The 107,500-nt window shown below is 47.8% G+C and overlaps 3 protein-coding genes across 5 annotated transcripts in view; 1 reads left to right on the forward strand and 2 right to left on the reverse strand.

Annotated features, from left to right (window-relative positions):
* Positions 1 to 7,220, reverse strand: part of LOC137431707 (nuclear envelope integral membrane protein 1) — a 115,397-nt gene extending 108,177 nt beyond the window's left edge. The window contains exons 1-2 of one of the 3 annotated variants that reach the window (XM_068123335.2): positions 6,841 to 7,215; positions 4,074 to 4,171 (exon numbers count right to left, since the gene is read on the reverse strand). In XM_068123335.2, the coding sequence (XP_067979436.2) occupies positions 4,074 to 4,171; positions 6,841 to 6,928 (186 nt within the window). In that variant the 5' untranslated portion in view covers positions 6,929 to 7,215. Of the gene's footprint in view, positions 1 to 4,073; positions 4,172 to 6,840 lie in introns of all 3 variants that reach the window. The other 2 variants (XM_068123333.2, XM_068123334.2) reach the window with 2 other exon arrangements.
* Positions 7,221 to 34,358: 27,138 nt separating this feature from the next.
* LOC137431706 (NGFI-A-binding protein 1) lies at positions 34,359 to 89,776 on the forward strand. Its single transcript, XM_078781206.1, has 2 exons — positions 34,359 to 34,793; positions 88,473 to 89,776. The coding sequence occupies exon 2, from the start codon at positions 88,574 to 88,576 to the stop codon at positions 89,774 to 89,776; it is 1,203 nt and encodes a 400-aa protein (XP_078637332.1). The 5' UTR covers positions 34,359 to 34,793; positions 88,473 to 88,573.
* Positions 46,761 to 59,720, reverse strand: LOC144892871 (uncharacterized). The gene is made up of 5 exons (XM_078781205.1): positions 59,430 to 59,720; positions 59,147 to 59,280; positions 58,793 to 58,895; positions 47,893 to 48,432; positions 46,761 to 47,754 (listed from the first exon to the last, which is right to left on the reverse strand). The coding sequence occupies exons 1-5, from the start codon at positions 59,718 to 59,720 to the stop codon at positions 46,906 to 46,908; spliced, it is 1,917 nt and encodes a 638-aa protein (XP_078637331.1). The 3' UTR covers positions 46,761 to 46,905.
* Positions 89,777 to 107,500: the final 17,724 nt, after the last annotated feature.

The raw sequence follows: 107,500 nt of genomic DNA on the forward strand, positions 1-107,500 counted from the left end.
TGCTCGTCCTAGGATCATTCAAGTAAGAGCCATTCGATTGAGACGGGAATTCTGCAGTGGACGACATCTTCTGGCATCTGTTCATCGCCTTCTCACCAGCGGACGCCGTCTGGGAGGAACTTTCTCGCCGTAGGACGCTGTCTTGGGCAGAGAAGTGAATAGCCTCGGATCCCTCCAAACAACCGACAAAGAATAAGCGAATAGCCTCGGATCCCTCCAAACAACCGAAAAAAAAAAAAAAAACGTGAGTATTTGTACGTGGTATTTTTCTCATTGGCAATTTGATGTGCGGGTGATATTGCGTAGTTGTGTCGTATTTCCCCAACAGAGCGTTGTGTTTGAGCGTTGTGTTGAGGTTGTGTTTTGTGCCTGGTCGTATGATAACTCGTAGCCAAGCTATGTCGACCAGGGAAGTGAGAGTTCAACCTGATCATGTTGACAGTCACGTGGGTGGCGAGGTGAGCGACGCAAGCAGCCTTGACCCGGTCACTCAACCCGAGATGTTAGGAAGCGATTCCATCATGACTAAATGCATGCGTTCGCCCTTCTGGACCGGGCTGACTCCGGTTCAACAACTTGACATGTATAACAGGGAGAATGACAGGGCAGAGGCAGAGCGTGCTGCGGCAGCAGAGAGAGAGCATGCGGCAGCAGAGAGAGAGCATGCGGCAGCAGAGAGAGAGCGTGAGAGAGAGAGAGAGCGTGCGGCAGCAGCAGAGGGAGAGCGTGCAGCAGCAGAGAGAGAGCATGCGGCAGCAGAGAGAGAGCGTGCGGCAGCAGCAGAGGGAGAGCGTGCGGCAGCAGCGAGAGAGCATGCGGCAGCAGAAGCTGAACGCGTCAGAGAGCATGAGTTGCGAATGTTGACTGAACGACTGCGGGCAGAGGGGTCTGCTGCAAGAGTCCCGGAAACTGTTCATGTTCGTTTGCCGGACTGGACGGGAGACACGAAGCCAGAAGCGTATCTGGAGATGGCGGAGAAGTTGTTGGCTGCCGGTGGCATTGATGAGAGCTTGTGGGTCGGCCATCTTGTGAGCCATCTATCTGAGAAGGCGAGGGAGGTATATGCGAGGATGGCAACCGAGGACGCAAACAAATACAGGGCATTGAAGGCCGAGATTTTGAATGCCTATGCGGTGTCCGCATGTATTTATAGGAGAAATTTTTTCAGCTGGACTCGTGAGTCCAGTCAAACCTATGAGGAACATTCGCGGGCCTTGTTGGAACAGCTGCAGAGATGGTTCAAGGGGAGCAAGGTGGAGTTACCTCAAGCGGTTGCGGAACTCCTGGTGCGTTACCGTATCGATCAACAGCTTCCGCCTGACTTAGCATTGTTTCTTGTCGACAAAGACACTGTTTCCTTGGCAGACTGCGTCAACCTTATTGATAAACATGTTTTGGCGTGCAAAATGCTGCAAGTCACGCAGTCGCTTCGTAAGACGGAGGAGTCTGCGATCAAGACCGCCCCCCGTCTGCCCGGCGGCTGGATCGAGGGGAAGGGTTCTCCGATGACCTCCACTGGGGGCGCTCGCGAGCCGCCGACCAGGGCAGGGCCCTGGTGCGATTTCTGCAAACGCGTGGGGCACGGTGAAAACCGCTGTTTCTCTAATCCCGCCAGTCCGGCCTACCGAGGCAACCCTCCTGTTAAGTCGGAGGGAGATCAGTGGAACTCATCCGCCGGGCCCTCGCACACGACGGTGGCATCGGTGACCGAGGTCACTGCCACCGGGGCTAATTCCATTCATCCACTGCATCAGGAGTATTCAGGGACAGCCTTAGTGGGTGGCCCCGATTCGATGCTGAAGTTTGAGACCAAATACCTTCGGGATACTGGGGCGACACGGTGTGTTCTCCGGGTGGGGGTAGTTCCGGCCTCTCAGATGCGTTATACCGGCGAGTATACCCTCCTTCGGGGCATTGACCGGGTTCTTGGCCGGTACCCCCTTGCCCTCCTCGAGGTCCGGAGTGACATTTTTAAGGGTCCAGTGACCTGTGTGGTAGTACCCTACTACCCTATACCCGGGGTCTCCTTGCTGATTGGCAATGATGCCATAGCCAGGGAGGAGTCATTGACTCTGACCTGTGGGGGGGTCCCTAGAGCCCAGAGTAAACAGGCGGAGAGAGGGGCGGAGTCAGACATATCTTCACTCTGGCCCGAGGAGCCTAGCGCCTCGACTCCAGTTTCCGACGGTGACGTTGCGTCAGCTGAAGTCCACCCGAGCCTCCCGTCAAGCCAACCTCAGGTGCCGTGCTCCTCAGGGACCGCTCCCGCCATGTCGCGATTCAGCAGGAACGCTAATGCTAAGGTATATGTGGGAAACCTGGGCAATGGAGCAGCGAGAGCCGAGCTAGGGAGGGTCTTCGGGCATTACGGACCACTCCGCAACGTATGGGTTGCTCGGAACCCACCTGGATTCGCAGTTGTTGAGTTTGAAGATCCACGAGATGCTGAAGATTCGGTCAGAGCCCTTGATGGAAGGTTAATTTGCGGATCGCGGGTGTGCGTCGAGATGTCGAATGGCATGTCGCGGCGGCCTCGTTTCAGACGCCCTTTGGTCCGCAGGCCGTTCGACCCGAAAGATCGATGTTACCAGTGCGGTGAAAGGGGTCATTACGCATATGACTGTCGTTCTCGACACCGGAGGAGAACCCGCCGCTCTAGGTCTCGGTCCGTTTCCCTCCTGTAAATGTTTCCCCACCTTGAGTTTGGCTCCCTTGTTTCTCTATTGTGCTTTGGGTGAAGTGTAACTCTTGTGGGGTAGATGTTAATGGGGTGTATGGTGTTTAATATTGTGTGTGAAAAAAAAAAAAAAAAACTGGTTCATTGTTTACCCTGTTAACGCCTGTTAATTGCCTGTTGCGTTAATAAGTGCGTTATTGTTGCGTTATTGTGTTGCGCCATTGCGTTGCGTTGTATTGTTGCGTTGTTTCGTTATTGTTGTTAACAAGTGTTAGTAATTGTTAATGGCGTTAATTGCCTGTTAGCAATTCCCGCCATCATCTTGCCATGTGATTTGCACCTACTACAAATACTGGTTTTAAAAACGCCGTCTATTCGACGGGGTTTTTACTTAGGGGGGGAGGACTGTGAGAAACCCCCGGTGAAACCACCTTTGTTCTCACCCAAATGAGTGCCCCGCCCACCACTGACGTAACCTCCTTGGAGCCTCACGCGATTGGGAGGCGAGTCGGCACGTGATTGGTGGAGGGTCAGAGAGCGCGGCCGCCATCTCATGATACGGACGCAGCTCGGAGGTTCGAGGCCTCGAGGCGAGGGAACTTTCGTTACGCCTCACGACAGCGAGTGGTGCTGATCGTTTATAGTTATGGATTGTACGAGTGAGTGATTCCGGAAGAGAACGAGTGATTCCCGGAGATCGTAGATTGGAACGGTGAGTCCTATATTGCCTGCTTCGTGTTGGAGCTCCTGGCCGACCGTTCCTGGCGGCCTTGTGTGGTATTCCATCCTGGTATCCTTCGAGTCCCGGAGCTCGTCGATTGGAGCCGCGAGGATCTTACCTGCGTCTGGTTGGAGCGTCTGTGGCCGACCGTTCCTGCAGGCTTGTGCAGCCTATTCCATTTGTTACCTTTCATGGTTTTTGTGATCGAGCCAATAAAGCATCGTGCCTTACCCCTAGAAGGCCGATTAAAACACAATTGTGTTGATTACGTCTCTTTTGTCCACTCCGTGGATTACTTGAAGCCCGGACATTCACGTCCGTATTCCGTGCTGGGAACATTTACCAGGCGGGATCGCGACAATATATATATATACACACACATATATATATACACACACATATATATATACACACACATATATATATATATATATATATATATATATATATATATATATATATATATATATATATATATATATATATATATATATACACACATATATATATATATACACACACATATATATATTTATAGCTGGGTCGGGATTCAACCCGACCCGATATAGGGCCTAGATGGCCCTATAGGCCATCTCGGCCATCCTGTCAGCAATCTTTTTATGTTAATAAAACCGAATTTATTATTATTGAAAGTAATACTCAAGTCAAACTTACATGCACTGTGGCCCACAGGTCTCTCACATTGACTTTACCCGGGATGTAACAAAATATCCCGGGGGTACTGTGCTCAGAACTATAGCCGTTATTCAGATCTGCAAAGAAAAAACAACAAGAGCGAGAATTGCTTTGCAGTACATGTCCACAACTGGTGCCAATGAATGTTTTGTTTTTCGAACAAATATTTTAAAATGATGAAACACAGTGAAACTCAAACTTCTTCTATAACTTATCATCATAAAGCCATGTACGAAGTTTCAGTTGAATATGATAAAGGAAAAGGTGAAAAATTAAAGAAAATTGGACCATGTATAATCTACATTCTACTATACTAGGGCATGCCCGTACTATATATATGCCCGTACTATATATCTATCTAAAATTATATCCCCCCCCCTCTATTTACATGAAATGGTTTGGTCCATTCGCAACGCCAAAGCGAACGGCGAACGGCTTGCGAGTACAGTGACAATCCCCCCCCTCTATTTACATGAATGGTTTGGTCCATTCGCAACGACCACAGAACCCCCCCCCCCTCTATTTACATGCAATGGTTTGGTCCAAAGCGAACGGCTTCCGGAGTTTGGTAAAGAAATCGCCATCGCGTGCACAAACGCGCAGGAAAGCGAATGAAACGCAAATTCGTTTTTATTAGTTGTAAAACATAGTTTAACGCCAACATAGTTTGCAAACGTGAAATAAATGAATACGCTCTCAAATGTGCCATCCGAGGCAGAGTGTGTCCTCCACGTTCGGCACACGCGATCGTTCGCTGCTCTCTGATTGGTTGAATCGTTTTTTGGACATAGCTCGGTAAGTAATTGTCCGATTAATATGAAACCTTGAAAAGGCACATCCTCGGGTCCCAGCAATATACCTGGCAAGTTAAAAGTATATCGGACCCGTGGTTGTCGAGAAACAGCGGTCACAGACAAACAAACGTACAGACAGACAGACAGAGATTACTGGAATTATAGATAGATAAGAGAGATGTCTGTCTGTGTGTGTGTCTGTCTGTCTATCTTTTTAGGCAAAAAAACAACAAAATAATTTGAAAAAAAAAGATCGTTTTTTTGTAGTTAAAAAAAACAAACAAAAAAAAAAAACGCTCGATAGTGCCTAAGCTTTTTAAAATTAATGACAGTTATATACAAGTACACATTCGCATAAATAAATACAAAACAATCACCAGACATTTGAATACAAATAAATCAAACAATTTCGGAAGTGTAGGAAGTTGGTAGTACGGCTTCTTCTTCTTCTTCCTGATCAGCATCACACTTAACTCAGAAACGTGATGAACACCACATTCACCCACCAGCATATATATGAACCCCCCCTCCCCTTCCTCCCTCCCCTTCTGCCCTGCCTACCCTTCCCCCCATTCCTCCCCCTTCCCCCCCATCTCCCCTACCCCCTCCCCCAATCTCCCCTCCCCTCTCCATCCCCCTCACCTCTCACCTCTCCATCCCCCTCACCTCTCCATCCCCCTCACCTCTCATTCACCCCCCTCCTCTCCCCTTACACCCCCCCTCCTCTCCCCTTAACCCAGCCCCCTCCTCTTACCTCCCCTTCCCTCCTTCCCTACCCCCCTCCCCCCCGCCCGACAACGCCGAGGACTTCTGCTATTATGTGATATTTTCAAGTCCAAAAAGGCATACATAACTCCAGCAAAAATGGCTGAAATACCCCAAAACTCAAACTCATCATGTTACTTATCATAATAGAATTTCAGTTAAATACGAAAAACGTTTATATGGGAAAAAATGCAGAAAACCACAGGAGGAACGGATAGATGGAGAGCAAACCTTTAGTCCCCTCCGGGTAGGACACTAAAACGTGGAAGGGCACTTGGTAGAGTGCAATCCACCGCCGGGCTCATTAGTTTAATTTTTGGATCCCATTCATAGACTGGATCTGGATTCAGACCTCAACCAAAATCTAATTGGCTTGTTCTCGTCACATACTGTCGTGGCAAAAAAATTGCCACCCTTGCACTTTTTTTTAAATAATGCACCATTTTTCCCTCATCCATCAAGGTATCAAATAATGCACCATTTCTCCCTCATCCCTCCCTCAAGGCTCCCCTCATCCCACGTCCGTCTAAACCCTCCAAAAGCTCCCCTCATGTTGATCTTAACCCTCCCCCCAAAGGCTCCCCACGTCCATCTAAACCCTCCAAAAGCTCCCCTCATGTTGATCTTAACCCTCCCCCCAAAGGCTCCCCACGTCCGTCTAAACCCTCCAAAAGCTCCCCTCATGTTGATCTTAACCCTCCCCCCAAAGGCTCCCCACGTCCGTCTAAACCCTCCAAAAGCTCCCCTCATGTTGATCTTAACCCTCCCCCCAAAGGCTCCCCACGTCCGTCTAAACCCTCCAAAAGCTCCCCTCATGTTGATCTTAACCCTCCCCCCAAAGGCTCCCCACGTCCGTCTAAACTCTAAACCCTCCAAAAGCTCCCCTCATGTTGATCTTAACCCTCCCCCAAAGGCTCCCCACGTCCATCTAAACCCTCCAAAGCAAAAGCTCCCTCATCCCTCTCTCTACGTCCGTCTAAACCCTCCAAAGGATCTCCTCATCCCTCTCTCCTTCACGTTATAATTAGTACAGCGGGAAACGACAGACTCGCATCAAATTGGTGACGAATGTTAAAAAAAGTTTTGCTGGGCGAACGTCCACTTGTACTTCCACACAGGAATATCAATATCATCAAACTCATGACTGAAGAGGAGGAGGAGGGGGAGGAGCGGTGTCTTGTACTCACATTTAATATAGGCCGCTGACCCACTCTCTACTTGCAATAAAATCGCACACACCAGCCATGCCACGACGAAGATCGTTCGCCACTCCATGTGGTACAAAACGAAGATTCAGCACAAGCAAGTACAGTGCAACGAGGAAAAAAACACTTCAACCCTCCCGCCTCACGCTCGATTCGTTTAAACAGCAGGAAATGCAATGACGCGAAGAGGAAGAGGTCCGATGTTCCTTTCACAACGCGCTACTCGCGTCTGTTTTTTTTTCCCCTTCGTAGTTCTCCAACGCTCTTTACATCCAAAGTAGGCGTAAATTCTATCGAACGATAATTTTAACTTGACCTGCATAAACTACATTGCGCGGCTCCACGTAAAAATGACGGGCCTGGCGAGACCAGCTCCACGTAAAAGTGCAACTGAACTGGCGGGACCAGCCGAGCTAATATTATATAGACATACATTGAGTATGTTGCGAATTGCATGAGAGCAACTGAGCTCCATAAATATGCAGAAACTACCGGCCGATGAGAGTGCATTTGCTGATGTGATGAGGCCACGCGGCCGCCATATTGGAACTCACTGAAAGTTCAATATTGTAAACAACGTGGAAAAAAATCACAGATTTTAGCAGGTTTTCACTGCAGCAAATTCTGTAACTGATTTATATATATATATATATATATCTATATATATATATATATATATATACAGTATATATATATATATATATATATATATATATATCTATATATATATATATATCTATATATATCTATATATATATATATATATATATATATATATATATATATATATATATATATATATACATATATACATATATATATATATATATATATATATATATATATATATATATATATATATATATATATATATATAGCTATATATATATATCTATCTATAATTCCAGTAATCTCTGTGTGTCTGTCTGTCTGTCTGTATGCGACCGCTGTTTCTCGACAACTACCGGTCCGATATACTTGAAACTTGCCAGGTATATTGCTGGGGACCCGAGGATCTGCCTTTTCAAGGTTTGAAATTAATCGGACAAGTGGTTCCCAAGGTATGGTCACCGTACTCGCAAGCCGTTCGCTTTGGCTTTGCGAATGGACCAAACCATTTCATGTAAATAGAGGGGGGGGGGGGGGGGTTCTGTGGGTTTTGCGAATGGACCAAACCATTTCATGTAAATAGAGGGGGGGGTTCTGTGGTCGTTACTGCCACGTGGTTTCAAAGTTTTTTTTTGTTGTTGTTGTTTGCACGCATGTTTTTTTGCACGCACGTACGGGCAAGCACGTACGGGCAAGCACGTACGTGCGGGCACGCCCTAGTATATATAAAACACAGTTTGTGTGTGTGTGTGTGTGTGTGTGTGTGTGTGTGTGTGTGTGTGTGTGTGTGTGTGTAATGTTACCGATAGACTCCTAAACGGAGAGGCTTACGTGCTTGATATTTGGCATAGATATGGCCATTGAGCCTGGGACGAACATGGCCGAACTCAAAATATTTGACGATCCATATTTTTTATTCATATTTACCTCAGCGCATTTCAGCGCACGGAATCAACGGAATCAGAGCAGGTGGGCGCTGATTCGCTCAGAGCGATCACGTGATGACGCTATGACGCTATGAACGCTATGACGCTACGAACGGTATGACGCTACGAATGATATGACGCTACGAACGTTATGACGCTATGACGCTATGAAAAAAAAAATCGCTATGGCGCTATGAAACGCTATGACGCTATGAACGCTATGACGCTATGAACGATATGACGCTATGAACGCTATGATGCTATGAACGCTATGACAAAAAAAATCGCTATGACGCTATGAAACGTTATGACGCTATGAACGCTATGACGCTATGAACGCTATGACGCTATGAACGCGATGACGCTATGAAAAAAAAAATCGCTCGCTTTGCCAAGGGGCTCACTCCCCCCCCCCCATTCCCCTCCCTTCCCCCTCCCCTCCCCCGCCCGGCAATGCCGGGTACTTCTGCTAGTATATATATAAATATATATATATTGAAGCGTGGTGCTACGCGCGCTACTTGTTTAGCAAGGAGGAAGCGGACAACGCGGTAAGTTCAAAGAGTCTTTATTACAAGAGCTCCACTGTAGCACTGGAGCGCTCCGGGCTGCGTGCCCGGTGTATATCCCGCGACCACGCCTACCCCTCGGGCGTGGCCGCCGCCCACTTGGTGCGCGGAATGATGCCATCACGCCAGTGAGCTTTCATGTCCGCCACACGCGCCCCCCCAGAATTCCCGCGCACCTGGAGGGCCAGTTTGCGGGGCAAACGGATGACCGAACCGATGTCCGATGACCGATGTCCGAGGGGGAGCCGAACCGGGCGACCCAGGTGGCGATGAACGCCTGCGCGATGTCCGCCGCCATCGTCGCCGCCAAAGACACGGCCTCCGGCCACCGGGTGGTGTGGTCCACCATGGTGAGGACATGGGTGAAACCCCGCGAGGGGGGCAGAGGTCCCACCAGATCCACGTGAACGTGGTCGAACCTACGTTCCGGCACCGTAAACGGGGCCAATGGGGCCTGGGTGTGTCGGTGCGCCTTCGCGCGCTGGCACGTGAGGCACGTCCTGGTCCAGCCGCGGACGGCCTTCCGGAGGCCATGCCAGACAAACTTGTCGGCGACCAACCTCTGGGAGGCCTTCGTGCCCGGGTGGGACAGGCCGTAGATGGCGTCAAAAACCTGGCGCTGCCAGCCCGCGGGCACGATGGGGCGAGGCCGCCCGAGGGAGACGTCGCACCAGAGGGCCGTGCCCGCGCCGTCGAACGGCACCTCGGTGACGCGGAGGCCAGTGACGGCAGTCCGCAAGGCCTGGACGCCGGGGTCGGCGGCCTGGACCGCCGCCATCCGGGCATAGTTGATGCCAAGGTGGACTGCGTGGGCGACGGACCGGGAAAGGCAATCCACCACCGGGTTGTCCTTCCCCGCGACGTGCCGGATGTCCGTCGTATATTCGGACACGGCCGAGAGGTGACGCTGCTACCGGGCCGACCACGGCTCGGTGACCTTGCCCATCGCGAAGACCAGTGGCTTGTGGTCGACGAAGGCCGTGAACGCACGGCCCTCGAGCAGATGGCGGAAGTGCCTGACCGCCAGGTGAAGCCCGAGCAACTCGCGGTCGAAGGTACTATAACGGCGTTCGGGTGGGCGAAGCTGCCGGCTGAAGAACGCCAGCGGTTGCCAGGCACCACGCACCCATTGCTCGTGCACCACGCCCACCGCGGTCCAAGGCGTCGGTGGTGAGGGCGATCGGTGCATCGGGCGCCGGGTGCGCGAGCATGGTGGCGTTAGCCAAGGCGAGCTTCGCGCCCGCGAACGCCGCGTCCATCTGCTCGGTCCAGGTAACGTCACCTTTGCCCGCCTTCCCTCAGAGGGCCTCGTGCAAGGGGCGCAGGAGCTGGGCGATGCGGGGCAGGAACCGATGGTAAAAGTTTACCATGCCCAGGAACTCCTGGAGCCCCTTGATCGTGCGGGGGCGCGGAAACCCCTTCACCGCCCCCACCTTGGCCGGTAGGGGGACGGCCCCGTGCCTGGTGATGCGGTGCCCCAAAATGTCGATGTCGGCGATGCCGAACCGGCACTTGGCGGGGTTCACGATGAGGCCATGCTGGCCCAGGCGTTAGAAAAGCGTGCGGAGATGGTGAAGGTGCTCTTTGCGGGACGCGCTGGCGACGAGGATGTCGTCCAGGTAGACGTACAGAAAATCCAAGTCGCGCAAGACGCTGTCCATTAATCGCTGGAATGCCTGAGCCGCATTCTTCAAACCGAAGGGCATCCGAAGAAATTCGAAAAGTCCGAGTGGCGTGATGACCGCCGTCTTCGGGATGTCCTCCGGCCTGACGGGGACCTGATGGTAGCCACGTATGAGGTCCACCTTTGAGAAGAAGGACATGCCCGCCAACGGGGCGGAAAAGTCCTGAATGTGGGGCCGGGGTAGCGGTCGGGGGTGATGGCGTCGTTGAGGCGCCTGTAGTCCCCGCACGGTCGCCATCCCCCGCCGGGGTTTGGCACGATGTGGAGCGGCGACGCCCAAGCACTCTCGGAGCGCCACACGATGCCGAGCCGCTCCAGCGTAGCGAACTCCGCTTTAGCTACCGCGAGCTTCGTCGGCTCGATGCGGCGTGCCCGGGCGTAGACCGGTGGCCCGGCGGTGGGGATGTGGTGTTCCACCCCGTGCTTGACGGCCCCCGCTGAGAAGGTGGGCTGCGTGAGGGCCGGGAAGCCGGCGAGGAGGCGGGTGAATTCATCCGCTGCCGGAAGTGTACAGATCAACCTGGCCGGAACCGAACCGCTCAGCAAGCCGCTCAGCGAACCGCTCGATGAGCCGCTCCGGGAGCTGCTCAACGAGATGGGCAGCGCGCAAGTGAGCGAGCTGAACGTCTCAGCCTGGACAAGCCTTCTGTGCTTTACGTCCACCAACAGGCCATTGGCACAGAGGAAGTCCGCGCCAAGCAGTGCCATAGGCACGTCGGCAGTGACGAACGACCACCGGAAAACCTGCCCTCCGAACCGCAGAGAAAGGCAGCGTTTTCCATACGTGCGAATGGACGTACCGTTGGCAGCAAGCAGCGCGGGGCCCCGGCCCGCGGTCTGCTTGTCGGACGTACCGGCGGGAACGACACTCACCTGCGCTCCCGTGTCGCACAGGTAACGGCGCCCGGATAAGGTGTCCGTTATGAAAAGCAGGCTGTTTGAACGGCCGGCGCTCAGTGCCACTACCGAGGGCCAGCCCGGGCATTTCCCGACCTGCCGAATGAGCACGGCGGGCGACATTGCCGAGCCTCGTGGCCGAACTGGGCATGGAAAAAACACCAAGTTGGCGGTGGAGGCGGCGGAGGCCGCGGCTTTCTCCGCGGTGGCGGTGGTGGGCGGGGCATGGCGGCGGCCACGAGGTGTGCATCAGCATCAGCCACGGGGTGTGCATCAGCCTCGGGCTGCGCAACGGCCACGCCAAAACTCACCTGCGTGTCCAAAGCTGCGAAGAACTTGTCGGCCTCGGCAGCGAGAGCTCGGGGTTCCATTGTCGCAGAACCGGCCAACGCCAGGCGTACTCGTGCCGGCAGCTGGCGTCGAAATAACGCCCGGAATAGAGCGTTCGGGGTTTCGTCGCCCATCAGCGACAGCATATGGTCCATGCGGACCGACGGTCGCGTGTCACCGAGCTCGGGGAGGTCCGGGAGGCGGTCGGCCCGTGCGTCCACCGTGAGGCCGAACGTGGCGAGGAGGAGACGCTTGATCGCCTCGTACCTGCCGTCGGCCGGTGGGTTCCTCAGGACCGACACGACGCGGGCGGCCGTGCCGAGCCCGAGGGAGGCGACCACATGGCAGTACATGGTCTCGTCCACCGTGATGCCTCGAAGTCGGAACTGGGCTTCTGCCTGCAGGAACCAAAGTTCAGCTTGCGCCTCCCAGAACTCGGGGAGTTTGATTGTGACCGCGTTGGTTGCCATTGCTGTGGCGGGTTCGGGTGGTCAGCGACGGCTGAACAGAACGTCGGAGGGTCACCAATGAAGCGCGGTGCTACGCGCGCTACTTGTTTAGCAAGGAGGAAGCGGAAAATGCGGTAAGTTCAAAGAGTCTTTATTACAAGAGCTCCAGTGTAGCACTGGAGCGCTCCGGGCTGCGCACCCGGTGTATATCCCGTGGCCACGCCTACCCCTGGGGCGTGGCCGCCACCCACTTGGTGCGCGGAATGATGCCATCACGCCAGTGAGCTTTCGTGTCCGCCACAATATATATAAATTTTATATGATACAGAATCGCAAAGTTTTCTTGCTTTTCAAGTCTGGTGGTTTCACGGAGGTATATATAGCTCCGTGGGTGGTTTAATGTAAAAGAAAATGGCGACTCCACTGGAGAAAGCTCATTGGGTCGACTGGTATTGTAAACAACAGACGAGATCCGACACGCAACTTCAGCGTAATTTCCGTAAAACTATCTATCTATAATTCCAGCAATCTCTGTGTGTCTGTGTGTCTGTGTGTCTGTGTGTCTGTGTGTCTGTGTGTCTGTGTGTCTGTGTGTCTGTGTGTCTGTGTGTCTGTGACCGCTGTTTCTCGACAACCACGGGTCCGATATACTTGAAACTTGCCAGGTATATTGCTGGGGACCCGAGGATGTGCCTTTTCAAGGTTTCATATTAATCGGACAATTACTTACCGAGCTATGTCCAAAAAACGCTTCAACCAATCAGAGAGCAGCGAGCTATCACGTGTGCCGAACGTGGCGATCAGACTCTGCCTCGGACGGCACATTTGACAGCGTATTCATTTATTTCACGTTGGAAAACTATGTTGCCGTTAAACTATGTTTTAAAACGAATTCAAACTGCGATTAAATTAAAACGATTCATCCTAACTGCGATTTGCGAACTTCCGGACAGTGACGACTTATCTTCCGGCAGCCAATCACAGAACGCTCTGTTGCGTAGGCGTGGCCGATGTGAGACGAGCGGAGCTGAGCGCGTTACGAGCTGACCGCCATTACGGTACGTAATTCGATTTCTTATGCGCATTATTTCTCCCAATTCAGTCAGAGCGAAGGGCGGAAGCGAAGAGCGTTGTTTTTTTTGTTTACGGGCGTACGGGCGGGGTAGAGCGTACGGGTAGCGTTTTTTTTTTTTTTTGGCCACGGAACGGGCACCCACGTACGGGCAATGCCCTAGTAACTATAATGCATGGAAGGAATCCATCATCACGGACTAGTATGACAGAGTGATACACGATGTGTGGTGACTGGAAGTTGTGTCTCGTGATGTCGGCAACATATAACAACCGGATACGGATGTGCACGTCACTTCCAGGTTGACGGGCCGGGAAGGGGTGGTGTGCTTGCTGCTCGCACAAAAAACTAAGAGCCACTTTGAATTGCTAATGTAGGCTGTCATGTAATTTCGTGTCAAATGTTTGTTAAAAGCAAACTTTTACTTGATTTTGTATATTTAGGTTGTAAAGATTTTTTTAAAATAGGGTGGAATTCTTTTTCGAACATGATAAAGGTCCCAAATCCAATATAATAACAAGCATTACGCCTAGGTCCCCCGTCGGGGAAGTGATGTGAGTTGACAAAGTGGAAGACGCAGAAAACATGCGATGATAAGATATTTCGCTCACAAGGTTCAGACATACATGGTGGCGGCCATCTTGGATTTTGACGTGGCGACCCAATTTTCAATAGCGTTCTTCCTTATGCCTAGATACACCCACACACCAGATTAGAAGTTGGTACTTCGCTTATTTTTCAAGATATTTCGCTCACAAGGTTCAGACATACGTGGCGGCGGCCATCTTGGATTGTGACGTGGCGACCCAATTTTCAATGGTGTTCTTCCTTATGGGTAGATACACACACACACTAGATTAGAAGTTAGTAGTTCGTTTATTTTTCAAGATATTTCGCTCACAAGGTTCAGACATATATATGGTGGCGGCCATCTTGGATTTTGACGTGGCGACCCACTTTTCAATAGCGTTCTTCCTTATGCCTAGATACACCCACACACCAGATTAGAAGTTGGTACTTCGCTTATTTTTCAAGATATTTCGCTCACATTGTTCAGACATATATATGGTGGCGGCCATCTTGGATTTTGACGTGGCGACCCAATTTTCAATAGCGTTCTTCCTTATGCCTAGATACACACACACACCAGAATAGAAGTTGGTACTTCGCTTATTTTTCAAGATATTCTGCTCACAAGGTTCAGACATACATGGCGGTGGACATCTTGGATTTTGACGTGGCGACCCAATTTTCAATAGCGTTCTTCCTTATGCCTAGATACACCCACACACCAGATTAGAAGTTGGTACTTCGCTCATTTTTCAAGATATTCCGCTCACATGGTTCAGACATACATGGCGTCAGACATACATGGCGGCGGCCATCTTGGATTTTGACGTGGGTTGCACCCACACACCAAATTCGAATGCGGTCCTTTGCTTACGCACGCACGCCCGCACGCACGCACGCACGGGCGGACGGACGGACACACGGACGGAGGGGAAAACCATCGTCCCCCTTTCGCTCCGCGGTGCGACGGGGGACAATAAAGGAGTCTTATATAGCCCCATCAAGCAGAGTTAACGACCCTCGTGGCGCTTTACATTATCATGCGAATGCATACACACCGCACACACAAACACAAACATACACACACACACACACACACACACACACACACACACACACACACACACACACACACACAGACACACCTTCACTCTTGCCCTATTCCTCTCCCTCCCCATTCAAAACCCACAGATGTGTACTCCCCCTCCTCCTCCCCTCTCTCCCCCGCACATGTACACAGACAGACTCTCGATCTCTGTCCCACCTCAAACGAAAGGGAAAACAGGACTTAGACTTTGAAAGACTTGTGAAACAGATAGGTTTTGAGGGAGGTTTTAAAGGCAGGAAGAGATTCAACATGTCGAACAGAGGAAGGCAAGTCATTCCAGAGCCGAGGTGCAGCAAAAGAAAAGCTGGTGCGCGGCGGCTCTAAGGTCATAGACTTAGAGTCTCGCTTGAACGAAGCCGTCGCCGAGGTACATAGAGAGTGAGCAAATCGGAGAGATAGTGAGGTCCCGCTCCACACAATGATTTATAGCCGGCGAAGCCGGTGTTGTGAATGAACGCGTACGTATTATGTTGAAAAGCCAGATTTTGCTGGATCCCTTGAGAATTTCGAAGCTTTGACGCACCAAATCGCTCAAGGCCGCCATCTTGCGGATGCGGAAGTATGCATAAAAAAATTGAAAAAAGTTCAATAAGAGTTTGTTTCACCCGTCTTTTTTGGATTCACAATCATATGCACCTCTAATTTGTAATTAAAATACTTTAAGACCAACCTTGTTCCCCGTGACCGCACGGGCCTGGTTACCTTCAACGAAAATCGTCAACAAACACCGGAACTAATGAGATTCGAGCATTTGAAAAAATATTTCAAAAAATCTTTTTACCACATTTCGGACGCTTAAAACGGCGTCAAATATTCTAAAATTGACAAAGAATTATTTTTTTGAAATCTCGAGTCCGTAGGGGATAGTTTTTCACAGCCAGAAATATCCGAAGTTGAGATGGAATTCACCGAATTAATCAAGAAGGAAATTTTATAAATTTTAATCTCATCCAGAATGCAAATGGTGTCATTTTGAACTAGGTACGGTACGTACTACACCTACCTACAACCAACTACCTAACATACTGATGCCATAGTGATGGGTAAAATAGTGGCAAGAGGCTTTGGCTTCGCCGGCTCATTGCGGCTTTGCAGTCGGGTACTAGTAGCCGGCGAAGCCGGTGTTGTGAATGAACCGTACGTATTATGTTGAAAAACCAGATTTTGCTGGATCCTTTGAGAATTCCAAGCTTTGACGCACCAAATCACTCAATGGAGGCCGCCATCTTGCGGATGCGGAAGTATGCATAAAAATTGCGAAAAAGTTCAATAGGAGTTTGTTTCACCCGTCTTTTTTTGATTCACAATCTTATGCACCTCTAATTTGTAATTAAAATACTTTAAGACCAACCTCGTTGCATGGTCCCTGGTTATCTTCAACGATAATCGTCACCAAACACTGGAACCAATGAGATTCGAGCATTTGAAAAAATATTTCAAAAACCAAATCGCTCCATGGAGGCCGCTATCTTGCGGATGCGGAAGTATGCATAAAAATTTGAGAAAAAGTTCAATAGGAGTTTGTTTCACCCGTCTTTTTTTGATTCACAATCTTAGACACCTCTAATTTGTAATTAAAATACTTTAAGACCAACCTCGTTCCCCGGGCCGCATGGGCCCTGGTAATCTTCAACGAAAATCGTCACCAAACACCGGAACCAATGAGATTCGAGCATTTGAAAAAATATTTCAAAAAAGCTTATTCCCGTTTCGGAGGCTGAAAACGGCGTCAAATATTCTAAAATTGACGAAGAATTATTTTTTAGAAATCTCGCGGCCGTCGGGGATAGTTTTTCACGGCCGGAAATAGCCGAAGTTGAGACAGAATTCACCGAATTAATCAAGAAGGAAATTTTATGAATTTTAATCTCATCCAGAATGCAAATGGTGTCATTTTGAACTAGGTACGGTACCTACTACACCTACCTACTACCTAACCTACTGATGCCGTAGTGATGGGTAAAATAGTGGCAAGAGGCTTCGGCTTCGCCGGCTCATTGCGGCTTTCCAGTCGGGTACTAGTAACATAGTGTGCAAATTTTGTATTGCACACGAGCAGACACAGGCAGCCAGTGTAAAGATTCAAGGAGCGGAGTAACATGGTCAGACTTCTTCGCCTTCGCCTTACATACACAATATGGCCGCCTGCAATGAAAATAGACACTCATTATGGAATAATTGGCATTAAACATTAGTTGTAGTTGCTGGTGTGAATTCAGTTATTATGTTGATACCATATTTATGATGACAGATACCGAAACAAATTATATTATGGATAAGAAATACTATATGATGGCCATTTTGGATTTCAAAATGGCCGCCGTGAAGTATATAGGTAGCATATCGATGGTATGTCAAAGCAAATACATGTACATGCATAATCGTACATTTGGAGAGGAAAATGCGAACAATTCGCATGATTTATTCACAATAAACATTCCAAATGAACAAGCATTGTAGCAAAACAGAATAGAGTGTACATCTCTGTTTATAAAGGTGTGTGTTGAATATATCCCATTCTTACCAGTATAGGCTTACTGTAAGATCAGGCCAATCATAAGATTTTCTGCACTGAAGGTTCCATCTCACCCTCACCAGCCACCCCTAATGGGATGACCTACCACAGTTGTATTAATGAGGAAAGAATATTAGGGTGGCACATCTAGACCTTATAAAAAGAGACTAACTGACTAACCGTATCTTTTGTGTACATATATATATATATATATATATATATATATATATATATATATATATATATATATATATATATATATATATATATATATATACGTATATATATATATATATATATATATATATGTATATATATATATATATATATATATATATATATATATATATATATATATATATATCTATCTATAATTCCAGTAATCTCTGTATGTATGTCTGTATGTCTGTGACCGCTGTTTCTCGACAACCACGGGTCCGATATACTTTAAACTTGCCAGGTATATTGCTGGGGACCCGAGGATGTGCCTTTTCAAGGTTTCATATTAATCGGAGAAGTAGTTACCGAGCTATGTCCAAAAAACGATTCAACCAATCAGAGAGCAGCGAGCTATCACGTGTGCCGAACGTGCCGAACAGACTCTGCCTCGGACGGCACATTTGAGAGCGTATTCATTTATTTCACGTTGGCAAACTATGTTGCCGTTAAACTATGTTTTACAACTAATTAAAACTAATTTGCGATTCTTTCGCTTTCCTGCGCTTTTGTGCACGCTATGGCGATTTCTTTACCAAACTCCGCAAGCCGTTCGCTTTGGACCAAACCATTTCATGTAAATAGAGGGGGGGGGGGATTGTCACCGTACTCGCAAGCCGTTCGCTTTGGACCAAACCATTTCATGTAAATAGAGGGGGGGGATTGTCACCGTACTCGCAAGCCGTTCGCTTTGGACCAAACCATTTCATGTAAATAGAGGGGGGGATATAATTTTAGATATAGATATAGTACGGGCATGCCCTAGTATATATAACTGTAAGAAATAGTAGAAACTCCAAAGTACGAGCAGGGCGTCTCATTTGTATTGAATATATAATCGTTAGATTAAATAAGACGCGGACGTAGCTTCAGGACGTCGATCTTTAATTGTCGACAAGCTTTCGACCAACAAAGGTCTTCTTCTGAGTCAGCCCCAAGGCTTCCGTCGAACTTGGGGCTGACTCAGAAGAAGACCTTTGTTGGTCGAAAGCTTGTCGACAATTAAAGATCGACGTCCTGAAGCTACGTCCGCGTCTTATTTAATCTAACGATTATATATATATATATATATATATATATATATATATATATATATATATATATATATATATATATAATATCACTGTTCATTACTGTCTCATATGCCAACACTATCTTGAACCTCCATCATCATCATCCAAATTGGCGTACTCATCATTATCTCTTACTAATTGTTCATCTCTGGCTTTGTTGGTGCAACTATAACCGAAGCAGCCACATAACTCTGTGCATGGAATGTTATTATTCTGACAACTGCATTTCCGCTTGCAGCCAGATTTGCACCCACACTTCACCAAGTTCATTATTGCATCAGGTGCTGGTGGATTCAAACATCGAACTGGAGTAAAACGGCATGTCGCTTCATCGCTCGAAGTTCCAACCGCACTCAGTTGGAGACGGGAGACATGGGTGACTTTCGTCAGCTTTTCTCCAAATCATTGCTATGTAATGAGCTCGTGCAATATGTGATGTTAACGAGCCAGTAGTTGGAGGAAGACTTTCTCCTTCAGCCACACGGTTTGAGTATAAAAACCAACGAAGCTCATTTACTTTGGTGTACACGTTATTCCTGTATAGCTTGCAGACAAGTCGTTCCAAGTGGGAGCATATTTCTGGAGATGGATCGTCTTTCCCTGGTGACGCCAATGCTTCCAGGATCTCATCATCACAAGACATGAACACCTTGAAGCTCCAGTCCTTGGTTCTGCCAGCAAATCTGCCAGATGCATCAGACCCTGTAAAAGCGTGGAAACCTAATATTGCTGATGCACGTTTTTGTCCTAACTTTTGGTAAATAGGTTGCACTGCGATATATCTCTTCAGCTTGCCCTTCCCTGTGAGAAAGCTGGAAGCAACTGGTAGGATTGGATACATTTGAACCATCAGTAAGAAGACATCCGTGTCAGGAGAATCAATCACAACCTCTGTATCTTTGTCAAATGTAAGGGCGTGCAGCAAGAGTAAAGTATCTGCCTCTTCTTGACTGTGGGTGATTCGGGTGTTTGGGACATGTGTATTGCCATTGCTTCCTGTTCCAGAAGTCACAATGAACTTCTTTAATCTGTTGCTAGGACTCTTGCTGTGATCTAGACACTTGGCAGCTAAATACTCTGTAAGTTCTGCTTTGGTCTTGATATTTGAGAGGAAATCCTTCAACAAAATATTTTGGATTAACGAGCCATCCTTGACGTGGTAATATGTTCATTTCCCCCTTTTTTTTTTTTTTTTTTTGTATACTGAATCGAGGCTCGTGAAAGAGCTAACATTTACTTCACAAACAAATCAACCAGACAAACAAAATATATAAAAAGAGGGAGCGGTCGACAAGATGCGGAGAGAAGGGGAGGAAGCACACAAACACAACATTTGAGAGCAGGGATATCGGGAGATGTGTGGGAGGGAGAGGGCCTGGGGGGAGGCAGGATAGGTATAAAACGCAAGGACACCAAGGACTTCCAGGAAAGAAGTCAAAAGTCACCTCAAAAAAGTGGATTTGGGGTGAAATTAGCGGGGGTAGAAAAGATCAAGGTTTTGGATTGGGGAAGATAAGAGATGGTGGTGAACAGCCGTTTTAAAGACCTGGAGGGAGGTGTGGGATTGAAGGGAGTGAGGGAGTTTGTTCCAGAGTCGGGAGAAAAGAGGAATGAAAGAGTGAAGGTGAGCAGAGAGTCTTGATTTTGGCAGTTTAACCATAAGAGGGTTGCAGGCAGATCTTGTGCGACCTGTAGGAATATTTGGGGGACAGAGCCCAGAGAGAGCTGGGGGAGCAAGGCCAGAGAGGAGTCGGTAGAAGACAGAAAGACCACCAACCTGCCTGCGGTGAGTAAGTGAAAGGCCCTCGGAGATAGCGTCATCGCGGGAGATTCCAATTATTCTGAACGCTTTGGTTTCAACAGCGTGAAGATGAGCTAGGTGTGAGGCAGGAGCACCAGCCCAGAGGGGAGAGCAGTACTCCATTGAGCTGCGGATGAAAGCCTTGTATGTGGTGAGGAGCTCAGGTGTGCCAAGGAAGGACTTTGCATGACGGAGGATGCCCAGTCGGCGACTGACTTTGGAGGCCAGCTTGGAAATGTGGTTTTCCCAGGAAAGATCATGGCAGATAGTGAGACCCAAAAGCTTGAGTGACAGAACTTCTTGGAGAGGATTATTCAGAAAGTAGATGGGGGGGTTGTCCAGTCGGTCCTTTCGGAGAGACATCGTAAGAGTGTGAGATTTGTCAGGATTGAAAGACATGTTCCACTTGTTTGCCCAGTCTGTGATTTTGTCAAGGTCTGCAGAGAGTGAGGAGGCTGCAGACTGCCGATCTGAGGGATGAGGAATGGAGCGGCAGAGAGTGGAGTCATCAGCAAAGAGATAGAGAGGATTTTCAAGAGAGTCAGAGAGATCATTGATGAAGACCAGAAAAAGCACAGGGCCCAGAACACTGCCTTGGGGAACTCCAGCCTGAACAGGAAGAGGAGATGAGAGAAACCCATTCAGGGCCACACGTTGACTACGACTAGAGAGGGAGTCCGCCAGCCATGCGTGGAGATTTCCATGGATACCAAAGGAGGAGAGTTTGGTGAGCAGAGCGGGGTGCCAGACCGTATCGAAGGCACGTGATATGTCGAGGGAGACAGCTCTAATTTCCTGTTTGGCATTGAGGACCTCCATCCATTGTTGAGACAGCAGAAGCGTCACTTCAGAACAGTCCAGCGTTTTGTCTTGAACCATTCCTGGGTGTTTTTTGAAGGGTGTTTGGGATCATTGCTCTGCTGCAAGACCCATCACCTGCGATGGAGACCCATCTTTCTGACACTGGGTTGAATATTGAGCTCCAAAATGCCTTGGTAATCTCCTGATTTCATGATGCCATGCACACATTCAAGGCACCCAGTGCCAGAGGCAGCACAGCAACCCCAAAACATCACTGAACCTCCTCCATGTTTGACTGTAGGGGAAGTGTTATTTTCTTTGAAGGCTTCATTTTGTTTTCTGTAAACATAGAGATGATGTGCTTTACCAAAAACACTCTAATTTGGTCTCATCTGTCCACAGGACATTCCCCCAGAGGGATTTTGACTTGTTCAGGTGTGTTTTGGAAAACTCCAGTCAGGCTTTCTTTTGTCTCAGAAGAAGTGGGGTCCTCCTGATCTCCTACCATAGAACCCCTTTCATTAAGTTGGTGACAGATGGTGCGAGTTGAAACTGTCGTACCTTGTGTCTGAAGGTCAGCTTGAATCTGTTTGTCAGTTGATTGAGGTGCTTTCTCCACCATTCGAACAATCCCTCGCTGAAGGCCTGCAACCTGATATCATTTTTCGACAGGACTGCGCTCCCCCTCATTCGGCCTGAGTCATGCGAGCCGTCCTGAATGAAAAAATTCCTGGCCGCATCACTGGCCGAGACGAACCAATTGCCTGGCCCCCACGATCTCTAGAGATAACCCCCCTTGATGTTTTTCTGTGGGGTTTGTCAAAAATGCTGTCTACAACACCAAGGTGGCAAACCTGCAGGATATTCATTCATGGATCACACATACATGCCCACTGGTGAATGCATAATATGCTGAGCCGAACATGGCAAGAACTTGTGTACCGCCTTGATGTCCTCCACGTGATAAAAGGAGCTCACATTGAAGCGTATTGATGGTGTGCCAAAGCTTTATGCATTTCGTTGTATCATTTGTGGTTCTAAATATATTAACAACCAAATTTATCAGGTCTTTTTGGAACACCCTGTATATACTGCATATAGTGTGATGGTCGTGGGTCCAGAGAGGACTTCGTACACCTCCTGGACGGAAATAAAGCGCATACACATAGGAATTAATTTCGTTATTATTCTGTTCTCATATTATTCTGTTTAGCTCATAAGAATAGTCTGTACTTTTTTCTATACATAGTTGAGGCCCATGGAAGAGCTAGCACACGAAATGGATCAGGATGTAACAGCCAATAATAGGACACAAAACACATGCATGGAGAAGGAAACTCCAAGGAGGAAAGAACTGGAGAATTACATGGGAATTGGGTGGGGTTAACGAGAGTAGAAAATATCATGGTTTTGGATTGGAGACGATATGAGATGGTGGTAAACAATCCTCACCCCATTCCCACACAATCAAAGTTTCCCTGCACCCCACACACACTCCAACCATTCCCCGCACCCAACACACTCAAACATTTCCCTGCACCCCACACATTAAAAACAGTGACGACTCCATATAAATCTCTTTCTCTCTCTCAGACAACATGGACAAACTTTAAACCACTCACCCCAACTTCCTCATATGTGACGATTTCAATTGTCACCATGAAAATTGGCTGGGTGTTGGTACCTCTCTCATCAGCCATGGCACTTTAGCAAAGGGCTTCTGTGACTTCATGGGACTGACTCAATCTATGAACTTTCCCACCAGTTATTCTCCAAATGACAAATCCTCCTTCTGGACTTGTTGGTGACCAACTTCCCCACAAATGTCTCCTGCTTTTCCTCTGCTTAAATTGGTTCATCAGTTCATATGCTTGTGAATGTCAACATCTCTCCGGCTATTTTCAGAGAGCTGCCTTAATGTCGACGAGACTGGCATGTCATTCAAGCAGATTGACAGGGACTTCAAGCAGTCCTCTCTCTCTTCAGGACTGGTCCCTCATATCTACTGTCCCTGTTGTTAACTCGGTCTGAAAATTCTTCCACAGAAACATACTCTCTCTCTTATGCACAGATTCATCCCATTCATCCCATCCTTACCTTCTTCCTGCCAATGGTACAATGAATGCTGTGGTAAGATAGTTGCTCTGAAATAACTTACCTACTCCTCCTGGAAGGCAAAGCTGACAGAAGGCAATCTCAGTGCTTTTCGAAAAGAAAACAACATCCGTCCAACCTCAAGATTGAACTTTCAAGCTTGTCTCCCTCCTCTAAAACGTGGTGGTGCCTTGATAAGTCTTTGTCTGGAGTATGCTGCCCTTCCATCCCTTCCCTCTCTTCAAATAGCACACCAACCGACTCCACTCATGAAAAAGCTGAATGCCACAACTCTGTTTTTGTTTCCAAATTTGGCGTCCCCAATCCCTTACTCTCAGTTCTAATCGTTTCCTGTCATACCCAACCGATCTTGATCTCTATGTTGTTTGCACCTCTGAAGGTGGAAAAGTTTATTTCAAACCTCAACTCTGCCGCTACTACTGGACCGGATGGAATCTGCTGACGTGTCCTAAAAAGCAGCCATGCTGGTCGTGTACATCCTCTCTCTGCCCTTTGCACCTTGTCATTTGTGCTCGGTCATCTTCCAACTGCTTGGAAATCCACCAACATCACAGCAATACATAAAAAGTTGCAAAAGCTGATCCCCTTAACGACAGACCTATCAACTCACTTCCAATCATCAGCAAGGTCATGGAATCCATCATTGCAGTTCATATGAAAACCTTCCTTTTCTCCAACAATTTAATCTCAGATCAACAATTTGGTTTCAGACCAGGTCATTCCATCTTGGATATGCTGCTTCTACTCAGTCAACAATGGATGAAGGCCCTCAATGTCAGACATGAGATCAGGGCCGTCTCTCTGGACATATCTTGTGCTTTTGATTCAGTCTGGCATCCTGCCTGACACTCCAAACTCTCCTCCTATGGTATCCATGGAAATCTCCATGCATGGCTTGCCGGCTTCCTCTCCGGATCGGAGTCAACATGTGGCCCTGAATGGAATTCTCTCATCTCCCCTTCCTGTTCAGGCTGAAGTTCCTCAAAGCAGTGTTCTGGGCCCTGTGCTTTTTTCGGATTCATCAATGATCTTTCCGACTCTCAGGAAAATGCTCTCTATCTCTTTGCTGATGACTCCACTCTTTGCCACTCCATCTCTCAACCCTCAGATCGGCAGTCTGCAGCCTCTTCACTCTTTGCAGACCTGGACAAAATAACAAACTGGTCAAACAAGTGGAACATGTCTTTCAATCCTGACAAATCTCACATTCTCACTATGTCTCTCTGACAGGACCGTCTGGAAAACCCTCCCATCTACTTTCTCAACAATCTTCTTGAAGAAGTTCTGTCACTCAAGCTTTTGGGCCTCACTATCAGCCATGATCTTTCCTGAGAAAACCACATTTCCTAGCTGGCCTCCAAAGCCAGTCGCTTATTACACACTGGGCTAACACTAATATTACACAATATTACACACTGGGCATCCTCTGTCATGCAAAGTCCTTCCTTGGCACCTTTGAGCTCCTCACAACATACAAAGCTTTCATCCGCATCTTGATGGAGTACTGCTCTCCCCTCTGGGCTGGCGATCCTGCCTCACACCTTGCTCAGCTTCACGCCGAAGAAACCAAAGCTTTCAGGACCATTGGTATCTCCTGCGATGAAGCTGATTCTGAGGGCCTTTCACTCTCTCACCGCAGGCAGGTTGGTGGCCTTTCTGTCTTCTACCGACTCCTCTCTGGCCTAGCTCACCCAACTCTGTCTGTGCTGTGTCCACTCCCCCCCCCCCCAGCCCTCTCCCTTCCACAGATCTCCCGATGTCCCTGTTCTCTACTGTTGTGCTTGTGTGCTTCCCTCTCTGTCCCCATCTTGTCTCCCCCTCCATTTATTGTTTCATGTGTCCGTTTATGTTTTTGGTGTTTTATGTGCTAATGTGTGTTTAATGTGCTAGCTCTTACACGAGCCTCGATCTTGTATACAAAAAATATTAATAATAAATAAAAAATAAATTGGTCTTGAGGGTCTTTGGGGTATTAAGGGTCTTTGAGGTCTTAAAGAGTATTTGGGATCTTAAGGGTCTTCGGAGTCTTAAAGGTCTTCGAGGGTTTTAGGGATCTTCCCTTCCCTCCCCCTTGCCTCCCACCTTCCCTCCCCTTCACCTTCTCCCTTTCGGCCCCCCTCCTCACTCTCCCCCTCTCTTCATATTCCCGGCACAAAGCGATTCTGCGTTACCCAGCAACGCCGGATACTTTTGCTAGTTGTTGAATAAAAGAGACATAAGGCTTTCTCAGCAGATTTTCTTTGAACATCATGTAACTAACTCGGGTGTTATGATTGATGCATCCTATGATGTAGTGTTGTTACATTTTCCTGAAATGATGCAATTCATGAGCATGAGCACATGTCGCAATGTCTGTACAACTTACAATGAGCCTGCAGTTCGTCCCCGATTGGATTGATTTTGTTACCTCTATTTGACTTAGCCTGCTGTCTGTGACGTCATTTCGTCATTAATCACGATGCTTTGCATCACGACCTATGGATCTATAGATTAAGTGCAGTAAACTGAATAAGTTTTGATTCGACATATAAATCTCATAATTTGTACTTTCTAGTTTGCCTTTTTTGTTGTTTATTGTCTTTTGAAAAGTTTGTCTTTTTTGTTGTCCGCGCATTCCAAAATAATCCCATTCTTTTGTTGTTTATACATTGATGTTTTAAAAAGAATCCATTTTTTTGGTTGTTTATACATTGATGTTTTAAAAAGAATCCTATTTTTTTGTTGTTTATACATTGATGTTTTTTAAAGAATCCCATTTTTTGTTGTTTATACATTGATGTTTTAAAAAGAATCCCATTTTTTTGTTGTTTATACATTGATGTTTTAAAAAGAATCCCATTTTTTTGTTGTTTATACTTTAATGGATTTGAGAATCCTGTAATTGTAAATATCACCCTCTGTAAATAGTGTCATGATTCCTTGTAAATACCTCCGTTAATTGTAAAGGTCAAAGGTCGTCCCCTTAGTTTATCCATCGCATGCGCGTAGGAAATCATATTCCCTTCTATATAGTTATTTCTTATTCTATGTAGTTTAAGGCTCTGTTTCCCACTAGTTGACTCTGCATTGCACCAAATGACATAAGATAGTTCCCTTTTCAAATCCCCCAATCATCTCTTCGAAGTGCCAGTGCATTGGGCGGTTTTCTTCACCCCAACCTCCATTACGCACGCGGTCAGCTCGGAGAAGAAAGGCGTGTCTCCACCTCGTCATGAGAAGGAGGAGTGAGCCAGCCCCCGATCAACCAACCAAGGATGAGGGATTTGGCCTGAGAGGGCGGAGAGAGAGCGTTTGAGGAGGTTCGCGAAACTTCCATGGGCGTGGTTATATAACCCGTCGCCCGGAGCCTCCCACCGGAGTCCACCGGAGCCCAGTTGAGTCCAGTCCATTTAAGGAGGAGCTGTGAGTCCAGTTGGAGCAGATAACCGAGGAAGCCCCCACAGCAGATGAGTAAGGAATCCACCGCAGCTGAACCAACCGCAGCTGAGTCCACCGCAGCTGGGTGGAGTTGAGCTTTAACGGCGGTTCGACCCGCGGCCGCGAAGCAACGCCACCGTGTGAACGAAAGTGTGGAGAGTCGGCGGCTGCTCACTCCCGGCCCGGCCGTTCTCCTGCGTCCAGCTGAACCTTCCAGCCCTGTGGTCCCACCTCCTCATCCGTCCAGCCATCCACCTCCTGCCATTCCTGTCATCATCCCCGTGTAAGTCTGACTGTCGTCTGTTTGTCCGTGTTGTCCCTGGGAATAAGTAAGACTGTATAGATAAGTAGAATTTCACTGTGTCTTCTCCTTCTGTCATTATTTTCGTTTCTTTCCTCCTCCTTGGTTCCTTTGATTGTGTAAATAGTAATTGGTTAATAAATCCTGTTCTTCCTACATTTGCTTTCCTTTCTTCACATCCGTTCGTCTTTGTGATTTCCCCATTGAACACCTGTGGCACGATTTGGCCAACGTTTAGAATCGGGTCTAGTTTTTGTTAATGGTTCGAGCCGCGGGCGGCTAATCCGCTCGGCAAATAACATCTTGTCCGCGGTCTCGAACGAGGTTGCTCACCTGCCTCTCTGGAGGGAGCTGGGCAGCTTCAGGACTCACGTCGGTCAGTCGCAGACAAGGGGATTAATCCCGCCTTGGTAAGGGGAAAAGGGGCCGATGGTGAGATCCATAACAAATTGGTGCCAGGAGCTAGATTCGGACCCGAAGTGCGCTCAACGCACTCGAAATTACGAGTGGCCAAAATTTTATTTTAACATTCCAAATTAAAAATCGTGCCATGGATGATCAAGGCGATCGGATGCCGGTGGGGGAGATAGAAGGGGTAGAAGCGACCCAGGACCCCAGGGAAATGTATATGGGGGAGAGAGAGGAGGAGAGCAATGAGGATGTGATTGCTGGGGGTATCAGGTGCACAAGATAGCACCCTCGCGCACGAGGTTTCAGGCGCACAAAATGGCACCTCGCACATGGCTGCGGCAGCCACGCCCGCTGCACCAATGGGCTGGGTCCATTTTCTGGCACAAATGAGGGCCTCTATGGAAGAGTCAATGTATAATTGGAAGAGGGACGCCATGTCAGACGAATCCGGGTGTGATCTGGAAAAATTGAGGGAGGAATCCAGGTGTGAAGTGGAAAAACGGATAGCAGAGGCAAGAAGGGATAATTTAAAAAGATGATGGAGGACATGAGGCGCAAGTCGGGCGAGCAGGTCCCAAGGGTACGCGACGAGGTAACGCGGGTTGAGGAGCGCAGATTGAGCGAGGTGGAGCAAAGAGTAGCCAAGTTGACCAGGGCTATAAGGGACAAGACGCGAGATGTGGAAAAGCCGACGACCGTCAAATTGGATAAAAAAATGTCGGGAGCACCGGGGAAGGTTGAATTGGAAGACGAAAATTTATGGGCGCCGACGGTCGAGGTAGAGCAAAGCGCGGGTAAAATGACGGGTATAGAGATCGCGACCCGGGGTATGGAAAAGCCGGCGACCGCTGAGGTAGAAGAGGGAATTTTAATAAAGCCAGTGGTCGTCGAGGTGAATAAAGAAAAAGAAGTAGTGGGAATTGAAATTGGAGAGACCAGGGACTTAGAAAAGCACTCGCGGCAGGGAAAGATGGAAAATGTGCAAAGTCCCTGCTCACATCACGATGCTGTGCTTAATAACACCAATGAAAGTTTGCAGGTGGTGTTGGAGTGAAGGAGAAGAATCCCCCAGGTGAGTCGTGCTGTATATTGTGCGGGGAGAATTTGCAGGAGGATGTTTGGCGCAGAAAGAATTTTCACGCGATTGGGGTCGATATGGCACCCGGGCGTTTGTGGGAGGTCCGAGGGGCGTGGTGTACGAAAGAATGGCACTCGTGTGAGGAAAAAGTGTGCGTCGGAGGGTGAATGCGCGACCGAGTGTGGTGGTGAGAGTGACGAAAGTGACATGGAGCACGAGTTGGTTGTAGCAGGTGAAAGAGGATGCACACCTGGAATGGAAGGATGCACGCTTGGGATGGACGGTGAGAGTGTGAGAGTGTGTGAGAAAGCACACCTGAGTTGGTTGTGGCGCGGGTGTCGGAGAGCCCATTGAAGCGCGTGAGTGGGTGGATGCGAGAGTGCACGCCCATGGTGAGTGTTACGGAGGACGTAACGGAGGAGAGGTGTGGAACAAAGTGTGCGCAATAGGGTGCGCGAGAGGTGTGGTGTGTAACAGGGAGTACGGTGGTGGAATGGACGGAGTGTGTGGAATGTACGGGCGGCGTTGGAACGCCGGGTTTGGTGAGTGTGAAAAGGGTCGCGTGTGCGTGTGAGCATGCGAGTAAGGCATCGACGTGGAATGGAGCAGTGGTTAGATCGACTTTTAGCCGAAGTGAGCCCTCGGTTCATGCCGGGCTTTGTGTGCAGCGGGAACCAGCGGGGATCATAACCACGGCGGTTTCGAAAGAACCGCCGTGCGCGATCCACGCCAGGCCTCGCTCTGAACGGTCGCGTCCGTGCTCCGCTAAGCGGAGCGGGCGGCCCGGTTCGAGGACAGGTAGGAAGGGTCGACACAGCGACCCCTTATGGTTGCGGCGTTCCAGCCGGCAGAGATTGGGGCATCAAACGGTTCCATGCCGAGATGGTGCGTGGAATCTCGGCCCGAGTAAGCCTCCTTCCCTGCACCGAATGCCGGACGGACCCAACCGCCGGCAACAAACCACCAGCATTCATTGCTCGGCTTCGCGAAGCCGGGCTTTGAAAATGTAAAGACGCACCGAGGCTCAAGTTAAAGGACATTTGGTAGGGATAGGGAATTTGTGATTGGCAAAATTTGATGATTGGCAAATGATTGGTAAAATGATTGGCAGTGATTGGCAAATTTTGATTTGCAGGAAATTGGATGGGCAAAATTAATAGTAGGAGATGCCCGATGTGGTGGGATGACAAATCCACCATCCTTCACAAAAAGGGGGCACATGAGCTACAGTTTTATGGGGTTTGGCAGTGAAAACTAGCCGGGAGGGTTAGGATAATGTATGGGGACCTAGAGATGACCATAGGTAACGATAGATTTAAGTAGCAACATTATACAGGTAGTGGGGACGTAGGTAGATTAGAATGGATGATAACGACGTGGGATGTGCTTAGTTTAAAGGGAAGACGGGGAGCACCGAGTTAGAAGGAAACCAGGTAGATCAGATGATGGTGTGTGTTTGAGAATCGAAAGTGTATGGAGCAGTGTATGAGTGAGTAATGGTGATTGTGGATTGTATTGAGCGTGGAAGTGTATGGAGCAGCGTATGAGGAACAATTGTGGTTGTGCATTGTACTGAATGATTGAAGAAGCCTGGGAGGAAGGAGGGTGCAGGAAGCACCAGGTGTGATGGCACAGGTGTGCAAATACAGGTGTATGGAGAATGGTTTTGTGGAATACATGGAGTATGGAATATATGGAGTACGGAATGGATGGTGTGGAGTGAGTATGGTGGAAACTGTGCAGTGGAGTGGATGGTGCGAAGGTGTGTATGGGGAGGATGGACCCCATCATGAATACCCGGGGAGGGTAGTTTAAGAGTTAGGTAGAGGGAGTAGGTAAATTGTGGTTGGATATTGGCATCTGTGGTGCGTGGTGGAAGAATGGTGTTTGGATGGGTGCATTAGTGTCGTGGAAATGGCTGGGTGTGTGGCCTGTTAGTGTGTGTAGTTAAATGGGCACTCCGCCACTGTTAGGATGTCGGCCAGGTGAGGCCGCAGGTGGGCTCAGGGAGCCGATAGAGTTGTGGATGGGGCCCGAGGATCCGGAGGACGGACCCGGGTAGCCCATGCCAGAGAGGGCACCGAGTGGGGAGAGCGCCAGAGGGCCTTCCCCAGTTAGATAGGTTAGGTAAGGAGCAGGTAAGCTCGGAGGCAACTGCAGTGGTGGAGGTGTGCAGGTGGGTAGACCTGCTGGGAGAGCTACACGACCCAGTCCTGAAATTGTGCAAAGGCACAGGGAGTTGAATCAGGGGAGTGAGACCCCAAATTGAGGAAGCACCACAGTTTGGTCAATGGGAATTTGGTTCTTAAAACCGCATAGAGTGTAAGACGGCCAATGGATTGGCAGGGAAAGACCCCGGGTAGTGTAAAGTGTGTTATGTCATTTAGAAGGTAGATAGGATTGGAATCTCCTCGCACCATCTACATCCACTCACCTGAGGTGACGTAACTCCACACCATGCCATGTTTTTATTATTTTTGTGCAAATGTTTGGATTGTGGGACACATCATGACGTGGGTGTGACATTGTGCTTTGTTGTTCCATCTCTTCCTCCTTAAGAGGGATTGATGATGAATTGGTGATGGCAAATTTTGGATTAATGGGATTGTGACGAATTTGGTATAGGGGAAATATAGGGAGGACGAGACGTAGTGACGGATTTGTAATGTGTAAATTGTTGTAAATATGGGTAAGGGCAAGGGTGGAGTAGGTGACGGGGGGGGGGGGGGGGTGGGTGGCGTACGGTAGGGACGAGCTTTTTCACTTCGTTCTCCATACGCACCTCGTTCTGCATTACCTGGTTTGATGTGCACCCTTGCGCCCTTACCCCTCGCTAACCTGCCCTCTCTGTCTTCCTTCCCCGACCCATGGATCGTGCTCTCCGGGCACTGAGGGGAGCGTGCGGGGGGGCCGCGTCGGTGTGCCCGAATCCTTGCAACCAGCTGCCTGCATCCACGCGCCACTTATGGACCACATGTCTGTGGCTGAGCACCACTCATAGACCCCACGGGTTGGGGCATGGCCCCTCTGCTGGGACCGGCCACGATGGCCCAAGATCTTGCTTGCGGACCCGGTGAGGTGGCACCAAGCCCACAGGTGAACCACTCATAGTCGGCCCCTGTGAGCCATAAATAAAAAACGGACACGTTTTGTGCATTTTTATATCCACCAAATAGGCAGCAAAACAAGAAGAACATGAAGTTGACAACATCTGGAAGAACAACGGCCAGCAGAGGGAGCCGAAGAGGAAGACCACCAACAGGGTTTTGTTTTTATTTATAACTATGGTGACTGTGCACTCCGGTGCGTTTTGGTGCTTTATGGTGCTCTTTATTGGTGCTGGTGCGTCGATGCAGCGCAGGCTGTCTTCCCCCCCCCCCCCCCCCCAAAAGAAAAATCACAGGTCCTGGGTTGCAGTGTAAATACAATCAGCGTCACTTGTAAATAATGCTCCCCACCGTACCTGTTTAGTTTGAGAACAATTCCGCAATTCGGTTATCCTGTGGGCGTGAATCTGTTAGGTAGGGTGCAATGCAGCAGAGGGACATGCTTATTTGTGTGTTAAAACTGTCACACTCAGGGTCAGGTTAATTGTAGAGGGAATTACACCTACGTGCCACACTAAGTTAAGTTTTATAGGCCCGGGATGTGCCTGGAGGATGAGGGTGCAGTGTAACGGATTTGAGAATCCTGTATTTGTTGTAAATATCACCCTCTGTAAATAGTGTCATGATTCCTTGTAAATACCTCCGTTAATTGTAAAGGTCAAAGGTCATCCCATTAGTTAATCCATCGCATGCACGTAGGAAATCATATACCCTTCTAAATAGTTATTTCTTATTCTATGTAGTTTAAGGCTCTGTTTCCCACTAGTTGACTCTGCATTGCACCAAATGATATAAGATAGTTCCCTTTTCAAATCCCCCAATCATCTCTTCGAAGTGCCAGTGCATTGGGCGGTTTTCTTCACCCCAACCTCCATTACGCACGCGGTCAGCTCGGAGAAGAAAGGCGTGTCTCCACCTCGTCATGAGAAGGAGGAGTGAGCCAGCCCCCGATCAACCAACCAAGGATGAGGGGTTTGGCCTGAGAGGGCGGAGAGAGAGCGTTCGAGGAGGTTCGCAAAAGTTCCATGGGCGTGGTTATATAACCCGTCGCCCGGAGCCTCCCACCGGAGTCCACCGGAGCCCAGTTGAGTCCAGTCCAGTTAAGGAGGAGCTGTGAGTCCAGTTGGAGCAGATAACCGAGGAAGCCCCCACAGCAGATGAGTAAGGAATCCACCGCAGCTGAACCAACCGCAGCTGAGTCCACCGCAGCTGGGTGGAGTTGAGCTTTAACGGCGGTTCGACCCGCGGCCGCGAAGCAACGCCGCCGTGCGAACGAAAGTGTGGAGAGTCGGCGCTGCTCACTCCCGGCCCGGCCGTTCTCCTGCGTCCAGCTGAACCTTCCAGCCCTGTGGTCCCACCTCCTCATCCGTCCAGCCATCCACCTCCTGCCATTCCTGTCATCATCCCCGTGTAAGTCTGACTGTCGTCTGTTTGTCCGTGTTGTCCCTGGGAATAAGTAAGACTGTATAGATAAGTAGAATTGCACTGTGTCTTCTCCTTCAGTCATTATTTTCGTTTCTTTCCTCCTCCTTGGTTCCTTTGATTGTGTAAATAGTAATTGGTTAATAAATCCTGTTCTTCCTACCTTTGCTTTCCTTTCTTCACATCCGTTCGTCTTTGTGATTTCCCCATTGAACACCTGTGGCACGATTTGGCCAACGTTTAGAATCGGGTCTAGTTTTTGTTAATGGTTCGAGCCGCGGGCTGCTAATCCGCTCGGCAAATAATATCTTGTCCGCGGTCTCGAACGAGGTTGCTCACCTGCCTCTCTGGAGGGAGCTGGGGCAGCTTCAGGACTCACGTTGGTCAGTCGCAGACAAGGGGATTAATCCCCCCTTGGAAAGGGGAAAAGGGGCCGACGGTGAGATCCGTAACAATACATTGATGTTTTAAAAAGGTTCCCATTTTTTTGTTGTTTATACATTGATGTTTTAAAAAGAATCCCTTTTTTGTTACTTATACATTGATGTTTTAAAAAGAATCCCATTTTTTTGTTGTTTATACATTGATGTTTTAAAAAGGATCCCATTTTTTTGTTGTTTATACATTGATGTTTTAAAAAGAATCCCTTTTTTGTTACTTATACATTGATGTTTTAAAAAGAATCCCATTTTTTTGTTGTTTATACATTGATGTTTTAAAAAGAATCCCATTTTTTGTTGTCTATACATTGATGTTTTTAAAATAAGCCCAGTTTTTTTGTTGTTTATGCATTTATGTTTTAAAAATAATCCCTTTTTTTTGTTGTTCATTGATGTTTTAAAAAGAATCCCTTTTTTGTTGTTTATACATTGATGTTTTAAAAAGAATCCCTTTTTTGTTGTTTATACATTGATGTTTTAAAAATAATCCCATCTACTTTGTCGCCCCGCCCCCTTCTCCTCCTCCATTTCCACGCCCTCCTCGATGGCTACGCCCTTTTAATGATGTCACGCAGTCGGGTCCAATAGCAAGGCGGATGTGTGTCTGGGGACTCTGGGCCGTGTAAGAGAGATCTTGTGGTGTCGTGTGCAGATTGCTGCTGTGCTGCGTGTTTTGGTCCGATATATTGTGCTGCTATACATACTGTAGTGCGGTGCTTGCTATATAATTGTAATGTGCTCTACTGTGTCGTATAGTATAGTATAGTATATTATATAGTATGGTTGGGATTGGGAATGAGTGTCCAGCCCTGTTGGCCCATTGGCATTGCGCACCTGGAACTCGTGGGGTAGTGTAGTGTAAGCGTTGTAGGTGGTGAGGGTAGAGTGAAGAGGAAGACACGAGCGGCAGTGGCGCGTTCATACTCCAGCAGAAGGCGACCCAGGGGCAGGCAGGAACGAGGTCAGACGTCAGAGTGCAGGGTTCAGAGCGTTGAGGGTCGACTCTCCTCGTCGCGGACACCAGGTGAGAACGTCAGTCTTTTCGCCCATGTACCTGTGTCTATGTCTTTAATGAGGACAAATCTTGTACAGTGTGTGTTTGATAGACCGAGCAAAAAAGGCTTTCCGATTTGTCTGCGTTTGTCCCTGTAAAGGTCACGTGCCGACAACGACACGGCTGTTCACGCGCGGTTGGTAACTTTTCGTCATCCCACGTGACCCTAACTTTTCTCTGGGGTATTTTGTTTTAATGGGTGTAAAAGATTTCTAATTTATTTATTTATTGTACACTCCACCCTCTCCTCTCCTTTCCCTTTCCCCCGTCCTCCTCCGCAACACTACACAGATTTGATTTCAGCTAACCTGTACCTATGTATGCAAGTGACATCCACACCTAGATTACTGAAATAGATGTTAAAACTTTTAATTAAATAAGCGTTACGACGCCTACAGCCTTACACACATACATACAATATTACACATATATAGTCTTACACACATACATACAATATTACACATATATAGTCTCACACACATACATACAATATTACACATATACAGTCTTACACGCATACATACAATATTACACATATACAGTCTTACACACATACATATAATATTACACATATACAGTCTTACACACATACATACAATATTACACATATACAGTCTTACACACATACATACAATATTACACATATACAGTCTTACACACATACATACAATATTACACATATACAGTCTTACACACATACATATAATATTACACATATACAGTCTTACACACATACATACAATATTACACATATACAGTCTTACACACATACATACAATATTACACATATACAGTCTTACACACATACATACAATATTACACATATACAGTCTTACACACATACATATAATATTACACATATACAGTCTTACACACATACATACAATATTACACATATACAGTCTTACACACATACATACAATATTACACATATACAGTCTTACACACATACATACAATATTACACATATATAGTCTCACACACATACATATAATATTACACATATACAGTCTTACACACATACATACAATATTACACATATATATAGTCTCACACACATACATATAATATTACACATATACAGTCTTACACACATACATACAATATTACACATATACAGTCTTACACACATACATACAATATTACACATATACAGTCTTACACACATACATACAATATTACACATATACAGTCTTACACACATACATACAATATTACACATATACAGTCTTACACACATACATACAATATTACACATATACAGTCTTACACACATACATACAATATTACACATATATAGTCTCACACACATACATATAATATTACACATATACAGTCTTACACACATACATACAATATTACACATATATATAGTCTCACACACATACATATAATATTACACATATACAGTCTTACACACATACATACAATATTACACATATACAGTCTTACACACATACATACAATATTACACATATACAGTCTTACACACATACATACAATATTACACATATATACAGTCTTACACACATACATACAATATTACACATATACAGTCTTACACACATACATACAATATTACACATATACAGTCTTACACACATACATACAATATTACACATATACAGTCTTACACACATACATACAATATTACACATATACAGTCTTACACGCATACATACAATATTACACATATACAGTCTTACACACATACATACAATATTACACATATACAGTCTTACACACATACATAAAATATTACACATATACAGTCTTACACACATACATAAAATATTACACATATATAGTCTTACACACATACATAAAATATTACACATATACAGTCTTACACACATACATACAATATTACACATATACAGTCTTACACGCATACATACAATATTACACATATACAGTCTTACACACATACATACAATATTACACATATATAGTCACACACACACACATATAATATTACACATATATAGTCACACACATATACAGTATCTCACACATATACATACAATATTACACATATACAGTATCTCACACACATATATACAATATTACACATATACAGTATCTCACACACATATATACAATATTACACATATACAGTAGCTCACACATACATACAATATTACGCATATACAGTATCTCACACATATATAGTATCTCACACATACATACAATATTACACCTATACAGTATCTTCTGGTGTTGGCTTAGCAGTTAGGGTGCCGGCTTGGGATCCGAGGATCCTCGGTTCGAATCCCGGTCGATCGCTGAATTAACACCAGGGGGGTTGACTCAGTCTGTTCATCCTTCCGAGGTCGGCAAATTGAGAACCAGCTTGCTGGGATGAATGACCCCGGTGTGTACCCCGATTTAGAATAGGTACACTGTATCCCTGCGCATCGTAAGAGGCGACTAAGGGTTGGCATCTGGAAGGGCATCCGGCCATAAAACATTGCCTCAAACAGGGAACCATGATCGTCAATGGGCCCGCAAGGCTAACCCCCGCTTTAGTGGGGAAAAATGGCCTTAAAACAATCATTCATTCATTCATTCATACAGTGTCCCACACGCATATGCAGTCTCACACACATTTACAGTCTCACACACATTTACAGTCTCACACACATATACAGTCTCACACACATTTACAGTCTCACACACATTTACAATCTCACACACATTTGCAGTCTCACACACATTTGCAGTCTCACACACATTTGCAGTCTCACACACATTTACAGTCTCACAAACATTTGCAGTCTCACACACATTTACAGTCTCACACACATTTACAGTCTCACACACATTTACAGTCCCACACACATTTGCAGTCTCACACACATATACAGTCTCACACACATTTGCAGTCTCACACACATTTACAGTCTCACAAACATTTGCAGTCTCACACACATTTACAGTCTCACACATATTTACAGTCTCACACCCATTTACAGTCTCACACCCATTTACAGTCTCACACACATTTACAGTCACACACATTTACAGTCTCACACACATTTACAGTCTCACACACATTTACAGTCTCACACACATTTACAGTCCCACACACATTTGCAGTCTCACACACATTTACAGTCTCACACACATATACAGTCTCACACACATATGCAGTCTCACAGACATTTACAGTCCCACACACATTTACAGTCCCACACACATTTACAGTCCCACACACATTTACAGTCCCACACACATTTACAGTCCACACACATTTACAGTCCACACACATTTACAGTCACACACATTTACAGTCCCACACACATATACAGTCTCACACACATATACAGTCTCACACACATATATAGTCTCACACACATATATAGTCTCACACACATTTACAGTCTCGCACACATTTACAGTCCCACACACATATACAGTCTCACACACATATGCAGTCTCACCCACATTTACAGTCCCGCACACATATACAGTCTCGCACACATATACAGTCCCGCACACATATGCAGTCTCACACACATATGCAGTCTCACACACATGCAGTCTTGCACACACATGCAGTCTCGCACACATGCAGTCTCGCACACGCATGCAGTCTCACACACGCATGCAGTCTCACACACGCATGCAGTCTCACACACGCATGCAGTCTCACACGCATGCAGTCTCACACACGCATGCAGTCTCACACACGCATGCAGTCTCACACACGCTTGCAGTCTCACACACGCATGCAGTCTCACACACGCATGCAGTCACACACGCATGCAGTATCACACACACACACAAAGTATCACACACACACACACATACACACACATACACACACACACACACACACACACACACACACACACACACACACACACACACACACACACACAGTATCACACACACACACAGTATCACACACAGTATCACACACAGTATCACACACACAGTATCACACACACACACACAGTATCACACACACACACAGTATCACACACACACACACACACACACACACACACACACACACACACACACACACACACACACACACACACACACAGTATCACACACACACACAGTATCACACACAGTATCACACACAGTATCACACACACAGTATCACACACACAGTATCACACACACAGTATCACACACACAGTATCACACACACAGTATCACACACATACACAGTATAACACACACACACACACACACAGTATCACACACACACACAGCATCACACACACACAGTATCACACACACACAGTATCACACACATACACAGTATAACACACACACACACACACACACACACACACACACACACACACACACACACACACACAGTATCACACACACACAGTATCACACACACACAGCATCACACACACACAGTATCACACACACACACACACACACAGTATCACACACACACACACACACACACACACACACACACACACACACACACACACACACACACACACACACACACACACACACACACACACACACTCTCTCACACACATGTGCAGTCTCACACACATGTGCAGTCTCACACACATGTGCAGTCTCACACACATGTGCAGTCTCACACACATGTGCAGTCTCACACACAGGTGCAATCTCTCACACATGTGCAGTCTCACACACTTGTGCAGTCTCACACACATATGCAGTCTCACACACATACGCAGTCTCACACACATACGCAGTCTCACACACATACGCAGTCTCACACACATACGCAGTCTCACACACACACACACACACACACACACACACACACACACACACACACACACACACACACACACACACACACACACACAGTCACACATACACACACTGCAGAATTGCAATTCAAAATCATAATGGTACGTAGTTGCACTGGTATGCTTTACTGTTGATGGCTGTATTACTTAATTTGCCTTGGAACAGTTTATTCGACGGTGCAGCCTCGTTAGCGTGCCAAAGTCTGAAGCCTCGGCCTAGTGTCAAGTGTGCTTTTATCTTCTTTATTTATTAGACATCATACAGATGTAAATGAACTCTTGTTTTACTCTGCATGCGTTGCACATCATGTGCAGCAAATTTCACCTCCCTGCGCCTTGTATTTATTATTTCATTTATTATAATTTGCAAGCCACCGTTTACAATTCCATCATAATTACTCTTTTATGGAAAATGTTTTTTGAGTTTGTTTTATCCTCAAAAATAGACCGTAGTGATCACACATTCGTGTTAAAAGATTTATCTTTAAAACCTACCCTTATGAAGGGGGACAGACGTCTGTGCAAACACACGAACATGGTAGATTTGCAGTCTCTTTCAAGAAGCATCACCAACATCCACGTTTGAGCGTCTATCTTGATTTTTAACCTTCCAAGCAATGTACTGAGTGCGTAAAGGGTGGTCCAATGTAATGTGCAACTTTTTATTTAACGACAATATTTTTACAAGTTCAATTCGATTGTCTTTAATAATTCACAGGATTAGAAAAAATTTGTTTATTATCGTAAAAAAAAAAAGGTCCAATGTGGAGCTATGCTCTCACGATAAAGCCGGGCAAAATGGACGACACCAGGAACGAAGTTTCACTGAGCTATTTATTCGAGCTCAACTCGAAAGAACTCAAAAGCACTGAATAGCCCGTTAACACGGGCGGCAATTTATATCAAAAGTTCACCACACAAAAGCCACGACTCTCAGGCGGGGCGTGGTATGCAAATAAGTCAGCCACGCCTCTCAACAGGGCGTGGTATGCAAATCGAGAGTCCGCCCAGGCAAGGCAAGTCCGGACGAGTCCGGGCAAGTAACCGCCCGCCGGTTATGTCATCGGCCGGTGCAAGGTGATTGTGTCATGCTTCCGGTAACCGCTACATGCGCCCCCCCAGAATTAACTTGCACCGGGAGAGTCAGTTTGAGGGGGTCTTGATGACCCGGCCGAAACGACCCCTGGCGATTCGTGTGGGGGTGGTAGGTGGCGTGGCGGTGGATGGTCGGCCGGGGGGTTTGGTTGACGGGGAACGGCCCCGTCGTGGAGGAAGGGCCAACCGTGGAGGTTGGTCGAGGTCCAAATGGGCCGGCTTGAGGCGGTCCACGGAGATGCGGTCCGGTTTGCCACCGATGTCAATGATGAACGACTTGTCGTCCCTCTTCAGGACCCGGAAAGGTCCATCGTACGGCGGCCGGAGCGGTCCCCGGTGTGCGTCGTTCCGGATAAAAACGTACTCCGCAGTGCGAAGTGCTGGGGGGACCTGGGGTTGGGGGCAGCCGTGGTGGGACGTGGGCACGGGGGAAAATCTCCTGGCGGCCTCCTGGAGGACCGAGCGTTGGCAAGCCGCGGACCAGGGGCCGGTGGCGTCAGGGATGAACTCGCCCGGCACGCGCAGTGGCTGGCCGTAGACCAGCTCGGCGGTGGAAGCCTTGAGGTCCTCTTTAGGGGCCGTTCGGAGGCCCAATAGGACCCACGGGAGCCTGTCGGCCCAACCGTCGTCCTGGAGGCTGGCCCCGAGAGCGGCCTTCATCGAGCGGTTGAACCGCTCGCACAAGCCGTTGGCTTGGGGGTGGTAGGCCGTGGAGCGGTGTAGCTTGACCCCCAAGGCATGGGCGACCGCGCCCCAAAGCTCGGAGGTGAATTGCGGGCCTCTGTCGGAGTAGATGTCCGAGGGGGCGCCGAAACAGGCAATCCAGGTGCCAATGAAGGCCTGCGCCATGTCGGCGGATGTTGTTGATGCCAGCGGGATGGCCTCCGGCCACCTGGTGGTCCTGTCTACCATCGTGAGGAGGTGGGTGAAGCCCCGAGAGGAGGGAAGGGGTCCCACCAGGTCCACATTGACGTGGTCGAAGTGCCACGCGGGCACGTCAAATGGTGCCAACGGGGCCTGGGTGTGCCGCTGGACCTTCGCGCGCTGGCAGGCAACACAGGCGTTGGCCCAGTCGCGGACGTCCTTACGGAGCCCGTGCCAGACAAACTTTGCTGCCATGAGCTTCTGCGACGCTTTCCGGCCCGGGTGGGAAATGCCGTGGAGGGCGTCAAAAATGTGCCGCTGCCATCCGGTGGGCACGATGGGGCAAGGTTGGCCCAGGGAAACGTCACACAGGAGAACTGTGCCTGTGTCCTCGAAGGGGACGTCGGCCAACCGCAGGCCTGTGTCCGCTGTCTGGAGGGCTTGCACCGTGGGGTCGGCGGTCTGGTCGGCCGCCATGCGGGCGAAGTCCACACCGAGGTGGACGGCGTTCGCGCCGGACCGGAAGAGGGAATCGGCCATAGCGTTGTCCTTGCCCGCGACGTGCCGGATGTCCGTCGTAAATTCGGACATGGCGGAGAGGTGGCGCTGCTGGCGGGCCGACCACGGCTCTGCAACCTTGGCCATGGCGAAGACCAGGGGTTTGTGGTCCACAAACGCCGTGAACGGGCGGCCCTCTAAAAGATGGCGGAAGTGGCGAACGGCCAGGTAAAGGCCGAGGAGCTCGCGGTCGAAAGCGCTCTACTTGCGCTCGTTATGGCGAAGCTGCCGGCTGAAGAAGGCCAGCGGTTGCCAAGCCCCGTTCACCCATTGTTCATGCACGGCGCCCACCGCGTAGTCGGAAGCGTCTGTGGTGAGGGCGATGGGTGCGTCGAGAGCCGGGTGCGCCAGCATGGTTGCGTTGGCGAGGGCCAGCTTAGCGCCCGTGAATGCCTCGTCCATCTCTTTGGTCCAGGCGACGTCGTGCTTGGCTGGCTTGCCCCGGAGGGCTTTGTACAGGGGGCGCATGAGTTGGGCGGCGCGAGGCACGAACCGGTGGTAGAAATTTACCATCCCCAAAAATTCCTGTCGGGCCTTGATGGAGCGGGGGCGCGGGAAACTTGTGACTGCCTCCACCTTGGTAGGCAGCGGGACGGCCCCGCGCTTCGTGATGCGGTGCCCCAGGAAGTCGACGGCCGTTACGCCAAACTGGCATTTCGCCGGGTTGATGATGAGGCCGTGCTGGCCGAGGCGCTCAGAAAGCGTGCGCAGGTGGATGAGGTGCTCCGCCCGGGAAGTGCTGGCGACGAGAATGTCGTCCAAGTAGACGAAAAGGAAGGTGAGGTCACGCAGCACGCTGTGCATCAGCCGCTGGAAGGCCTGGGCCGCGTTCGCATGCCGTTCGGTCTTAAGAAGGAACTCAAAGAGGCCAAAAGGTGTAATTACCGCCGTCTTCGGCACGTCGGCCGGCCGGACGGGTACCTGGTGGTAGCCCCGAATGAGGTCGACCTTGGAAAAGATCACCCGCCCCGCCAAACGGGTGGAAAAGTCCTGTATGAGTGGTATCGGGTACCGGTCGGGGGTGGTGGCGTCGTTGAGGCGGCGGTAATCGCCGCAGGGTCGCCATCCGCCACCCGGTTTGGGCACGATGTGCAGGGGCGAGGCCCACGCGCTATTCGAGCGCCACACAATGCCCAATCGCTCCAGCGCGTCGAATTCCGCCTTCGCCACGGCGAGTTTGGTCGGGTCGAGGCGACGAGCCCTGGCGTAGACCGGTGGACCTGTGGTCGGGATGTGGTGTTCGACGCCGTGTTTGACGGCGACGGCCAAAAACGTCGGCTGCGTGAGGGCGGGAAACTCAGCGAGCAGGCGGGTGAAATCGTCCGTGGCCGGGAGCGCGCAGGCAGGCGTGGTTGGTGCGGAGCCGCTCAATGAGCAAGCAAGCGAGCTGAAGGTCTCCGCGTTGATGAGCCGACGCCGTTTGACGTCCACCAAAAGCCCATGCGTGCACAGAAAATCTGCACCCAGCAAGGCCATGGGCACGTTCGCCGTGATGAAGTCCCACCTGAAGCGCTGGCCCCCGAAGCAGAGTGCGACGCTGCGCGAACCGAAGGTGCAGATGGAGGAGCCGTTTGTGGCGACCAAGGCGGGGCCGCAAAGCGCGGCCTGTTTGTCCAGCACCGAGGTGGGTATAGCGCTCAGCTGAGCACCGTTGTCACACAAAAAACGCCGCCCGGACGCTGTGTCCGTGATAAACAAAAGGCTGCCTGAATGGCCGACGCTCATGGCAGGCAGTGAGCGCCGGCCTGGTCGTTTCCCAACCTGCCGAAAGTGCACGGTGGGCGGCACGTTCTGGCCTTCTGCCCGAACCTGGCATGGTAGTAGCACATGGTCCGCTCTGGTGGAGGCTCCGGCGGTCGCGTCGGGTTCGGTCGACGGGGCGTCGCGGTGGCCGCTGCCGCCAGTGGCGCTGACTTGGCCGGTGGTGGCGCTGGTCGTGGCGCGGGCGTTGCCTCGGTCGGCCCAGGGTTCCAGGCGGCCGCTCCGACGTGTCGCCTGGTCGAGAAAAATGTATCGGCCTCCTTGGCCAGGGCGCGAGGGTCCGTGATGGGCGAGTTAGCCAAAGCGAACCGTACCTGCCCGGGTAGCTGCCGGAGGAACAGCTCGCGGAAGAGGAAATCCGGGCTGTGGTCACTGAGTAGAGCCAGCATGTGGTCCATGCGCTCGGATGGACGGGCCTCATCCAGGTCCGGGAGGTCGAGCAGCTGTCACGCGCGTTCGGTCTCCGTGAGTCCAAATGCACCGAGGAGTGGGCCTTTGAGCGCGCCGTATTTGGCGGCGTTCGGCGGGTTCTGTAGGAAGCTCAGGACCCGGGCAGCAGTGGAGGCGTTGAGCGCGGAGACCACATGGTGGTAGCGCGTCGTGTCCTCCGTGATGTTCCACAGGGTGAAGAGAGAATCTGCCTGGGCGAACCAGACGGCTGCGTGTGATTCCCAGAAACCAGGGAGCTTCAAAGCTACAGATGACTCCATCGCCGTGTTCTCGAAAAGGGGTCACCAATTGTGGAGCTATGCTCTCACGATAAAGCCGGACAAAATGGACGACACCAGGAACGAAGTTTCACTGAGCTATTTATTCTAGCTCAACTCGAAAGAACTCAAAAGCGCTGAATAGCCCGTTAATACGGGCGGCAATTTATATCAAAAGTTCACCACACAAAAGCCACACCTCTCAGGCGGGGCGTGGTATGCAAATAAGTCGGCCACGCCTCTCAACGGGGCGTGGTATGCAAATTGTGAGTCCGCCCGGGCAAGGCAAGTCCGGACACGTCTGGGCGAGTCCAGGCAAGTAACCGCCCGCCGGTTACGTCATCGGCCGGTGCAAGGTGATTGTGTCATGCTTCCGGTAACCGCTACACCAACAAGTAATAATATCATTACTAGTTGATGAAGTGCAACATCGATGCACCACAAATCCGGTGTGTGTGGTGGATGTTAAATTCGGCGGCCCGTCTACTTGTTGGTGTACGTTAAATAATCCAAAGAGTCTTTTGCGAAGAGGAGGTAAGTTATCGCCTGCAACCTGAAGAAATGCATATTGCTGTTTTAGTTTGCAAGGGCGCAGCCTCAGCTCCCCAGGTTTTGCTTAAACTTTAGCTTTGAGGGACTCCCCTCCCGCCCTCCATATGTAGTAGCCAGGGGATGGGGAGAGGGACGGGAAGGGAGGCCGTCGTAGGTTGTCCGTCCATCGAGAAACGAGTTGATCACCTGGGAAATGTCATCTCAAAAAATTCCAAAGCACTATTCGACATTTGCGATGGTGCAACATTTGCTGTAGATGAATGGAGGAAAGAAGAAGAAGAACCACCTTTAGAGGCCATTTTTTCCCGCAGAGCAGGGGTTGGCCCAGATAAATGAAGGTAAGTGTCAAATATGAATGGAGGTAATTCAAACTTTCCATTCTCTGTTACTTTCCAGTTGAAGACTTATCTTTGGAGTCTGGTTCCTTCCATTTCTACCATGTGTCCAAACCATGTGTCATTGTTCTTTCAAAACTCCACTTATACATTTTTGGGTGTTTTGTATACAAAGCTGAGGCTCGAGAAGGAGCTAGAACACTGAACGGATCATGACACAACATAGCAAAAGGAACAGTAGCAAGAGTGGGGGCACATCAACAGCAGGGTTGAAAGATGAAATCGAGGGATACTTTCCTTACATTCCTACCATTCGACTTTGACAAATAATGGATGTGGTGAGGAATGAGCGGTATAGGCGGACAAGATCGATACACATGCAAAATCTCCGGAAGGAAAAACTGGAAATTGGGAAAGTGGGCTTTAGGGTGGAGAGGGGAGTGGCAGGAGATTAATATGGGAAGAAGAGGTCATGGTTTTGGATTGTTTGGATTTGAGATGGTGTTGAACAACTGTCTTGAAGGCCTGGAGGGAAGAATGAGATTGCAGAGAATGTGGGAGTTGATTCCACAGGTGGGAAAAAAAAATAGGAACAATTGAGTGGAGGTGAGCAGTGATCCTGGATCTTGGGAGTTTCACCAGAACTGCATGCACTGATTGCACTCTGCAGAAACCTGTGGAGGGTAGGGGAGAAAGCATGGAAAGAGCAGGATGAAGGCCTTGTAGATGCATAAGATATCAAGTGTGCCAAGGAAGTACTTTGTACGACAGAGGATGCCCAGTCGGTGACTGGCTTTGGAGGCGAACTTCTGAAATGTGGTTTATCAAAGAAGGGCTGAGGGTAAGGTATTAATTTTCCTAAAATCCATGTTTGTAGCCCTAATTTGCCAGCTTATTCTCATAACTTGCAGGCTCCTACATTGTTCGTAACAGGCCATATAGTCTAGTAGGAAGACTAGGTCCCCCTGCACCCCCCGGAGATATACTTCTAATCAGTGTTTCTAGATTGGAAAAAATGTGTAGAAAATGACTAGCTATGGCCCCAAGCTGAAAAAATGTCCCACATACCATTTTTATGCAAATTACTGCTGCCATTATCAAAAAAACGATTTTTGACATATCTCAGCCAATATTGCAGATAATTGAAAAATGAAGGTGTCTAGACCCATGTTTTGAAGGGCATAGATCATGATAGAACTATTCATAACATGATTACATGTGTCTATGGTATACTAGTATGCTAATTAGTGCTTTATTTACAAAATAATCACAGTTTTACGAAATAATAGACTCATATTAAGGTCCGTCTACACAGACGTTAACACAAAGTTTTATTTTTCTAAATATTACAACTGTCAAAATAGTCCTAGCACTCAATGTGACCACTCTTCTCTTGCTTGTTTTAGATAAACATCATTAGCATTAGTGATTCTACACTGAGTCAGTCATCATCATTTTCATCGAAATCGTCAGAGTCAAACTCTTCTTCTCCTTCCTCTTCCTCCTCCTCTTCGTGCTCTCCTGTGTTCAGAAGATCCACCAGTGAGGTTGGTAGGATGGGACCACTGGACCACATTGGTTTCAACAGTCCTTCATCAGTCCTTATCCATCCTTGCTCCTCATAAGGTTTTGGCTTTTCGATGATAGGTTGATCGGCTCTTTTGTACAATGCTACGCGGTGGTTCACACGCTGGATGTGCGGCTTCAGGGCAGACTGGCATGGAGGAAGGCGAGCCAGATCAACCTTGGACTTGGATGTGAGGGTCTTGTCCTCTCCCACCATTTTTCGTAGCAGCTTGGCACGGACAATGTCCACTGATGACTCGCGACTCTGGCCGTACATCACACAGGTGAATTTTTCTAACTGCCTCTCCACCTCAGGGTTGGCATCCCAGTTGTCACCCAGTTCACCGAATGCCCTGTGAAACCTGGGATTCTTCTCCAGCTTTTTCAAGGGCCCGACTTTTCCCTTCCCTTTGAAGGCACTGGTGCAGTCTTCTCCGCTGAACACATAGTACCCCAGGAGAGTGGCACAGTAGTCCTCTCCCAGGGATTCTGCCAGCTCAGAGACGTTGACAAGTTGGCGATGCTTCCCTGACCCTGTATCCAGGTACACCGTCAGCTTGATGTTGTGGGCATGGTGGAGCAGGATCAGGAGGATGTCTGTGTCCGGTGTTCTGACTACAGCGTTCTTGTATCCGATGGTAGCAGCATGATGGAGGTACAGAACCACCCTGGTATCAGTCTCTTCCTGGTTGCTGTAGATCGTGGGGAGTTCACGTACCTCGACCTGAAACACAAAAAGGCACCGCATTTCAATCACCAGTCACTGCCAGTTTCAGATCTAGACAAACATCACAGGTAATCACCTTTTTTTCAGGAAAAATTACAAATTGAATCGCCATTCACGAAGGGCTTTCAATTTTACCTTGCCATTCGTTGAGGCAAGTTGGTGGGCCTTCCCCTCCACGATCAGCACAGCCATCTCTGTTCTCTCCAGCCTGGTAGCTGCCTCTTGTCCACTCCACACTTTCAGAAGAAGCTGGCACATCTGCTTTTTGTTGTCGTCATTTGCAAGGAACATTTTGAAGTCATATGGCTTCCTGGTTGCTGGTCCAGCCAGAATGATCTTCTCTGAGCTGCCCCGCCTCAGCCTTTCCTGCGCTTTGATTGACTCAGGATGGTAACTGTCAGTGGAGAACAGAAAGTGCTGCTTGGCCACCATCTGATCAAGCACCTGCAAGCATATCTCACCACATGTTGGGGGAAGGTTGGCAAGGGTATGCAGCAGCGCCATTCCATCCTGGATGAACAGGGCATCCTTGGGGTATTGCAGATCTTGTGGTGTGGTGTCCTCTAAAAGGTAGTGCAGAATGGAGGCTTTGTTGGTTTTGCAGAAGAACCCATCTGGTGTCCCAAGGCTAGGAGGCACTGGTGGATAGGCGTGCAGTAGTCGACTGTTGATTTGCTGGGTGGGGGAGAACCAGTTGCAGAGGTGAAACCCCCTAGCCCAGGCACAGGCTGCAGGCCACAGCTTCCGATGTATCTGATGAAGAGCCAGATGTAGTACTCTTGCATCGTAGTGGCATAGACTGTGTCATTCTCTGCTGGCGGTGTGAATGATGAGCCTTCAGGGAACTTCGGGCCAACGCGAGTAAAGTGCAAGGGTGGGAGAGTTTTTGGTGTGTCGACCTTCAGGCTACGCTGTTGTGACCTATTGATGGTAGGTAGCATTCGGTCCTTGCTGCTCTCGAACCCGGGCTTGACCTCCTGCACCATGATTCCTCCAGCACTGTTTACAATGTTGCTGCCGTGCACACTGGTAGTGGTTTTATTCAAGTTGTCCCACTCACAGTGGAATACAAGGTTGCCCTCTCCTGTCACAATTTGTGGTGTACGATAAGTTGAGACTTCATCCAGGACCTTGGCGAGAGCAGTTTCCAACTCCAAGGCGAAATCGTAGCTCTCAGAGTGTCCAAGCCTGTGTAGTATTGTGGTGAGCTGTTTGCTTCGGAACAGGTGCCTTACAGTCACACAGAGGAGAATGTGCTTTGGTAACTTCCATTTTCCATCTGACACTGCACGGCACAGATCTTGTCCAATGGAGAAGACCAGACGCTTCACCTTTTCTGTCTCGATGCCCTCCTTGCCAGTCATTAGCACGCTGAGAAAGCGGACAAGGTCTGGAGGTAGGATGTCTTCAGGATTGAGCTCCATGTCTTCAGCTGTTGGTGGCCATGGTTGGTCTTTACACTCTCTGAAAGCCTGTAGAATACCCTGGCGAAGTTGGAGGGCAACATTTTGGTTCTTGTTTGTGCTTCCGAGTGTGAATGCTCGTGCGAGAGCATTGGAAACTGTTATGTTTGAGCTGTGCACAAGCCAGAAAGAAATGACATCACATTTGTCATGATCAACCTTCGTGAAGTGGATATGCTCCTTGATTGGGTCATTCTGTAGGCGTTTCAGTAGTTTCTCTGACCGATAATTTGAGTTCTCATATCCATTCAGTTTCAGTTCCTCGACATAGAGCAAGCGCAAGGAAGAAAGCTGTAGAACTTTATTCTGCTGGATGACCTGGGTTTGAATGTGTTCCAGTACTGAGTTGAATGCCTTTTCATGGGCGGCTGACATGCAAGCCTGCTCCTTTGGTGCTTCGGCTCTGTGAATCGCACGCTCATAGTTGTAGAATGCTGTGCGGAAAGCTTTAAAACATGACGGATGGTGTTTGGCCTCACATGCAAAGAGGTCTTTGTTTTTCACCTTTCGATGGAGTCGATAGAGACCCATTTTCTCAGCCCGTGTTTCGATTTGCTCCCATGCATTTTCTTTGTTTTTAAAGGATGGGAAGGTTGTAGGCCTCTCAGTATTGCGATGAGCATCTTTGCTCTCAACTTTCTCACAAAATATACACTCTGGCGGGAAGATGGGTTCAGCAGAACCTCCTGGTTTACGAGGAGAGTGATGCCATGATGAGGTTGATGGCCCTGGTTCTGTATCATCTCCCAGACGATGAAAGTGGCGGACAAAGTGCTTATAACACTTGCTGTGATATCCTACTCTTTCTAGGTCATCAGGAAGAGTTGCCGGGATCTGATCACATACTGATTGCATACGACATGGGGAGTCATGCGGTTGGTTGAGACGTCTATCCCGGATCTTTTGAAGCAGTTGCAGTTTTTCTGAAGCAGATCCTTTAATTTTACGGAGGGGCGTGAAATCCCCATGATCAGACATGGATGGTACATGAAGGATGCATGTAGGAGGAGAGCTTTGGGCTGCAGGTTCTACACTCCGTTTTCTTTTGGGCATGCTTGCTGTCGATGTCTACCATCACTGTTAAATGACAAATAAGAAATCACGAATGATGTTAAAAGTGCCTGTGAAAGGAGGCTCTGAGTTTTCAGTGAGGTAACAGAGGTTCTGAGTCATGTTCTACACTAGGGTACTTTTTAGCTGACTAAACCATGTTTAGTGGCATCAAAAGTGCTAATAGCTAAAACATCTAAATTCTTCCACACTAACGTTAGCTATCTAGGCCAATGAAACATTGTGCTAAGTTACTGTAGCTAGCTCAGCTGTCGTGCCTCTTTCTGGTTCAATTCATATACAGAAGTCAACAGATATGTCTCATGTTTGGCATTAACAAAAGTTTAAGTTACACCGACATTAGGAACATACTGTACATAGATGAGGCTAGCTTTAACGTTAGCTAACATGGTGCTAGCTGGCTCAGCTGTTATTCTGCCTGTTTATGATTTCATGCAGAAACTGAAGTCAAGAGTGTGAGTAACATTATAGTTAGCATCTTACCTGGCTAGATTGGAGGATGAATACCAAGAACAACACACAGATGGAATGGAAGACTGAACTTTCAACTGAGGTATTCAATAACATCAACGTTACCAATTGATACGAGCGCGCGACATTACCAATTGATACGAGCGCGCGAGCGCGCATGTTACATGGATGGAAATGTAAAATGGCAGCTATAGCAGCACTAATTTGGATCTCTCGTCTGTCATTTCTGCACTGTGATTGGATAACATAAAAAAATATGTTTGGGAGTTAACAGCAGGAGTTGGTAGATTTTACGTGGGCTGGGTGAGAAACCTTTAAATAAGCAAGTGAAAATCTCTCGCAATACAAAGTCAATGGTGGGAAGAAAAGTTGAGTGGTACCAATGTTACTGCCAATGTCCCGCCCCTATGCAAGACTCAGGAGCATCTTGTTGACATTTAACCTTGAAAATACCTGGGTTTAGACCCCTTATGTACCATGTTAAGTTATCTGCAGTATTAACGTATCCTTATCATTTGTAAAACTGATTATTTTGTAATTACAGCATTAATATGCATACTAGTATACCATAGACACATGTAATCATGTTATGAATAGTTCTATCATGATCTATGCCCTTCAAAACATGGGTCTAGACACCTTCATTTTTCAATTATCTGCAATATTGGCTGAGATATGTCAAAAATCGTTTTTTTGATAATGGCAGCAGTAATTTGCATAAAAATGGTATGTGGGACATTTTTTCAGCTTGGGGCCATAGCTAGTCATTTTCTACACATTTTTTCCAATCTAGAAACACTGATTAGAAGTATATCTCCGGGGGGTGCAGGGGGACCTAGTCTTCCTACTAGACTAATATGTCTCATCCAAACAACATGAAAGCTATGACAGTCCTAGTGTAGATCCAGATGCTAGTCCTTGTGCTAATTGTTTTATTCTTCCAAATATTTTCCAATTTGTAAAGTGATGCTGTAGCTTTTGCAATCCTGAGATATGACTTCATCTTCCCTGATTCCACCATCATTGACTGTACTCCCCAGGTAGATGGATCTGACTACTCTTTCCAGTGTGCGTCTCTCCAATCTTGAGATTTGTATAATCATGCTTAGGCCCTATTTTCAATAACTTTGCTTTCTTTACATTGATTTTCAGGCCAATACTGCTCCCCCTTCAGGGATATGGCATCCATCTTGTTTTGCATCTCATTTGCATTTGTGGAAACTCCAGCAATATCACCTGCAATAACAAGGTCTTCTCGGTGCTTAGGGCAATTCCATCTCAAGCGCAATGATGTCGTAGTGATTTCTACACTTGTTCCTGTCTACACTTGTTGTTTCGGATGCAGCCTGTGGTTGCTGGTTGCATCATTTTCTGGAGGCGTGGCTGAGCTGCTGATGCAGTGCCCCTGTTACCAGCAAGCTGGTACTCATTTTGCCGACCACAGAAGGATGACAGGCTGAGTCAACCACCTGGTGTTATATCAACGGCACAACAGGAGCTCAAACTCAAGACACTAAGATGTTATGCCAACCACCTTAACGGTTAAGCCAACACCAGGCTTTTGTCTACACTATCAAAGGCCTTTTCAAAGTCTAGTTACCTCACGCCCACAAAGCAAAAAGCAGGGTTAAGCAATTGCTTCACTTCTGTCTGTCTGTCCTGTCTCACGTCATTTTATGATCGAGGAACAACTTAATTTTAAATTCATATGATATTTTGTATACGAATCGGCACATGAATCGGAAAAAAACCCTGCCGTTTAATAGTAGTTTGGCAATGAAGTAAACCCGATCGCACAAGCGCAGAAAGGAAATGAGATCATTTTTTGTCTGTCTGCCTGCCTAGCAGTCAAACCAAATCGAAAATCATTCCAAACAGGAAGCGTATTGTTTTTAAGGATGTCATAAGGACACAAACAACAGGCACGAATAACTAAATAACATGTTAAATAAGGTGGTGTAAAAGACGCTGCATCAACGGCGGTAAACCTCTGGAATGTTTTTTTTTTTTCTACCACCTTTAAAATGTTTTTTATTTCAATTAAATTACAAACTTTAACACTGTACACATAAATCACCTTTTTACATTTTCATAACCCTTCCGTTTCGCAGTACTTGGACAAAATATTACGGGACTTTACGACATCACGACCAATTAAATTTGCCGCGAGTCGACACCACGCATGTCCTTGTTTCTTCAGTCAGCGCCGGCAAATGTGTTCTATAACCTCTCAAGTTAACTATAATATTTGCCTGGAAGGAAATGATTCCTTTAATGATCCTTCCTCAGATAAAGATTTGACCTCGGCTTGATCTTAATTTTCTGAACACTGCTTGTTCTTCTTGAGGTTCCTTGTCCACAGCATCCACAGTGTCGTCAGATTTATCTGCAAACCAATCTCCAGAAAAATGGTTGCCAGTTTGTCCCTTACCTCAAACTTGTCGTTTTACAGATTTGATGTACTTGGTGGGAGGTAAATGAAATGTCAAGAAGTGTGGTTTGACTGAAAGTCATAGCATATCCATCTGGAATTCTATCAGCTGGTTGTTTTTGACGGATTCAGACGGTGTGTGACCAGGACGAATTGTTTTAATTTTGGTGAAGATCCGGGTACAAGAATATTTTTTTTAACTTTAAGTGATTCTTCATCATTGAGAGGTGGGGCCAAAAACGATATATAGTACGATGGTTCAAAAAGTTGTGGACTGATTGCCAAAATTTGGTGGCTGAGTTGGAAAGATGACAAGAACAAACCGACCGATTCGATTTTGGTTCAGGTCCGAATCCAGATCTGGCCTATAAGTGGTGGGATACAACAACACAGCAACATGCATTTTAAGGCCATTTTCCCTGCTAGAGCGGGGGTTAGCCTTGCGGTCCCCATGACAATCTTCTCCATTTTGCCCTATTTTCTGCATCTCTCCTTGTTTAACCCCCTTGCCCTTCTTTCACCATCTTTAGCCAAGTCTTTCTTGGTCTTCCCCGTCCTCTACTTCCTTCTACATTCATTTCCATCACTCTTCTCAACCAGTCACTTTCATCCTTCCTCAACACATGACCAAACCATCTCAACCTGTTCCTCTTCACAGCATCAATCACAGGCTCTATTCCCATCATCTTTCGCAATTCATCATTTGTCTTCCTCTCTCTCAACGATACTCCGCACATCCACCGAACCATTCGCATTTCCACCCTTTCCAGCCTTTGTTGCTGCTCCACATTCATGACCCATGTCTCGCTCCCATAAATCATAACACTTCTCACACATGCAGCATACACCTTTCCCTTCAGCTTCAACGACACTCCCCTCCTCATCAGCACGCCACTCAGTTCCCGAAACTTCTTCCATGCACATCTCACTCCAGCAACCGTTGCCGTGTCTGATCCACCTTCTCCATTCAGCATGTCTCCGAGGTAGCAAAATGTTTTCACACCTTCCAGCTGCACACCGTCTCCAAGATCCAACTCAACATTTCCTCCATCTGCAGCTCCCTCTGTGCACACCTTACATTTGAATGTAGCTGCCACACTGGTTAATGACCCTCTCAGACCACTACATTTTTGATGAACCCACTCAGCGCACATTGTACATTGAATGGAGTTCACTCCGACACCCTTCCTGCACACAGCACATGGCCACTTCCCAGTTCTTTCCACCTCACCACATGCTTTACCACTTGCCATCACCTTCGTCTTTCCTATATTCACCTTCAGACCTTTTGTCTCCATACATTCAATCCACTTGTTCATCTTTTCCTTCAGTCCATCCATACTTTCTGCAATCAACACCAGATCATCTGCATACAACAACTCCCACGGTAAACCCTCCTTTACGTTCTGAGCCAGCACCTCCATCACAGCTACAAATAGTAGACCCCTGATGCACTCCCACCTTCACCTCAAACTCACCACTGTTCCCGTCCTTCGTCATTACAGCTGTGCGCGCTCTTTTGTACATTGCCATCACTACTCTGATCAACCATTCCTCCACTTCTAACTTCCTCAATGCCCATGTCAATACTTCGCGTGGAACTATATCGAATGCTTTCTCCAGATCAACAAACCCAAGAAACAACTTCTTCCTCTTCTTCATGTACTTCTCCTGCAACTGCCTCACAATAAAGAGCGTGTCTGTCGTTCCTCTTCCTGGCATGAGCCACACTCCAGAGGGTCACCTTTCCCCTTGTATAGAGGGACGATGGTACTCAGTTCCCAATCACCAGAATGCGGCCTTCTTTCACCACCAGATTACAGATCTCTGTCATTCTCTTCACACCCCAACTTCCTGCTGCCTTCAACATATCTCCCACAACTCCCGTCGGCCTTCCCGCTTTTCTACTCTTCATTGCTTTTATCGCTTGGGTACGGGAGGAGTGGCAGAAGTGGCCAAGGAGTGGCAGAAGGCGAAGGGTACGGGAGCAGAAACAGCAGAGCATGAAAGTTATAAGGCAGCCAGGAAGGCTGCAAAGAAAGAGGTACCAAAGAACGCTTGGATTCGGAAGAGGGTCAGAAAGCAGTATTCAGGATTGCAAAGCAGATAGCGAAAGAGAGGTGTGATGTGATGGGGGTGAGTTGCTTGAAGGATGAAGTGGGACAAATTGTTGTCGACCCAGATGGAATTAAAGGAAGATGGAAAAGATATATGGAAATGCTGTTGAATACAGAGAATGAATGGGATGGCAACATAGAGAGTAACCGAGACGCGCTCTTTATTGTGAGGCAGTTGCAGGAGAAGTACATGGAGAAGAGGAAGAAGTTGTTTTTTGGGTTTGTTGATCTGGAGAAAGCATTCGATAGGGTTCCACGCAAAGTATTGACATGGGCATTGAGGAAGTTAGGAGTGGAGGAATGGTTGATCAGAGTAGTGATGGCAATGTACAAAAGAGCGTGCACAGCTGTAAGGACGAAGGACGGGAACAGTAGTGAGTTTGAGGTGAAGGTGGGAGTGCATCAGGGGTCGGTACTAAGTCCACGACTATTTGTAGCTTTGATGGAGGTGCTGGCTCAGAACGTAAAGGAGGGTTTACCGTGGGAGTTGTTGTATGCAGATGATCTGGTGTTGATTGTGGAAAGGAGGGATGGACTGAAGGAAAAGATGAACAACTGGAAGGAATGTATGGACACAAAAGGTCTGAAGGTGAATATCGGAAAGACGAAGGTGATGGCAAGTGGTAAAGCATGTGGTGAGGTGGAAAGAACTGGGAAGTGGCCATGTGCTGTGTGCAGGAAGGGTGTCGGAGTGAACGCCATTCAATGTACAATGTGCGCTGAGTGGGTTCATCAAAAATGTAGTGGTCTGAGAGGGTCTTTTACCAGTGTGGCAGCTACATTCAAATGTAAGGTGTGCACAGAGGGAGCTGCAGATGGAGGAAATGTTGAGTTGGATCTTGGAGACGGCGTGCAGCTGGAAGGTGTGAAAACATTTTGCTACCTCGGAGACATGCTGAATGGAGAAGGTGGATCAGACTCGGCAACGGTTGCTCGAGTGAGATGTGCATGGAAGAAGTTTCGGGAACTGAGTGGCGTGCTGATGAGGAGGGGAGTATCACTGAAGCTGAAGGGAAAGTTGTATGCTGCATGTGTGAGAAGTGTTATGATTTATGGGAGCGAGACATGGGTAATGAACGTAGAGCAGCAACGAAGGCTGGAAAGGGTGGAAATGCGAATGGTTCGATGGATGTGTGGAGTATGGTTGAGAGAGAGGAAGACAAATGATGAATTGCGAAAGATGATGGGAATATTGCCTGTGATTGATGCTGTGAAGAGGAACAGGTTGAGATGGTTTGGTCATGTGTTGAGGAAGGATGAAAGTGACTGGTTGAGAAGAGTGATGGAAATTAATGTAGAAGGATGTAGAGGACGGGGAAGACCGAGAAAGACTTGGCTAAAGATGGTGGAAGAAGAAATGCCGGCAAGGGGGTTAACAAGGGGAGATGCAGAAAATAGGGCAAAATGGAGAAGATTGTCATGGGGACCGTAAGGCTAACCCCCGCTCTAGCAGGGAAAATGGCCTTAAAATGCATGTTGTTGTTGTGTTGCTGTATTGCTTTTATCGCTTCCTCAACTTCCTCCTCAGTTATCTTCTCTGCTGGTCCTAAAACTGGGTTACTCTCTATGTTGCCATCCCATTCATTCTCTGTATTCAACAGCATTTCCATATGTCTTTTCCATCTTCCTTTAATTCCATCTGGGTCCACAACGATTTGTCCCACTTCATCCTTCAAGCAACTCACCCCCATCACATCACACCTCTCTTTCGCTATCTGCTTTGCAATCCTGAATACCGCTCTCTGACCCTCTCTGACCCTCTCTGACCCTCTCTGACCCTCTCTGACCCTCTCTGATCCAAGCGTTCTCCGAACATTTTCCTACATGCCTCCTGCGCCTTTCCTACCTCTTTCTTTGCAGCCTTCTTGGCTGCCTTATAACATTCATGCTCTGCTTTTTCTGCTCCCGTACCCTTCGCCTTCTGCCACTCCTTGAACTTCTTCCTCTTCTCGTCAATCCTCTTTCCAACTTCATCATCCCACCACCATGTTTCCGAGTGCCTCGGTGGTCCTTTTGTCCATCCACATACCTCACCAACGGCTCCCAACAGACTATCTTTCATTGACATCCAACCACGTTCAAGCTCAGCCACCTCATCCTCTACCCTACTCAGCCTCTCTTTTAATGCCTCCCTTACTGTCACCTCTTTCAACCTCCACACCTTCATTCTCGGTTGGTACTTCACCCACCGAGCTCTCCTCGCACCTTTCACCCTTATGTCGCAGATAACCAAGTGGTGCTGTGAAACAGCCTCCTCCCCCGGGATCACCTTTGTGTCCCGGAGGTGCCCCCTATCTCGCCTACGCACCCTCAGGTAGTCAACGGTTGTCGTCGACCCACCTGACGTGTATGTAACAAGCTTATTATCCCCTTTTTGGAACTGAGTGTTACAAATCAACAAATCAGCTCCATCAGCAAACTCCAAAATCCTTTCACCTTCTCCATTTCTCACACCATATCCGTAACCCCCATGAACTCCCTCAAAACCGTACATACTCCTTCCCACATGTCCATTTAGGTCTCCTCCTACCACAACAACTTCCTCATCTTTCCTGTTTTCCATCAGCTTCTCTATCGCACACCAGAACTTGTCCTTCTCTTCATCGCTCTGACCAACCTGCGGAGCATATCCTGAGATGACGTTTACCAAGAGCTTTCCAATCATCATTTTCATCATCATCAACCTATCACTCACTCTAGTCACACTCACCAGTCACCACACTGTCTACAAACTCCTCAGAAAACAGGACACCAACACCATTCACACCCTCCGGGCACCCTTGCCACACAAACTTGTATTTCTGTCCCTGCCTACCCTTCACCATTCTCACACCACTTCCCTTCCATCTCGTCTCTTGCACACAACATATGTCCACTCTTCTTCTGACCAATACTTCCACCACTTCTCCTGATCTCCCTGTCATTGTCCCTACATTCCATGTCCCAAACCTCAGAAACCGATCTCCACTTCGGGCTGTACCCTGCCCATATGTAGTTGTAATTGTCATGGTTCTCTTTTTGAGGCAATGTTTTTATGGCCGGATGCCCTTCCTGATGCCAACCCTCTTTGTCGCCTCTTACGACACGCAGGGATACGGTGTACCTATTCTAACCAGGGTACACACCGGGATTCTGGGATACAAAACATAAAGTTCAGCCTCGCGGAGGTATGCGCTCAACCGAGTGTCGTTATAGTTTTTCTCTTTATTTTAATTTTTGGTCCATAGATGCAGACTTGTAGGCACGTTCGGCCATTACTTGTGTGTAATTGATGGTGTGTCCGATCCACCGTGGCCTTCTTGGGAGTTTGTGTGGGTGTCTGTAGCAAATGTTGCTTTGAGAATGGTTTGTCTCAAAGGGCAGGTGGGTGAAACGTGGTGGGTGTGAGATGGTTTTGTCTATTGTCAGCCTACGGTAAGGGTGTGGGAAGTCAAATTAATGTTGTGGGAAATGATCACAGTTATTTATGTCGCGGCTCTCACTTGGTTGCCATCTCGTTTGATGAGTTGATTAGAGATGTGACTCGAAGACAAATTGCGGCCTTTCAGTTTGAGACTTGCATGTAGCGATCTATGCTGCTGCTTCCTGAATTGGTCAAGCTGTTGCAGATATAAAAAAAAAAAAAGTTTGTGGAAGTGCACTTTTGTGACTTGAACCATATTCTTCTTAAAGTAATAGTTATGCAACTCTTCTTTTTATTTTCCTTTAAATCGAGATAATGCACTCACTGTTCATTGTGTGACATTTAATTATAATTCGGGTGTTGGGCCGTTGTGCTTCTTTCCCACCGTTGACTGTTGTGCTTCTATTGTCAGGCCTTGCACCCCACAACTGACCTTTGGTGTGCATGCACACCCTGTCCTCCTTCTTCCACCACCATGTCAGCATCCATGCAGTCAATTAGTTGCATCTTCAATTGCCCTTTCACCACACTTTTGGCATGAATGCAGATTATTTTGGCTACAATCTCCTTGTGTTGTGAGAATGAGGAAAAAAAGAATGCACAACTGAAAAACTGTAAAATGACTCTGGTAGTAGCGATCATATGGAATCTTATGCTTTCTATAAATCACTAACAATTGCTGCAAAGCTTTATCCAAAATTGTATCACTACTGTACCATGTCCTGAGTACTTTGCCCACGTTCATCAGCTGGCTTGTTCAAACGTTTGTTTTGCTCATTGAAGCTTGTTGATGTGGTGAGCAGAGGTAAAATTGAACTTGCTAATGAGAGAGCAGTCGGGTGGAGGCTGATTATAATGACAACTGATGGGTGTGGAGGGTGGTGTTTGGGGAGATGCGAAATTGCAGAAAGCTTCTTGATGCCTGGCTTAGCTTTGATGCAATTTTTGGCCACTGAAAAGATTAGAGACTCGTGATGTTGTGCTGAGGATGACAGGGTTTCCTGCATGGCAAATGTTATTTTTATTATCATTATTACCCCGTGCGTGTGAAGTGAAGAGCAAGGTTAAGCAATTGGTTCACTTTGTCTGTCTGTCCACAAACATCACTTTATGATTGAGGAACAACTTAATTTAAATTGAATGTTATATTTTGATCACTAATCGGAAAACTAACCTCCAGTTTAGCAGTACTTTGGCTCTGAATTTGTCCCTTTCACAAATTGCCTTTTGGCACTTTCAAAAACCTTTCATTTAGCAGTACGTGGACGAAATATTACGATATTTTACATCTTGACCAATCAAATTTGCCATTTGCAGACACCGTGCACGTCCTTTTTCTCAAGACTGTGCGGGTAATGTGTTCTATGAACTCTAGTTACCTCTGTCACCGAAGATGGAGGAAGGTTATGTATTTACCCCTGTGTGTTTGTCATTTTTTGTCTGTGCGCAGGAATATCTCAAAAAGTTATGGACAGATTTGGACAGAACTTGGTGGATAGGTTGGGTGTGTGATAAGGACGAATTGAATAGATTTAGGTGAAGATCCAGATCCAAGTACTACAATAAAAAAAAGTGTTTCTTCACCATTAAGATAGTTATATCTCAAACAGTTATGGATGGGTAATGAATGCATTGGTAGTGGGGCGGCATAGCTCAATATATATCCACAATCGTTCATTTTTGTGATAGAAGCACCAAATTCGGCAGATGTTGACAAATATATTTAGAACAAATATGGATATTGGGGCATCAGAAACTCGCCCCCCTGGTGGCCATAGCAGCCATTTGATTCATAAACGATAAAAAAAAACAAAAAAAACATTTAAATACACATTACATTAAGAAAAATACAATTACACACACACACAGTCACTCGCACACATTTTCTGCGAAGCTACCCTCCACAGCCACCCCCACCCACCGCTAGCAGGCCAGCCAGCACATGCGTCATGCCACAACCAGTGCAGTCAACTGTCCATCAAGGCATGTTAAACATTTTATTTGAACTGCAATAACTATTATATTATATAATCGTTACACATGTTGAACACCATAGGTAAAGTGTTATACATCTGGCCCGGTGTATAAAGAAGTGAATCAGGTGAGCGATCTTGGCTTTCTAGCTAGCTAAATTAGCTTTCTGACTAGCTATAGTATTAGGCCAAGCTCGGCTAGGTTGAGCAATTTTAGCTTACTACAGTAAAACTCGCATAAGTCGGCACTTTTGGGACCAGCATTTTAGTGCCGACTTACGAAAATGACGATATACGCATAAGTCGTCATTTTGGCGACTTCTGTGTAAGTCGTCAAAATGACCGACTTATGCGTATATCGTCATTTCGACGACTTACAAAGCCGTCATTTTGACGACTTGAAGGTCAAGCTTGTATATCGTCAGGCTTCATATCTACTAGTTGCATACGCTAGCTATAATTTGAACTGGATTGAGCGAGACTGGCCTGCGTGTTGTGTTTCGACGAAACAATGACTCATCACTCTGTACAGTGGGCTGCATACACTGCGCCATGGAATTTCTTATGACGACTTACGACTAGGATTTTACTGCTGTTTGTATTAGATGGGACCGGTCTGAGGGCGCCGACTTGTGGATATTGACGACTTGTATATGACGACTTTGACATGGTCATTCAAATTGATTTTCCATTAGAGAAAATCGGGACTTTGACTTCCATGACGACTTCAGCGAATTGACGGGTTAGACGATGGCGTCTTATGCGAGTTTTACTGTAGTTAGCTAAATTAGTTTTCTAGCTAGCTAAAGTAGGCCAAGCTAGGTTAGGTTGAGCGATTTTAGCTTTCTAGCTAGCTAAATTAGCTTTCTAGCTAGCTAAAGTAAGCCAAGCTAGGCTATCTAGCTAAATCATGCTTTAAACTTAACTACATTTGGCGTAGTAGTAGTAGTAGTAGTAGTAGTAGTAGTAGTAGTAGTACTAGAAACTAGAAAGAGTATTAATATCATACTCGTAAAATATAGAAAGAACTACTTGTTCTAGTGCTTATTATATTAGGATTAAAAAACAAAATGTTCTTTCTGACAATTTCTGAATCTGTGGTGCTTGTATTATTGCAGATCACATAATAATCAAGATGGTGGCAACTAATTGACTATGTCAAAAAGGTTTCTGCTAAAAGACACAGGGTGTCCAACACCCTCGACATCTTCTAAATCACAGCCTGCAAACAAGATAAACTGGGCACTGTGTGCCATCTGCCAAGAAGACCGTAAAGAGAAGCTGACTGATCCAACACTGACGAAGAGGAAGGATGCTGGGAGTGCATACACATCTTTAGCTGAAAGTCTCCTGAGACTGAATGAACTGCATGAACTACCCGGAGATATACAGATAGAGATACTAGATGAAGGAAATGGGCTTGAAGCTGCTCTTGACGACAACAAAGCTCAGTGGCATCAATCATGCAGGCTGACCTTCAACAAGAACGAAGTTCAACGGGCCGAGAAGAGAGCTCTGAAAAAGTCTAGCAGTACAGGTGACGATGACACCATTGCAGTCCCAAGTAAACAGAGAAGGGGACGTTGTAGCACTGAGAACCCAGCAAAGGAAGCACTCTGTTTTTTCTGTTGCAAGCCAGCTGGCACAGATGGTCTTCATGAGGCAGCAACGTTCCATCTGGACAAGCAAGTTCGGACATGTGCAGAGCTCTTACAGGACACAGAACTGCTGGCTTGACTAAGTGCAGGAGATATGATTGCGCTTGAATCCAAATATCACAATAAGTGCTTGGTGGGCCTCTACAACCGTGTCAGAAAACACAAAACTCAAGAAAAGCAGGGAACCGATGAGGAAAAAATGCTATCAGGAATCGCTTTTGCTGAAGTTGTCATGTACATTGAAGAATCACGTTTTGATGACAGCACTGCACCAGTTTTCAAGCTGGCTGATCTGGCTGATCTGTACAGGTCAAGGATGGAGCAGCTTGGCATTAAGCTTGAATCTAAAGTAAACACCACAAGATTGAAGGAAAGACTTTTGGCTCAGATCCCAGACCTGCAAGCTCAGCCCCAGGGGTGGGATGTTCTCCTTGCATTCTCTGATGACATTGGTGCAGCCCTGACTAAGGCATGTGAATGGGACAGTGACATTGATGCTGTGTACTTGGGCCGTGCTGCAAACATTGTACGTCGCCACATGTTTGAGCTGAAACCCTTCACTGGATTCCATGAAGGCTGCCAAAGAGATTCTGTGCCGAAGCTACTCCTGGCACTGGTAAATATGGTCCTTGAAGGTCCAAGCATCAGAGACCAGAGTGCATATCCAGCAAAGTCAGCAGCCTTAACCATCTCACAACTGCTTAAGTTTAACAGCATCAAGCACAGGCAGCTTGAAGGATCCACATCTGTCACGTCAGACACAATGCCACTCAGGAAACACCTGTTCCAATGTATATTGGCCTGATGGTCCATGCCCAAACCAGGAAGAGGGAAGTTGTGGAACGGCTTTCACATCTCGGTGTCAGTATCACATATGACCGTGTGCTTCGTCTGTCAGCCCAGCTAGGAGAAAGTGTCATACAGCAGTACCACAAGGATCAGGTGGTCTGCCCTCCTAAGATGCGTGGTGGCGTCTTCACAACTGCTGTGGTTGATAATATTGACCATAATCCTAGCTCAACTACCTCAAAGGAGTCCTTCCATGGCACAGGTATCTCACTCTTTCAACTCCCTGCCTTTGCAGGTCAAGGAGTTGACCGCAGTATTGCGATTGTTGGAGGTTCTGCAGGCAAAAAGACAGTGGGCCATTTGCCAAGCTACTACACAGACGTTCCACCTGTTGTCGGTAGCACCACAAAGGCACCTGTACCACCTAGCACTGTGGCATCTTTGAGCAGGGAGAACTCTGACCAGAGCATCAAGGAAGACTACTGCTGGCTAGAAAATGTGCGGAACATTATAGCACTTCCATCTGAAGATGAAGAGAATCAGAGTGTGGACAACATGTCCTGGGCTGCATACCATGCAAGTCACCAGCCTGCCGGGGAGGAAATCATATGCCCAAGTGCCCTACTCCCTCTGTTCCACAAGAGTGCCCACACCATGGCAATGATCAAACACGTGATGGACATAGTCAGAAAGGCTGTTCAACATCTGAATGCTGAGCAGACACCGGTACTAGCATTTGATCAACCCTTGTATGCGATTGCCAAGCAGATCCAGTGGAAGTGGCCAGAGATGTATGGGGAAGACAAGATTGTTGTGATGTTTGGTGGCCTGCATATAGAGATGGCAGCTCTGAAGACCCTGGGTGATTGGTTGAAAGGCAGTGGCTGGGTTGAAGCACTGGTACAAGCAGAGATAACAACAGCAGGCACTGCCGACTCCTTCTTGCGTGCAGCACATGTTACTCGCACCCGACGTGCCCACCAAGTCACAGTGGCTGCATTATACATCCTGCAACATCGGGCCTACAGTAACCGTGACACAGATACAGAAGACGATCCTTTGAGCTTTGACGAATGGTGCCAAAAGAGGGGCGAGAGCTGCCCTCAATTCCAGTACTGGGCAACAGTCATGGAATTGGAGCTGTGTTTACTGGTCTATGTGCGATCCCTGCGTCAGTCCTCTTTCAGCATGTACCTCGATGCTCTGACAGAACCCGTCCCCTGGTTCTTTGCTCTGGACCACACTAACTATGCCCGCTGGATCCCAGTTCATCTCCATGACATGTCTGAACTACCAACAAGACACCCAGATGTTGCCAGAGAATTCAATGCTGGGAATTTCACCATTCAGAAGAGCAACAGGGTCTTCTCAGCAATCCCTATCGACCAAGCACATGAGCAAAATAATGCTTGCATCAAGAGTGATGAAGGGGCAGTAGGTCTTACAGACAACCCTAGTGCCCTTCGGCGGTGGATGGTAGCTGGCTGGCCCTGAGGTTGCCGCAGTGATTGAGGACTTTGAAGATGCACACCAGCTCATGGGAAGAGGAGATGAGGTGCTCCACCATGACCAGACAGCAAGTGTGCAGAAAGCATTTAAGAAAGACGTCTGCTCCCTCATCAATGTATTGGAAGAACTGGGCAATCCATTTGAAGAGGAGAGCAAAGACCTGCTTGTCCTTGACAGCAAAGACATTGCTGAACCATTGGCAGTGGAGACTGTTAAAAAGGCACAGAAGATTGGTCAACAGCAGTTTCAAGCATTCACAAAAGAATGTCTTGTGGAGAGAACAAAGCCCATTGATGACCCAATCCACCGCAACCGGTTGACACCGTTTGTTGGCTCAACAAAAAAGATGGCAAGTAAGCAGAAGCAGCAGCTGACCTCAATGAAAAGTGATGTCGAGCTGTTCTCACGACTCTACATTAGCTGTCAAACAAGAGATGGAAACCTGGAAGACTTCTTTCAGCATGAGAACCAAGCATGGCCACCAGCGCTCTCTGATGGAGGAAGATTACGACTTGGGGCCAAGAGTGACCTTCTGACATGCCTGGAGGACCTGTCTCCAGCTCAGACTAAAGCCCCTGATGCTACTTGTGTAGTTCTTGATGGAGCTGCCATCATTCAGATGATGAGGCCAGCAGGTGCCAAGACATTTGATGAATATGCCCAGCAGATATTCATCCCATACATCTCTTCTCATCTGAGCAGTGTGTCACGCGTGGACCTCGTTTGGGATACTTACAAGGATGACTCCCTGAAAGGCACAGCAAGAGCCAAGCGTGGAAAGGGTGTAAGGAGACGTGTGGTTGGGAAGGCTGCCATACCAGGAAACTGGCAGAACTTTCTGCGGGTTGACAGCAACAAAACTGAACTATTCAGTTTCTTGTCCAGGGTCCTCCTTCAGGTGTTCTGTGAAGAAGACAAGGAAGTTGTCCTCACTGATGGGCAGGGTGTGCTCAACACACAGCTACTTCAAGATCTCCACACCCTGGCCCCATGCAGCCATGAAGAGGCTGATAGTCGTATGCTACTGCACGTATCACATGCTGCACAGCATGGCCACCAACAGGTGCTGATTCGGACTGTTGACACTGATGTTGTGGTCTTGGCTGTGTTTGCCATAAGTCTATTACCATCTGGATGTGAACTCTGGCTAGCATTTGGAACAGGCAAGAGCTTTCGCTACCTGGCAGCCCACCAAATGGCTGCATGTCTCGGACCAGAGATGTCATGTGCCCTTCCAATGTTTCATGCTTTGACAGGCTGTGACACCGTATCCAGCTTTGCTGGACATGGAAAGAAGGCAGCATGGTCTACATGGAAGTCGCTTCCAGAATTGACAGATGCACTACTGATGCTGGCAAGTGGACCAAACGAGATCCCAGATGATGCAATGAACATTATTGAGAGGTTTGTCATACTTGTCTTTGACAGAACAAGCACCTGCACCAAGGTGGACGATGCAAGAAGGAAGCTCTTTCTACGGAAAAACTCTGTGCAGAAAATACCACCTACCCGAGCTGCTCTGGTGGAGCACGTCAAGAGAGCAGTTTACCAGGGTGGTCACATCTGGGGAAAGACACTGCTACCAGACCCTGTGCTGCCATCACCAACTGACTGGGGATGGGTGAAGACAGAAGGATTGTATGAGCCCCACTGGACAACATTACCACAAGCATCAAAATCCTGCTACGAGCTGATCTCTTGTGGCTGCAACAGTGGTTGCAGAACGCGCTGCAAGTGTAAGATTGCTGCTCTTCAGTGCACAGGCCTCTGCTTCTGTGAAGGAGAATGTGAGAGCTGACCCTAAAATTCTCTGACCCCAAAAAACATCAAATGACACGCAGGTGTCTGGAAGAACCACACATTTTGGAACTGCACCCCAGAGACACAGAAAACACTGCAGGTGTTTTTCACACTAAAAGATTGGTTGAAAATCTGCAAAATGCCCCTTTAATGGCTTCAGTACATTCACTGAACATTGTTAGATATCGTATGTTCAAACTGTTACAGTGTAATTGTTAGTATGTTCACTGAACATTGTTAAATGGCCTTTGGTAATACAGCTACAGTGTAATCCACTATATCACACCATGTTGTTAGATTTCTTTAATTTAATATTGTCCTACATTGGAATACATTTTTTTTCACTTTAACTGGTCTTTGAATTATATTTGTGGTGCTGAAAACATGGTAACAGCAGCTTGGGGGTGACCAAAGTGTTCTATTCCAGTAACTATTCAAAGTGTTCTATTCATCTTGGAGACGGTGGCAGGGGTTTTCGACGGTCCACACGGTCTCCACGTTTTTCAAAGTTAAGTCTGTTCACAATTGTATTTTGTCGAAACTGTATTTATCGTTCGGTGTGTGAACTTATAGTGTCCCCCTTGGAAGTTTCTTGGTGTTTATCTTTCATAAATTAATCGTTTGTTTGCCGCGTCGTGAGCAAGGCCTTGCAGCCTCAGGCTTCCCCCGTCGAAGGTTGTTCCTTCCTTCGCTGTTTTGCTAGCTTTTTTGATTTCCCCTTCTCCACCAAGCTTCACCAAACATCTACTATTTGTCTAACGTTGTAACCCCCACACCCCCCCCCCCAAAAACAAACAAAAAAAACAAACAAAAAAAACTTTTATTTCCTTTTCTCCTCGTGTGCTTTTGCCTCTGCCCACGTGCGCTGTCTCGCCCGCCCCTATTTTCCCCTTGCCTTCCACCTTTTGCCCTGTTCAGGCGACTCGTGGTCGTCGCTCTAGGCTTCCTCTCCCCATTGGTATTTTTGTGAATATAAGATTGTTCTTCACAGTTCTGTTTAAATATGTTTCAACTATCCCCTTCAGTGTTTTATTCAGTGGTTTATTACAACACGCTGTTTTTCTTCTTATTTAAAAGGCTCCTTTCAATTTCCTCTTCAACTCATTCCATTTCAAAAAAATATTCAATCTCTTATGATTCCAAATCACTCCATGCTCTAAATTCTCATTTATTCCATCCCTCCTCCATCGTTCTTAAACGAATCGCTAACTTGAAAATCACAACAAACCCAATTTGTTATATATGTTCATCTTTCATTAATCATCCACTTTCTAAACTCCCCCCTTGCCCCTCCCCTTCAAATCTCCCCCCCAACCATCCCTCCCAAATTCTCCCTCCTCCCACCTCCTTCTCAAAGCTGCCTCCTCCCCACTTCCTCTCCCTCCTATGTCATACCTCCACCTCCCCCAACCTTCTACTTTCCTCTGCCCCCCCTCAAACAAACTCTCACTGTGCCTCATTCCATCACCATCAAACCTTTCGTCCTCCTCATCCTTCCCTTTCTTGTAACTCTTCTGTAATCTCTGACACACTATCAACTGCTCTTCCTACATCCCCCTCTCACCCTTCATCTGACCCTACCCCTCCCCTCCCCTGTCCTGCACCCGATGCTCCCCCTCTCTCCTCACTAACGGTTTGGACCTCAAACATCCGGGGCCTTTGCTCAAACCTGATTGATCTCTCCATTTAGGTTGCTTCTGAAAATCCAGACTTGATCTGCTTAACAGAAACTTTCCTCCTTCAAGATGTCTCTGATTCCTTAATATCTCTTCCTGGTTACTCCCTCCTCCGGTACAATAGACCTGATCCTCGTCCTGGTGGTGGGGTGGCCATCTTTATCAAAAACTCTCTTCCTCACTCTCCCTGCACTGCCCTCTCTCCACCCCACCCACAGGAGTACCTCTGGCTACGGCTTCCTCTCCGCTCCCACCTTTTGTTCATATGTGTTCTGTACCGTCCTCCAAACAGTGATGACTCCATTTACATTTCTCTGTCGGACAACATGGATCAACTTCTATCAACTCATCCAAACTCTCTCTTCCTCATATGTGGCGACTTCAACTGTCATCATGCCAGCTGGCTGGGTGTGGGTTCATCTCTCACCAGCCATGGCACCTCAGCAAAGGACTTCTGCGACTCATTGGGACTGACACAATCTGTCAATTTCCCGACCCGGATCTCAGTCAATGGAGTATCTTCTCTTCCGGACTTGGTTATGACTAACTTCCCTGCAAATGTCTGCTGCTCTTCTTCTGCTCCAATCGGTTCTTCTGATCATGTGCTTGTTAAAGTGGACATCTCACTGGCCATTCCCAGAGAGCCTCCTCAGCGCCGATGAGTCTGGCATTTCACTCAGGCCGACTGGCATGGTCTGCAAGCAGCCATCAATCAACTGGACTGGTCTCCCATCTCTAATTCCTCTGACATCTATTCTTCCTGGGAATTCTTCCAAAGCAAACTGCTCTCTCTCATGCACAGATTTATCCCATCTCGTCTTCAGTTTTCTTACCCTTCCTCCCATCCATGGTACACTGAATCTTGTGGTGAGGCAGTTGCCCTGAAACAACTTGCCTTTGCGTCTTGGAAGGCAAATCCAACTGAAGGCAATCTCAGTTCCTTCCACCAAGCTCGAAACAAGTGTGTTTCTACCCTCAGGAGTGCCAGGAAGCACTATCTCTCCACACTCAAGATTGAACTCTCAAACCTGTCTCCTTCCTCCAAATCCTGGTGGCGTCTGGTCAAATCCGTTTCTGGTGTTTGTTCCCCCTCCATCCCCTCCCTTACCTCAAATGGCTACACAGTTGACACCGCATGTGACAAATCCGAATGCCTCAACTCTGTGTTTGCCTCAAAATCTTGTGTCCCAAACCCATCTCTCTCTGTTCCCACCTTTCCCAGTCGAACCCAACTGCTCCTGGACTCTGTGTCCTCTCCTGACAAGGTGGAGAAGTTTTTATCAAACCTCGACTCTGATTCTGCAACTGGACCAGATGGCATCCGCCCTCGGGTCCTAAAATCCTGCTCTGCCGCTCTATCTCACCCTCTCTCTGTTCTTTTCACCCTCTCTTTTGCTCAAGGTCATCTGCCAGCATCTTGGAAATCAGCAAACATTACCGCTTTACACAAAAAAGGTGCAAAAACAGATCCTTGCAACTACAGACCAATCAGCCTGCTCCCAATTATCAGCAAAGTCATGGAATCCATCATTGCTTCAGATATCCCTCCTGCGATTTCAGCATCTTTCAGATATCAAATCCTTCCTCTTCTCCAATGGCTTGATCTCTGATCATCAATTTGGATTCAGACCAGGTCATTCTACTCTGGACATGTTGCTTCTGCTGTCTCAACAATGGATGGAGGTCCTCAATGTCAAACAGGAAATCAGAGCTGTCTCACTTGACATATCACGTGCCTTCGATACGGTCTGGCACCCAGCTCTGCTCACCAAACTCACCTCCTTTGGTATTCAGGGAAATCTCCACTCATGGCTTGCGGATTTCCTCTCTGGTCGTAGGCAACGTGTGGCCCTGAATGGATTTCTCTCATCTTCCCTGCCTGTTCTGGCTGGAGTTCCCCAAGGTAGTGTTCTGGGCCCTGTGCTATTTCTGGTCTTCATCAATGACCTCTCCGACTCTCTGGAAAATCCTTTCTATCTCTTTGCTGATGACTCCACTATCTGCCGCTCCATTCCTCATCCCTCAGATCGGCAGTCTGCAGCCTCCTCACTCTCTGCAGACCTGGACAAAATCACAGACTGGTCAAACAAGTGGAACATGTCTTTCAATCCTGACAAATCTCACACTCTTATAATGTCTCTCCGAAAGGACCGACTGGACAACCCTCCCATCTACTTTCTCAACAATCCTCTCCAAGAAGTTCTGTCGCTCAAGCTTTTGGGTCTCACTATCTGCCGTGATCTTTCTTGGGAAAACCACATTTCCAAGCTGGCCTCCAAAGCCAGTCGCCGACTGGGCATCCTCCGTCGTGCGAAGTCCTTCCTTGGTACACCTGAGCTCCTCACCACATACAAGGCTTTCATCCGCAGCTCAATGGAATACTGTTCCCCCCTCTGGGCTGGTGCTCCTGCCTCACACCTTGCTCGGCTTCACGCTGTTGAGGCCAAAGCTTTCAGAATAATTGGAATCTCCTGCGATGTAGTCAACTCCGAGGGCCTTTCACTCACTCACCGCAGGCAGGTTGGTGGTCTTTCTGTCTTCTACCGACTCCTCTCCGGCCTTGCTCCCCCAGCTCTCTCTGTGCTCTGTCCCCCCAATATTCCTTCAGGTCGCACAAGATCTGCCTGCAACCCTCTTATGGTTAAACTGCCAAAGTCTAGGCTCTCTGCTCACCTTCACTCTTTCATTCCCCTTTTCTCCCACCTCTGGAACAAACTCCCCCACTCCCTTCAATCCCACTCCTCCCTCCAGGTCTTTAAAACAGCTGTTCACCACCATCTCTTATCTTCCCCCATCGAAAACCTTGATCTTTTCTACCCCTGGTAATTCACCCCAGAGTCCTTGCAGTGTTCATATGTTTTATTCCTCTCCCACCTACCCCCAAGTCCTCCCGATGTCACTGCTCTCAAATGTTGTGTTTGTGTCCTTCCCCCTCTCTCCCCATCTTGTCTGCCGCTCCCCTTGTTTTTTGTGTTTTGTGTGTCGGTTTGTCTTTTTGTGTGATTAATGTTAGCTCTTTCACGAGCCTCGATCTTGTATACAAAAAAAAAACAAAAAAAAAACGCTGGCAGCCATTTTGGAAAATGGCTGCCACTGTCATCAGAATGCCAATCTGCAATGCCCCAATATCCAGATTCATTCAACATATATTAAGCTATAAATGTAGAAAATCTGGCGCTTCTATCACAAAAATGAACGATTTTTTTTAGCTATGCCGCCTCACTATTGGGTAGTTGACACGAACAAGCTGATTAGATTATGGTGAAGTCCCGGTTGCAGATCTGGCCCAACAGTGAGAAACAAAATGGAAACTGCTCAGCCTGTCGGACGCATGCACTCCACCAAGTGCTGTTCTAGTCTATGTATGTATGTATGTATGTATGTATGTATGTATATGTATACAGTCATGTGAAAAAGTAAGTACACCCCATGTAAAGTTTTGACTTTTTCAACATATTTCAGCATACAGCTATTTGATCTTCATTTCAACAATATTGACAGATAAAGGTGATATAATATAACAAATATCATGAAACATATACATTTTGTAGTCCATTGTATAATTTAAATAAACATAAATGCAAATTTCGCATGTGGAAAAAGTAAGTACACCCTTGGCTCCAATAGGTGGTATTGCCTGCCCCCTTTGGCAGAAACAACCTCGAGTAGGCGTTTCTTATAACTGTCGACCAGTCTCTGACATCGACTGGGAGAAATTTTTGCCCACTCCTCCATGCAGAATTCTTTCAGCTGTGCGATGTTTGAGGGGTTTCCTGCATGCACAGCTCGTTTCAAATCCCCCCACAACATCTCGATGGGATTTCGATCTGGGCTTTGACTTGGCCATTCCAGAACCCTCCATTTCTTTCTTTTCAGCCATTCCTTGGTGGATTTACTGGTATGTTTAGGGTCATTGTCATGTTGCAAGGTCCACCTTCGGTTGAGCTTCAACTTCTCCGACAGATGGCCTCACATGATGCTCAAGCACCCTCTGGTACAATGAAGAATTCGTAGTGGATTCTATGATGGTGAGCTGCCCAGGCCCTGATGCAGCAAAGCTGCCCCAAACCATAATATTTCCACCACCATGCTTTACAGTTGGTATCAGGTTCTTGTGGTCAAATGCTGTCCTTGGTTTTCGCCAAACATGTCTTCTGGTACTGTGGCCAAATAGCTCTACCTTTGACTCATCTGTCCAGAGCACATTGCTCCAGAAGTGCTGGTCTTTGCCTCGGTGTTCATTGGCAAACTTTAATCTTGCCCTGATGTTCTTTCTGGACAGCAAAGGTTTCCTCCTGGCACACCTCCCATGTAGATCAAATTTGTGCAGCCTCTTTCTAATGGCAGACTCATGCACTTTGACATCAACAGTGGCAAGAGCTACCTGTCGGTCCCGTGATGACATTCTGCGGTTCTTAGAGACTTATTTCAGCATCTTTCGGTCTGCTCTCGGCTGAACTTGCTGGGGCGGCCTGGCCTGAACAAGTTGGCAGTTGTTTGGAATCTTCTCCACTTGTAGATGATCTTCCGGACAGTCGAAAGATTGATTTCAAATTGTTTGGAGATCTTTTTAAATCCCCTTCCAGACTCGTAGGCATCCATAACCTTTCTGAAGGCCTCAGAGAGCTCTTTTGATCTCGGCATGGTGACGCCGCACACTTCAACAACAAAGAGCAAACCAAACTAAATGTCTGAGGTTTAAATAAGACAGGTTCTTCCAATATCCTCTCTAATGATGTTCTAATCATTTGCCCCTGAGCTGGTGCACCTGATTCTAATTTTAGGTATTTGAAGTAGTGATAAATGTAGGGGTGTATTTACTTTTTCCACATGCGAAATTTGCACTTATATTTATTTAAATTATACAATGGACTACAAAATGTAAATGTTTCATGATATTTGTTATATTATATCACCTTTATCTATTAATATTGTTGAAATGAAGATCAAATAGCTGTATGTTGAAAAAGTCTAAACTTTACATGGGGTGTACTTACTTTTTAACGTGACTGTATATATGTATGTATATATATATATATATATATATATATACATATATATATATATATATATATATATATATGTGTGTGTGTGTGTGTGTGTGTATATATATATATATATATAAAACACAGTTTGTGTGTGTGTGTGTAATGTTACCGATAGACTCCTAAACGGAGAGGCTTACGTGCTTGATATTTGGCTTAGACATGGCCATTGAGCCTGGGACGAACATGGCCGAACTCAAAATATTTGATGATCCATATTTTTTATTCATATTTACCTCAGCGCATTTCAGCGAAGTACCCGCTAATCTCAGCCGGTTCCAGAGCAGCTCGCTGATTCGCTCAGAGCGATTACGTGATGTTCCATTCCCGCCGCCAGACTGATTCGCTCAGGGCGATCACGTGATGTTCCATCCCGTCACACGTCACACGTTTTTTCACCTTTTATGCGATCGTGTTTTGTATCGATTTTGTGGGATATGAATTAAATGTCTTTGAAACAGCTGTGAAACGTCTTTCCAAAACCCTTCTGTAACCGATTGGAGCAGTTTATTGCCGCACAAAACGAGATCCGTGAAGCGAGTTGGTCGAGTCGTGCTGACCAAGATGGCGACACGGCGGCTTCACTTTTCATGGAGTATGAGCGTTCTATATATTTTCAATTCAGTGCGCCCGTGATTTGTGGCATAGACATGACCATTGGGCCTTCACGGTGTAATTTGTGCTAGGCTTTTGTCCGAGTGAGCTTGAGTCGAGAGGGCGAATGTACGGGTTGGGAATGTACGGGTCTCCCTTCCCCCGCCCGGCAACGCTGGTAGTGGAGGACGCCATAGGATCGGTGAGTCTCCAAAATTCCGCTTCGTGCTGTTGCGAATATGCAGGACTATGTCCGATTGTTGTGCTGCTCTCCGACCATGAGAACTGCAACGTCATTGTTGACTGGCCATCCCCTTCCCTCCCCCTTCCCCCTTCCCCCTCCCCCCTCCGTCCCCCCCTCCCCCCTCCGTCCCCCCCTCCCCCCTCCATCCCCCCTCCCTTCCCCCTCCACCCTACTCCTCCCCTTCTCCTCCCCCCTCCCCCTACCCCCTCCCCATTCCCCCCCTCCATTTTCCCCCTCCCCCTCCCTTTTCCCCCTCCCCCTCCATTTTCCCCCTCCCCCCTCCCCCCTCCTCCTTCCCCCTCCACTCTACCCCCTCCACCCTACCCCTCCCCTTCTCCCCTCTCTTTTCCCCCTCCCCTCCTCCACCCTTCTCCCCTCCCCCCTCTTCTCCCCTCCCCACCTCTTCTCCCCTCCCCCCTCCCCCCTCTTCTCCCCTCCCCCCCGTTCCCCTCCCCTCCCCCGCCCGGCAATGCCGGGTACTTCTGCCGGGTCCCCCCTCCCCCTCCCCCCTTCCCCTACGCCCTCCCCCCTCCCACCCCATCCCCCTCCCCCCTCCCACCCCCTCCCCCCTCCCATCCCTCACCCTCCCATCCCTCACCCTCCCCATCCCCCCTCTTCCCTTTCCCCTCCCCCCTCCCCCTCCCCTCCCCCTCCCCTCCCCCCTCCCCCCCCTCCCCCCTTTCCCCCTCCCCTCCCCCCTCCGGTCCCTCCCCTCCCCCCTTCCCCCCTTAGCTCCCCTCCCCCCTCCCCTCCCCCTCCCATCCCTCACCCTCCCCATCCCCCCCTCTTCCCTTTCCCCTCCCCCTCCCCCTCCCCTCCCCCTCCCCCTCCCCTCCCCCTCCCCCCTTCCCCCCTCCCCTCCCCCCTCCCCCCTTCCCCCCTCCCCTCCCCCCTCCCCCCTTCCCCTCCCCCCCCCTCCGGTCCCTCCCCTCTCCCCTCCCCCTCCCCTCCCCCCTCCCCCTCCCCTCCCCCCTTCCCCCCTCCCCTCCCCCCTCCGGTCCCTCCCCTCCCCCCCCTTCCCCCCTCCCCTCCCCTCCCCCCTCCCCCCTCCCTCCTCCCATCCCCCTCCCTCCTCCCTCCTCCCCTCCCCCCTCCCCCTCCCCCCCTCTCCCCCCTTCCACCCCCTCCCCCCTCCCACCCCCTCCCATCCCTCACTCTCCCCATCCCCCCCCTCTTCTCCCCTCTCCCCCTCCCCCTCTTCTCCCCTCCCCCCCGTTCCCCTCGCCGAGACCATATTTGACGAGATCCATATTTTTTATTCATATTTACCTCAGCGCATTTCAGCGAAGTACCCGCTAATCTCAGCCGGTGCCAGAGCTCGCTGATTCGCTCAGAGCGATCACGTGATGTTCCATCCCGTCACACGTCACACGTTTGCACGTAATTCAGGGCGAAAAGCGATTGCGTTTTTTCACCTTTATGCGATCGTGTTTTGTGTCGATTTTGTGCGATATGAATTAAATTTTAATTCATATTTCGTGTTTACGAATTCGAATACGAAGGATTTCCCCTTTCCCCTTTCGATTTCGAATACGAATCGAATACGAGCTTGAGTCGAGAGGGCGAATGTACGGGTTGGGAATGTACGGGTCTCCCTTCCCCCGCCCGGCAACGCTGGTACTGGAGGGCGTGGGTCACAGGATCGGTGAGTCTCCAAAACCCGCTTCGTGCTCTTGCAAAGATGCAGGACGATGTCGCGATTGTTGTGCTGCTCTCCGACCATGAGAACTGCAACGTCATTGTTGACTGGCCCTCCCCTTCCCTCCCCCTTCCCCCTCCCCCATCCGTCCTCCCCCTCCCTTCCCCCTCCGTCCTCCCCCTCCCTCCCCCCTCCACCCTAACCCCTCCCCTTCTCCCCTCCCCCCTCCCCCTCCCTCTCCCCCTCCCCCCTCCGCCTCCCACCCCCTCACCCCCCTCCCCCTCCCACCCCCTCACCCTCCCATCCCTCACCCTCCCCCCTCCCCTCCCCGTGCCCCCCTCCCCCTGCCAGGGCCAGGAATCTGCCAGGAATCTGCCAGGAATCTCCGCGCAACTCACTCACTTCACCCAAGTCCTGCCGCGTCTCAAAACCAACTTGTCTGCGCAACTCACTCTTTCCAACCAACTCCTCAAACGAACTGCTCCGAAAATGGCGTTCGGCGCTCGTTAATATCTGCTGGCCGGTGACGTCAGCCTTGGTGCACTGCCAACCAATCGGTCTCCTCCACCGACTCACCGGCTCGCCCAGGTGCACGCCCACTGTGTCACTCTCACTCCCGCTCCCTGCTCCTGGTGTCATAGCGCGTGCTATTCGAGGTGGATAGGCCTGTCGGAGGTGTAAATGGCAGTGGCCATGCGGCGGTGTCCTGGCCTGGTTTCTTCCTCAGTCATGTCAGGGAAGGGTGTTATTTATTGTTGTGCTAAGGATCCGTCAGAATGTCTGTTGGTCTGCAGTGCCAAAAGGGACAAAGGTTTGGCTAACCAGGTGAGGACACAAAGGGGCGCTACTCCTTAATCCCTACACTACTTATTACTCGAACCTCCAGGTAGATTCACAAGTATACATCTTAACCCGACAAAACGCCTACACATGAACTTATTACAGATAGTTTTCCTCACCGCGATACCTCGAAGCATGTTACCTATTCAGCTCTACCTGTTCTACATATTGCTCTACCACATCGACATAACAATATGTATCTACATATCTGGGCAGTGGCTGTTGTCACTGAACTACTCCCTGAAACTTTTGTTTCCGTGGTTGTGAGATATTTTGAATTATGTGGTGGTGAGGTATTTTGAATCACGTGGTGGTGAGGTATTTTGAATTATGTGGTGGTGAGGTATTTTGAATTATGTGGTGGTGAGGTGTTTTTAAATGACGTGGTGGTGAGGTGTTTTTAAATTACGTGGTGGTGAGGTGTTTTGAAATACGTGGTGGTAAGGTGTTTTGAATTAAGTGGTGGTAAGGTGTTTTGAATTACGTGGTGGTGAGGTGTTTTAAATTGCGTGGTGGTGAGATGTTTTAAATTGCGTGGTGATGAGGTGTTTGTAATTACGTGGTGGTGAGGTGTTTTGAATTACGTGGTGGTAAGGTGTTTTGAATTACGTGGTGGTAAGGTGTTTTGAATTACGTGGTGGTAAGGTCTTTTGAATTACGTGGTGGTAAGGTGTTTTGAATTACATGGTGGTGAGGTGTTTTAAATTACCTGGTGGTGAGGTGTTTTGAATTACATGGTGGTAAGGTGTTTTGAATTACGTGGGGGTGAGGTGTTTTAAATTACGTGGGGGTGAGGTGCTTTAAATTACTTGGTGGTGAGGTGTTTTAAATTAGGTCGGGTGAGGTGTTTTAAATTACATGGGGGTGAGGTATTTTAAATTACATGGGGGTGAGGTGTTTTGAATTATGTGGTGGTGAGGTGTAATCGTCCCAAACTTCCAGTCTGCACCTACCCCTCCCGTATGTATGTGCTGAGGGGTTCTTTTTTGAATCTTATATATTTTTTCAACCTAAATCTTCAGCCTAAATTGCTTATAAAAATGTAATATCACAAACACTACAAATACATTTGTGCAAAATAATTGTTTGTATTATGATTGTTGTAAATCATGACAACACAGCAACTGAGGTAGTCATTATCCTCAGCTAAAATAAGCCCGTTCCTCGGTAACGACGCGTGGTGAGGCGAGCGCAGCGAATATGTATGTATGTATTATATATGTATGTATGTATTATATTTGTATGTATGTATTATATATGTATGTATGTATTATATATATGTGTGTATGTATTATATATGTATGTATGTATTATATATGTATGTATGTATTATATATGTATGTATGTATTATATATGTATGTATGTATTATATATATATATGTATGTATTATATATATATATGTATGTATTATATATATATATATGTGTGTATTATATATATGTATGTATTATATATATATATGTATGTATTATATATACGTAGTGTGTTCAAAAAGTATCCGACCTTTATTTTTCGTGCGTAAAAAAAAAGAAGCTAGGGAGGCGTTGATTGGTGCCCGTATGTAGGCGATCCTAATGCGCACGCGTGAATTTTTTCCCACCTGCAGAAGCTGTCATTCGACGGCAGACCGCCGATGAGTGAGGACATGTAAGCGAGCGCCGTCGGATTTTCGTTTTTGACAAAATGACGGAAAAACTTGAACAATGCTACTGCATCAAATTTTGTGTAAAGCTTGGCGATTCCCAAGTGGAAACGATCCGCAAGGTTCAACACCGTTCATTCCATTATGAAGGAGGATTTGGGCTTCAGGAGAATCTCAGCGAAGTTCGTACCAAAGCTGCTAACGATTGAGCAGAAGCAACTCCGTTTGGAGATCGCACAGGACATGCTGGAGACTGTGAACAGCGATCCCAGCTTCCTCAACACAGTGATCACTGGCGATGAGTCCTGGGTTTATGGGTACGACCCAGAAACCAAGTTGCAGTCATCACAATGGAAGCATCCAACATCCCCGAGGCCAAAAAACACAAAATTTGATGCAGTAGCGTTGTTCAAGTTTTTCCGTCATTTTGTCAAAAACGAAAATCCGACGGCACTCACTTACATGTCCTCACTCATCGGCGGTCTGCCGTCGAATGACAGCTTCTGCAGGTGGGAAAAAATTCACGCGTGCGCATTAGGATCACCTACATACGTGCACCAATCAACGCCTCCCTAGCTTCTTTTTTTTTACGCACGAAAAATAAAGGTCGGATACTTTTTGAACACAGTAGTATGTATGTATTATATATATATATGTATGTATTATATATATATATATGTATGTATTATATATATGTATGTATTATATATATATATACAGTATATGTATGTATTATATAATAAAAAAAAAAAAAAAAAAAAAAAAAAAAATGTATATATATATATAAAGTTGTATTCTGTCTCTGCTTGGCTATCGATAGGATCGGCCCCACTGGTAGTAACCCCAGCATATTGCATACCGTTGGAATCCTCTTGGCAAATGAAGATGCAAGAAAACATTTTCAAACCTATAGAGTAGGGGGTTTGTGGTGGGGGAAGACCCCAATTCTCACTATGTAACTGTGTATCGTATAGGACCACCCGTTGGTAGCCAGTATTACAAATCATCTTCTTATATCTATATATAAACAAATTATCTTAATATATATTGATATAATGAGTCTGCCACCAGGTTTTAGAGGAGGGAGACAAGTTTTAAAGCTCATTCTTGAGATTGGACAGATAGTGTTTTCTGGCTCTCCAGAGAGTAAACATAGATGTTGCGATCTTTGTGGAATGATCTGAGATTGTCTTCAGTTGGATTTACCTTCCAGAAGGAGAATGCAAGTTGTTTTAAAGCGACTGCCTCACCACAGTCAATAACAAAGTCATGACCACAGGTTTCGGGTGTACTACAAGGGGGAATCCCTGGCTCTCCTTGAATTTACTGGGCCTGAGGCTACCCAGCCAGCTGCAAATGCCAATTGGTCCACCATGCGGTTACAGGGTTCTCCATATGACCACCGTTTACGTGTATCATGTGACTTTCCAATTGGAGCACACGCCCTTGGCTATGCAGCAATCTTATTTGAATTGGATCTTTGTTAGGGTGGCCGAGTTTACCGCTTGATGCATGCCGGACCGTATGAGCCAATTCGTTGGGGAATGTTAATCTCCCTGTCTAACCAAATGTGTGAACAGTGCTGGATCAATGGAGGAAATGACGGACACGGACAGATTGGACAGGAACGGACAGATTGGAAAGCAACGTCAGCAAGGGATCTATTGTTTATAAAAGCAAGGATAATTATGCAAAACGAAAGGGGAGTGGAGGGGGGAGGAAACTCAAGTTATTTAATGTTCGTGGGAGGGGGGAGGTGTGCACTGTGCACGTTACGGGAACAAAGGGGGAATGCAGATTCAAAATGTACAAGTGATCGCAAGCAATGGAGGGTGCAGCGATATTTACAAAGCAAAGAAAATGGAAGAGATGCAGACTTTATACTATGCCTTTCCTACCGGCTATACACAACGCATCAGACCATCCGGGGAGGGAGAAAATAACAGATAGAGAAAGTATGAGGGTCAACGGCTCCTTGCTTACCGGACAAAAGCAGATGTGCTTCTGTGACCCAAGCGCTAAAGGAGTGGGTCAAAGGAAAGAAATACTGTGGTGTCTAGGGTGCGTTGAGTCGTAGAGTTGTAGGATGTCATGCGTGAAGTGAAGGTGCGTTATCGGTGTCGCTGGTGGTTACACCAGAGGAGTCGGGCCATAGCAACACAGCCAATTGTTGATGCCCTCTTTATTGATGGTGAGTCTGTGTTCAAGGGAGAACACCAACAACAACAACAACAACATGCATTTTAAAAGGCCATTTTCCCTGCTAGAGCGGGGGTTAGCCTTGCGGTCCCCATGACAATCTTCTCCATTTTGCCCTATTTTCTGCATCTCTCCTTGTTAACCCCCTTGCCCGCATTTCTTCTTCCACCATCTTTAGCCAAGTCTTTCTCGGTCTTCCCCGTCTTCTACTTCCTTCTACATTCATTTCCATTACTCTTCTCAACCAGTCACTTTCATCCTTCCTCAACACATGACCAAACCATCTCAACCTGTTCCTCTTCACAGCATCAATCACAGGCTCTATTCCCATCAAGGGAGAATGATGAAATAAAAATTATGGGGAGATAAAGCAAAGTGGCCATTGTGTTCTGACGTACGATTCAAACCAGGGTTTGGCGTGCGATTCAAACCAGGTTCTGGCGTGCGATTCAAACCAGGTTCTGGCGTGCGATTCAAACCAGGTTCTGGCGTGCGATTCAAACCAGGTTCTGGCGTGCGATCCAACCCAGGTTTTGGCGCGCGATTCAAACCAGGTTCTGGCGCGCGATTCAAACCAGGTTCTGGCGTGCGATTCAAACCAGGTTCTGGCGTGCGATTCAAACCAGGTTCTGGCATGCGATTCAAACCAGGTTCTGGCGTGCGATTCACACCAGGTTCTGGCATGCGATTCAACCCAGGTTTTGGCGTGCGATTCAAACCAGGTTTTGGTGTGTGATTCAAACCAGGTTTTTACATGATATGTAAATTAGCTCCCGCGCTGCACAGTGCTCGCCACGAAGCTCGTTTAGGATCTGAATTTAACCCCAAGTTAATGGGGAGAAAAGAGGAAAACCTCTCCATCCCTGCACCAACGCATTGCATCACATTCTAACCCACTACACAAGGGGAAGTAACTATTCTAATCTTATATTATCTAAATAACTACTTGAGGACCTTATGTTGGGTGCCATTGCCTTTGTGCCGGTTTATAGAATCGCAACAATATACCCATGTATGTTATACTTGTGATACATGTAAGTTTTATGGGAGTCAGAATGCTGCCAAATGTGGGTTACACCATTAGGCCAGGGTAGGGATATTAAATTACAGAGGTCATGCTGATCACGTGACCGGAAGTTTGTCAAAATGGCCCATTTAGTCAATTTCGTGGAAAATCGTGTAAATTCCTTCGAAAATCTTTCTCCAGTCCCACCAGTCAGAATGCTATCAAATTTGGATTAAAACATTAGGCCAGGGCCCAGATATGCAACAGGTCCTGCGATCCTATTTTTATTAATCTGGTTCAAGAAACATTTAAAGTTTTGTTGCCCACCGAAATGTTTTTGTTGTTCAATTTAAAGCTGTAAGAGTATTTTTTAGGATTTTTTTTCCATTTTCTAGAGTTAATGATGTTAATTGATCATTGCATTCTTGCATTTTGATTGTCATTTTCTGGCCTAGTACCATTTGGTTTTTTTATTGGTTTTTGTCCTTTCTAATCATGCAATGAGAAACATTTATATTGCCAAAAACACAATGCAGAATTTTGAAAAATATACGTTTATATTTTGGAATGTGACATAGTCTTGAATGAATGTTGCGTCAATTTCATTTTGGGTGAATGTTGTTTTGCTAGGAGTAGCTCTCGGCTGTGTGTCCATATTGCTCCCCAGTTTGGCACAAACGTGGATGACTCGAAATGTCTTCTTCTGGGTCCCTGCCGTCTATGCAGAAATTATTTTCTAGTTGTGCCAACATGTATTGGTACCAATAAAGTGTTGTCTATGGTGTAAGTGTCCTGAAGGAGACGATGAAACGTTGCACAGCTTTTGATGAAGGAGAGGGTTAAATTGCATTGCAGGCGACTTGCAGCAAGCGTTCGGTAATGACACCCTGTCATAGGAAAGTGTGTACAGTGAACAGGTTGAATATAGTCATGCCAATGGAGGATACCTAGCATCCCAGTGGATGTCTATAACAAAAGTCACCCCTTAACATGATATGTGGTTAAGCTGCCGATGAAGTATCCCTCTGCACTGTTTCTGACGGAAGTCCATGATATCACCGACATTTCCATGGTTTGGATAAAATGAAATAACAAAGACCCAATGCTTTGGCCTCTTGCCAAGAGATACTGATTAGGTTACGTACCTTAAATTTTCTTGACTGGGGATGTAGGGGAGGAAACAGACAGGGTGAGGTTCGCTGCAACAGCTGTGCTCTTGTGTCACTGTGGGTGAAAGCCTTGTGCACCTTTATGAGCTAAGGATCTGCAAATAAAAGACATGCGGGTGAGTTTGTTTTCTACATTTTAATAGTTATTAATACCAGGAAAGGGCATTAAGCAAGCAAAAAAGAGAATTGCCTTTTCTTCAGACGCAGTTGTATTTTGAATGTTGAGTATTAAAATACTAGGTGGTTGGGAGGAGATCCACAAGAGTCCTTTTCGTTTACCTCATTGTATGGCTGTATTAGGCACACTTGGTGCTAAAATATAGGAGATTTAATGGCACATCTCAAATCGTAGTGGAAAGATTTAGGATGTGCCTTTACCAGCCTCCCCACCCCTACCAAAAATGGTTTTTTCTCATCTCTTCTTCTTCTTTCATATGTAGCACAAGGCTGTGGGGTCGCTTCATTGGCTGTGGCGCTGATGCAGTGCACTCTATGGATTACGGCAGGAATTTGGAATTTGTTCATGGTGTCGGAGATAGTTCGCCTACTCTTCGTGAAGGACACCGTGGGATATTTAACGTCCACCAACAAGTGCAGGCAGAAGGATCCTCAGGTTTAACGTCCATCCGAGGAATGGCACACATCGATGAATCACCCTGCCTGTGAAACACCGGGATGACAGTTTATAAGTGGGTCAGGATTTGAACCCAGGCTGGATAGCCTAGAGGCGAGTGTTTTCTGGGTAGCCTCGAGGCCTTGTCAACTCATTAGTCAGTCTCAAACAAGGCAAGTGCTTGCTCTGTCTTTTTCATGAGCTATGATTCTTGCTCTTGGTCGATATAATTCATGATTTAACTTCGTACGATTGATTGTGTGTTCCTCTTGATGGAGACATGCACTCTTTTCAACCTTTGAGTTATTTCTTACTTTATTTTAACTGGGTTTTCTTAACTAGTTTATATACTTTACTCGGATTTGGATGGAAATTTTGAGATTTACTGTAGATTATATAGCACAGTCTGATTCTCTGAAATCTTAAAATAAAAATGCATCGTTTGTGATGTTTATCATTTTCCTTCCTGCATTTATACACTTGCTTTCATGTGGCATACCCCAGTGGAAGGGACGCTACGTAGGAGGGTGTGTTCCTATGTGTGTGGGTGTGAATTCCTTTCAGTGAGCCAGTGTGTGGGAGGGATGTTGTTGGGTCCATTCGTTTGCGTGCTTGGCCTGGGTGCAGAGACCTTGAAATTTCAATAAGACTTAGTACAGTTTTGCAACATTGTTTTCAAGTTTGTTTTTGAGGCTTTTCTGGTCTTAAATATTGTTGGGCAGCATTGACAGTCGGACAACACATGGATGCAGAAAGGGGATAAATTAATATGAATATGGAGAGAAGCATAGCAACTTGCAAATAGATGTGGAGGAGGGTGGTTAATGAGTATAGAAAGGATTGTGGGTAGGGACGGAGGATAGCCCGAGGTGTGGAAGGAAGAGTCAGATTGAACAGACTGAGGAAGGAGACTCAACATGCAGTAAAAGGGAGGAACAAACGAGTAATAAACCTGAATTTTGGGAGTTTCACGAGGAGAAGGTTTCTGGAATAATCCGTGTGACCTGGAAGGACTGCGGAGAGATGGAGGGAGGAAATGGCAAAGGGAGAGTGATACCTTTGGATAGGCGATATAAAACTGAAGAAGCCTGTCATGAATCCTGGGGGTCACAAAACCCAAAGTCCAAATGACGTTGTCTATCGCATGTTATTTCCCAAGATCCCAAGGACCTTTGAGGAAGTCGCTTCAAACCACATTAAGAAGACAAGCAGTTTTCCATTACCCTTTGGTTTCTATCCTCAATTTTACTTTACATAAGTAAAAAAAACAAAGGATGTCTACCCCTTATCTCTTGCTTGCAACAACAGGCCACCAACTGTTCTACCATGAAAGAGCAGCAGGCCTTGTGCTTCTGGTTCTTTATGGGGGCTGTCAGTGGTGATGTTGGGGAGGCATAGGATATGGAAGTGTGGGGAGAGGGGAATGGGTGAGGAGGGGAGCTAGCACAAAGAAACCCTTGGTATTTGAAAAATAAATGGAAGAGATTTATAATGTGTTAACCCCACATGTGTGATTATGGTGTCTTCTCGAGAATGTGAGGGCCTCTCCTGATCCCAGCTGGGCAGAAACATGAATAGTTTCTTTCCCTTGCATTCATTTTGGTGTTTGTTACCCCTCCATCCCCTCCCTTACCTCAAACGGCCACACAACTGACTCCGCCTGTGAAAAAGCTGAATGCCTCAACTCTGTGTTTGCCTCTAAATCTTGTCTCCCAAACCCACCCCTCTCTGTACCTACCATACCCATTCGTACCCAGCTGCTCCTGGACTCTGTGTCCTTTTCTCCTGACAAGATGGAGAAGTTTTTGTGTCAATCCTCAACTCTGATTCTGCAACTGGACCTGACGGCATCAGCCCACGGGTCCTAAAATCCTGCTCTGCCGCTCTTTCACTCCCTCTCTTTTGCTCAAGGACATCAGCTTGGAAATCAGCCAACATCACCGCTTTACACAAAAAATGTGCAAAAACAGATCCTTGCAACTACAGACCAATCAGCCTTCTCCCAATCATCAGCAAAGTCATGGAATCCATCATTGCTTCGGATATCAAATCTTTCCTCTTCTCCAATGGCTTGATCTCTGATCATCAATTTGGTTTCAGACCAGGTCACTCTACTCTGGACATGCTGCTTCTGCTGTCTCAACAATGGATGGAGGTCCTCAATGCCAAACAGGAAATTAGAGCTGTCTCCCGTGACATCACGTGCCTTCGATACGGTCTGGCACCCCGCTCTGCTCACCAAACTCTCCTCCTATGGTATCCATGGAAATCTCCACGCATGGCTGGCGGACTTCCTCTCTAGTCGTAGTCAACGTATGGCCCTGAATGGGTTTCTCTCATCTCCCCTTCCTGTTCAGGCTGGAGTTCCCCAAGGCAGTGTTCTGGGCCCTGTGCTTTTTCTGATCTTCATCAATGATCTCTCTGACTCTCTTGAAAATCCTCTCTGTTTCTTTGCTGATGACTCCACTCTCTGCCGCTCCATTCCTCATCCCTCAGATCGGCAGTCTGCAGCCTCCTCACTCTCTGCAGACCTGAACAAAATCACAGACTGGTCAAACAAGTGGAACATGTCTTTCAATCCTGACAAATTTCACACTCTTACGATATCTTTCCGAAAGGACCGAATGGACAACCCTCCCATCTACTTTCTGAACAATCCTCTCCAAGAAGTTCTGTCACTCAAGCTTTTGGGTCTCACTATCTGCCATGATCTTTCCTGGGAAAACCACATTTCCAATCTGGCCTCCAAAGCCAGTCGCCGACTGGGCATCCTCCGTCATGCGAAGTCCTTCCTTGGCACACCTGAGGTCCTCACCACATACAAGGCTTTCATCCGCAGCTCAATGGAATACTGTTCTCCCATCTGGGCTGGTGCTCCTGCCTCACACCTAGCTTGGCTTCACGCTGTTGAAACCAAAGCTTTCAGAATCATTGGAATCTCCTGCGATGAAGCTAACTCCGAGGGCCTTTCACTTACTCACCGCAGGCAGGTTGGTGGTCTTTCTATCTTCTACAGACTCCTCTCCAGCCTTGCTCTCCCCCAGCTCTCTCTGGGCTCTGTCCTCCAAATATTCATACAGGTCGCACAAGGTCTGCCTGCAACCCTCTTATGGTTATACTGCCAAAATCAAGACTCCCTGCTCACCTTCATGCCTTCATTCCTCTTTTCTCCTGCCTCTGGAACAAACTCCCTCACTCTCTTCAATCCCACTCCTTTCTCCAGGTCTTTAAAACAGCTGTTCACCACCATCTCTTATCTTCCCCCATCCAAAACCTTGATCTTCTCTACCCCCCGTTAATTTCACCCCAGATCCACTTTTTTGAAAAACCAACTTCTTTCCTGGAAGTCCTTGCAGTGTCCAAGTGTTTTATACTTCTCCCACCCCCACACCTCCCTTCCCATGCCTCCTCCCCCCAAGCCCTCTCCCTCCCACAGATCTCCCGATGTCCCTGCTCTCAAATGTTGTGTTTGTGTGCTTCGCCTACTCTCCCCATCTTGTGTACCGCTCCCCTCTTATATGTTTTATGTGTCTGTTTGCTTTTTTTGTGTGATAAATGTTAGCTCTTTCACGAGCCTCGATCCTGTATACAAAAAAAACAAAAAAACAATTCCTCTCTGCTTGCCAATTCCATTACTCTCATTTTCTCCCTCCCCTTACCCTACCATCTTTCACGTGATACAAGTCGGCGGCCTCTCTGTTCTTCAAGTCTTGCTTGGCTGTTAAACTTGCTGTCCACGTAACTCCCATGCCACACCATTTCACATGCTCGCTAATCAAGCCACTTCAACTTCCATTCCATTCTATTCTTTTTGATCCCCGTTGAAATGGAATCATCATCATCATCGTCATCGTCATCATCATCATCATCATTCCTGGTTGGATCGCATTTCCGGCTCTCTAGGTTAGGACAGGAATCTTTTAATTTGGTCATGGTGCCGCCGATAGCTCGCCTTCTCTTCACGAAGGACACCATGAGATCTTTAATGTCCACCAATTAATTCCGGCAGACGGGACACCCAGTTTAATGTCCATCCGAGGGATTGGTTATGGACTGGCTACAGTACTCACTCAGTACACATTGATGAATCGCCATGCCTGTGAAACACCGGGATGACAGTTTATAGCTGGGTCAGCATTAAAACCCAGGCTAAACCGCGAAGAGATGAGTGTCTTCACTACCTCATGTGGACGTACGACTCTTTATACTATTTTATTTTTTAAATACAAATGATGCAAAAATAATACCATGGAGGACAAGATAAAACATATTTCCTGTTCTGGATAATGGGAAATTGGGAATGGCTTGTTTGGTTTGGGGAAGGCATCGGTTGCTATCAAGGCACATTACATGCTGATTGCGGTACTCATGCTTATAGCCATAGCAAGGCTGAGAATAAACAAGTGCAGTACGGATCACTTTTAGGTCACCTCATCTCGATTCTCAAAGAGATTAACTTATAAAATGGGTCGTGATGTTTGAATGTCCGTTTGTCCGTACGGTCGTCTGTTAATTTTTGCTATTTTTGCTACTCCTCACTTATCACTCCCCAGGGCGGCAGGGTTACCCTCTTCTCTCCACCCCCCCCCCCCCCCCCCAAAAACTTCAAATCCTGACTCGTCCCTTATTTACCAACCGATTTGCTATAAAACCTGATATAGCTCTTCTAATCGATGGTTTGCACAATTGCTCAGGCTTAGATTTTTTTTTTTGGATCAGGGGGCCTCCCAGGAGATCATGGGGGCTCCCAGGGGGGTGTCCCCTAAATTAGCAGAGGTCTGAACTATAACCTCTAAATATAACCATAAGCCCACACGAGGCTTTTTTTTTTAAAGTCCTCTTTGGTATGTCAAAACAGAGGATTTTTCTTAAACTTAAAGTTTAATATTGGGTCAATCCTGGTGCATCTGTTTGTCATCTTTCAACTTTGCTTTCGGTGGGAAGCGTGTGGATTTGCGATGGCACGCCATCGTCTTCGCTCTAGTTAAGACTGTTATGGTAATGGATTACTATCAGAATGTTATATCTGACATCACCTGGAGTGTCCAATCATACTGATGCCGTAGCAAGTCTGATAATTGCTAAGTGAAAGTGTGAGTTAGCTATTTTTTTCTGCACTAGAAAAATTTACTTTTCTCCTTGTAGGAACAGAAGAGACATGAAATATAACAGTTTCGAAGTCTATATGAAGCACTACATCATGGCAATATTGATGGATATGTGGTCATATAGTTACCATATTGTAACTTGTTTCCTAAAAATAAACCCATCCTTTATGAACTTCATTATTGTAACTCCCTCAATTTTTTTTTAAATTCCTCCTGCCCTCCCATGTCGTCCTCTTTCTCCCCATCCTTCCAGCAGTCCATTGAGTGCTGATCCACTGAGTTGAGCTGGCTCAGCACACTCTTGAGAGGCAAGTGGCAGCAAGCCTCGGTGCAAAGGCTTCTGCAGCAACAGCTATGCCATCCGTGGCTCCAGTCACACTGGGTGAGCTTCAACTGTACCGAGTGCTCCAGAGAGCCAATCTGCTGTTATACTATGAGACATTTGTTGCACAGGGTGGTGATGATGTCCAACAACTTTGTAACGCGGCTGAAGATGAATTTTTAGAGATCATGGCATTGGTCGGAATGGCCAGAAAGCCGCTTCATGTGCGGCGTCTACAGAAGGCTCTCCAAGAGTGGGTTGCCAATCCAGGCAGTTTCAGCCAGCCCCTTGGACGATTACCTTCTGCGAGTATTGCATTGGCCCGTCTGCAAGATCTCACACCAGCTGCTATTGCTGGACCGAACCCTGTTAGTTCAGCATTGGAGTCTCAGATTCAACTTGCACAACGGCTACCAGGTGGGGGCAGTGCTGGACTCTTGCGTTTGTACATAGGTCCCGATGGCTCACCATCCCTTTCTGGTCTTCCACAGGTATTAGCTGCATTTGGAAAAGCACAAGGAGCTATGATAAATCATCCTCGACTCCCTTTGGTAATTCCTACTGTACATAAAGTAACACCAGTGCATTCAGCAGGACAAAATGGGAGCCGTATTTTGTTGGGCAGCAATACCGGTGTTCAGGTCTTATCACCGGCAGATTCAGGCTGCCGCTCTGCTGACGAAGGGCAAAGCCCCCCCATGTCACCGCTGCTGCTCCCAACTCCTCACACTATGGCCTCTGCTGCTGAGGCGGCTGGTGGCCTTTTGGATGAAGCCACAATCCGGGCGCTAAGTGAGTGTGCAGAAACAAAGCTGAAGGGTCGGACCCTTCGCCCACCTCCGTCGCCTGCTGAACTGCACGAGTTACTGCGAAGTGATCGAAAACAGGGTAAATCTCTGGCACACATTGCTGACATGACCCATGGAGATCCACGGCGTATAGAAGAGATTCGTAAATTCAGCGCCATCTACGGTCGCTTTGATTCAAAGCGCAAGGATGGCCGACAGCTGACTTTGCATGAGGTACAGCCTTTTTCTTCTTTTTTCCATGTTGTCCACCGACACCTCCATTCCAATTTGTCTTTTTTTTTTTTTTTTACTTTCAATTTTTTTGGCAAACCGACCACGATGACGACTTCTTGTCCATCTTGTTCTTGCTTGATAATTTACTTTGAAGTCCACAGAAAAGACAAGCTAATCCCTATTGTTTATTTTCTTGCTTGTTCTGTCCTGTGACATTTCTGAAAATATTTCAGAGACATTTATGATAACAATGTAGTTTTACTTCGTTTAATTTGTTTTTTTAACTTGCATTCATTTGAATGCCTTACTTTCAATAATATCAGTAAAGATGCTACATTTGAACCAATGTATTTCTCATTGCTAAGCTCTTTGCTTTAGTACGTATTTTGTAAAATTCAACTTTGGAGTTTGATAATCCCTGATATTTTTTTGTTGAGGTTTATTTGGTCATTCTTTCGATACGAGTGGAAAACTGTTAGCCAGAGAAAATAGGAGAGTTGTTAAATGGATTGATTTTGAGTGCAGTGGTCATGTTAAAGAAGCCCCGTCAAGAACTGTCCCTGAAAATGGATTTTGATATACCTGTTTTGTAGGTATAGAAAGACTATATATATATATATGAATAATTTATATAATATGATATTTATTAATTCATTCATTTTTTTCTCGCCAGGCTTGGCGGTTTTCCACAGCGCGTTTAATTACCGGCGCGCTCTCACTCGCGTAACCCAATAGAGGCTCTGCCTCGAGCTCAACCGAGCGTCCAATTTGTAAGAGCGCTTATAGCTTGATTCATGCGCGTCTTCTCTCAGAACTCGTAACTTGCTCACAAGCGCCTCTGCCCATAACTCAACTCTGACAACTCCGAACTTGTTTAAGCGCCTCCCTCCACAGAACTGCTCAAGCTCATCACCCAGCTCATAACTTGTTCACTTGTCAAGCGCCCCTCCCATAACTGGGGTGGGGGCTTCGCGCAACGGGTTATATTGCCAACCCCCTTCGCTCTCTCAAATGTTCTAACCACGCCTTGTGACGCAGTGCCGCAGCCACTCCCTTCGAGCCCTGATAGGCGGCTTGCGCTTACCGTCAGCTTCTCCTCCGCCCTCCTTCGGTCTTGCCTCGATTTGCCAGGCCTGCCTCGTGTTAATTTGCGCCAAAAAGCCAAAGCGGCGTAAGGCGGCGTAAGGCGGCATAAGGCAATATAGGACCTAACACTCATTATTCTACTCAACGCAAGACTAACACAGGAAAAGGACTATGCTTACATTTACTATGAAACAACTGAACTATCGTGAGGCTACATGTTGTTGTGTGACTAACTATGAGGGGGAAAATTAACCTTTATTGTACAAACTCAAAACCGCAACAATATATTGTTATGGCCACGGGGTTCGGGTCTACTATGAGTGGGTTAGCCTCCGTTCCCTCCCGAACTTACCGGACCTGAGGCTGCCACGCACGAATAACTTCGTACTTCGGCAGATTGCGAACTAGCAACTATGAACACCAATTGGGCCATCGCATGATAGCAGGGTCCTTACCGTCTGGCACTGGTTACCTGTACCACGTGACGGTCCAATCGAGGAACGTACCCTCCGGCGGTGTATCACTTTTGTTCCTGAATGGAATTTTGGACGGCCGAGCAACCATTGGTACCTGCTGGGCTGATGGTAATGTTTTTACGGCTGATCGTTACTCTGGGGCGAACTGTGCAAAATGACGGACCAATGAAAGAAAGGACATTCACATATAGTTGGAAAATAAATGTTTAACAGTTTAATTTATTCACAACTATGCATCGTGCAACTTATCAATAGGAAAGAAAAAGGGACGAGAAGCAGAAACTCAGCGTAACCTACGCCTTATGATGATCACTACGAATAAACATGACAAGGGCACCCATCACACATTCACAAAGGGGGATGGGGGGTGGAGGGAAGGGGAAACTAACTTTGGGATCCTGTCAGAAAAATGGTTATGATGTTATCAGGACCTTGTTGTCTTGACGCCACCAGCGATCACCATTCTGGCAAAGAGCAGTCCCCAACACAAGCACGAAAAGGCAGTCCCAGCAGGAACACGAGCAGGTAGTGTCATGGACACTGCCGAGAGGGAGTGTCATGCACACGTGTAGAGAGGGAGTCCAACAGCCAGCAAAGAGCGCCATGCAGGCACGTGCAGAGAGAAACCGGCAGGCAGAGAGGAGAACAAAGTCCAAGGCCTTTCTGTAAGGCCCCTCCCGAGGATGTGGGCTGTTTGAGGGTGTTTTCCTACGCCTTATGATGATCACTATGAATAAACACGACAAGGGCACCCATCACGCATTCACAAAGGGGGGGGAAGCGGAAGGGGAAACTAACATTGGGATCCTGTCGGAAAGATGGTTATGATGTTATCAGGACCTTGTTGTCTTGACGCTACCAGCGAGCACCATTCTGGCAAGGGGCAGTCCCCAACACGAGCATGAAAAGGCAGTCCCAACAGGAACACGAGCAGGTAGTGTAACGGACACGTGCAGAGAGGGAGTCCAGAGAAAATAGGAATTTTGGACGAAAATAGGAATGTGTGATGAGCCGTCTATGGATTGATTTTGTACAACGCTTTCCCATCTCCAACACATAACGACATACTAACCCGTATAAGGGGAAGGGACTAAGATAATGTTCTGTTATGAAATAACTATTCTAAGGGACCTGTATGGTGGTTGCCATTCCTTCATAGCGGTTTCCTAAAACCACAACTATATATATATATATATATATATATATATATATATATATATATATATATATATATATATATATATATATATATATATATATATATATATATATATATATATTGTTGCGGACACGACTTATTGAGATGTTATGCTGGGCCGAGCGGAATGGCCGCCGTGTTCGCACAAGTTACCCGATTACACTCGAACGTTGGCCGAATCGCGCTACGCTAGATCAATGAAGGAAAGGACACAACGGCTGGGTTAAATGACACCACACCAGGGGTACAGTTCTCAAGACCTCCGGAGGAGGTTATAATATGGGTTTGCAGAACGTTTAGATTACACGGACAAGAGGTACAGCACAGGAAGGTGGGCACTTAGACACGGTCTTATCTTAAATCCCGACAGACCACAGACAAACGGGACAAGACTGACTCACACAGGGATTGATGGCAGGGGAGGGCAGGCAGTCGATGGCTCAAGGTGCACCTTGGCTCAGGGGCAGAATCGACCCGGTCCGGTCCAAAGAGGCGGGAGGTATCCAGCGCTTGGAGGTGGCGACTTCTCTCTCCAAGCTGGGGGCGCATCTGACGTCACCTCCGGTAAGTGGCTGCGTATATCCAGCGGGGAGTGACACGCCCTCGGCTCGGTAGCTCCGCCCCAGATGGAATCGGTCCGCCGCTTCTTATTGGGTGCGGGGGGGTTACCGGGCTCCGCCCTTGACGAGGAGCTGACAGTCAGCCCCTGTGTGGTAACCCCGTCGGAGCACATGGGCAATGGCGGCTAACCAAGCCAGAGTGAGGACGCACACTCCCCGCGCCGCGCCGTGCCGCCCCCCTCTGTTGTTGTAGTTGTTGTTGTTGTTGTAGTTCCATGAGGAAGAGATGCGGGGAGGTATTGGGAGGTCCTAAACTTACTACTGGTGCCATACAATCACATTCTGGTGCAACGAAGAGTCAGAATTAATGGAAACGAGTCCTTAACTGACATAGACTAAGAATAACTAGCAAGATGTCCTATAGTTGTCTACGTGAGATGCGGTGAACCTGGGTACGACATTTAATGGGGGAAAAAGGGGAAGGTCGGTTCTACAGAGTGTTGTTTACAGACAATGGGACTAGGGAATGGGGGATTGGGGATAGTTGGGGAGTATTGGGGAAATAGGGGAATATTTACAAGCGGATATGGATGGAGGCCAAATCCCATATCCGCAACAATATATATATATATATATATATATATATATATATATATATATATATATATATATATATATATATATATATATATATATATATATATATATATATATATATATATATATATACATATATATATATATATGTGTATATATATATATGTATATATGAAAAAAGGCCAACCCCCGCTTTGCGGGGAAAAATGGCCTCTAAAGGTGGTTATTTTATATATTTTATATATGTATATATATATATGTATATATATGTGTATATATATTGTTGCGAATATGGAATTTGGCCTCCATATCCGCTTGTAAATATTCCCCTATTTTCTCCAATACTCCCCAACTTTCCCCGATCCCCCATTCCCTAGTCCCATTGCATGTAAATAACAATCAGTAGAGCCGACCTTCCCCTTATTCCCCCATTAAATGTCGTGCCCAGGTCCACCGCACCACACGTAGACAACTTTCGGACATCTTCCTAGTTATTCTTAATCTATGTCAGTTAAGGCCTCGTTTCCATTAATTATGACTCTTCGTTGCACCAGAATGTGATTATATGGCATCAGTAGTGAGTTTAGGACCTTTCCCATACCTCCTCCCATCTTCTTCCCCAAACAACAACAATAACAACAACTACAACAACAACTACAACAACAATTACAACTACAACTACGACTACAACAACAGAGGGGCGGGGAGTGTGCGTCCTCACACCGGCTCGGTTACCCGCCATGACCATGCGCTCCACGGCGTTACCCCGAAGGGGCTGGCTGTCAGCTCCTCGTCAGGGGCGGAGCCAGTAACCCCCCCCACGCACCCAATGAGAAGCAACGTGCCGATTCCACGAGGCGGAGCTAACGAGCCGAGGGCGTGTCACTCCCCGCCGGATATACGCGGCCCCGCGCCGGATGTGACGTGAGATGCGCCCCCAGCCTGGAGAGAGAAGTCGCCACCCCTCGAGCGCTGCAATACCTCCACCGCATCTCTTAAACTGGACCGTACGTGATCCTGCCCTGAGCCCAGGTGCACCTGGAGCGATCGCTACCCGCTTTCTTTGCCATCAAACCCCGTGTGAGTGAGCCTTGTCCCGTTTATCTGTCGTCCGTTGGGGTTAATATAAGTGTGTTTAAGTGCCCACCTTCCTATGTTTCCCTCTTGTCCCTGTAATCTAAACCTTCCGCATTATTGTAATAACAACCTTTGAGAACCGTATCCCTGGTGTCGTGTCGTATTAATTCCAGCCGTGTGTCTTCTTTTTCCTTCATTGGTCTAGCATAGCGCGATTAGTCAACGTTCGGGCACAATCGGGTAACTTGTGCAGACGTGGTCATACCATAAAACCGCTCGGTAAATAACATCCAAGCCACGTCTGTAACAATTGGTGTCGAGGAGTGGAATTCGAACCCGGGACTAAATTAGTTAGGCCCAAATTTTGGGAGGGAAAATCGAGCCGGAGCGCGTACGGCGCTCGACCGAATCGATTCGGAGCGCGTTTCCCGCGCGAAATTATAACGGCGAAATTTCAATTTGTTTTACGAAAATAAAAAATAAAAACCGAATTTTGAAAGTCGCGCTATGGCGGATCAAGACAGCTGGGGTCCGGTAAAGGAGAGTGAGGTAGGGTCGATCCAGGACCAAAATGAGGGACAGGAGGAGAGCGAAGCAGTGAGGGCGGCAGGTTCGCAAAATAGCGCCGTCACGCACGAAGAAGCGGGCGCGCAAAATGGCGCCTCGCTGGTCACCGTGCCCGCGACCGAAGTAGCGCCGCTGGGAAGATTGGAACTTTTTTTTATACAAATGACGGCCCTTATGGAAAAGAATAGTGAGCGATTGGAAAACCAAATGGGGGTAATGGGGAACCGGATGGATGCTCAGGGTGAGCGATTGGAGGGCCAAATGAGGGGTACCGGTGAGGGATTAGAAAAGAAATTTGAGGGGTTAGACAACGGGATAAAAGAAGTAAAGAATGGGTTAACGGGGGTAGAAAACAGAATGGCCGCTCAAGAGAATCAGATAGAGGGAGTGAAACATGGGTTAACGGGGGTAGAAAACAGAATGGCCGCTCAAGAGAATCAAATAGAGGGAGTGAAAAATGGGTTAGAGGGGTTAGAAAACAGTATGGAAGGCAAATTGAGGGACATGAGGGACCAAGCGGAAAGGGAAGTTAAACAAATGGAGCAGCAGATAGAGGGGGTCAGAATGGGGGTAGAAACCAAACTGGATGCTCACAGGGAGGAAATGGAGCAGATGAGGGTGGCATCTGGGCAGGAGATGCAAGTGATGGGAGAGGAGATCAGAAGAGGAGTGAGTGAGGAGGTCGGAGGAGTGCGCGAGGAGGTGAGGCACTGTGAGGAGCACATGGAAAAGGAGGTGAGAAAGGGGACTGTAAAGTTACAAGGGGGCATAGAGGACCTGACGCAGGAGGTGGAGCAGCTGACGGTGGGACAAACGGAGTTAGTGGAGCAGGTTCAAAGGAACACTGCGGTATTAGGAGGTTTAAAAGCGACACAAAACGACATAAAAAACGACTTGATAGCGACAAAGAGGGAATGTCAGATGGTACGTGAGGGACTGACAACGAGGTTGGACGAGGTGATAGAGGTAATGGAGACGAAGGACCGGCAGGTGAGGACGCACATGGAAACGGTCAAGGTAGCCTTAGAGGATGAGCTTGAGGAGACGTACCGGGGAATAAAAGAGGTGAAGCACAAATTAGAAGAAGTGGAAGAAGGGATGAGCGAAATTAAGAAGCGACGGAGAGGGGATAAGAAAGAGATAAAAGAGGAGATAAAAGAATTGGTCCAAAGTCTGTGTTTGGATCGTGATGATGTGCTCATTAACCGGATGAGGGATTCGCAGGTGATGGAGGAGAAGCGAAGAGGAAGAGGACCCGGTGTAAGTGGTGACCAATATGGTCGTGCGTATGATGCGCCAGGGGATTTAAGAGGCTTGGGGGTCGAGATAGACCCGGGTGTTCGTGAGAGGCCGTTGGTGAAGTGTGCGACAGGTCTGGTGTGCGAAAATGGAGGTGTGCAAGAAAGTCCGACTCTGGGGTGTGTGAGGAAAAAGTGCGTGCCAAGGAGTGAGTGTGCTGGCGAGAGTGAGTCGGTCGTAGCGCGTGTGCGAGGGAGCACGTGGAAGCGCGGGGTGGTGAGTGTTACAGAGGGTGTGACGGGAGAGTGTGCGCGAGAAAGGTGTGTGACGGACAGGTGCATGAGGAAAGAGTGCGCTGTCAGAAGTAAGGAAGAGTGTCCACCTGTGGTGAGTGTTACAGAGGGTGTAACGGGAGAGTGTGCGCGAGAAAGGTGTGTGATGGACAGGTACATGGGGAAAGAGTGCGCTGTCAAAGGCAAGGAAGAATGCACACCTGTGGTAAGTGTTGCAGAGGGTGTGACGGGAGAGTGTGCGCGAGAAAGGTGTGTGACGGACAGGTGCATGGGGAAAGAGTGTGCTGTCAAGAGTAAGGGTGAGTGCGTTGTCAAGGATGGAGGTGAAAGTAGTGAGAGTGACATGGAGCGTGAGTTAGTTGTGACAGGTGAGCGAGGATGGACACCTGGGATGGAAGGATGCACACCTGGAATGGTAGAGCGTGAGTGGGAATGCACGCTGGAGTTGGTGGTGAGGCACATGGTTGGGTGTGCGAATGAGGGCACACCTGTGATTATCACAGAGGAGGTGACCGAGGAGGGGGCGCGAAGAGGTGTATTGGTGAGGTGTGCGAGCAACGAATGTGTGCCAAAGTGTTCGGTGGTCAGGTGTGTGACCAAGGCTGTGAGTGGAATGGGTGTACCTGGGTGTGTAAGGAAAGGTACGAGGAGCATGGGCACGGCTGGATGTGTGAGCAAGGAACGGGCTGCGGGGTGTAAGCGTCCAGGTGAAGCATCGACGTTACACGGGTTAGAGGTTAGAGCGACTTTTAGCCGAAGCAGGCCCTCGGTGCGTGCCGGGCCTCGCTTTGAACGGCCGCGTCCAGGCTCCACTAGGCGGAGCTGGCAGCCCGATAGAAAGGGTCGTCATGGCGACCACTTTTTGGTGAGACGTGCCGTCAGGTCGAGATCGGGGCATTGGATGGCTCCGTGCCGAGATGGTGCGTGGGATCTCGGCCCGGGTAAACCCCCATCCCTGCACCGAGTGCCGGACGTATCCAGCCGCTGGCACAGAACAACCAGCATCCATTGCTTGGCTTTACGAAGCCGGGCTTTGGACAGGGATTGGCGCACCGAGAGGTATTAGTGAGTCGACTGGGTGATGAGGTTAGTGTTTTGGACCCAAAATTAGAGAAAAACAAAATTTGATGATTGGCAAAGGATTGGCAGTAGTGAGTGGCAGATGATGGGCAGTGATTGGCCAAATTTTTGATTTGTTGAAATTTGATGTGCAAAATTGGTAGTAAGAGACCCCCGATGTGGTGGGATGGCAAATCCACCATCCTTCCCATGTAGGGGGCAAATGCGCAATAGTTTATGGGGTGTATGGCAGTGAAAACTAGCCCGGGTGGGTTAGGTTATATTGATAGGGCCCTAGAAGATGACATTAGGTAACGTTAAGTTTAGTTAGTGACTGATACCTGTAGTGGGGACGCAGGTAGATTAGTGTGGATGATAATGACGTGGGAGCGCAATAGTTTAAAGGGACGACTGGGAAGCGCAAGTTTCAGAAGGGAGTAGTTAGCTGAGATGATGCCGTGTGTGTGTGAGAATTGAACAGGTGTGATTGCACAAGTGTGCAACTGGACAGGTGTGTGGAGCAGTGTATGAGTAGTGAGTGTGTGGATCAGCGCGAATGCGCTTGGGGAGAGAAGGGTGCAGGTGGCACCAGGTGTGAGAGCACAGGTGTGCAAATACAGGTGTGTGGAGAGAGTTGGAGTAAGTGGTACGGAGTGGTGTGCATGGTGTGAAGGTGTGAATGGGGGAAGAGTGGACCCCCATCACGGATACCCGGGGCGGGTAGTGTAAGTGTTAGGTAGAGGGTGCAGGTAAATTGTGGTTGGATATTGGCATTTGTGGTGCGGTGGCAGAATGGTGTTGTGGATGGGTGCATTAGTGTTGTGGAAATGGCTGGGCGTGTAGCCTGTTAGTGTGTGTAGTTGGTTGGGCACTCCACCACTGTGAGGATGTCGGCCAGGTGAGGCCGCGGGTGGGCTCTGGGAGCCAGTAGTTGTGAGTGGGTGCCTGAGGATCCCGGGTGTGGATCGGGCAGCCCCGTGCCAGAGAGGGCACCGAGTGGGGAGAGAGCCAGAGGGCCTTCCCCAGGTAGTTAGGTTAGGGTAAGGAGCAGGTAAGCTCGGAGGCAACCGCAGTGGTGGAGGTGTGCAGGTGGGTAGACCCACTGGGAGAGGTACACGCCGCAGCCCAGAAATTGTGCGAGGGCACCGGGAGATGAATCGGGGGAGTGAGACCCCAAATTGAAGAGCACCACAGTTTGGCCAATGGGAATTGGTTTTTAGAACCCATAGTGTAAGAGGGCCAATGGTTTGGCCGGAGAGAGACCCCGGGTAGTGTAAAGTTGTTAAAGTCATTTAGGAAATAGTTAGGATTGATGAACCTGTCGCACCATACGCAGCCACTTACCTGTGGTGATGATGATGACTCCACACCTGTGTTTTCTTTGTTTGTGTTGCAGAAATGAGAATTGCTGTTGGATTTGTGAGACGCATCACGACGTGGATGAGACATTGGGGTGATTCCATCTCTCCCTCCCTAGGAGGGACTGATGATGAATTGGTGATGGCAAATTTTGATGTTGAGTTGGAGATGGCAAATTTTGATGAGAGTTGAAAATGGCAAATTTGATTGGTTAGGAGGGAGAGAAGACGAATTTGGTTTATGGGAGGAACGGGGAAGACCGTAGGGATGTTTGTCGATTTGTAAAGTAGATGTTTATGGGTAGTGTTGTGTTTTGTGGATGCAGTAAGGGGTAAGGGAGGGGCCATGTAGGTTACCTGGTGGGGGGGGGCGTACGATAGGAACGTACCTGTCTCACCTGGTTCCCATGTGCCCCCAGTGTGCATCACCTTACATTGCGTGCACTTTTGCGCCCTTACCACCTTACTCACTTGTTTCTTCTTTTGTCTCCCACCTCCGAGGATCTGGCTTTGGGGTAGAGAGAGAGGAGAGAGAGGTGCTGGCTGCGCAGTTGTGGGCCTGCACTTTCGCTGTTTGCTGCCGGGATCGATACACCATATGGACCGCAATGTTTGTGGCCACCCACAATGGACCGCAGTTCGTTTGCGGCCAAGCACCACCCGGGGATGGACCTATGGGTCAACGTGGCACCTATGCCATACAGGTGAACCACTTTTAGTTACCACCAAGTGCACCACAAGAAGAGCAAGAGACACCTGCAGGGTTAGGGGTTGTCGAATTTATTTTTATACCAATGAACAATGGTGACTGCACCGGATGGTGCTGACTGTGTGGTGGGGTGGTGCTTTTGATGCTGGGAAAGGGTGCTCTGCACGTTATTAAAGGCCGTCGGCCACAGAGCACTCGTGGGTTGGTGTATCGATGTTGGCAAGCGCGCTCTCTCTATGCATAACATCTGCATGTGTTCCTCCAAAAACAGGTCCTGGATCGTAGTGTAGATATCAGCGTAATCTTGTAAATAATGCTCCCTACCGGCTGTATGTTTAGTTTGAGAATTCTTTCCGGATTCGGTTATCCTGTGGGTGTGTTTCTGTGAGGAGAAGGGTGCAACGTCGCAGGGGGACATATTTACTCATTTGTGAATATCTGTAAAACTGTCGCACTCAGGGTAGAGTTAATAGTAGAGGGAACTACATTGCGTGCCACACTAAAGTAGGTAAAAATTTATCGGGTCGGGACGCCCCGAGGGTAGAGAAGGGTGCAATGTTGCGAATATGGAATTTGGCCTCCATATCCGCTTGTAAATATTCCCCTATTTTCTCCAATACTCCCCAACTTTCCCCGATCCCCCATTCCCTAGTCCCATTGCATGTAAATAACAATCAGTAGAGCCGACCTTCCCCTTATTCCCCCATTAAATGTCGTGCCCAGGTCCACCGCACCACACGTAGACAACTTTCGGACATCTTCCTAGTTATTCTTAATCTATGTCAGTTAAGGCCTCGTTTCCATTAATTATGACTCTTCGTTGCACCAGAATGTGATTATATGGCATCAGTAGTGAGTTTAGGACCTTTCCCATACCTCCTCCCATCTTCTTCCCCAAACAACAACAATAACAACAACTACAACAACAACTACAACAACAATTACAACTACAACTACGACTACAACAACAGAGGGGCGGGGAGTGTGCGTCCTCACACCGGCTCGGTTACCCGCCATGACCATGCGCTCCACGGCGTTACCCCGAAGGGGCTGGCTGTCAGCTCCTCGTCAGGGGCGGAGCCAGTAACCCCCCCCACGCACCCAATGAGAAGCAACGTGCCGATTCCACGAGGCGGAGCTAACGAGCCGAGGGCGTGTCACTCCCCGCCGGATATACGCGGCCCCGCGCCGGATGTGACGTGAGATGCGCCCCCAGCCTGGAGAGAGAAGTCGCCACCCCTCGAGCGCTGCAATACCTCCACCGCATCTCTTAAACTGGACCGTACGTGATCCTGCCCTGAGCCCAGGTGCACCTGGAGCGATCGCTACCCGCTTTCTTTGCCATCAAACCCCGTGTGAGTGAGCCTTGTCCCGTTTATCTGTCGTCCGTTGGGGTTAATATAAGTGTGTTTAAGTGCCCACCTTCCTATGTTTCCCTCTTGTCCCTGTAATCTAAACCTTCCGCATTATTGTAATAACAACCTTTGAGAACCGTATCCCTGGTGTCGTGTCGTATTAATTCCAGCCGTGTGTCTTCTTTTTCCTTCATTGGTCTAGCATAGCGCGATTAGTCAACGTTCGGGCACAATCGGGTAACTTGTGCAGACGTGGTCATACCATAAAACCGCTCGGTAAATAACATCCAAGCCACGTCTGTAACAATATATATGTATATATATATGTATATATATATGTATATATATATATGTATATACTGTATATATATGTATATATATGTATATATATATATATGTATATATGTATATATATATATATATATATATATATATATATATATATATATATATATATATAGAACACTATATGTATATATATATGTATATATATGTATATATATATATATGTATATATATGTATATATATATATATGTATATATGTATATATATGTATATATATATATATGTATGTATATATGTATATATATATATATATGTATGTATATATATATATGTATGTATATATATATATATGTATGTATGTATGTATATATATATATATATGTATGTATATATTGTCGCGTAACCGTGATTAACACCACAGTTACGGATGACCGATTTGCGAGACTTTAACTCCCGAGGCGAACACTCAATGGCGGACTCAAGTTCAACACCAACGCGCGGAATGGCGGGGCGCAGCGAAGGCTCCGCAACCTTATCTATTAAAATCAAACACCCAGGAAAACTGCGTTCAGATATTATGTACAAAAAGTAATATAAGGGTTTATTAGGAAAAGTAAAGCCAGTGAAAAAGCCCGCCGGTAAATCTAATAATTCTAATAAACCTAAATCGGGACGTCCCCACACGACTGACAGCAAACACAAACGAGGGAGATTAATCACGAAAATAACACGTCCCGTCGTTCAAAATATACGCGGAGATCGGGCTTATCTGTCTTTGTCGTCTTGTATTGTTGGTGTCCAGCACCGCTCCTTCCGGCCCGATCGCACACCACGAGGCCCCTCGCTCCAAGCACCACGCGTCCGACGCAGGCCAGCGGCTCCACTTGACCAGGGACAGGAAGGACTCCTTTCAACTCCACTCGACTCGACGCGGGAGTGCTGGCAGCCAAGTGCCAACGAACTGCTCAGTGCCAACTGGGTGTGCTCTCGTGTGTCTCCTGCGACTCCCTACAACCCGAACTGCACTCGAACTGCGACTGGAATGGCGTGTCCTCTCCAACTCTCCACCACCGCTCAACTCTCTGGTGCCTGCCTGCGTCTGCCAGTGCCTGCCACGAACTCAACTCAACTCCTGAAATGGCGTCCGACCGTCGCCTATATTGGTGGCCGATGACGTCACATTGCGCACTCCTCAGCCAATCAAAGCCTCCCGCGACTCCTGACATCTCCCCCGTTACGCGACCCTGCGGTCCTGGCATAACACGTGCCGGCCAGGTTTGTAGGCCTTTGGAGGTGTACACGGTGGCGGCCAATCGTGGTGGTGTTTTTGACCTGGTTTCCTGTCAATTTAATACGAAGTCCTTGTCAGGGAAAGGGGATTATTTAATGTTGCGCTAAGGACCTAACTAATGTTTATGTGGTTTGCAGTGCCATAAAGGACAAAGGTTTGATTACTAGGTGATACTCACAGGGGCGTTACCTTTAATCCCTCACTATTTAACACTCGAATCTCCAGGTAGATCCACACTCATACATCTTACCCCGACAACCGCCTGAACATCAATAACTTATTACATGTAGAGTCCCTGTCACGACAGCCGAATACCTACCTATTCAGATCTACCTAGCTCTAGATGTTGCATTACCAAATTCATAACACAGCCCCCCCCCTGGAACCGTAGCTCCTGCAAGGTTCACCGCAGGGCTACCATTCCAGCCTTAACACTTACTGTCACACACTTAATTAACCTATGAAATAAATCAGGAAGGGCTGTGGGAAGTGAGTCGGACTACCTACCTACACTTCCTTAACATGCTGAACCCCTTAACCATCATGCAAGTATGTACATCTTCTTCGTTGTTCCTGTGGAGGGAGGAAACAACAACACACAACACTAACTTAACCACAAAACTTAACCATCTTTCCAAAACTCAAAACTCTAACCTTTGTACATACCCCGGTCTACAGACCGCGTCCCCCGGTGGATGCCACAAGACTCAACCTTACCTGCGGGGCCATCCCCAATGCATCCCCCTTAAATTTCCACGGGCCCTGTCCAGATGTTACAGGTGAGTGACACGGCTCGGTGGATTTCGCCCACATTCATGCAACACCGACCCCTTAACCACTCATTCTCATTCCATAGGTCATCAAGGCATTGCAAAAATCAACAAAGCACTTATTCCCAATACACCCCCTGCAGGACCATGGCATTGATGTCATTCACGTGTGTGTGCATTCCTCAACTAGGCAGCGGGGAGGTACCGCACAAAAGATGGTGGGGGCGCATCAGGCTGTGGTGCCCGCAGTCCCAAAAACAAGTCAACCGACTTACAAATTTATTGCCCCCCCCCCCCTTTACCTCTTGGCCCCATGACAGCCCAACAGCCCCTTTCCGCCGTTACCTCGCCGGTGAGGGTCTCCACACACACCAGGCTCCTTTGCCTCCTGCTTTCGCGCAGCAACACGGGTCACCGGGGGACTTCCTCACCCCGCGGCGCCCAACCAGACCCTCCACCGACGAGCTCCAATTTCCAGTTACCACCGGCTGCCAGGGGTAATTGCCGCAGAGGGGGGCCCGCAGGCATCGCTCCTCAGAGCTTGCTCTGTACCTGCGGACACACACACCTTCCCCACCCACAAGACCCCAAAACACACTTCCTCCCCCGCTGCCATTCAATTCTCCACACAACTCAGCACAATTCAGTACAATTCCATAGATGGTGTAAAAGGTGTTACAAGGCTTGCCATGGCCTGCTACATGTGAAATTCCCCCAGTTCACATTTAAACCATCACATCTTCCCAAAAGCACATTTCCAAAAGCACAATTATCACCCCTCATTATCTCCAATAATCATCACACACTCTCCAGGTTCCACTCTCACGACCACATCAAAACACGTAACCACAATACAAAAACATACGCCACCCACAAGACACTGTGGCTCCCATTCCATCCCCTCACCGGCCATGTCATCACTCTCACCCGCCTCCCAACTCCAAATTACATGTCCCCAATTTCCCAAAGCAAATCCTGAAGCCTGGGACAGTACTCCTCAAAACACTCACCTCAAGTGCAGGTAGTTGCAGGTTGGTCAGGTTCAAAGTGCAATCCACCCATATAATTCCCAAAATTTCACATTGGGCCTACCAAATCCTTCCAAGTTTCTCTTTTGTCCCCACTGCACTGGCAGGTATGTGGATCCGCATCCAACGGTGATCATCACTACACAACTACCTATGGCCACGACAGCTCTGCACCTCTACCGTGCAAGGGTCACCGGGACAAGGTGAGCAGTCAAAACGCCAACATGGCCCATGAGTGTCCATAAGGGTGCGACCCACCATCCATCCTTCGGCCCCCCTGCGAGGAACACAGCTGCAGCAGCCCCAGCTGGCCAATGTGGTGAGCACTTGCTGCCACAACACACACTACCGCACACACAACCTCGGCCCTGGGGGGCACGGTCGCAGTGCGTGGCATCCCTACAGCCACGTCCCCTGCACCTCCCCATCATCCCCCAGTCCGACTACAGAACTGCAGCCCCCCAGTGCTCACCCACACTTGACCACACCAAGGTCCAGTCAACAGCCATGCTCCACCAGGAGACCCACCCAGAAGACATGGTCCACACACCTCGGACACGCACGGCACCACGTTGACCCTCAGGCTACACAACTACATCCCCATCATCCCGCGTCCCAAATATCAGCACAGTTGCCCCCGCAACCAGTTGAAAGCTGTGTCTTGCTACCCTATTAATTTAATCACAGCCTCCAACACTTTGGTCTACACACCTGGATCAATAATGGCGTCACTATACAGTGTCCACCATGGCATTTCACAATCCACCCTTAAATTTGCATCTAACCCACAGATTACCCATGCCAACCATTTGTCACATTTCACTCACCTCACCAAAGAAGGATGCTTTGCCATACACATGCCAGCCGAGCATGGCCCATATGCTCGGCTCGTCGTTACACATCTCCCGATTCACATCCCCATGGCTCTCTTCCCAACCCGAGAGTCCATAAATCACAACGGAGCATCTGTGGAAGGTCGCTCACACCATCACGTTCCACAGATGCCCCAATGGTTGTCCGGCAGGCTATCTCCATCCCTGTCCATTCGGTTTGACCCGCGTCCATCGACCAACACGGCATGGCAGGTCATCACATGCCAGTTGTCCCAAAGTCTCAGGGAGAGGGTGTCAGGTCGCATGCCCGGGTGATCACTACATCAGGCCCAAGCTGGCCATCTGCGGTGCCACCACCAAAGCGCGACCCACAACACCTCCCCCCAGTGGTCCTCAATATTTGCCATCCCAGGCTTGAGAAACCACCTCGGACCTCCCTGGAGGTCTTAACCCCCACCAGGGTCCGGTGACCCTGCCGGCCCGAGCCACCAGCTCGGACGGCGCCCCGACGGACAAGGGACGCCACACTCCACCAGACCCCCCGTGGGACCCAGGTCGTACCTCGACACCCAAGGCTGGACCCCACGTCCAAATCTCGCCATCACAGCCCCCCAGCTGGCTGGCATACCCAAAGTTTGAAAGGGGCAACTTTTGCCCGAGGCCATCACCCATGACCTCTCCATGTCCAAATCCCGCAGCCCGGGGACCAATCCCAACCATGGCTGCTCCAAATCAATTTCCCATTGTAATTTTATTTTAAATTTTCTTTTACAAATTTTCTTTCCCACTGCCAAACCGCAGCTGCAGGGAACAACCTCTACCACCGGTTGTTCTGCCCCTCCCTGCAGTTGATCCAAATTCCCTACAGGGACCAAATCTCCAGAAGCTCTATCTCCCGATCCTCCAAGATCCAAATCCAGCCCGGAGCCAACACACTCCCCCAACTGGTTGTCCAATTTTGGAGCCTCTGTTTCCAAATAGCAGTGTACAGTGAGCGTCCCCTCGGTCATTCCAACCACCTCCTTGGACCAACTCGCCTCTTCCCCCAGACTCCTTTGGGCCTGAACAAGCTCTACCTCCATGGGACTGTCACAGGTCTCCAGCCGCTGGATCAAATCATCCTCATCATTACAAATCATTCCTGGCCCCGCCAGGCTTTGATCAATATCCCCAATAAATACCTGGTCCGGCTCCATTGCACGGACCCCCAAAAACTCTACCCCCCCTTGCTCCGCACCACCGCCCTGGTGCTGCACAATTCCAAATTCATCCCCCGGTTGGGGTGTTGTGACATCCACACGGTCCCGATAAACAACCAGGCCAGAATGTGGGAAACATTCCCCATTACAACTCTCACATTCCAAATTTCCTTCCCCGCTCACCTGTGGACACTCCCTGCTCACCTGTGGACACTCCACGTTTACCTGCAGGCATTCCCCATCTACCTGTACACATTCCCCATCCACCTGTGGACATTCCCCATCCACCTCTGCACCTGCAGTCTCCCTATTTACTTCAATTGCCATCCCCGGTGCAATTCCCAATTTTGCCATTCCCTGTGCAATTCCCTGCTCGTGAGCAACATGCACATCTGCATGGGCCGTACTCTCTCCTGTTCCCAATCTAGCTTCCCCCTCTTCAGATTCAATTTTATCATTTATTCCCCGAATTTCTGTCAGGTTTCGCTCACCCTGTGGTGTCATGTCTCCCATATATTTTCCCAATCGCTCATTCAGTCGTTCATAGTGGGCCTTCATGTCTCCCCGAATTACTGCAAAGATTCGCTCATCCTCGGCCCTCTGAGCATTTATTAAATTTACTATGGTCTGGAGATCTATCGGGGCCGTCCCAGCGGCGGGGAAAGTTCCAACGCTATCCTCCTTATCCCCCATTTCCGGCTCACTCCCGACGCTGACGGAGGCCTCACTGCGCACCTCCATTTCGTCGACCTCCGACATCCGCCTTTCGGAAGGTTGTTTCCCGCGCGCGTATTTATTTTAATACCAAAAACACAATTTAAATTTGACGAAGACGCGATATCGCGCTCCGTATGCCCAATTGATTATTAAATTTCTCCGCCTCGCCTATACAAATTTTGCGTTCGAACGTCGGACGCAATGTACGCCCGACCGTGTCGATGTCTCGCCGCGGACAA

The sequence above is a fragment of the Myxine glutinosa genome, chromosome 7 (assembly GCF_964187855.1).
Source record: "Myxine glutinosa chromosome 7, kmMyxGlut1.1, whole genome shotgun sequence".
NCBI lineage: Eukaryota > Metazoa > Chordata > Myxini > Myxiniformes > Myxinidae > Myxine > Myxine glutinosa.

Bases quoted from the DNA above. Each gene is read 5' to 3' on its own strand.
- LOC144892871 (XM_078781205.1), bottom strand. From the start codon at position 59,720: ATGCAGGAAACCCTGTCATCCTCAGCACAACATCACGAGTCTCTAATC. The intron at 59,281-59,429 runs GTACAGTAGTGA...TCACAACACAAG, and splicing joins GGCAAAGTACTCAGGACATG to GAGATTGTAGCCAAAATAAT. The intron at 47,755-47,892 runs GTAAAATTGAAA...TTTGTGTTTCAG, and splicing joins TTGCCTCAACGAATGGCAAG to GTCGAGGTACGTGAACTCCC.
- LOC137431706 (XM_078781206.1), top strand. From the start codon at position 88,574: ATGCCATCCGTGGCTCCAGTCACACTGGGTGAGCTTCAACTGTACCGA.